Source organism: Perognathus longimembris, chromosome 9 (genome assembly GCF_023159225.1).
Source record: "Perognathus longimembris pacificus isolate PPM17 chromosome 9, ASM2315922v1, whole genome shotgun sequence".
NCBI lineage: Eukaryota > Metazoa > Chordata > Mammalia > Rodentia > Heteromyidae > Perognathus > Perognathus longimembris.
In genome coordinates this window covers 43,378,384-43,522,562 of record NC_063169.1, presented here as the reverse complement: position 1 = coordinate 43,522,562, position 144,179 = coordinate 43,378,384, and the positions used below count along the sequence as shown (strand labels likewise).

Below are 144,179 nucleotides of genomic sequence, written 5' to 3'. Positions count from 1 at the left end.
GGTTTTCACCCCATTTTCACTATATATGTGAATGACATCTGTGGACGTACACAAACTGATGCTTTACCCTCCAAATCTATCACATTTTGCTTCTCGGATATTTTCTCCCATCTCTACGATTGCTATCTCAATACAAGCCACCACTGAGCTTACCTAGTTCTCCGACAATTGCCTCATCACTCTTCCTGCAGACACGCATGTTGTCCAATCTTTTCCCCCACATGTCATGTTCACAGTACAAATCAGCATCTGTTTACTGGGGTCGAGCATCAGTTCACATACTCCTATGGAGTTCCTTTTGAACATCTGGTCTGATAAAGTGATACTCCAATCTTTTGCATCTTTTTTAACTCGGGTTGTTTGTTTTTTCACTACTGAACTGTAAGTATTCAGGTAAAACTTTTTTTTTTGTTTTTTAGTCAGCCATGGCTTGAGCTCTAGGCCTAGGTACTGTCGCTAAGCTAGAGCACTACCACTTGAGAAACAGTGCCATTTCTGGTTTTCTGATGGCTAATTGGAGATAAAAGTCTGACTAACTTTCCTGACTGGGGTTGGCTTTCAACTGTAATCCACAGATCTCAGCCTCCTCAGTAGCTAGGATAACAGGGGTGAGCCATGGCCCCCTGGCTCAGGGAAGATTCTTCATCTCTTTTAGGTGGAGTCATTGGCTATGTGTTTTGTGAATTTTCTCTTTTCATTATTCTTTATTTTCCTAGTGGAAATAATAGTTTTGCTAATGTCATGTTAATTTGGACTTACAAGGCAGTAAATTTTATGTGTATAATACCACAGTGTTTTGTTGTTGTTGTTGTTGTTGTTGTCAGTAGTGGGGCTTGAACTCAGGTGCTAGGAACTACCCTGAGCTCTTTTGCTCAAGGATAGCACTCTACCACTTTGAGCCACAGCTCCACTTTTTGGTTAGCTGGAGATAAGAGTCTCATAGACTTTCTAGCCCAAGCTGGCTTTGAACCATAATGCTGAGATCTCAGCCTCCTGAGTAGCTAGGATAACAGGCATGAGCCACAAGTGCCTGGCAAATGCCACAGTTTACTTTATAAAATGTAAGATTGAACGTGACCTTCTCTTAATCCCTTTCAAATGGGTTCTTTCTGATGGCAACATAAGATCAAAATTTGTAATGAGTATGAAGTAGCCACTCGCATTTTGGAAGACTCTTTAAAAGTCCCAACAAAAGGCTCATAAATAATGTCTAAACAATAAAAGCCATAGAAATCAGTGTCTACTGCCTGACTCAGTGGCCTAGACTGACTCACAGTCCATTCTCAAAGCCATTTATAGACATCTGCAGGTCTGAGCAGTAGTAGCAGATAGAACAGGCAACGCAGAAGACAGAGCTTCCAAACATTCACTGACTGAAGTCTCCTAAACCTGAGAGGGCAACATGGGGCCTGACCTAAACAGGCTGAGCTTGAAAATACCCTAAGTAGTTAAGAAAATCTGGAAATGGAAGCAGACCAGAGGGAGCAATCATAGAGTGAAACCCTTCTGGCATCAATGTCGCCTTTGAATCATGTACCTGATGTAGCCTAATCCACAAGCTCTCTTTGGTGTATATGTGTTAAAATTCATATAATTCATTTATCTATGCAAGCCAGTCCATGTGATAAAAGTTCTCAAACTAATTTACTACAAAATAGTCTTTTTTATTCTTTCAAATAATACCCTATATTATTCTATAACTTAAACATTTTTATTATTTATTTATTAATTAAACAAATTTTTTTGACAAGGTGTTGTGCAAAAGGGGTACAGTTACATAGTAGGGTAGTGTGTGCATTTCTTGTGATATCTTACACCCTGTTTTTCTTTCCCTTCCCTCGGTCAGGTAGACATATATAAAATACACAGTGTACCAAAACCTACAGTAGCCATGTGGCCTACGTCAAAGGAAATTCACCTAGGGCTTTAAATGTAATGTCGGCAATAGGGTTTGCTTATCCTTGTCTTATATGAATGTACATACATAGCTTTTGAGCTATTGTGATGCACTAACAGGTCTATTTTTGACCTTTATATGTTGAGTAATTGTTTGGTTTTAGTTACATAATCCAGGGTCGCTGACCCAAACTTGTCGGCAATACCATTTGAGAAGAAGTTTTTAGTTTCACAGACCTGGTCTCTACTGTTTCCCCCTCCCCCCACCTTAACAGTCATATATCAAGGAGATCATGCCCCTTTGTTTTCTGTGTTCTAGGCTTGTCTTGCTCAACAATATTAGTTCAAGTTCTGACCATTTCCCTGCGAATACCAATATTTCACCATTTCTAATCGCTATGTAGTATTCCATTGTGTATAGGTACCATATTTTTTGGATCCATTCATCTGTGGAGGGGCATCTGGGTTGTGTCCATATTTTGGCTATTGTGAATTATGCAGTAATAAACATGGAAGTGCAGATGTCTTTTTGATATCTTGAGGCCTGTTGTTCAGGATAGATGCATAGGAGATGCATGGCTGAGTCATAGGGTAGGTCTATATTGAGCTTTTTGAGGAACCTCCATACTGTTCTCCAAAGTGGTTGCACAAATTTGCACTCCCACCAACTATGGAGAAGGTCTCCTCTTTCCCCGCACCCCCTCCAGAATTTGTGGTTGCCTGAGTTCAAAGTATGGGCCATTCTAACTGGAGTGAGGTGGTATCTCAGGGTTGTTTTTATTTGCATTTCCTTAACTGCCAGGGATGTTGAAATTTCCTCATATGTTTCTTTGCCATTTTTATCTCTTCTCTTGTGAAGTCTCTCTTTAGCTCCTTTGCCCATTTCTTAATTGGTTTACTGGGCTTGGAGGGGCTTAGTTTTTTGAGTTCTCTGTAGATGACAGATATTAGGCCTTTGTCTGTTGCTGTGGTGGTAAAAATCCTTTCCCATATGGCTGGCTGTCTTTCTAGTTTGGTGGCTATGTCCTTAGCTGTGCAGAAACTTTTTATTTATTTTGCAGTAGTCCCATTTGTCCAGTCTCTCCCCTATCTGTTGTGCCCCTGGGACTCTATTCAGGAAGTTCCTTCCTGTGCCTATAAGTTCTAGAGTCTTTCCTACTCTGTCCTTCAGTAGTTTCAAGGATTCAGGTCTGATGTTGAGGTCCTTGATCCATTTTGAGTTGATCTCCGTGCATGGTGATAGGCTAGGGTCTACTTTGAGTTTTCTGCATATGGCTGCGCAGTTTTCCCAGCACCAGTAGTTGAAGAGGCTCTGTTTTTTTCCATTGCATGTCTTTAGCTCCTTTGTCGAATATCACCTGACTGTAACAGTGCAGTTTTATTTCTGGGTCTTCAATTCTATTCCATTGGTCTTCAGGTCTGTTTTTATACCAATACCAGCCTGTTTTTGTTATGATGGCTCTATAGTAGAGCTTGAAGTCTGGTACTGTGATACCTCCTGCACTGCTTTTTTTTTTTTTGCCTAGAATTGCTTTGGCTATTCTAGGTCTTTTGCTGTTCCATATGAATTTATGGGTTGCTTTCTCTATTTTCAGTGAAGAATGTAGCTGGGATTTTGATGGGGATTACATTGAATTTGTATAACAATTTGTGCAATATGTCCATATTCACTATATTGATTCTGCCTACCCATGAGCATGGGAGGTCTTTCCATCTCCTTGTGTCTTCTTTGATTTCCCTTTTTAGATTTTTATAGTTCTCATTAAATACGTCCTTCACGTATTTGGTTAGGTTGATCCCTAGGTACTTTACTCTTTTTTTGGCTACTGTAAATGGTATTATTTCCATAATTTCCTTTTCTGTTTGTACATTGCTTGTGTACAGAAAAGCTGCTGACTTTTGTGGATTGATTTTGTATCCTGCTACTTTGCCAAAATGGTTTATTAGGTGTAGGAGTTTGGGGACTGAGTTTTTTGGGTCCTTCAGATATAAGATCATGTCATCTGCGAATAGGTATAGCTTGATTTCTTCCTTGCCGATTTGGATTCCTTTGATGTCCTCCTCTTGCCTTATTGCTATGGCTAGGGATTCCAGCACTATGTTGAAAAGAAGCGGGGAGAGTGGGCATCCTTGTCTTGTTCCTGAGTTTAGGGGGAATGATTTAAGTTTCTCCCCATTTAATACGATATTAGCAGTTGGTCTGTTGTAGATGGCTTTTATTGTTTTGAGGAATGTTCCATCTATTCCTGTTCTCTCCAGAGCTTTTAATAAGTATGGATGTTGTATTTTGTCAAAGGCTTTTTGGGTATTGACTGAGATAACAATGTGATTCTTGATTTTAGTTCTGTTGATGTGGTGAATTACATTGATTGGTTTACGGATGTTGAACCATCCTTGTGTCTGTGGGATGAAGCCTACTTGGTCATGGTGTATAATTTTCTTCATCAGTTTCTGGATCCTGTTAGCTAATATTTTATTGAGGAGCTTTGCATCTGTGTTCATTAGTGATATTGGTCTGTAGTTCTCTTTTTTTGTTGGGTCTTTGCCTGGTTTGGGGATGAGTATAATATTAGCTTCATAGAATGAGTTTGGGATTTCTCCCTCAGTTTCTATTTCACGGAAGCATTTGAGGAGTATTGGTATTAGCTCCTCACTCAAGATTTTATAGAATTCATTGGTGAATCCATCTGGGCCTGGGCTTTTCTTTGTTTGGAGGCTCTTGATTACCCCCTGTATCTCGCTGTAAGTTATTGGTTTGTTATTTCTTCTTGGTTCAGTTTGGGCAGTTTATACTTCTCTAAGACTTGATCCATTTCTGTAAAATTATTGTTTTTTAGTAAGTAAAGGTTCTGGAAATAGTTCCTTATGATTGTTTGAATGTCGTGTGTATTTGTTGTAATTTTTCCGGTGGAGTCCTGATTTTACGTTTATGAGTCTCTTCTCTTCTTTTTTTTGTAAGTCTTGCAAGGGGTCTGTCAATTTTATTTATTTTCTCAAAGAGCCAGCTTTTAGTCTTATTTATTTGTGGAATGGTCTTTCTATTTTCAATCAAATTTATCTCTTCTTTAATATTTGTGATCTCTCTCCTCTTAGTCATTTAGATTTGATCATTTCTTGTTTCTCCAGTTGTTTTAGTTTCATCATGAGGTTATTCACCTGCTCTGCTTCCATTCTTTTAATGTGAGTGCTGAGGGCAATGATCTTGCCCCTCAGTACTGCCTTAGCTGTATCCCATAGGTTTCTTTGTGATGTATTTTCATTGTCGTTGTGGCTTATGAATTTGTTAATTACATCCTTAATTTTGTCTGTGGCCCAAGTGTTAGATAACAGTGAGGGGTTTAGCCTCCAAGAATATGTACAGCCTCTGTGGTAACCGTTGTTATTGAGGTTTACCTTTATTCCACTGTGGTCAGATATAATACATGGGATGACGTCAATACTTTTGTATTTGCTGAGGTTCTTTGTGTGGACTATGACATGGTCTATTTTGGAGTATGATCCATGGGCTGCTGAGAAGAAGGTGTATTGTGTCTATATAGAGTGAAAAACTATGTACAGATCTATCAGATTCATTTGGGATATGGTGTTTCTTAGGTCCTCAGCTCCCTTGCTAATCCTCTGGGTATTGGATCTGTCTCTTGGCAAGAGTGGGGTATTAAAGCCACCCACTATGATTGTGTTTGGGTCTATCTTATTCTGTAGTTCTGTGAGAATTTTCTTGACATATGTAGGGCCTCTTTTGTTTGGTGAGTATACATTTATCACCGTGATGTCTTGATTCTGGATTTTTCCTCGTATTAAAATGTAGTGTCCTTCTTTGTCTTTTTGAGTTGATTTTAATGAGAAGTCCAGCTTGTCTGAGATCAGGATGGCTACTCTTGCTGTTTTGGTAGGTGCGTTTGCTTGAAAGATCTTGCTCCATCCTTTCATTTGGAGCCTGTTTTTATCCCTTGATGTAAGATGGGTCTCTTGTAGACAACAGATGGCAACTTTTTGTTTGTGGATCCACTGTCAGTCTGCTCCTCTTTATCGAAGAGTTTATACTGTTTATATTCAAAGAGACCAAGGATAAGAGTGTTTTTTCCTCTTCCATTTTCCTGTTAGGCTGTTTTTCCTCTCCTTTTTTTTCTTGTCTTTAATGAGTTGCTATTTCTGTTGGGCTCTGGCTATTGTAGTTTTTTTCTGTTTCTGTCTGTGTGTTCTGTACAACTTCTGTTGGGTGGGGTTCCCCTCTTAGAATTAGCTGTAAGGCTGGTTTTTTATTCACATACTCCTTTAGATCCTCTTTGCTATGGAATGATATGATTTTTCCCTCGAATATGAATTCTCATTTCGCTGGATATCTAATTCTGGGTTGGCAATTGTTGGCCTGTAGGACTTGGATTGTGTTCTTCCACATTCTTCGTACGTGGTAGGTTTGTGTGAAGAGGTCTGCTGTTATTCGCATCCTTTTCCCATTGTAATAAATCTCTTTCTTCACTTTGGCTGCATTCAAAATTTGCTCTTTATTCTTGAGATCTGAAGTCCTGATTATTATTTGCCTGGGCGAGGCTTTTCTAGGGTCTGGTCTGCCAGGTGTCCTATAGGCTTCAGTTACCTGGGTGAGGTCCCTTGTGAGACTCGGGAAGTTTTCTGCAATAACTCCATTGAAAATATGTTGAAGCCCTCTGCTCTGGTATTCGGCTCCTTCTTCTATTCCAAATATGCTCAGATTATATCTCTTGTCTTTGTCCACTAGCTCCTGGATTAGTCTGCCCTGGAGTTTTTCTGTTTCTTGGAGTGTGGTAATTCTCTGGTCCTTATTGGCTGCATCGTGGTCCAACAGCGAGATTCGGGTTTCAATGTGATCTATTCTCTGTGATGTGGTTTCAAGCGCGGAGTTTATGGATGTCAGGGAGCTATTTATGGTTGTCAGATCAGCTCTGATTGTGGAAATTTCTTCCTTTAAAGAGTTGTATTTTAAATCTATTTTTTCATGCATTTCGCTTCTCAGGATGTTAAGGTCTTTAACGAAGGTTTGCACTATCCATTTTTGCTTCAATTTCTTTCTTGACTTCCTGAAGGTCCTTCAAGACTTCCATTCTAAACTCCTGGAATTGTTTTCTGAATTAGTTCCTGAGGCTTTCCATCATTTCTGCTATCATAGCCTCAGTTGTTTTTTTTTTAATTCTCCATCTCCTCTTCAGTCGTACTGCTTTTTGGAGCTGACAAGTTGGCTTACCCTTTCATGAAATTTGTAGTATTTCTTTGTGATTTGCACATCTGGAGATCTGTAGGTGGCTTCCTTGGGTTGGCTTTGTGCTGGTTCCCGCTGGTCCATCAGTGGAGACTTGTTTGTGTCCTGGCTCTGGGTTTGAGTTTGGCTGTTAAATCTTACTGCCCAATGGGTGAGCATGACTGTCTTGGTTGCTGCCAGGGTGGTCACCCTCACTGCACTTGGGGGTGGGTAAGTTCTGTGTCTTTCTCTGCAGGACAGTGTCCTGCTGCTGTGTTGTGCTGACCCTAGTGTGCCCCTGGTGGGGGTTTGCGGGTTGCTGATTCAGCGTGACTTGGAGACTTTTCTCTTCTTTGGTTCTTTTTCCCACTCGGTACCATGGTCAGAGGAGCTCACCTCTCAGATTGAGATTTGTCGCTGAAAGGCGGCTCGCCCACCTGTGTGGACTGCTCCTGTCGGAGCAGGTGTTGCTGTTGAGGGGAGGCCCACCCACCTGTGTGGAGTGCGCCTATCAGGGCAGGCGCTGCCGCTGGAGGGGCCCTGCCCACCTGTGCGGAGTGCACCTATCAGAGCAGGTGTTGTAGTTTGCCCACTTGTGCGCTCCCTCGGGGGTTGGGCAGGAGATCCTCCTGCTGGAGGGCTAGCACCCTGGCCCATGCTGGTCCTCCGGGGAGGCACGTGCATGTGCACTCTAGTGTTTCCTTTGGGGACATGCTGCCCCAAGTTGTTGGAGGGTGCTTGTGCCCTCTTGCGAGTCTGCTGTGGGGGGTGGTATGCGTGGACCCCAGCAGGTCCAAGTGTCTGGGCGCAGGTTGGTGCCCACAGAGACTCTGCACCTCCACTGTGAGAGGGGCGTGTATTTGGGTCCAGGTGTCCTGCTGGGCTGGTATTGTACACCCACGAATCTGTGGTTGTTGTTCAAAAAGACTGCGAGGACTAGGCGGCTCAGGTGGGGCTTCCAATGCCTACCAGTCTCTGGGCCCCTGCTGAGGAGGGGGCAGGGCTGGTGTGGCCAGATTCAGGCTCCTCCACTGGGGCTTTGGGGGGGATGCCTGACTAAGGTGTTTCCCGGTCCCATTGTTGGGCGCTGATCTGCCGCTCCTAGCTCCAGTGTCCTCCCAAAGGCTGTAGAGTCCTAAGCTGCCACATATGGGGGTACGGAGGAGGAGAGAGGGAGCTCTAGCTTCTTTGTAGGGTTTGGGTCTCTGCTAGAGCTGGTCTCCCATTGTGGGGGAGGGGGTAATGGGGAACTTACTGGTCCTGGATTATGTGTGTGTCCTGCGCTGCTGTGGGCTTTTCGGGGCTGGGGTGCTGGGGTGTGGGGATCAGTCACTTGGTGGTGGTGGTCCTGGCTCTCCCCATCTGTCCGGCTCTCCCTGTCTGTCCAGCTCTCCCTGTCTGTGCTGCCGGTTCCCCTGCTGTTTCCATTTGTTCCTGGCTATTCAGTCCCGCACAGCTGTCTGTCTCAGTCGGTCTGTGCTCCATCTGGGGTCTGTGGAGTTCCTGCTGTCTGGACTCTGTGCTCCTGGTGTGACTTTTTAGCTGTTGGTTTGCCAGCGCCGGGTCCTCTTTCCCAGCCTGGCCCTGTTCGGGCCGGGGTCAGCGGGTGGGTGGGTGGGGGTGGTACCCCGGAGATTTTCCGACTCCATGCAGGTTATAGGCTCTTCTTTTTTTGTTCTTTTTCATCTCCTGTGTTTCTCTGTTGCTTCTGGTTGTTGGGTTTGCTGGATTCTTGATGGGGTGTTGGGTGCTGGAGTTCCCAGCTCACTATTCCATTGGAGCAAGTTGGGGTGCCTCCCTATTGTGATGGCGCCTGAACTCAGGGCCTGAGCACTGTCCCTGGCTACTTTTTACTCAAGTACTCTACCACATGAGCCACAGCGCCACTTCTGGCCTTTTCTATATATGTGGTGCTGAGGAATCGAACTTATGGCTTCACGTATACGAGGCAAGCACTCTTACCACTAGGCCATATTCCCAGCCCCAATACTTAAACATTTAACTCCCATAAATGTATTTATTCTATAATTCTTAAGCTATAGGTACCATAAAGCATTTCTTTTCCCTATTCTAGAATATAGAACTATTCAGTGCATCTTTGTTATTTGTAGATCATAGATGCTAAAATATTTGTCCATACTCATTCATTCCTTTCTGTCACAAAAGGAATATGAAATACTGGCATACTTAATCTTAGTATGTGTACATATCTGAGGATATATTCCTATGGTTGTAAGTCTCTAATACTCTATATAAAACCAAAGCTTCTCAATTTAGAAGCAGTTTTTGGTTGTATGTTAGTCATTAAGATGCAAAAGAATATTATACAGGTTTCTATAGTAGAAACTTTAGGAAAAGCCATTTGACTATTTTTATATCTCTACACATATTTAAGCTAATTTATATTGCTCAGAATGTAACATTAATTCTTAGACTGATCTCCAACAATAGCCTATTTGCTGATTATTGAGGATACAAAAGGAAAAACAGCAAAAAATGTATTATTTTTCCAAGTTTCTAAAACCTAGGAGCAATGTATACGTTTGCTACAGTTTTTATTATACATATGCATCCACAAACATAATAAGGAGAAAAATTGTAGCAAATTAGCTCCTCTCCCAAAGCTATTGCCTTTGTGTATTAACTAATGGCAATGAGGGCTATAAAGAATTCATTATAAAGTGGTATTTTTTTTAAGTAGTGAAATAAGCAAAGAGAGGGAAGATGCTTTGAGAGATCTTGACAAACTCTCCAGATAAAACTAAATCTCCTGTCACACGCTTTACAATAGTTTTTCTTTCTTAAGAAGCCAGAGAGTGTTAATAAATTTGTAGTATTTTTCTCAAACAATGTCAGCCAACTAAGGTCACAGTATTTCTTGTAAGATACCCAAGGATTTTCACCAAGAGAAACTTAAGTAACATTTAAAGCAACTTCTTTAGGGTTTGTTTTTTTCTGATGTCATTGCCAAATTATGCAAAATAAAACAGCAATGAAGTATCTCTATAGATGGAAATAAAAAGTAATTATTTGATGAAGGTATTGTAGACCATTATCCCTCCCAGGATAGGAAATAGAGGAGATAGGAAATATACACTTTGCTGAAACCCTGGCACAGACATTCCCTAAGGATTCAGCCATGTATCATTAGACGACTGTTCATTATCCAAGCCCCCTACAATCAACCAGCTAGATCATCTCAGTACAGGGAATTGTCTGGAATAACAAAGATCTCCACCTTCAAGTAGGAGTTATCACAATGGTGATAGTGGAATTTGGTAAAGTAGAGGAAGGGAGGAGGAGGAGAACTCAAATTCTTGCTCATGTGGAATGTGCATCTTATTGTACTTTAAAAATGGGAACTAGATCAGAGAAGAGATCTATCTCCAGATGAAGCATACTCTAGTAAAGAGGAGCTTGGGGTCGAGACAGTGTTCTTCTCTCTTCTCTTCTATTTCCTTCTGGGCTTTGTTTTGTTTTGTTTTTGCTTCTCAGTATCTAAGTGCTCATTCTTATTTTCTTAAACATGAATTATAAAAATGTCTTTACTTTGCTCCTAGAGCTGACAAGGTGACTCAGGAAAGAACTTTTCTTATTCCAGGTTTGTTAGAAAAGATTTCTGGGGCTTTCCCTCCTCAGGACATTTAGCTGTCATAACTTTGTCAAGAAAGTACTTTGCAACACTCCTGCTAATTTCCACTCTCTTTTAGAATATAGCTTGAGTATCACTTCCTCTAGAAGACTGGCTTGGAACATAATGGTTATGTCATACCATTTATGTCTTTTATGAATATCATAATTTGAATTATACATTTTTATAATCCATAGTTTAGTAACTGTTTTCCACATAAGAACACAAGTTTCTGATGTATCTATTTTATTTTCCAGTGAGATTTCTGTATATTGCATTACATATTATCAGGTTCATGGGTATATTCAACAGCTGTCAAAAACAGAAATAATACAAAGAGTGAACTCAAAGAAACAGAGAGCCCCAAAAAAGATAGGAACTTAAAGTATTGTCCATATATCCTGTCCCAAGTCTTTACCCACCTACCCTTTGTTTTGCAATCAGGACTCCAAAGGCAGAATATCTACATTTCTTTTTCCTATTGCATTAAGGTTTAGGAGGGTATTTAAGAGGGTTCATTGTGTTTGTTTGTTTTTTCCTTTGAAGTAAATAAACATAGCATAACCTAGTAGAACTGTCAAATGTATAATGCATCTATTAATGTAAGCATGAGCGAGCTTTGTGCCCTGTCATATGTGGAACCCTCAAGCCAACAACATACATCGAAGTCAACCTTTCAGTTGACAGTTTTATCTGTTGGTTATAGGTTATTCCTTGGAAATCTTTCTTTTGTTGTTCTTACAGTCCTTGAAGACTTCAGTTGTTATTCTGTAAAGGAAATACTAAAACAGGCTTCAAGCAAAGATTAAAGGAAGTTATGTATCAAGGATCAGTTGAAGATTAGAGAAACAACTGAAGTTATTTTAAACTCAAGCAAGATTAAATATAGGGATTTACATGCTTAGAAAACTATTGGAAGAATCAAAAGAATAGATTTTACTCTAAGCTGGTCTTTATAGGTATACTGTTAGAACATCCATCAAAGAAATTATCCTGCTAAGCAAGGGTGATGTAGACTCTTACATAGGCCCAAGGTCAACAGCAAATGGATGTCTTGTATTCACTGTCTCTCATCACTTAAGCTTAGAATTCTAATTGTATATAAGTACATGTAACAAATGAAAGTAAGGCAGGGTATTGTAGTTGTTCTTTTATACTCTACAGAGGTGGTAGGACATTAAAGCAACATGCCAGTTATCACATGCCATCCCTCACACAGAGATAAATGGATATGTTTTAAATGTGTTTGTTAAGAGAAGAAAATAGTCTGGCACCAGTGGCTCACACATGTGATCCTAGTTACTCAGGAAACTGAGATCCACAGTTCAAAGCCAAACCAGACAGTAAAGTCCATGAGGCTCTTATCTCTAATTAATCCCCCCCCCCCCAAAAAAAAATCCAGAAGTAGAGCTGTGGTGCAAATGGTAGAATGCTAGCCTTGAGCACAAAAGCTCAGGGATAGCATCCAGACCCTAAATTAAAGTCCCAGGACTACAATGACAAACAAATGATCAAAAAAGGTCAGGGCAGTGGGGGGAGAGGGTAAATAATGTTAGAAATCTTACCTCTAAAAATATTGTAAAATAGTTGTTCTTAAAATGGGGTCATCATCAAAAATTCCCAGGCAAATTGTACAGATTCCAATTTTCCCCCCAAATTTTTTTCTAACCAGTCCTAGGGCTTGAACTCAGGTCCTGGGCACTGTCTCCGAGCTGCTATTTAGCTGTGAATAACTTCACAAATATTTGTGCCCAGCAGTTGAAAAAGGCAACTCTCCATTTGGGACTGTTAAGGAAACAGGAATAGTCCATGAACATTCTGTTTAGCATATTAAGATTTTACCCATCTGGAGATATCCAGCATCCTGAAATTAACTTTAATTTGTATTTGTAGATAAATATGAGGAATTATATGGAGAAATCATAGTAAGTTAACATGTTTCTGGAACTCAACTGCGTTTACTGAATGTAATTTTCTCTGATACTTTGTCATATATAAGAAAGGAAGTGATTTGTCGGTTAATTAATTTCTATAAAAATGCATTTTGGATATTTATGCTTTTGTTCTCTTTTTTCTGAAGAATTATTTATTTATTGTCAAAGTGATGTACAGAGGGGTTATAGTTTCATAAGTAAGGCATTGGGTACATTTAGAGCTTATTGTGACATCTAATCCCATACATCATAAATAATAATTTGTTATGCACATAAGTTATAAATTATCAATAAGTGGCAGTTTTGGAAGGCTACTTAATCTTGGGTTTATATGCTCTTTTATCTCCAGTCTAACAGGCAATAGATAAAAGAAACTTGAAAGTGGGTTGGTGACATTATTTGAAAACCTTTCCATTTCTCTTGAAAGCCCTTGTCATCACTATCATGTCTTTAAATTCCTTAAGATAAGTTTTTGAGAGTCAGTTTCCCATTCCTGCTGCTGTCACCATGGAGAATTTCAGGTTATGTCTGACCTCGCTATTCTCATTCCTTCAATTTGTTTTACATCATGTCACACATATAGTACTCTATCTTTTCTCTTGTTTCTCATATCAAAACCAAGGACAGGAAATATCTGTGAATTTTGCACATTTTCTGATATTTTAGGAAGACAATGTTTGTATTGTAAAAACTCTAAATACCTGAAGAGTAACATTCTTTCTCCTTTCAGTAAGGTTTACCTCTTGCTAAATTTCTATTTATTTTGAAGACAAAGTATTTTGAGTTTTGGCTTTCAGCATTTGAGCTTTTATTTTTTGTATATCATAAGGACTCCAGATCCATGTTCACCTTCTAATATGTGGATAATATTTTTGTTACTATCCCATTTGTTGTACAATTCCATCTTCAATCACTGAAATGCAGTGTCACTTCTGTGATTTACCAAAATTCCACACACATATTCATCTGTTTCTCTGCATTTTAATTCCTCTAATCAACATGAAAATCCACTACTCCGTTTTCTTGGTTTTTACTGCTCCATGACACTACTAATAACTGAAAAAAAATGAAAGAAAGGAAATACAATGTCTTCCAACCTGTTCCTCACAAGTATCCTGATTACCTATGGCTCTTTCTAAAAAAATATACCAATATTTTGTCATAATCTATGAAAACTTCAATTTTTACAATATCGTCTTATCTATGTTATTGACTACTTTAGAAAAAATCAATGCCTTTATAGTATTTTCCTAAAAGGAAAAATATATGTATATATATTCACATACAATGTTTAATAGTAATAATGCAAATAATATTTTATAGTTTCCTCTACAGGAATTATATTAATATTCTATAGACGAAAATTTTATCTTCTCCTTATTTTATCATAGTTTACTACTTGTATATAAAAATATAACTGGCTTTAGAAAACATCCTACAGATGACCTGATTGCTAACTATCTTCTTATTTAAATAATTCATAAATATTATGCAATATACATGATCATAGCATATGAAATTTATGTATTTTAATTTCCTTATTATTACACCACCTAAAATCTTCAAGTGAAGATCAAAAGTTTGTTAATCATTCTAGGCCTTGATTTGGGGTGAGCAGGTATTGGAGCTTGAATTTGGCCTGAGCTCTGTCCCTTAGCTTTTTTCCTCAAGGCTACAGCTCTACCACTTGAGCCAAATCTTCACTTCTGGATTTACGGTGGGTAATTGGAAATAAAAGTTTCATGTGCTTTCTGGCCCAAACTGGCTTTGAACCTTGATCCTTAGATCTTAGACGCCTTAGTAGCTAAGATTAAAATTGGGAGCCACCTGCTGTCCCTCTCATTCTTAATTTTTAATGAAATGCTTCTAATACTCCTCTATTTATTACATTATCACTGATGTTTTATAAGTAAGCTTTTATGTTAAAGACTTTACCTTAAGTCTTTAAATCAATACTCTTTTTATTATGAATAGGTATGCTAATGAGTTCCAGATTCTTTATCCTTTAACATAATGTACAGTTTACTGACTAAAAATAATAAAGAAGATAATTGACCTGTTCCATATTCTATGCTTTGGATATGGGTTATTAGGTCTTGCCAACCAGAAACCTTCCAAGACATCTCTCCTTGGCTGTGCAAACAGAAACTGTACATTTCAGACGAGATCGGGCATGTTCAGGGTGGTATGGCCATAGACAGAAACTGTACATTTCAAATGGAGCTTTATTTCTCCCTTTCAATTTCCTCAAATTAGTTTTCTTTTCCTATTTCCCCTGATTACAAAATAGCTGAATGGAGCATATTGTACCCTAAAAAGTGTGGTACCTACATGGAAGTGGCATTACCTGAAGAAGTGATTTATGCATCAGAAACACACAACAATGTTTAAAAGCCACAGAGAATTGGGCAATAAGTAAACAAAACATCCCAACTCATTTCACGTTACTCCTTAACTAGTAACGGATCCTATAAACCTATCTTCTAAATATGTGAAAGGTGTCTCTCAGTTACCATATGGACAGCAAGTTGAGTAACACAAGAGAACCCCCCTCTCATCCCATTGTTTCTTAAAACTAAAAGTCTGGATAAATATTTCTCTATTTAAAAGAAAAGTAATAGAAACAAAAGTCAAATCCATTGTTAAATTAGTGGTTATGTCTACAAAAAAAGAAAGAATGCATTATCTGGAAGACAGAATTAGAGTATACCATTGGAAAATAATTAACTAGAGCAAACAGATGGGAAATAAATCCCTTTAGCCTATCAATAGTTACAAGTGGCTTCCAGGAAATAAGGACAAGAATCCACTAGAAGGGAATATATTGAAATAAAATGATAAGACAGATGAAAAGAGAAGAGGAGGAGCTAAGATTATAAACTAATCTGATGTGATCAAAGGATTCCAAGAATAATTAAGTAGAAGGAGTTAGATCCACATAAGAGACAATAATGAGTACAATATCATTTCAGAGGAATTTCTAGAATACAAAGACATCATGAATAGCAATAGAATATATATGATATGTTTTATGTAGCATGTAAAATTGAGATAGAACTTAATGAGTATAGATATTGCCAAGTAAGATAATAAAGCAATTGGAATAATAACATTTAATAAAGAAAATCATGATTGGCAAAAAATTCCCTATAGTGGAAATTAGATCTCACTATATAGATCAGACTTCCACATCATTTTATACAATGGACTTTTCTGTTTCTAGTAATGTCTTCAACCAACATACTGCATATCAATGCACATAAAAATAAGTACAAAATCAAATAAACTTTCAAGCAGAGAGAAAAGATGTGTAAAACTTCAAAAGAACTAGTAGGCTTTCCATTATGTTTTCCACAGTGGCATTTAGATATCCAGTCAACATAGAATAATGTTAGAGAGATTTTGAAAAAAGATGTAGCTCTTACTTTTTAAAAAGCTCTTATTGCATTTTAAAAGAGAATTTCTATTTGAAAGCCAATCAATTGATATTCTCATTATAGAATTTCAAGTGTGAAAATATTTCTCCATCAAGAGATAGGCATTTATTTGATAGCCTCATTTTATTTTTCTACAAGTAAATTTCCCTTGTGTATTGATAAAGTTTGATTGCACAACAGACAAGTTTACTTGCATGTACTTATGAAATGAGATCAAGGTTTGCTGCCATGTCATACTTCAAAATACTCAGGTTCAATTCTGGGTTCTGAGTGATGGCAAACAATTTAAGGTAATCATTTTTAACTCAGAGGTAATATGTGCCACATAACATACCTTTCCAAAGGGGAAATATCTTGGGTTCAATTAGAGAAGGTCAGGTTCAATTTGAGAGGAACTAAGTTCAAAATAACTATTGTTGTGATTTACAAAATCAAGGGAAAGGATGTAGTTTTCTGTAAGAAAGTATGGGCCATATACAACTGAAAGTTTTCTCAGTATTCAATATTTGAAGATTTCTTTGAACATTCTTTCCAAAATATCTCCACATCATAGTTGGGTTAAAACTCATATACTTCTTAGAAAGCATTGCATTATCAGTAATTTTCATATTTAGCAGCCATGTGCTTGTGGCTCCATTTGTTCAATGGTTCAATAACATCACAGTCAGTTTATTTCTCCATGTAAGTCTGTTCCCAATCCCTTTCCTATCTCCAAGGTAGCCTGGGTTGTGCAAATGATTACAAAAACACAGACAAAGCCTCATAGCTGGAGATTAGCATTTAAAATCTTCAATCTGTTCAAATTCAGTAATTAGATTAATTTATATCCTAATCTCTGACTGTGCTATATTAAAATCCCATAACAAGGTTATTTTCTTGTTCTGACTTGTAAGATTACTGGCCAGAATTAAAGGATACAATGTATCCTTGGACAAACTACCTAACCATCTTAGGTAGTTTAGAAATCATGGAAATTCCTTGGATCCATCCCTTAGGTTTCTTTTGCTAATGTCCTAAAATTCGTTAGAATATCAATGTCATCTAGTTAGTTTTCAGGTATAACCTCATAGAACCTTATCAGATAGGGCCAGAGGTCTTTGGCCTGTGTGTATGTTATCAGTCATCGCCCCTCCCCCCCTCCACACACCCAGGAAAACATTACCTAAGCTTTCATGAAGCAATCACTGTGTGATCTTATGAGTCAAACTGGAGGCAAATAAAAAGAAAGCAATTTTACTGTAGTAGTACTTTTAAAAATTAAATAATATGTTTCATCTTTTTAAAAAAAATCTATGTTTGTGTTTCAGGTAAATAAAGCTAACTTTAGCCTGGAGATCTCATAAAGACAATCAATTCAATATATAACAATGAATCATGGCATTTACTATTTTCTTTTTTTTTTTTTTTTTTTTTTGGTAAAAGCCAGATCCTTGATTATGTTTATTTTCTAAAAAGAAAAAAAAAAAAAACCTAACACTAGGTTTTGCAACTGATCAGTTGGATAATGAGTATAAATTATTTCCCATAATAAAAAATGGAATGAAATATAGATAATAATCCAAAGGGTCTAGAAAACAAAAGGTTTACAAAGTTTAAACTAATCCAGAAAAAGGCATAAACACAGAGAGAGATTAGTACAGGAAATACAAAATAAAGAATAAGATATTAGATGTAAAATATTAGGTTTAAAGTAGAAGTTGCTTCTGCAGCTGGTTGCAGGAGCAACTTCTATAATCCAAGCTTTGGAAGATGGAGGCAGAAATATTGCAAGTTTGATTCCAGCAACAGCTACCATTGTGAGTTCAAGGCCAGTCTGAGATACCTAGCAAAAACCTGTCTCCAAAAACCTAGGACAGGGAATAAAGTTCAGTAATAGAGTACTTGCATGGTTTGCACAAGGCCCTGAGGTACATCTCCAGAAACATGCACATATGTGTATATAGGTGTCCCCCCCCACACACACACATACTCATTCACTAGAAATTTACATGTTTGTAGGCACTGGTGCTACACTCCTATAATCCAAGCTACTGAAGAAACTAAGAGGCTGAGATCATGAGGATCATGGTTCAAAGCTAACCCAAATAGGAAAGACTGTGCAACTCTTATCTTCAATAACATATCAAAAAAGCCAGAAATAGGGCCATAGTTTAAGTGATAGAGTGCTAGCTTTGAGCAAAAGAAGGTCAGGTGGAGTTGGAGTTTTAGCCAGGCAAGTGCTCTTCCACTGAGCTAAAACTCCAACTCCACCTGACCTTCTTTTGCTCAAAGCTTGAGCTCAGTGCCTAGGCACTGTTCCTGATCTTGATTTTGGTCCTCAGCTCTGGGGGAAAAAAAAGATCAGGAACAGTGCCTAGGCACTGAGCTCAAGCTCCAAAATCAGCACAAAATAAAATAAAAGAAGGAAGGGAGGGAGGGAGGGAGGGAGGGAGGGAGGGAGGGAGGGAGGGAGGGAGGGAGGGAGGGAGGGAGGGAGGGAAGAAAGAAGAAAATTATACAATTACTTCATAAAATCACATTTCATAAATGTTAAAGGACAAAAATATGCCACACAGATATTAATCATAAAAATACTGATGTGATTCTATTGAGACAAGGTAAACTTGAGGACAGTGAACCTTACCAGGGACATTGCACAAGGATGAATCATTCAAGTTCCACTTCTTCAAAGGAGTATGAGGGAACTTCCTGAAGTGATGGAAATTTTCTCCATATGATTTGCTTTAAAGATGAATACACTCATCAAAATTATCAAAGAGTGTACTTTGAATGAGTACAACTATTCTATGTGTTACAAAACAACTCAGCCCTAGTGTATTTGGTATGGCTGCAAGTGCTGTTAGACCAAGGAAAGAAAGGGAGATAGGTCTAAGATTGTACCAAGTACCCTTTGCTTGGGGAAATACAAATGCAGTGTTCTCTCAGGTGGCAACAAGACCAGTTCGATTCCTGCAGTTTGACTCAGAAAGAGAAGATTTATAAGTTAGGACAAAAGTGACTTCACCATAGTTGGAATGAAACTAATTTAACTATTTTATCTTAGATAATATAAAGGCCTGGACTCAGGATCTTGTTTATAAAGCCCCACATTTCGTTAATGTATTTATTGTTTTGTGGTTTACTGGAAAACTGTAGAGGAAAATCAGCTACTATAACATGGCGTGGGGGTGGGGCATTGTTACATGGGGATGGAGGAGGGCAATCATGGAGGATATTACTCAAGATGACTAAAGTCAAGTCAAGTCAAGACCATATAGTATGTAAATTATATCTTTAGAAAATAAAAAATAGTATTTCCAGTGAATTTATAAACAGTCTAGTATAGTATTATAACACAGTGATTTATAACTTTTTATCAGACTGTCAGGGGCTAAATCTTACCTTTATCTATGCTTTACCAAATAAGAAACTAACTGAAATAATGAACTACACTGTACTTCAGTGGTTTTCTAAAATAGACATTATAGTTATAAGTGGTCATTGTAAGGATTCAATGAATTACTACAATGACCCACTGCTTAGAAACTTTTGGAGAAAAAAATTGATAAATATTAGCCAGTTTTACATTCTGCACCCTCTTCTCCTTATTAAGACAGGATGCTGTGATAATCTGTAACATTATTTTAATCAATCAAAATAAAGAGGAGAAAGAGAAAGAAAATCAGCCTTCTATTGGAAACCGGTTTTTCAAAGAAGAATTAGTTGAAATTGATTTAAATGTCTAGCATTTTGGTTTGAGCAATGACAACCCTCTTCCAGTAATTTGATTTGCACAGAGGGAAAATACTCTGGAATTGGGATAAGAGCAAAAGCTAGCCAAACCCTGAGAACAAATTAGAATTTAACCAAGAATTTCATTAGTTTTTTTGGAAACACCTATGAGGCACCTCTAGGCTCTACACAGTCATACTTCATGAAGAATATGTTTTATAAAGATGTTCAAATGAGGTAACACATGGAGAATGTGAGACTGATGGTCAGTTTGTGAAAAAAAAATGACCTTGTTTTTTTTGGGGGGGGTCCCAAGTTTTATTCAAGAACTCATACAAAATATTCCAGATAAATGAATTTTAATCCTCGTCTTCCTCCTCTTCTTCATCCTGGTTAATCAGGAATTAACGTAATTCATTACTCTCTTTGCTGTTAGCAACTACGCGTAACCAATCACGTACATTATTCTTCATATATTTTTTGGTGAGATATTTCAAATACCTTTTGGAGAAAGGCACCTCAGAAGTTACAGTGATCTTGCTCTTGTTTCTCTCGATGGTGACCACCCCTCCACCAAGATTTCCCGCTTTCTCGTTCACCTTTATTCTCTCCTGGAGAAACTGCTCAAAATTAGCAGCATCCATGATTCCATCTTCTACAGGGTGGGTACAGTGCAGGGTGAACTTCAGCAGTCATGGTGCTCATGAAAAAGCTTGTGGCGAAGGGGGAAAAAAAGAAGCAGCTTCTGACCTTGACTTTAACTTTAGAGAGAAAAGAAAATGTAATGCTGGTAACAAGAGATCTTGTATTTTAAGTAACTGGTGTTGTAGTTAAGTGTAACAGTGATTGCCTAGTGTACATGAGGCCCTAGATTTAATTCCTAGCATGAAAGAGAAAGAAAGAGACAGATGGACAGACAGACAGATAGAGCCAAAGATAGACAGAGAATGGAAGAAGAAGGAGAAGGAAGAAGAGAAGGGGAGGGGAGGGGAAGAGAGGAATTACTTGTAAATAGCAAGAAGTCATCTCATTATTATAGTATCTACCAAGTATTTATAGTTAATGTTTTATTTCATGTAACGTATATCATCTTGATTTTATAGTCTATATTTTTCATCACTGGGGATCAAACATAAGTCCTCACACATGCTAGGCCACTTAGCTACATAACTGAATGCCAGAGTGCTAATAGTGATATGCACTACATGTAGGCAGTTTTCTGTGGCAAGTATGTACATGACAGAAACAAGTCATCATGAAGTGACAGATGAGAGTAAGTTATCATGGGGAGATGGAGTCAACATCAAAGTCAACTGATTTCAGACAATCAGAGAAAACTTACGAGGATTACATCTTAGCAAAATGCTGAATGCTTTAAATGGTCTTCAATAGAAGCTTGGGGGGTCTATATAAGGAAAGAAAGTAAAGCTAAGGGAACCTATAGATTGCCATGGAGATTCAATTCTCTACATTAACAGAAGACATTTGAGAAGTGATGAAAATTATATTTGGAGCCAAATTTCTAACTTCTGAATTGATCAAAAAGGAAAGGTCTCCGCAATAACATGGCAAGACAGGCCCAATTAACCTCGCAATGTTACTATAAAGCAATGACTCAAACATGCTGGGGCACAGAATTTGTTTTTGATGTTGAGTCTTGACTCGATGGTAAAGCCACAGACAACCAGTTTATCTCAGAAAGAATTACTTTTTTAGAGAATGAATATGTATTTATTATAAACTAAGTATTTTGGCTTTACTTTTATAAAAATGAATTTTGTTTTTAGCTATGCTCTTAAAAAGAAATCAGAGCTTTCCAGATTCAACAACCCTGAAAAAGGTCAGTACACAAGTCAAAATTCAACCCAAGCTTTCTCAAACTGAGCACTTCATGGAAAAAGTATTCATCAATAACTATGTACAGAGATAGATATGGCTAGAACTTTGGGCTAGGAAACTGACTCCATTATAAATTCTAAGTGGAGTACCTTAAAGCTACCTTTGTCAGAGACTATCTCAACTCACACTTTAAAAAAAAAACCTGGCATTTATAGTATTCATTATTCTTATTTGTGTTTAAAAGTGTCCCAGTTTAGACAAAAGGTGTATGATGATCTATTTAACAAAAAGCCAGTGCTTTAGACTTTATGGAAGAGATTTCATTGAGTTTTATTCCTAAACAAAACTGTCAATCAGTATCATGGCTGTATCATTAGGAGATGAGAAGTCAGGAAGGGTGTGAATGGTGTAGGCCAACACTTTGCGAAGGGAAAGCCCCACAAAATGAGTAAGTCTAACTATGCAAATTACAGATAAAAAACATTTCTTCCTGGACCTGCTATAGAAATGTCACTTATGGAGACACTGATTACATGCATGATTGAGAGGGCGTTACTGTTCTTGTGCAATCAATTCTTGTTTCCACCATTTTGAGGATGCAAGAGATAAACTCATGCTTATAAGTAGTTTTCACTCTCATAATTCAATAAAGAGAAAAAAAGAGAACATTTTTAACTACACATAATTCTTTTCTTTTGTTTTCTAACTTCTCTTAAATTAGACAAGTTGCCAAGGGAGGTATGCTAACAGAACATGGAGATGAATATTCTAAACTAGAAAACTGAGATTAGTATGGACTATAAATTGCAGAAATCAAAGCATTGGAATTGGAAACTCAAAGCTGTAAGTAATAGGCCTAAATAAATGCTGTTTATACACATGCCAGTCAACCAGCTCAGATTTCATTAAATCTATAGACAATAAAAATTACTTGGGCTAGGGCAGAGTACTAGGAGAAGTAAAGGTGCTGTAATAGAGAAGACACAGCTTGGGAACAGATGATTCTGTTAAGAGGCTTAGTGTTGTTTACCTAATTTCCTTTCCCAGGTTGAGTCTCAGAGTGAGAATACAGACAAAAAAAATATTCTAACTTTCTAAGGATTTTAGGGATGAAGATTTTGTTGCCAGATGGAATGAGAAGGAGCAAGTTGCTTTGCTTTGTTTTAAAGTTATTCTGACCTAGCAGCTGAAATATTTTGTCTGACCACAGAAAAAATAACGTGGATGGGTTTTGAGCTGGAAGACCCCTGAGTCAAGTGTCTTTATATACTACTTTAAAAGAAAAAGTATGACAGAAGTTAAATGATGACAAAATGAAACTGAAAAGGGCATTGTTGGCAGGATTGTTAGTAATTTATGTGGAACCTTAAAAGAAGCTGACCTCTCAACATGGCTACATTGATAGTAACTCAAGCAACCCAGAAGCAAAGTAAAAGCTCCAATATGTGTACTTTTTCTTTGGCATAAAAATATTCTCCCAACTTTTCCTTATTCTTTTACTCCTCTGCTAACTCCTGACTTCATTACTCTTTTTCACAGCCCTTTCTCTAAAGTAAATATGTAAATGCTGCTTTTACTAACACCTTAAAATTTCTTACAACATCACACTTTGAACAAGTTTCTTGTCTTTTTAATTTAGTTCTGATTTTAGCATTAGTGGTAAATAGAAGAGGAAAATACAGACCCATCATGTTTATGTCCTCTCACCTTGCCTAAAAAACACAGCTAATGACAAATTCAGACACACATAGCACTAGGATTTCACAAGTCCAAAAACTTGAAAAATATTAGAGAAAGATTAAGATATGTATCATTAGAAGACTGATGGTATTGTTCCAGCTATTTATGTATCATTAAATAATAATAATAATTTAAGAATTGAGATGCATTCATATTTTCTGGCTTTCATTTCAAGAAAATTATAATGGTATAGTAGTATTTTTTACATATTTTGTGTTCTATTATCAGCAATGACTGTAAATGATAAAGTGATACTATGTAATTGTATGCGGCATATTTATGGTTTCATTAAAAAGTTAAAAATAAAAGAAATTGGGAGGGCTGGGGATATGGCCTAGTGGCAAGAGTGCTTGCCTCCTACACATGAAGCTCTTGGTTCAATTCCCCAGCACCACATATATGGAAAACGGCCAGAAGTGGGGCTGTGGCTCAGGTGGCAGAGTGCTAGCCTTGAGTGGGAAGAAGCCAGGGACATTGCTCAGGCCCTGAGTCCAAGGCCCATGACTGGCCAAAAAAAAGAAAAAAAAAAGAAAGGTCATAAAAGAAATTGAGGCTGGGGATATGGCCTAGTGGCAAGAATGCTTGCCTCGCATTCATGAAGCCCTGGGTTCGAATCCCCAGCACCACATATACAGAAAATGGCAGGAAGTGGTGCTGTGGCTCAAGTGGCAGAGTGCTAGCCTTGAGCAAAAAGAAGCCAGGGACAGTGCTCAGGCCCTGAGTCCAAGGCCCAGGACTGGCCAATAAATAAATAAATAAATAAATAAATAATAAAAGAAACTCCAAAAATTAAAATTGTTTTCTATTTTTAAGAATTACCTTCCTTATATTTATTCATCATAAATAATTATAAAGCAAACATAAATTAAAAGTAAATGATTTTAAATGATCCTTGTTCCTTTCCTGTCCTAACCCTAGCCTATCCTGTCCTGACTCTAGCCCTAGCCTAGTTCTGAGGATCGAACCCTGAGCTTCAGAAATACTATGCAAGTGCTCTACCACTAAGCTAATTCCTTGCTCTAACTTTTGGTCTGTCTTTGATCCTACTTCTTCTCCTCCCCTCCTCCTTTCTATGCCATCACCACTTTCCTTCCCCTCCCATTCTTCCTCTCCTCCAGCTGCTCCCTCTCTTCAGTTTTGAAGAATCCAGGGTGTTGGGATTAACAGATACTAATACTACCACTAATTTACACTCCTAGCCAACACTGCTTCCCTGGAACCTGATTTTTTTTCTTGTTTTATTATTATTTATTTATTGTCAAAGTGATGTACAGAGGGGTCACAGTTTCATATGTAAGGCAGAAGGTACATTTCTTGTATAACTTGTTACCACCTTCCTCATTTCCCCCTCCCCCTTTTGCCCTCTCCCTCCATGAATTGTTCAGTTGGTTTACACCAAATGGTTTTGCAAGTATTGCTTTTAGAGTCATTTGTCGTTTTATCCTTTGTCTTTCGATTTTGATATTCCTTTTCCCTTCCCTAGTTCTAATACAAGTATATACAGTATTGAGGATACTTACATGAGATACAATGATAGTGCTGGCACAACCACAGGAAGGGGATACAAGAGGAACAACAACAACACCAAAAAAAAAAGCTGCACTTTCACATGGCATTTTGAAAGTAATTACAGTAGTGATATAACACTCGTTTCCATAACATAGAGTTCATTTCACTTAGCATCAGCTTATGTGTTCATAAGGGCATAGCTATTAGGCTCTTGTGATCTTCTGCTATGACTAGCCTAAACCTGTACTAATTATTCCCTATGTTTCTTTGGGTCTGGCTCACTTCACTTAGTATAATTTTTTCCAAGTCCTTCCATTTCCTTACGAATGGGGCAATGTCATTCTTTCTGATAGAGGCATAAAATTCTATTGTGTATATGTACCACATTTTTCTGATCCACTGATCTACTGAAAGGCATCTGGGTTGGGAACCTGATTTTTTTTTTCAATTCAACTCTAAGTATCCTGTGCCAGCTTCTAACCTCCAAACTTTGACAAGCTAAATGAAAATACATTATTTTTAAAATAATATAAGACGTATGAAACTGTAACCTCTCTGTACATCAGTTTGATAATAAAAATTTGAGAAAAAAATAAAAATAAAATAATATAAGAATAGTAGATACAGAAACCTCCTTAGTCCAGCTGAAGTGGATAAAGATGTTTTTATTTATGTTAGTGGGCCAGGAAGCCCATTCTATAAGGAGACAGTTGGAAGGGTACAGGCCTTGTTCAAACCATTGGCTAATCCCAGTCTCAGAGTAAATTGAAATTGTAAAGGCTTCTGGCTTAAATTGGCAAAAAAAAAAAAAGTCAGGCCACCTGGTTGGCTAAGACATCAGCTTCAGATAACCACCTTTTCCCCCAACTGTAGGTATTCCAAAGGTAAAGAGAGAATCAAAATTGGGCTAAAGACTAGAGTCAAGCACTGGGTGGGCTAAATTTAGTTACATGGGACCCTCTACCGAGATTTTTTCAACCCAAAAGTATTTGCTGTACTAAAATGCCTTGCTAACACAAGCAAGCCCTGGTAAATGAGGCCAGAGAATGCTAGAGTCATTCGTTAAAAAGTTTTGTCTTAAATTTTAGTTGGTGATCTGCTAGAGTAAGATTGGCAAAAATATCTCTTGCCACTGGAAAACATATGGCCCATATTTATTTTGGCACTTTAAGATCTTTTGCGCAAATTATGTGAGTATGTGCGTATGAGTGTGAACATGTTCAAGATTAAAACTGTCAGTGTGATGTAAAAATGGGTGAGTTTCAGTTTAAACTCCAGAAAGGTCATCAAGTTTGAGTGCTACCAAATATTTTAAATGATTATTGCATTGCTTTAATTATAGTTTAAACAAAAGATTTGTTTAATTTGCAGTTGAAATTTGTATCTTAATGTGTTAGGCTCTTTGCACTGTCATCAGGTTATCTGGTTTACCAAAAGTCCTTGGGAATTTGAAATTTATTTCCCTCCACTGTTCAAAAATTTGGGACCCAATGTCAGAAATTTGAACATTAATGTTTATCACTTTTAAAGAACTACTTTGGGTTTCTCAGTCAGAGATTAAAAGGAAAGGACAGGAAAACTTAAGATGGGCCTGTGTGCCTATCTTCAGTGTTAAAGGGTTAACCTGCAAAGATGCAGCTTAGGTGCTCCATGCATGGTGAGGCAGGCCCCAGGGGGTTCCACACATGGTGGAAAAAAGAGTAAGCTGGCACAAAGGCAGTTCATCGAGCCCTAAGGAGTCGGATGGGTATATGCCCATTCTGTAGGACAGGCCAACAGAGGCCTATCTTTCTCTTTTCCTTGCTGCTGGGCATTGGAAACCTGACAGTAAAATGGGAAATGTGATTATTTGTTTGGTATTTCTAAAACTGCCCTTCAGATGTATTAAAAATTCAAAAATCTTGTTTGTGGTCTTTTGAATAGATGCCCAAAAGTGGGGCTGCTGGGTCATAGGGGAGCTCTATATTTAGCTTTCTGAGGAATCTCCATACCATATTCCAGAGTGGCTGAACCAGTTTACATTCCCACCTACACACCAAAGCCACCAGCGCAACAATGTTCATCACAGGCCAATTTGTCATAGCGAAAATATGGAACCAACCCAGATGCCCATCATTAGACGAATGGATCAGGAAAATGTGGTACATATCAGAAAGAATGACATTGCCCCATTAGTAAGGAAATGGAAGGACTTGGAAAAAATTATACTAAGTGAAGTGAGCCAGACCCAAAGAAAGATGGACTCTATGGTCTCCCTTATAGGGAACAATTAGCACAGGTTTAAGCTAGTAACAGCAGAGGATCACAAGAGCCTAATAGCTATGCCCTTATGAATGCATAAGATAATGCTGAGTGAAATGAACTCCATGTTATGGACATGACAGATATATCACTATTGTAATTACTTTCAACATGCCATGTGAAACCGTAGCTTCTATTGTTGATGAGCCTCTTCTATCTCCTTCCCGTAGTTGTACCTGCACTATCACTGTATCTTATCTGAGTACACTGGAAACTGTATATACTGGTATTAGAACTAGGGAAGTGAAAGGGAATATCAAAATCGAGAGACAAAGGATAAAAAGACAGATGACTCCAAAAGGAAAACCATTTGGTGTAAACCAACTGAACAACTCATGGGAGGAGAGGGAAAAGGAAACGGGGAGGGAGGAATGAGGGAGAAGATAACAAACAGTACAAGAAATGTACCCAAGGCCTAACATATGAAACTGTAACCTCTCTGTACACCACTTTGACAATAAATAAAAAAAAGTTAAAGAACAACAAAAAAAAGATAAAAATTCAAAAATCTTAAAAAGAGGGTAAAAAGCCTATCTGTGTGTTACAATTTGATTTCTATGCTATTTTGCAATTTGGATGTATTTTTTTAAAGCAAAGATGATAAGTCTAGATCCATGTTTTTGTAATTGATCTGGTCAAGCTAAGCCAGGCCAGGAAGCTGGGCTGGCCAGGCCAGGCTGAGCAGCTGGACTGGCCAGGTATATATCAGATTGACTTTCCAGATTTACCTAAACACCTAAAATGCATAAACAGTCAGAGAGAAAAGTCTGATTTTATTGGCTTTCTTTCTGCCACTAACTTGAAAAAAATCTTGGCCTTTATCTAGACAGATAGCTTATGGTTAAGTATTACATTTATTTTGCTACTGATTCTGTTGTAGATTTCTAAGAATTTACTTATTTTTCTGTGAAGGTAACAAGGAAATATAATGATAGGTAAATATTTGCCAAGTGGAATTCAGAGAGGAAATTGAAATGTTTATCAAAAGACTAAAGTCATCATTATTTTGTTCTATGATTTTTCAATGTCTGTAACTATAAATACAATAGAAGATTTGCTCTATCTTGTAGAATAGGTTGTGATTTGGCAAGCTTTCCCTACAGAAAATTCATGTTAAAATGAAGAAAAAATAAGATGTTATAACCGAAGTATAACTCTAACCAAGTCAAAATTCCTATTTTAAATTCCATTTTTGTTTTGCAAAAAGAAAATACAACAAAATTATTTTACTCACTAATTTACAAGTAAAAAGTAAATTTGTGAGTAAAATAATTTTACAAGTAAATAATTTTGTTGTATTTCTGTTCTCTGTTATGGTCTGTACATTTCTAATATAGCATGTGATATTTAGAAAAAGATTAAAATACTTTTAAATAAAAAAAAGAATTCAAATAAGAGTAATAAGCATTTTAATACTTTCTTTTTATATAATTATTTAATTAATGGGAAAACAGTGATAATGGGTTATGCAGGGGCTGCACATGTATGGAAGATAAAGAACTGAATGAAAATGTAAAACTCTGTCTACATCATATGCTTAGATGGAACACTGATTTTTACAGAATACTGGGCAAACTATGATGATTTTCCACATGGCCAAATGATCTTTGAGCTGCTTTTCTGATTTACTTTTCCACAGTCTGCTGCTTTGTGTTACTCATACCAACGGGCTATTCCATACTGATCTGATTTTTGGTCTCACCCTGACTGTGTTCCTAAGATTAATTTTGTTCCTTGCTCATTACACTCAGAAGTTAAAGTCCACCATTCCTGCAAGTTAGAGACATGGTAGTGAAAATGCTGTGCTCATAGCTACCGCGCTGAAAAAAAAATGCTATTTTTCCACTTTGATACTAGAAGAACCAAGACACTAAATCCAGTGTTTCTCCATAATTATTCAGTTGAGACAGAACCACTCCCAGTTAAGTTCCCTAGGCAACCATTTAGGAAATTTTGTTCAGTTCTACTTTACCTCATTTTCTATTTTTCTAGAACCTGGTAATTTCTCTACATTTTCACTCTCTAGTCTTATACTTATTTTATTGTTTTCATTAATTGTTCTTCTCTTCTTGCTGTTCTCTCCTCTTTCATTATCTAATTTTTCCTTAGAAAAGAGATCAGTAGAAATACTTATCCTTAAATTTGTCCATCAACTACCATCCAGTTACTGTTTTGCTCCACTTTGTAAAATTCATAGAAAATCTTTATGAAATGTTGCTCACATACACTACTAGAGAATGATTGTGTCTCTGCTTATTAAAGTGCCAAAATCCTTTTGGTGGAGACAATGGTTCAGAATATAATTTCCACATCTACCTGGTTTCTCTGAAGATGAGGGGGGTTTAAAATGTGATTTCTTAAACAGTAACAAAAACAAACAGATAAACTCTGGCCCAGAGAGAGACTGCTTTTGTTAGCAGCTTACTAGCTAGGGGAAGTGAGAAATGGAAAAACACACAGCAAGTACTGTGGGAGAGGAATTGGGAAGTGTTGAACCGAATAATTTTTTTGGAGTGAAGTGTTTTTGTCTTGTTCATTCTTTGAATCAAGTTTTCTTATAGCTTCCAGATCTTATTCTCTGGTGTAGAGACTTTTTTTTTTTAACAGAGTTGGTTAGTTTGGATTTCTTGCTATTTCCCATTTACTAAGCAGAAAGTAGATAACATGCTCAGTTCCTAGTCCCTACAGAATAAGGTCCAGATGGTTTAGTTTACTGTTCCCACGTCTTTAGAGTCTAAAGACTGAATCTCATTTTCAACCTTAATTCTCACATTTCTTACTACTTCTTTCTATGTGCACCACAAAAAGAATTTTACTGGCTCACTTCTCTCCAATTATTCCTATGCATTTCTTTCTCCTTTTGGCTTTACTTCAGATGCAATACACATAGCTAATCCTTATTCTGTGATACCTCTGCCCCCACCAACTAACTCACCTGGAAGGAACCCCACCTAGCATGTCTTACTTCCTGTCCTGTGTCTCATGCAGCACATTGTCCATCATAGATGGCTGATCTTGTATTCAAGAAGGCAGTAGGGGCTCTGAAAAAGCACCCCCAAAAGCAGGTCTCATACTCTTTGTTCTATCTATTGTTGCCAAAAGACTTATAGGTAATTCCAAAATCATCTCTGAGAAGGAATAGCATAGGGTCAGAAAGACCAGAAGACTGTTTTAAGGAATAAAAGTGTTAAGAAGTGGAGAACAGGCACATCCCACTGAAATGGGAAGTCTCCATATCAGGTATAACACTCATGTAATATAGGTTATGTTAGGCCTGCCTCAGTATGGAACTACCTTAGAGAATTGTCTTGGGGAAGCAGCAGAGGGAGGTGAGACGAGTGAGAACAGATCCAGGAAAGACAGCAGCATTGCTTGTTACAGCACTTCTTACATTTTCTTTGGCTAAGGCTGAGAAATGATAGCACTCACTTGGTGAGTGCACAATATGGAGAAGATACACATAACCATTCAAGCTCTTATCAGCTAAAAGCTACTACCTAAAAGTAGGTAGCATAGAAATAAATAAAACTGAACCAAAATATATTTGTTTGCAAGTTCACAGTGTGTATGTTGTTATGGTGGATAATATAGACCCTCAAAGTATTTTTAAACTGAATCAAAACATCAGTGATTATCAAACTGAGGCTGAATTTGGGGGATTTTCAATAACTTCAATCTATTTAGAAGAAAACAAAAGCTCTAAAAATAAAAGAACACTTGCAATTTGAAGAACCTATGACTGGAAAAGTATTTTTTCTTCTTCTTTTGCATTTTCTGTCATTCTTGGGGATAAAAAAAAACTGCGTGTGACTTCTGAGAATAGATGAAGTCATGCGGTATCTCTCGAAGTCTATGCCATTCAATAAAGCAACTTCCTTCTCACTATCTCCTGGCCAATGACCTGGCTTCCATCGTTGTGGGAAGCAGATGCTCTCACTAGAAGAGTGGGGCTGTTTGTTAATTGTCAGTGGAGAGGACAATCACCAGAGGAAGAGACCTAAGGCCACTTGGCTATGCTAACTAAAGGAGAAAACTGATAGGAAGGTGCCAACCAAGAAGAAAGGATGGTACTGGAGAGCAAGTAGGAATCTGTTTGCTAGCCTAGAGTCTGTAGTTAATGCAACACTGTGTGGCTCTCAAGGTAAAGGAAGTTAAATGTACTTTGTTCTCTATGTTCAGTATTCTTCTTCTTGAAAATCCCAGCATTTTAGCTGAATAAATGAACTTACAAAAGGTGCAAAAGCCAAGCTTATTTTCATACATTGACCAATGCCTTAAAAAAAAAAGGACAATACAGCTCAGGAAAGTCTGGGTAGGGAAGTATCAGTGAAGTGGGAGGAGAGAGGAAAAAAGGTAGGGGGAACAGGGGTGGGGTGGGAGATTATTAGAGTCCAGAGTCCAGCCTTGTACCTGACTTGTCTTCCTGGGTACAATGGACATTGATATATGTATATCTTTCTATCTATATGTATATATATGCAAGTATGCATACACATATACATATATAGATATGTATATGAACTCCAAGATATGAAAGTAAGAAATGCTTTTATTTTTATATAATTCTGTCTTCTTTGTGTGTGATGTATTCATGTATACCTTTAGGGGGGTCTGGGTGAGGGTACAGAACTTTCAGGGAAAAGGGTGAATGTGAAGCAGTAGAGCACACCAGATGCTGATGGAAGTAAACTGTACAGCGCATGAGTTGGGACAGGAATGAAGGATTGAGACAGAATGAGGGAACAGAAGACACTGTACAAAAGGAAATGTACTCATTGCCTGACTTATGTCATTGCAATTCCTTTCTTCATCACTTCTATAATAATACATTCATTTAGAAATTAAAGGAGTTAACATGGATAAAAGGCTGCTCATAGTCTGACATACAGGAATTGTCTTAAAAGGGTTTTTTGTCACCTGGGGAGATGACAGAATTTAGTGACTGAGAGCAGAGACTGGGAAAGCCAGCCTCAATGGTTCTGCAACTTGGCTTTGCCACTTGTTTTGATGCACGCATTCATTGAGAGAACTGGATAAGTGAACACACAGAAAACATTGGGAACCATTTTAATATGTAATGAGAGTCAGATGTTGTAGTCTATACCTTCCCCTCGCTACTCACTCACCTGCACGTCACTGAATAAGGAAGCTTTGTACCCAGGAAAAGGACTCTAAAGGAACAAGTCGTCATTTTCAGGGCCTCTAACCCTTACTAGTTCCTTGCCAAGACTACTTAGCCAATGTCCTCTTCATGTACTTAACTTTCCAACACAACTTCTACTGGGAATTGGGGTGGGAGGCGGTGTTCCTATTTTCATCCCTGCCCTTGGAAGAGCAAGAGTGGTAAAATGAAGTTAACCTTCATTTGTTTGTTTTTTATTTTTTGTTTTTGGCTGGTCCTTGGGCTTGAACTCAGGACCTGGGCACTCTTCCTAGGCCTGTTTGTGCTGAAGGCTAGTGCACTACCACTTGAGCTACAGTGCCACTTTTGACTTTTATTTAGTAGTTTATTGGAGATAAGAGTCTGCCCTGGCTGGCTTTGAACTGTGATCCACGGATCTCAGCCTCCTTAGTAGCTAGGATTACAGGTGTGATCTACCAGTACCCAGCCTTTGTTTTTAAATGATGTAGCTTTCTCCTCAGTGGAAGAAGAATGGGTAAAGTGACACATGACATTCTTAATTAGATGAAGTATAGAGGCTACACATTCATATTATTCTTCACTGGAGGCTCCTCCAGCTGTCAATGGCTTTGTAAAGTGTAAAAGTCACAAATGAAAATAATCCTTTCAACTTGAAGACATCAAAGATCTCTTGCATCTTCAGATCTAGAATTCAGAACTATTTGTAATTTGATTTTAATGAATAAAGCATTTGTGCTTAGCTAACTCAAATGAAGGAAAAGAGGTCCAGTTGGCCTTGTAACACAGAAAAAGAAAGTCTTTGTTGCACATTAGTTACAATTGTAGTCTTCACACACTAAAATGAATTCAACATGCATTAACAGCACCCCCTTCTGGTTCGTAAAACCAGGAGAAATCCTAAAAATAACCAGCCATTAGATTTGTACTATAATATCCTTTCAAAATTAAATTCGAGAAATTGTGTTAAAATACTGTACTTCTGGAATCTTCTATTGTTTTTGCAATAATCTTGACCAATATGTGTGCAGGGATGAGGAAAACACACCACCTGGAAGGAAACCTTAGGGAGTAGGGTTTCATGTGTAAGAGGTGTGGAGAGGGCTCCACCTAGTGTCCAATTTGGAAATTTTCATTTATCAGCACTAAAGACTAAAACAAAGGCTTATTTATTTGGGATCAAATGTAAGTAAAATCCTGAAACCAACCTCAGATTTACTTATTGATATCCAAATTTTTTCTGTTGTTCTCCACAGTTTTAAGATACAAAAGGAAGTATTTTTTTTAATTTTGGAAAGGATGTTTGATAGAAAAATATTTTCAACACACTAAAAATCTGAGTGGGTGTGTGAGACACACAAAAAAGAGAATGATGTACGCCTAACAACCTGATTTAAAAGATACAATTATATAAATTTTACATAGGTAGGACAATCTTTGTATTTGGTAGCACTGGGGATTGCTAGGTAATATGCTCTACCATTATGAGCCATGTCTTTCACCTGGAAGGAAAGATTTTTAAAAGCAAATTTCATCCACCCTTGGAAATCCAATGCAGGTGGACATATCATTATAAAGCTGAAAGTCTACTATGTTTATTAAATGCAGTGAGAATTTTCATTAGAGTTTCGCTGTCAATTCCAAAGATTCTATGGTAAATCCAGACTTTTGTTTTGAATTTCTTGCTCTCAGTGTGCCCCTAGGTCTCAGTTGCTATGACGCAGGGCATAGGGGCCTCTGCCATCAATTTTGCTACACAGCTCTCAGTATGAAGTCAAATGAAACACATGAGATGATCTCATTCTCCCAGAGTCTCCCCTTTTAAAAGATTTATGGTAAATTCATGCCAGGTTTTTTCTTTTCTTTTCTTTTTTGCGCCAGTCCTGGGAATTGAACTCATGGCTTGAGCAGTCCCTGGCTTCTTTTTGCTCAAGACTAGCACTCTACCACTTGAGCCACAGTGCCACTTCGGCTTTTTGTGTGTGTATGTGGTGCTGAATAATCGAATCCAGGGCTTCATGCATGCTAGACAAACACTCTTACCACTAGGCCACATTCCCAGTGCCAGGTTACTTTTATATTACTTTCTCCTGTAGCTTGGTGCTGAAAACCTCCCAAACTAAGAGCCAACACAAGCATTCCTCTTTCTAAGCAAAATGATTGTCACAGTAATGAAAACTATGACACACCTTCAGAATCAGGGGACCTTGCTTATGATTACTAGCAGTCACAAGCCTATGAAGGAGTTCAGACCTGGGGGGTAGCATTTCTTTCATCCCATCCAAACTTCCCCCGCCCTTGCCTCTAAGAGACACTATCTCTCATGTAAAAGAGACCTGGGCTTCCCATCAATTTTCTGTTCATTTAGTGTCCTTAAAAGTCAATGGCCACCCTGGCATTGTTGGCTCATGCCTGTAATCCTAGTTCCTCTGGAAGGTGGGATCTGAGGATCAAGGTTGGAGGCCAGCCTGGGCTGGAGAGTCTATGAGACTCTTTTATCTCCACTAAACTACCAAAAAAGCCAGAAGTGGAGATGTGGTTCAAGTGGTAGAGTGCTAGCCTTGGGCAATAAGAGCCCAGGCCCTGAATTCAAACCCCAATGTATGTGCGTGCATGCGTGTGTGCGCACACACACTCAAACAACATTAATGGCAAATGTGGTGACAATTAATGCCATCTAAATTTTTGCCACATAAAGTGACAAAAATTGTCATATAAATCTCCTGTTGAATAAATGGTCAACCAAATAAGAGAAAGTTATATGCATTGATTCTATACCCCACATACACAACTTTCCAATTTTTTTCCTAAGATTCATAATTTTAATAAGACTCATGGATGGACCATCAGGGGGCAAAGTGGCTTTTTGGCACAAGAAAGGCAATGTGCATACTGGTAATAATGACATTGCTTTATGTTGTCTTTAAATAAGGGAAAACGTCATGTAATACTGTGACTTATATTACTTTCTTTTAACTTCTACATTTTGATGGGAAATCTTATTCATTTAAATACTGACTTGAAATTCTGTGTTGTTGGAGTAATTTTCATAAAACCCTAGAGAAATAATTTCTTCATCACCTGTCAGTGCACATTATAATGGTTGAATTGGTATTATTGTAGTAATTAGCATGCACTTTCAATTTCCAACACAGTGTCTTCTCCTATCCCCATTAGTTAGGAGTTTTTGTGAAGGCACAAGGGGATAGAGAAGATAGACAAGTTACGAAATTCAGCTGCCCACTCCTCTACCACAGAAAATAAAAGCAAAAACACAGGAAGTGATGGTGCTGGTGATAGCTAATATTTATTGAATAATTTTTGTCAGGTATTCATCAAGTATATTGCACATCTGAACTCATTTGCTTCTTTTATTCATCTAATAACTCACACACTACTATTAATACCATCTTCCAGAATACAACAAATTTGGAGCTATGTAAAGTCCTGGAGCTCACACAAAGAACACAGCAGCAAAGCTGATTGACATGCAGGTGTGTCAGAATCAAACTTCTGTGTGCTTAAAGGTTAATTGAACTCCATGGTTTCTCTATGCAGTACTGCAGGGTGTGGGGAGGCTGGGTAAATCTTAGCTATGGGTGACTTCTCTAGCCTCTCTCCAGTAGATGACAATAGCACCTCCTCTTCACTGCATGCTTCCCCCCACTTATGGTAGCCAGAGCTATCTTTAGACATCGCCAAATGTCCACCAGGAAGAAATACTCCCCTTCCCAGTTGAAAACTTTGTTCTTCTCTCAACCTCTTTCTATTGATCATTCCATTTAATTTCATTTAATAACCTTCAAAAATATTGTTTTACTGACTAACACATTTTAGTGAATACTAAATGACTGCTATCGCTACATACTATTTTAAAAATTATTCTACTAAAAATTTGTATTTCAGAAATTAAAACAATTCAGTTCTTTGAAATCTACCCCTTTGGTACTTATAAGATAGAAAGATGAGCTTTGTCAATAAAGTCAGGAAGTGATTTAGAGTGGCACAATGCTAAGTTCATTCATTGGAGTATGTCACCCTTTTTCTCCCGGCATGTTTCAGATAATATAATGAAAAAAAAATATCAACAAATTCCTTTAGTGAGAGTGTATATTTGGTTAATATACACATATGTAGCCTAAGCCAACAATCAAATAAAATATAAGTGCATATATATGTATATATATAGCTGAACATTAAATCACTCAAAATTTCAAGATTCAGAGCTCTATTATTTTCATAAAATATCTAGTAAATTAAAATTCACTAAACCTTTGGTTTGTTTTTTATCTTGTTTAAAATATATTTAAATATATATTAAAGAATGCATTTTGCTATTTCTACCTACAGTACTCACTCCATAATTTAAGAGCTTACTGCTGTGTTAACTACCTTAGTAATGATATAAAAATTAAAGTCTGCACTCCTGAGGAAATTTGCTTAGAAACAACCCATACACATAAAAACCCAAAGAATAAGAAAAGATAGCATGAAGCAAGTAGCATTTTGAATGATACACATTAAAATAAAACACATATACACCCCAGGTTACAGTGTGTCATTTAATAGGCATATTTCATATAAGCAATGTGTCACAAATTTTACATTCTAAGGATCAACATGAAAAATCATAATATGCACAGACTTGATGAAAAATATATCATACAAAAACATCCTAGAGATGTTTATGAAATTATTCTCTTCTAAGGTTTTGGGGAAATCTGGTGCAATTTTGGTTTAAAATAAACATACTTTATTCATGTGATTGTTTTGACTATTATTCCTTCTCACCAAAAAAATATAATCTCCTACAAATTTTATAAAATTTTAAATTAGTAGTGTTTATATCATCAAGAAATATTTTTCCCAACACTTCATCACCACATAATGGAATTAAATGTATATCCAGCCAAATATATCCCAAAGAGGACAGTGGGTTTTGTGTTTAAAGACAGAATTATGTACTTAAGTGTTCCTATATTCTTAGGTGCAGTATGGCACTAGCCTTCTTTTTAATAGCATACATTGGGCATCATAGTTACAATCCAAGTGAGTGGCATCACAACACAATTATCTAATACACATGTTACCACAGATGCCACCAGATCAGACATCTCAGGAAAACACTAAGTCTTTCAATGTGCATGAATTTCAGCACGCTTGATAAATTATAAGCCTTCATTTTTCTTCATTTGGGGGGTTTTCTCGATGGTCTTGCATTGTTTCTTCACCTTTCTTTTTTACATCTGGGGGAAAAAGGAGAGATTTCCATTCATATATAGATGTATTGAAATGTATTAAGAGCCAGACAGAGTCTAAAAAGGACAAAAGTCATATGCTTTCCCACAGATGTGGATATTAGACCTTACATACATACAAATAAAATCAAGATCACCTATACACACACATATATGTATAGTGTTTTATGTTTGTTATATATGTTTCTGATATATATGACATATGGTATGGGTTATGTAACATATATGTGATGTAAATGTACATATGTATACATACACCTATGTGTGTACCTACACACACACACACACACACACACACACACACACACATTCCTGCTGGTATGTAAGTTGTAGGGCAATGGAGCCTGTCTTCTTTATTCTTTTTTATGGTTTCACATGGCATGTTGAAAATAATTACAAAAATGATATAACACTTGTTTCCATAACATGGAGTTCATTTCACTTAGCATAATCTTATGTGTTCATAGGGTATAAACATAGGGCTATTGTGATCTTTTGCTATGACTAGCCTAAACCTGTATTAATTATTCCCTATGAGGGAAACCGTAGAGTCCTTGTTTCTTTGGGTCTGGCTCACTTCACTTAGTATAATTATTTCCAAGTCCTTCCATTTCCTTATGAATGGAGCAGTGTCATTCTTTCTGAATAGAGGCATAGAATTCCATTGTGTAGATGTACCACATTTTCCTGATCCACTCATCTACTGAGGGGCATCTGGGTTCATTTCATATTTTATCAATGACAAATTGTGCTGCAATGAACATTGTTGTCCTGGTGGCTTTAGTGTGGTCTTGCTTTTAATATTTTGGGTAGATGCCCAAAAGTGGGGCTGCTGGGTCATAGTGGAGCTCTATGTTTAGCCTTCTGAGGACCCTCTATACTGCTTTCCAGAGGGGTTGAATAAGTTTACATTCCCACCAACAATGAAGTAGGGTTCCCTTTTGGCCACATCCCCTCCAACATTTGTTGTTGTTAGTTTTCCTAATAATAAACATTCTTACTGGGTTGAGGTGGAATCTCAATGTTGTTTTGATTTGCATTTCCTTTATAAATGTAGATGGTGTAGAGCACTCCTTCATGTGTCTCTTGGCCAGGGCCTGTCTTTTAAGAGCACTAAGCTGAATGATGAGTTAAATACTAATAATGAAGGTAAGAAAAGTGCAGCGATCTCTCACCTATAGTGGAAGCTATGTTCCAGAGACCTCCACAATAGGTAAAAATCCACCTCTTCAATCTAACTTCCACCATAGGTGAGGGATCGCTATTTAGGTATTAACACACACACACACACACACACACACAATACAGGTGAGCCTTGATTTGGTGAGGGGTGACTATAGTTTGCGAGTTTTCTAATTTTCTAGGAGGTCAGTATTTTTCATCCTTTGCTGACACATCTTAAAACATTATGCCTTCCTATTAGGATTGTCAACTAGTAAGGGGCAGATTTATCCATAAATAAACTAGGCAAATCTCTGGTTGATCTCATGCCTCATGCCTCACATTTGTGCTCCTAGATATCATCTTGTCACACACCCACATCCATACACACACATACACACACGTGTGTATATAAAGATGTGTGTGAGGATATGTGTGTATATACGTGTTATACACAAGCACACACACATATATGTGTACATATATATGCACCTAGAAAAGCTACTGATCGTTCCTAGAATTTTATTCATTGATTGCTTCTTTTGCTGGTCCTAGAACTTGAACTCAGGGCCTCCATGCTGTCTCCAAGTTTCTTTGTGAGCAAGGTTGGTGCTCTACCACTTGAGCCACAGCAACACTGTGGCTTTATTGGAGATAAAAGTCTCACAGACTTTTCTTCCTTGAGTGGCTTCAAACCACCATCCTCAGATCTCAGCCTCCTAAATAGCTAGGATTACAGGTGTGAGCCACCAGTGCCCAGCTTTAAGTAGACTTTCTATACTAACAAGTAGATAATATCTTTACCTCCCTAGTCAAATTCTGATAATTCTATTACCTCTTCAAATTTAGGAGGTCAAAAACATTATATATTTTTTCTTGTCTTCCCTATATCTCTTCTATATGTTTCTTTCTTCTTACAATAAAAAACAATATTTGCCCTTTGTGTACTATCATCTGTGTGCTATGTGAGAAATGCAATGGCCTTTGGAGGAAAGACTCGAGGACTTGGCCATGGTCCTGATCTAACAAGGATGTAAGTATTTCATAGATGCCAAGCCAGGAACATTTGCAGCTTCCTCAGGAGGTAAACAGCTCCTGAGGCTTAGAGTCAAGAGCCTTATTCCTGTAGTGCCATGAGTGGAGAAAATGTGCAGCAGCTTCCTGCTCTCCCTTGCTTCATTGCCCCCAGGAATACATTTCTGCATATACATACAGATGTACTTTTGGTTCTTAAATGGAAAGTTGAACACAGGTGTCACAGTACTGTCTTGACATCAAAATTGCCTCCGTTATGGGGCTGGGGATATAGCCTAGTGGCAAGAGTGCCTGCCTCGGATACACGAGGCCCTAGGTTCGATTCCCCAGCACCACATATACAGAAAACGGCCAGAAGCGGCGCTGTGGCTCAAGTGGCAGAGTGCTAGCCTTGAGCGGGAAGAAGCCAGGGACAGTGCTCAGGCCCTGAGTCCAAGGCCCAGGACTGGCAAAAAAAAAAAAAAAAATTGCCTCCATTGTCTCCATGAGTATTTAGTAAATGAAGAGATACTGTTAGCACTTTATTGAAGTTCTCTTTCATTTATTTTCAGACTAGGGAAAACTCAGGAGAGAGTGGGAAACTCTGAATTAAGAAAAAGAGAATGTTGCGACACCAGTGAAGGAAAAAGATCCCGGTCTTTCTCTGCAATTCTTGTAAGCATTTCCCACTGCTTGAAAAATGATCACTTTTTATCCAAGATTCACTTGAGATGCAATTACCAGGAGGAAAATGATTTCATTTCAGAGTGCATCTCAAAAATGTAGCATAATCTTATTGATAAAAGGTTCATTTTTGCTCCCCGTTTTTGCTCCCCTTGGCATTTCCATGAGCCCTGTGCATTACTAAACACATATGATAAAGAAATGGGACATGGTTTCCACAAAAGCATCAGGAGACAAGACGACAAAAATGCCTAGTCAAAAAAAATGCTGATAAATCTTAGCCACATGCAAAACATGGGAGGCTTTAAGTCAACAAGAAAAAAACCACTTTAAGCCAGTTTACAAAGACAGTGTTCTAGGGGAAAAAAAAGGTTAGCTGAGAGAAAGAAGTTCACATTTATTTAAAGAGGCTTGAAACATTACCTTCCTTCACAGAGAGTGCTGCCAGCTTGAGGGGCAAATCAGAATTACCACCAGTAGCAGCTGAGCTCTGGATGTCAGGTAAGGCATTCCGGCGGCCCTTCCTGGCTGATGATGCAAAGGTGTTGATCACAGACTCCACATCAGTCATCTCTGATGAGTCAGACCTCATAACATCTGCAAATAGAATGTGTACATGAAGATGATGAGCCTATTCGGAGGTAAATGATGAGAAACACACCAGGCTTGAAAGTCTCCCCATTGATCACACCCTTGGTGTGTCTGTGCTCCAACCTGGAGTTGCCATGTGCACTGAATAGAAGAGCAGGAAATCCTGAGCATGAGCCAAGTTGCTATAAATAGCCCCGGAGATGTCAAGAGCCACTTAGGCTTGAGCATGCAGCCATCCTTAAGTCTTTTGTTCCACTTGTCTATGATGGATCAGCCAAACCAAACAACTTGGAAAGAAATGAAAACAGATTTCTTTGGCTACTCCCAGAGGGCCTCTGCCTGCCAGTATTTGTTTGGGATGCTTGTTTAAACTGCAACCAAATCACTATAATTCTGACGACTAAACAAAAATGCTCTTTTTTTCTACTCTTTGGAAATAAGAAATACAACATTATCTCAGAGGCTCTTTTCCTCATTGAGTGTTTTATATTTCAATCTGTTCTCATCTCGGACTCAATTATCAATGCACTTGTGTTTATGTTAGACTCAGGACCTATGTTTTGCTGTTTCTTGCCTTCACGTGGCGATGGTAATTGCTTGTGCTTTCCTCAGCACCCTATTCTTCCTAGCAATTGTCTTTATAAACTCCCAAGAGTTCACTGGCAGCACAAGGAGGAAGGGAGCAGTTACTGCTTATTCTAAACCCATCTTCTTTCAGACAATCATTTCTTTTCCTAAAATGTTAATTTTGAATAGTATCTCAAAACAACTTAAATAGCAGCACCAAACATTTATTGAGAAGCTATTATGCATCAGGTTAACCAGGGGTTGGGAGTACAGAGGTATAATACACACTCCATCTTGAGAGGTTTTTACTCTCAAGGGGCAAAACAGGCTGTATATACTAGCACAAATTACATCATAACAGAAAATGTGCACAATATCAACCAAAGCATAGAGACAATTATTTTGTGGCCCTTAGGAAATATGTTAGCCTATAAAAAACATGACAACCTAGTCACAGATCTTGGAAGGGAGTCTTCCCAAATAGTTTCAGTACAGAAAAGGCTAAGAATAACAGAGTGTATCACAAGTAGGATGCATTTGATGTTACAAACACAACTGTTTATATCCAAATCATGCAAGAGTGCATTTTGAGTTTAGCATGGTCCTCAGGAGTTCAGTAGTTTGCAAATGTACCTCCCACCCGGGGCCTCCTATTATTTAGATACTTTCTTTCTCGAAGGATCATGTAACATCTCCAGATACAATTACAGAATCTATTAGACTTTCAACTCTGATATTTGTCAGTTATATGGCATTGACAGATAGCTTAGAGCATTGTAAAAAGCACTCTACTATAAGTTAAAAATAATTCATGCCATTTAAGTGTTACAAGATGATCGTGAGGGCTCCATCCATTTAATTTGACTCAGGTCTAACAACTAGTCTGTCTGAGTCACAGGATTCTTATGAGGACATAAGAACATAATAAGTTCTAAAGGACATAGAAAGTTTTTAACTAAAAAACTTGATAAGACAGGAGTGATTCCATCATGGTTCCTATCTCACATTTATCTTCCTCTATTACTGTTCTGTGTATCTTCTTTAATGCTAATAAGAAGCATTTTCAGAGAGAATTCTAAAGTTTTCTTAGACAGCAATCAGCATGTCTTTGTTTTTGTTGTTTTTTTAATGTTATACTAAGGAATTGAACCCAGGGTTTCATGAGTGCTAGGCAAGCACTCTACCACTAAGCCAAATTCCCAGCCTAGCATGTCTTTGAAACTAAACTGTTGTCATTTTTTTTAAACCAGACCTGGGCGCTTTGACTCAGGGCGTGAGTACTGTCACTGGATTCTTTTTGCTCAAGGCTAGTACTCTACCTCTTGAGCCACAGTGCTACTTCTGGCCTTTTCTGTTTATGTGATGCTAAGAAATTGAACCCAGGGTTTCATGCATGCTAGGCAAGCAATCTACCACTAAGCCATATTCCCAGCCCCCAAACTAAACTTTTAAACATTTTTTTTTATTTGTCATCTCATCTAAACCTCCCAATAAGTCTATGAGCTAATGATATGTGACCTTAATTTTGTAGAAACTGGCATTCAGAGTAGTTAAGTAACCCACTCAAAGTTGCTAGTCTAGCACTCACATGTTTAAATCCAAGTTTCAATGCACTCTGAAAAGCAAGGAAAAACATGATGTATAGGAAATCCTATAACATGTATATGTTTGGTTACCTTGCGAGCCCCTGTACCCACAGTCCATGGATTTCTGCTAGGATATATTCTCTTCATAGCTTCTAAGGACTGTGTGGCACCAGCTTTGTATTAACTCCATACTCAGGACTCCCAACCTGCTCCAAGTCAATTAGTATCACAGTGAAACCAGGGCCATGATCAAGTGCTTGTCTCTGATTAACTGCAGAAACAATGGTGGCCTTGGAGAAGCAGCAATATGACCACTTACCTAAGAATCAAAAGTATTAACACTGAAGATATTACATAGAAGTATATCGTGATACGATGTTTTCAACATTTAAATAATGCACATGTTGAATAAAAGAGTAAATTTCTCCAATAAGATGGGACAAGTTAAAGTAGTATTTATATATTGAAAAATATACATTGAAAAAATAAATATATAGAAAAAATATACATTGAAAAATAAATTCTAATTCATTTCTTCTGCACAATTGATAGACAAAAGTCCTCTTTCATGTTGAACTTTCAAGCAAACTTTTAAAAGGTGTCGGGACCATCAATATGGAAGAATCAGGTTTATTTATAAATTCCTTTGCTAGAAAACAATCTTTACAAAGCTTGTCAGTTATATTCATTAATGTCATCTTGTGGTAAAAATCAAAGTGGCTCTACAAGGAAGTCAAACAAGCATGCTGTTCTCTGAAGTTTTAGCTGGTCATTTCCCATCTGAAGCTCAGCACAATCTTCTTCCAGACCCTGCCTTTGATGGTTCCTAAGATGTTAAGCAAGAAAGGTCCTCCCTCCCCCCACCCCAGCCCAAAGAGCTGTGATGAGGTAGTTTCTTTTATGGTGAAATCATCTCATCTTCCAGAACAGATTTGTTGTTGACTCATGGGCAGTTTGCGGGGCCACTAACTCTAGCTGCAGTATGACTCTAAACTGGATTCTCTCAGTTCCCTGGCAAAGGGAATTCTTTCAGCATTGGGAATGATAAGAAAATCCATCAAGAAAAGGATGTGAATGAACTCTGTATTCTGTAATCAAATTTTATGTTGCTCTGAGAACAGGAATGTGTTAGAACTTGTTAGATCTACCGATCTGCCTATGGTGCAAAGCAAAATAAAGCAAAAGTCAGTGAACAACAGTACCATTTATAATACAGGGGAAAAAGTTATAAATGTGGTATGATCTCAATTTTATACAGAGTAAAAGTCCTATTTGGAAATAGGACTTGTAATAATGACCACATATTACTTTTATTATAAAAAAGAATGACATATTCACTGGGAAAAAATAAATGCCTAAACAGGTCTTAGGTGGAGAAAATTTCAAAATAATAGCCTGAAAATTTATCCAAATAATAGTATATCCTTAAGTGAAACTCCCGTCCCCCCGAAGTCACCATACTTGTCTGTCATTGATTTCCTACAGAAAATTAACATATATATTTTAGTGCTTTTTGAAAAAGGCTGACATACAGGGATAATTACTCTTCAAATGCATTATGATACTTAAAAATGTAATCCATTTTAAGATATGGTAGCAGTACTAAGAAAAATGAAAGATATTAACTTTCTGGTTCTTTGTTTTCCGAGCTTACAAAGCTAATTATGTGCATGTTTGCTAACCAAGACAAATGACTCACTAGTAACTCTTCCTCTTTCTCTTTTGTAGAATTAAAAGAGGAATCTAAAGGAGCTCTGTTTTGTCAATTGCGGTTGTTTATAGGAACTAGAGATATTTGGGCACTAGGGAGTTTCATACAAGTCCTTGCCTTACCTCAGTGAGGTAATACTATTTACATTGCCTTAGATGGACTTAGATGGACTCCAATTGTGATAAAAACAAAACAAAACACAGATCAGGATATATTATCAAAGAGCGCTCCACAGTCATATATACATGGATGTCAGATTATTTACAGTCTCTAAAGTATTGAAATTGCAGTACAAGCATAATTGTGAAGAGGACACAATGATCAAACTAAATAGAGTACTGAGATGTCAAACGATCAGTCTATCATCTTTTAATCTACCAGAAGCATATATATATACACACACATATGTACATACATATATACGTACATATAGATCTCATATATACAATAATGTGCATAGTTACACATACCTATATATATACATAAACACACCTATATATACACACAAACATATCTAGATCTAGATATATAGATAATCATCAATCAGCAGCAGTATGGTATAAGTATGGCTAAGAAAATAGGTTATGGATCCATATCACTCACTCCATCTCCTACAATAAAAACCACCACTCATTCATAGGTAAAACCTCGAGAGAAACCTTTCTAATGAATCCATTAAGCTAATGTACTTGGTAGAGAAGAGGTCTGGATCAAACAATGTGGAAAAAAAGAAAACATGCATTTTGGTATGTGAGTGCTTTTCTTGTCCAAAGACAGAGGATGAGAAAGATCCTACTCTAAACTGGAACTTAGCTCAGTGGTAGAATTATATGTGAATAAGCATGTATGAATCAGCAGTGCTCAGTCTTCAGCATAAAAAGTAAAATACCTTATCTGTATCTCTCCAGCTCTTAAGTATTCATACCTTATTTTAGATTTCTATAAGTTTTAGCCAATACGTTTTTATATGAGTTCCTACAACAAGGTGAAAGAATTAAAACAGTTACCCTTTTATGTGCCAACAAAAACAGATTATTATTTATCAAATCAGTACTTACAGAACATCTACTGTATTATTGAGTTCAAGGCCTTGTACCTTGTGCACAGCTTCAAAGGGGAAGCCATAGTCTGCTGACATGAGACAATCGGCTTATATTTCTTAACCTCAAAAACTAGTCTTTGGAAATAAAAAGAAGTATCTAACCTTAAAATGGGAATTTTTAACACATCTATCCATCTAAGTATAAAGGCCATTTTAGGCTATACTGATATTTTAAAAGATACATATGTATAAATATTATTTTTTTACTTAGAGATCTACCTCTTTAAAATTTCCTTTGGATATATTTCTGTACTTCTGGTATAAACCAAAGGGTTTTTTACTTCTACACATTGAAAGACATCTGCTTTCATGCTTAGGTTTCTGCTTGATAATAACATAGTGTTCCAATATCTATTAATAGGCACATAGAATTGTTTTACCACAGATAATTTTTGATCACTGCATCATACAGAAATTAAATACACATGCAAATTGATTTTTTCATAATTTTCCAGCACAACTGTATTTACAACAAGGAAGTTAGAATAAGGACATGGATGAGGACAAAAACATTTGCTACATCATGTAACCCTTTTGAATATGGAAGTGCTAAGAAAACACCTGTAATAGATCATTGTCTTCATAATTGATACACACCTTAGCTGGTCACCGGAGTGATTTAGTTTTAGAGTTTCCTCAAACTCTTTTTGTAAAGAGAGAAAGATCTCTTATTTCTATATCTTGGAGTTCATTTTGACATATATAATTTTATATAAACATAGAGGCACGTAGGCACTCTTGTAGGTTCCAAAAAGGACCACTAACCTTCTCCTGTTCTTGCAGATGGTTTTATTTGTTTTTGTTTTTGAAACAAGGTCTTGCTATGTGGTTCATGCTCACTTTGCTGTCCTATGTAGCCCACACTGGCCCAAAACTCTTTTTTTCTTCTAACCTCAGCCTCCTAAATTCTAGGATTATATGCATGTTCTAATCTGCATGGTTTTAAAATTGAAAGGAACCTTTAACCTTCCAGATATAGACAGTTCTTTAAATGATATATCAATATATCACAGGCAGTTTCTTACAAACAAGTCTTCCCTAAATTCAGACAACTTTTTGCCATTGCCATTATTCTTTCTCCTGTTGCTTCCCATAATAGAAGATCTTTCTGCTACTAATCAGATTACTGGGAATCTGTTGTTCTACTCTGCACATTTTATTGGGAAGTTTCCCACAGACTGCCTCTCATGTTCTTCAGTAGCCAACGGAGTTTAGACATAACATATTTCTACATTTCTAATGTAGAAAAGCACACTAAGCCCAGTCAGAACTGAATTTGCACTAGTGGGTAAAAAAATACAATTTGAATTTGAAGTTCCTGTGGTCAAGTTGTACTTTTCTCAGAAGGATGAAACCTGTCTGTGCCAGGATGTGAGTACAAAGTTGAAGTCATTTCCCCTTCCTGTGAAATGGGTGGTTTTCAAATTTCAATTGACTCTGGGCAATTTCAGTGAAAAAGAGAGAAGGGGAAGATAACTCTGGCCACCAAGATCACAAAAGAAAGAGGATTGCATTCCATTGCCTGGGCAAATAAGTGACTATTAAATTAGTAGGTGAAACCCATTAATAATAAGTTAACAAGCATAAAATTAACTTGTTAGTAGTCACAAAAAAGATTGAAAGTAACTACAAGAATGAAATATGAGCAGGGTGTCAGTGGCTCACACCATAATTCTTGCTATTCGGGAAGCTGAGATCTGAGGATTGTGGTTCAAAACCAACCCAGGCAGTAAAGTCCATGAGACTCTTACCTCCAATTAAACAGCAAGAGGCCAGTAGTGGAGCTGTGGAGCAAGAGGTAGAGCACTAACCTTGATTTTAACAGCTCAAGGTCTAAGGCCCAGGCCCTAATTTCCAGCCTCAGGACTTGCACAAATAAATAAGCAATAAATTTAATTAGAAAATTTTAAATGGACTTTGTTATACTGATATGAAAAGAATTTTTTCAAGCAGATTGTAGACTACTAACACCAACAATACCTGCCTGGTTTGGGCAGGACTTTTGTTGACCATAGGCAGAACAGAAATTAATGCAAAAACTTTGATAGTGCCAACCTGTATGCCCACCCAAAGCAACTGATAGTATGTGCACCTGACTTGAGCCCTCTCTTGAAAGGACTCAAAAACATTAAATTGAACACTGTGTCAGCCTAAAGTCAATACAAGCAACATATCAGTTTCCCCTTGTATGTACATATGCAGCCCTCTGACACTTGCAGTAGGCCCCTTCCCATACTTTAATTGGGTTTACTTTTGTTCTCAACCAGGGGGGAAATGGAATTCCTTATTCCTATAAACTGATCCTCTAAACGTTTTATCTAGAATTCTAACTGAGAGAGTTACATTGATGACAAAAAAACTGCCTTTCCAATTGAAACATAATTTAAAGCAGTTTAAACACGAGAAGCTTAAATTGCATGTTTTCACTTTAGAATGCTTTTATAACAGGTATATTTATCTGTCAGAATAAAAATGCAGTGTGATTAAAACTAACAGACCTATTTTTAATAACACAACAAAATGTATGCCCTATCAAGCAGAGCATTAAAAAGTTACATTGTATTTCCCTTCTCAAATTATTCTTAGAGGTGTATAAGTATCCACATATAATATAATTGCATTTTATGCTTATTATAGTTTTAGTAAACTGTTTTTATATGCATATAATGATAGCATACTAGAATTTAATATAGATCATTATATTTTCAGTAAATTTTTGTTTAATTTTAGCAGTGCTAAGAATTGAACCCAAGACTTTGTCCATGCTGTGCTAGTACTCTACCACTGAACTATATCTCCGCCCATAGTAAACTATTTTTGTCATAAACTGCCTATTTTCCTTCACTGCCTATCAATACTTCCTGAAGTCAAACCACATGTTGCCTTCTAAAACAGATTTGACTTCCAACAAGACAGCAAACATCTCTGTTAATTAGCTTTCCACACTATCAAAAGTAGAATTAATGTCATGTTCTATTTTATTACAGTTAAGTAAACTGTTATAAAATGAAATGGTTTGGATATTTGTCATATTAATGTATAGGCATTCTATATATAATTACAAGCATCAAATATCTTTTTAAATCACACTGCTGGCATGAGTTCTAAGACAGCATTGAATGTCAGTTATAAAGACTAGACGAGATAAACTCTGAGACAGTGGCAGAAATTTGGTACTTAAATATTGGTCCTCACCATTAAACCACATGGAAAATTGGCTAACTTTCTTAACCAGCTAAACCAGATAGGCCACTGGTCACAGAATACCACTTCTCCCCTGAACTGTCCACAGCAGGTTCTCCTAAAAGATGATATCTTCACTTACATTCAACAGTAAATCAGGTTTCAGTATTGTCTTTAATAATTAAAATGAGACAATTGCAGTATCTTCATGATACTTGAAAAATAATCCTTAAACCAAGTAAATATTATGATATAATGACTGAATTAAAAAGCTCATGAAAAATTGTCCTGTGTTCTATATGAGGCTTTGCCTGTCCACCCCATGTAAAATATTCCTTCCTTGAATACTCAGTAACTCCTCATCTAGCCCTACCTTCCCAGAACTTGCTAGTTTTAAATACCTATCCTAATTTACGTATGGATGTATTAGAGAAAAAAAAACAACAACTCCCTTTCCAGAAATGTTAAGCTCCACATAGTTGAGGTTTTTGTAATTAAAGCCATGCTTGGCACTTACTAATATCTGTATATATATTTGTTTGCCAAATGAAAGACGTACCTTCCCATTTTGTTTCAAAATGATTTTTCCTTCTTTGTTTATGACATAGGCTCATTTTTGCAAAAAGTGAAATTCAGGAAGGCATAAAGAAGAAAAATAATTGCCTCATGCCTTCTTAGGCAATTGGTTGTACTATTTTAACACTCACATAGATTCTTCCAGAACTGTGTCCATGTTCACAGACATGAGGAAATTACATACAAAGTATGCCACATACACAAGTTCATCACATATATGAGTGCCGTATGTACATATTTTGGTTGCATATTATTTGGGTGGAAGATGGATTATATTTATTTTATATCACTTACTACATAGTAAAAGTAAAATCTTTTCTAAGTCAGGATAATTCTAAATTTGAAAGAAAGATTTAACAAAAACAAAAAGTTCTCAGAGTTGACTCTTCAGAACATATACCAGCTATGTGAAATAGTCAGAGCCCAACAGAAAAACAGGATGACAGAAGAGACATAGCTGAAGATAGAAATCATTCCATGAGCCTTTAAATAAATTGCATAAATATAAGCAAGCTGCTTTTAAAATGTACACAATTCTTAGCATTGCAGCAATATCTCTATTTTGTTAATTGATTTTTTGGGGGATGTCTCTTAGTTCCTCTTTGAGTGAATAACTTTCATCATTTTTCCCTTACAGCTGCAAAAAAATGAAAATGTTTGAGTCATTGTAAGCTCTGATTTTTCTAAGTTCTCTTCAGTACTTTTGTCTTTAAAGGATAAAAAGTGCTTAAACAGGCAAAAAAATCATCAAAATCTCAGTAATAAAAATTTTAAAGTTGTTTTCAGAATTTTCTGGATCATAGAGGCAAAAATATCCATCCAAATAGCAACTTCAGAAAGAAAAATCACCAATTTATTTTACTTGTTTATATCAGTTTAATTAATCTACATAGAAGTAAAATTATTTAAGATAAATTTTCTTTATAAAATCCTTTTGCAGAGATAAAACGTAACTATATTTGTTATGTAAGTGGAATAAGAAAAACAAAGCTTTCTAAAAAAAATACCTGAAAGGAACAAGACAAGGATGCCCAAGGATGCCCAAGGATGCTCCTCACTTCTATTCAACATGGTGCTGGAATCCCTAGCCATAGCAATAAGGCAAGAAGAGGACAGTAAAGGGATCCACATTGGTAAAGAAGAAATCAAACTATCCCGACTCACAGATGACATGATCTTATAGCTGAAGACCCCAAAAACTCAGTCCCAAACTCCTAGAACTAATAAACCATTTGGGCAAAGTAGCAGGATACAAAATCAACCCACAAAAATCAACAGCTTTTCTGTACAGCAGCAAAGTATAAGCAGAAAAGGAAATTATGGAAATAATACCATTTGCAATGGCTAAAAAAAGAATACATTAACTAGGGATTAACCTAACTAAACATGAATGACCTATTTAATGAGAACTATAAAAATCTGAAAAGAGAAATCAGAGGACACCAGGAGATGGAAAGACTTCCCATGCTCATGGATAGGCAGAATCAATATAGTGAAAATGGCCATACTGCCCAAAATGTTATATAAATTCAATGCAATCCCCATCAAAATCTCAGCTACATCCTTCCCTGAAATAGAGAAAACAATACATAAATTCATATGGAACAGCAAAAGACCTAGAATAGCCAAAGAAATTCTAGGTAAAAGAAGCAGTGAATATTTTTATAACATGAATGAAAAATATCAGGAAGATACTGAGCACACAAATTGTGAAACACTTTAGAAGGAGTTCTCTCATTCATATGAGAGAATCATTACTATCTTATTAAAAAAAAAAAAAAAAAACTAAGCCAGGTGCCAGTGGCCCATGCCTGTAATCCTAGCTACTCAAAAGGCTGAGATCAGAGGATTGTAGGATTGCAGTTTGAAGCTAGCCCGGGCAGGAAGTCTAAGAGACTCTTATCATCAATTAATCACAGAAAAAGACAGCCAGAAATGATACAGTGGCTCAAGTGGTAGAGCAATTGCTTTGAACAAAAAGAGCCTTCCATAGATAGCATCCAGGTCCAGAATCCAAGTCCCAGGACTTGAAGGAAGGAAGGAAGGAAGGAAGGAAGGAAGGAAGGAAGGAAGGAAGGAAGGAAGGAAGGAAGGAAAAGATTGTAGAAATGAAGCAATTTTGATAAACCCTGCTAGTAAGTGGCAGAGGAAAGGCCATAAAACGTTCCATCTCCATTCATTCATTTTAAAATTATACCTGTCAAATATCTATTAAACAAAAACTCAGTCTCGGGCTGGGGATATAGCCTAGTGGCAAGAGTGCCTGCCTCGGATACACGAGGCCCTAGGTTCGATTCCCCAGCACCACATATACAGAAAACGGCCAGAAGCGGCGCTGTGGCTCAAGTGGCAGAGTGCTAGCCTTGAGCGGGAAGAAGCCAGGGACAGTGCTCAGGCCCTGAGTCCAAGGCCCAGGACTGGCCAAAAAAATAAAAAATAAAAAAAAAAATAAAATAAAAACTCAGTCTCTGTCTCACCAATTCTTGAGAACTTACTATATTCTTTTCACAATGCAGAATTCTGAGGAAATAAGTACAAAAACTGAAAGATGAAAATCTGTGATATATCTTTAGATAGAAAGATAAACCTATAGATAGATAGATAGATAGATAGATAGATAGATAGATAGATAGATAGATAGATAGATGTATCCCCACTTTCAAAGTTTGGGGCCTCAGTACATGCATATAAAAATAGAAAAATCAAATTAGAAATAAACAGAATACATTAAAATATGTAGTAGTCTTTTTACAATGCATAGATATTTAGAAGGGAAGTGATTGATTTTTGTTGTCATTAAGAAAAACTTCACAGAAGCTGTAGAACGTCTATCAACCTACAAAATTTTGGAGGGATTCTTTCAAGGAAAAACAAAATAAAAAGGTAAAATCAGAGAACTATCATGAGGTAAATCATGAATGATGGAGTGTAAAAGACAAGTGACCAATAAAGAAAAACAAAAATTTCACATTGGAGTTTAGGCATAACTAGAATACAGATTACCAAGAAATAAAGGCCACTAAAATGCATGAATGTATTTTTTTCCTAAGAACTGGGAAACATGGAAATTTCCAAGACACAAAGAAGGATATGTATGGTAAGCAGTGTCTAAAATGGAGGCTGATATCCGGGAGAACATCCAAAAGCTATTAAGAAAGATTATTTTGTAAGGAACCCCACCACAATAGGAATAAGATTATTCCACAAATTCAGAAGATCACAAATTGCTTCTTAAATATAAAATCATGGTAATAGACTTAGCATTAGCAGATCTGAAAACTTATTATAAAGTACTAGTTAAGATTTTGTACAATTCTCCAAATATAGTCAATTGAATAATAAAACAGATACCTGAGAAATAGACAAATATCTATATTGTCCTTTGATTATTGAAACAGGTTTTAACTACACACGTGGTTACTGAGCCATTACCAGCGAAAACCTGCTATAGATGGAAATACTGCTGCGCATGGAAATAACATATGGTGCTGCTAATAGTTTATAACAAAATTCTAGGCTTTAAGCTATAGTATCCTCCATATTTCATTCAAAATTTTTAAGTGAACAATGTATACCTTTGCTTAATTCAGCAGGAAATATTTTGCTGTATTTAATCACTGTAAACACAAACATTTTTTTCTATTACTTGAAAACAAATTGCTAGTAACATACTATAAATACTTAACACATCTCTAAGTCTTAGCAGTTTACCCAAAATTTGCTCTTACGTTTACTCTAAATTTGCCTCTTCTGGGTGTCTCCCAAATTGATTCATTTTATATTTTCAATGTAGCTTTTGTTAAACTACAAACTAGACATTTTGCAGTCCTACAGATCTAAGGTCCTACTTTCCTGAATAAGCAATCAAGAAAGACTTTGCCCCAATCCTTTTCTTCTCCAGAAAAAGGCTATATACTAAGTCTCCTTATTATCTTCTTTTGGATTAGGCTTTTTACATTATTATTTTACTAACCACAATCTGAGCTATATTTTTAGGACTTACTCTATCTTCCACCTTAAAACATACTCATTTCATGCCTTAACTCCAGAGGAGGATTCTTTAAAACAGAAATTATGCTCCCAAATCATGAAGCTGACCATCGGAAATCTAGGAAGGAAGCCTTCAAAAAAGACTGCACAATAGTGCCATTTTGATTATATTAATTCTCCCAATCCAGGAGCATGGGAGGTTTTTCCATTTCCTTAGTTCTGCCTTAATTTCATTTTTCATGTTTTTAAAGTTCTCATCATAGAGGTTTGTCACTTCTTTTTTTTTTTTTTTTTTTTTTGGCCAGTCCTGGGCCTTGGACTCAGGGCCTGAGCACTGTCCCTGGCTTCTTCCCGCTCAAGGCTAGCACTCTGCCGCTTGAGCCACAGCGCCGCTTCTGGCCGTTTTCTGTATATGTGGTGCTGGGGAATCGAACCTAGGGCCTCGTGTATCCGAGGCAGGCACTCTTGCCACTAGGCTATATCCCCAGCCCCTGTTTTTCACTTCTTTAGTTAAGGTTACTCCTAGGTATTTTATGTTTTTTGAGGCTATTGCAAAAGGAGTTGCTTTCCTGATTTCAGCCTCGGCGTCCAGGTCATTAGCATATAGGAATGCCATTGATTTTTGAGGGTTTATTTTATATCCTGAAACTTTGCCAAAGTTTTGGATCAGCTCTAGTAGCTTGGGGGTACAGTCTATGGGTTCTTTAGGTATAGGATCATGTCATCTACAAAGAGAGAAAGTTTAACTTCATATTTTCCGATTTGGATCCCCTTTATATTTTCTTCTTGCCTAATTGCTCTGGCTAGGAATTCTAGTACTATGTTGAAAAGGAGAGGAGAGTGGACATCCTGTCTTGCTCCTGATTTAAATCCCAACTCCATTTTTTAATGAAATAGAGGAAGCAATCCAGAAAGTCATATGGAACAATAAAAGACCCAGAATAGCAAAAACAATCCTAAGCAGAAAGAACAGTGCTGGAGGAATTACAATACCCAACTTCAAGCTGTATTATAAAGCTATACTAATAAAAAATAAAAAAAAGCTTGGTATTGGCACCAGAAAAGGCCTGAAGACCAATTGAACAGAATTGAAGACCCAGTAATGAACCCACAGAACTACGCCTACTTAATCTTTCATATAGGAGCTAAAAAAAATAGTCTAAAAGAAAGATAGCCTCTTTAACAAATGGTGCTGGAAAAACTGGTTCAACACATGCAACAAACTAAAACTAGATCCTTATATATCACCCTGCACCAAAATCAATTCCAAATGGATCAAAGACCTCGAAATCAAAACAGATACCCTGAAAACACTAAAAGGAGAAGTAGGAGAAACACTTGGGCTCCTTGGCACAGGATGGAACTTCCTTAACAATGACCCAGAAAGGCTATAAATCAAAGAAAGGTTGGACAAGTGGAACTGCTTCAAACTGCAGAGCTTCTGCAAGGCAAAGGACATAGCTCGCAAGATAAACAGAAAGCCCACAGATTGGGAGATCTTTACCGGCCATACAATGAACCAAGGCCTCATAGCTAAAATGCAGAACTAAAAAAATTAAATTCCTCCAAAACAAAACCACAAAGAACCAATAGCCCCCTCATCAAGTGGGCTAAAGACTTAGAAAGAGACCTCTCTGATGAGGAAATGAGAATGGCCAAGAGACATATGAAAAAGTGTTCTACATCACTGGCCATAAAAGAAATGCAAATCAAAACAACATTGAGATTCCATCTCACCCCAGTAAGAATGTCATATATCAAGAAAACTAACAATAACAATTGTTGGAGGGGATGTGGCCAAAAGGGAACCCTACTTCATTGTTGGTGGGAATGGAAACTGGTTCAGCCACTCTGGAAAGCAGTATGGAGATTCCTCAGAAGGCTAAACATAGAGCTTCCCTATGACCCAGTAGCCTCACTTTGGGGTATCTACCCAATAAACCACAAACAAGAACCCACTACAGCCACCAGCACAACAATGTTCATCGCAGCACAATTTGTCATAGTGAGAATCTGGAACCAACCCAGATGCCCCTCCATAGATGAATGGATCAGGAAAATGTGGTACATATACACAATGGAATTTTATGCCTCTATCAGAAAGAATGACATTGCCCCATTTGTAAGGCAATGGAAGGACTTGGAAAAAAATTGTATAAGTGAAGTGAGCCAGACCCAAAGAAACATGGATTCTATGGTCCCCTCATAGGAAATAATTAGCACAGGTTTAGGCAAGTCACAGCAGAGGATCACAAGAGCCCAATAGCTATACCCTATGAACACATAAGATGATGCTAAGTGAAATGAACTCCATGTTATGGAAACGATCGTTATATCACTGTTGTACCTACTTTCAACTTGCTATGTGTAATTGTAGCTTCTATTATTGATGATCTTCTTGTGTCCCCTTCCTGTGGTTGTACCTACACTATCTCTGTATCTTATCTGAGTATATTGGAAACCATGTATACTGGTATTAGAACTAGGATATTGAAAGAGAATAATAAAATTGAGAGACATGGGGTAAAAAAGGATAGACAACTACAAAAGCAATACTTGCAAAACTGTTTGATGTAAATGAACTGAACAACTCCTGGGGGGAGAGAGAGAGAGGGGGGGAATGAGGGATGAGGTAACAAACAGTACAAGAAATGTATCCAATGCCTAACGTATGAAACTGTAACCTCTCTGTACCTCAATTTGATAATAAAAATTTTTTAAAAAATTAAAAATTACATTTTGTGGAAAAGAAAGACTGCACAAAAGGCTTAACTAGCATCATCTTTGACTTCCCAGCCTCGAGAATTATAAGTACATTTCTTTTGCTTCAGTAAAATAAAAATAAAATCGAATTGGAGAGTCACCATGGAATGAACTGGGGTCAGCCCCTGCATATAGCACTTACCTGCTTTTCCAGCTTTGTGATTTCTCATTGAACCAGCTTTGTGAAGGTCTCTCTCTCTCTCTCTCTCTCTCTCTCTCTCTCTCTCTCTCTCTCTCTTGCATAGATATTAATTTTTAATAGCCTTACAAATCTATCCAATATTTGAAATAGCTGTGCATGCAGTTTTTCATTATTCTGTTTTGGGCTTTTGTTTGCTTTATTTGGTTATTAGGTCTTCTATAATACCAGAAAATTAAGCTCTGGCTCTAAGTTTCAATTCCTTCTTGTCCAAGTAATAGCATTCATTTGATCACAAGAAGAGCAAATGTGCAATAAAATAATCATATTTTTTGTTTCACTGTCAAATTTCCGTATTATTATTTTTCCAGTCCTGGGGCTTAAACTCAGGGTGCAAGCACTGTCCCTGGATTCTTTGTGCTCAAGGCCAGTACTCTACTACTTGAGATACAGCACCACTTCTCGCTTTTTCTATATATGTGGTGCTGAGGAATCGAAAGCAGGGCTTTAGGTATGCGAGGCAAGCATTCTACTACTAGGCCATATTCCCAGCATGCATTTTCCATATTATTTTTTAACTAGTATTTTTATCTCACAGGGTAAGGTTCCTCTACATAGAAGACAATCTCTGACTCAGAGTAAAAGCATTCACTTTCACATTAAAATTTTTTTCATCTTGGGTAAATTATCAAATAATTCATGATGATTTGCAAGATTTACTCCCTTATTTTGTCTGCAGCCTAATATCAAGGCTCAGTATTATTTTCTGTCATGGCATCTAATAAAATTGGAGAAAAGGCCATAAATAGTTTGATCTTTTTTTCCTACATTTTACACTCATGAATGGATAAAATACCTTAAATAACCTTTCTCATCAAAGGAACCAAGCACAGTTTCTACCTATGCCTGAATAACAGATTTCAGTTCCAAATTAGCACATGGAACCATGCACAATGTGAATAATATCCTATGGTGGAAAACAGAGGACACTTACTACTTCCACAGCTACTACTTATTCACTCTCCTCTTGACTAAAATCCCATGTACCCCTGCATCACTTCTTATGCTAGAAGTATGTGTGACCAATAAACTGATTTGAATCATATTTGTCAAAGATTAGGTGTTATGTGTTTATATCTCCAGACCCCTCAGTGAAGAAAGCTCTCCTTCGGGGTGAGTAGGAGGGGGAGGAAACAAAACAACAACAGTGGAGTCACAAACCACATGACATTGCCCCATATGGTTGGAGACACCTGGTCAGCTTAAATGACCTGCTCCTGGTTAATTGACTCCAAACCAGAACTGCTCATTACTGGGGGCCTTGAGCTATGACCTATGTGGCACTGGACAGCCTTTGTCACCATTCCCCAGTCTTCCCAGACTTCATTGCTTGTCTCTGAGATGAAGGATATTTATTTGAACTATAGTGTGACATGTTTTTGGGCTCAACCTTTGTTAAGAGCCAAGTGCTCTATGAGGTTCTTGTCTTTATAAAGTAAGTGGATAAACAGTGCCTTAACCAGTCAATGTTTCAGTCCTCTTTACCTGAATTCAGGCTAGAGCTCTCCGGTCACTATGTCTAGCCTAGGGATGGATGGTCATTGGCTACCTGGGGAACCAGTGTTGGTAGTTGTACTTGAATATCTATTGGGTAAGTTCAGGGACAGCCCTCTGGAAGGTTTGTGGAAAAGAGACCACCACCCCACAAAGAGTCAAGCATATCATCCCAGTTGTTGTTGCTCTTCGTGCAAGGGTAGTGACCTTGCTGGGCTCCTGTGCTGCTGCTTCCCTTGCTGCTGTTGCTTGATTTCTCCTGACCCCCAAGGGTATCATCCATGTTGGCCCGTGGCCCAGGCGCTGACAGCTGATGAAATAAAAAAGGGAGGGGGATAGGGAGAGGAAGGAGTGTTTGGTACTCAACCAATCTCTCAATGCAAAACCCATAGCCAGTGTGGCCAAGGCTCAGCACCGCTGCACAACCACACTGAATACTTAAACTTCCTTTCAGTCATGAGCCCAAGCCCCATCCAAATCATAGATAATTGACTTTGCTGCTTGTGGACCTCAATCCCAAGAAGACTGAAACTCTGGGAGAAGAGGCAACCACTAACAAATTGGGCTGTCAAACTTCTGAACATTTCCCATAACACCCCTAAGGTCTGTATCACAATGTATGTTTCTATGTATACAGACAGAAATTGGTAGCTGTTACTTCACATGGCTAGAAACCAAAAGGCTTCTCAAGAAATTACGGAGAAATGCAAAGAAAAAGGAAAAGAAAGGATACCGTGTGATAGAGAAGGCGGGACTATAGTTAAAGGTGGCTTTGATCTGTCAAGTTTGCTTACAGACCTGGCATTCTTTCCTTGCACCACATCATGGAATATCTGTCTGGGCAACAAAGATCCTCAAATCTATGTGATTAGACTAAAACACTCATGGAATGCTGTGGCATCTTTTAAATGAACTAAATCAAATCTAACTTAAACTCAGCACTTCGTGTGTGTGTGTGTGTGTGTGTGTGTGTGTGTGTGTGTGTGTGTGTGTGTGTGTGGTGCTGAGGACTGAATTTGGGGCCTTGTACTTGCTAGGCAAATGCTCTTCCATGAAACTAAATTCCCTGCTCCCAAACCCAGCACCTTCAATGCATGTCATTCAACCATTCCCTTGGAGGAGAACATAAACTTGATAAGTTTCAGAAGTAGAAACATAAATATGATGAAGATGAAAAGGACCCTTCCCCCATCTCCTTAGAGGACCATGTAAATATACAGGAGTGAGCAAGTATTGTCACGTTAACCATCAGAACTGCTGGCTTACCCATATTCCCTGTGGTAAAAGCCCAAATATCCCATAATGGTCACAGAGATTCTGACCCAATAAAAAATAAATGAAAAGTAAATTAGGTCTTTGACACTTACAGATTGGCTTGACAAAATGAGAATTCAGGATCCTCCCAACCACTATTGCAAGTAAAAGTAATTAACATGGCTCAATATAATTTAAAGTAGTGCCTTCAAGGATTAAAACTTATTATACAACAGCTTGAGTGAACAATTCAATGTAATCTATTTGGCCCATTCTTAAACCTGGAGGAAATAAAAACATTTATTCTATGCCATAGTGGATTTCTGTGGCTTTAATGCTATGATTCCACAGCCTTAAAGGTGATATGCCTGATAACTTCATTATTGCCATTTCCGATTCCTTCTAATACAAAATTGCAAATTTTTTTTCTATTATAAATTTGGCTAATACAATCTGTTTGGTGCCTATTTGGTGCCTCTGAGTCATCTTGCCTCACTTCTGAAGTACAAAGACACAATACACCTTATCTAGCCTGGCTATGTAACACTTCCACCGCTTTGTCATAGCACACAAGTTCTTACAGACAAAAATTAAATATTCAATCTTTTCCAGGAGCACATGTTTGATATCACATTGTTGATCTTTACCTCGAGACATTAATTTATTTGCTACACTTATTAAAATGTAGTCACAAAAAGTTCACAGGAGGTCATTATCTGACATGCAGAACAAGGTCCTCCCTCTTCAATTAAATTCTTAAAAGTGACTTGATAAACCAAGAACTGTTCCATCATTAACACTGTCAAGAAACAAATGTTGATCTTCTTAGAACTTACAGGCTGAATGCAACTCCCATTGGGTTCTAAAGGAACTAATGCATTTACTGCTATTACTAATGCTATTACTGAGAAATTTTTCCATGTTGAAGGAAATTTCTTCAAGTTGATAAAACAACTGTCTAAATTGCAAGCAATAGGATGCTCAGAGCCATTACAGCCTTCAGAAATTTATCTGATGCTTCCTGAAATCTCTATACCAGTTGTAATACAAGTTTCTGCTACAAGGGGCTACCTCTCCTGGCCTGGAAGCATACTCCATTGAACTCTAGTATATACACACTGTCCACATACTGAGATTTTGTGCAAATGAATGTCACAGAGCTCATGGCCTTCTGTACTGAACTACTCATGATGTCTTGGGCCATTGCAACAATACTTCCATGAGTTTGTCATGGCTACTGAGAGCTTTTTGATACAAAATGGAGTCAAACTTGGGTCTTTTAGTTAGATATCAGTGACTCAACTCTATAATAACAGTTTCTCAGGAGACCTGGAGGATCCAAGTTAAAGGTGACTTCAGGCAGAAAAGAAGTTCACTAGATTTAATCTCCACAAATGGCCAACAAAAGGCAGAGCTAGAGGCATGGTTCACATTTAAAAGCCGCAGCCTACCAAGCATCAGGCTCTAAGTCAAACCCTAGTATCATTAAAAACAACAACAGAAAAAGAAAGAAGGAAGGAGAGAGGAAAAGACAGGCAGGAAGAGAAAAAGAAAGAAAGAAAGATAAAGAAAAAAGAAAGAAAGAATGAGAGAGAAAGAAAGAAAGAAAGAAAGAAAGAAAGAAAGAAAGAAAGAAAGAAAGAGAAGAGAGAGAGAGAAGGAAGGAAGGAAGGAAGGAAGGAAGGAAGGAAGGAAGGAAGGAAGGAAGGAAGGAAAGAAGGGAGGGAGGGAGGGAGAGAGGGATACTACCCTTGAGCAAAAGAATCTGAGGAACAGCATCCAGGCCCTGAGTTGAAGTCCTGGACTAGCAAATAAAAGGAAAGAAGGAAGGAAAGAGAAAGGCCTTTTGATGTATCAGCAAGAGGAAGGTAGCCTCCTCAGTGCTCAGTCTCTTGCAAGATACTATGATGTGGAAGAAGTCATCCATCTCAGGAGTCCTTTAGATATCAGAGAAACTCCTATAAATAAACTAAATAAACTGCAATGCTGTTATTTCCATCCCACCGTATGGAGCTCAGTGGAGAGTTGGTACTTTCTATCCCTTAGCCAGAATGTGTAAGATATAACCCATGAGTTGACATATTGGTAATTTTAGACTTGCATCTTAGCAGTGAATATTAGCCCCATAAGTACATTTTTTTACAAACTCATAAGTTATTGTCAAGTGTTGCTTTTTAAGTTTAATAAATGGAGATCTCCAGCTTCAGTTGTTAAAAACATAAACTCAGTAAACAAATTTCTCTATATTTATTAAATGCATAATTCAGGCCTTCAGTAGGATACTTCTTATTCCCCTTTTGAGCTCTAGATATGAATGATAGTAATATAGGCACTAGTCACACTTCTTGGAATACACAATGCTTGCAATTTGAAGAAGACACTCAGTGGAAATTTGCCTTACCTATAAGCCTCAGTTAATTAGCCCTAGGAGGTCGTCAGTTTCATTGAGAAGCCTAATGGCATGTTTAAGATCTGTTTAAACCACAAAAATGGAGAACGTTTCCCTTTTTCCTGAATGTCACTATTCAAATAGTTGCTTATTAGGCATCCGCTGAGATACTCTAAGCCTCATTGCTCCCACAGGTCTCTAAATTACCTTTATTGGCTATCCTCGAAGACGCCTCTAAAATTCTTGTTTCTGATGTTCCTTAACAGGTGGCTACATATTATATCCTGAGTAGTTAAAATATTTCCTGCTCTCTATCATATTCAGCTATCATCTAGATTTAAATGTCAAAGTCTCATGGTATCACTTGGGACATGAGGCCAACATATCAAGCTTGACCTCTCCTTGAAGCAGTCTCGAATGGTGGCTCATCCACAAGCATCTCTCCTAACTCTTTCCATCGATGAGGCTCCTTAGCCAAACCACAGTCCTTGTCAAAGGAACTCAGTCCAGCTTCTGCACAGGTTTTACTTGTCTGCTTGTAAAACTGCTGAAATACTAAGGTCAATATTTTCCTCAGTATACAGGGGTGTCTGGTGCTGTTCACACTTTAAATCTTCCTTTCACATCCCAGGTTACTAATTAGGTTCCCACGTGTAGCTCCTACGTGGCAGTAGGTACAGTGTCCTCTTCCCCTTTGCTCTCAGTACACAGGATGAACAAATAGTCTCCAGTCTCATCTCCTCATGTCAGGTGATGTTGAGCATTCCCCACCAACAATGTAAATAAGCAATCAAAATGCACACCCCCTATACATTACTAATATCAATTTCCTCAAAGAGCTTTAAGGATAGGAGGGAATAAAGACTCTGTTTCACATATGTCCCACATTCCCCCTGACCAGCACTGGGTTGCAACTTGCTCTATTTAGTCAATGTGACGTCGAATCCTCAGCCACTGATTTTAATGTAATCCTAGCTCGATCCTCCGTTCCAACCTAGGAAATGTGGGGTACAAGGTCTGTTGAAATCACTGTGGACCCTTCCTGAGGCCTGTGAAGTATTTTTAGTCCCTCTTCTCTCACAGAGGGCCAGGGAATTGAGGGAAGTGGTTGTCAAGCACATCTGCCTGCTATTTACTCCTCCATCATCTCTCTATCCTTCTAGGCTCATACCACATGTGCAGCCTTGTTAACATGTCACCCTGAGAGTAAAGGAAGGCATAATCTCTGCACTTGGATTTGTTAACTTCGTTAAAAGTTCTGTTCCTCAGGCCTGAAGACCAATGGAACAGAATTGAAGACCCAGAAATTAAGCCACAGAACGATGCACACTTAATCTTTGATAAAGAAGCTAAAAATAAATAGGATGGAAGAAAGATAGCCTTTTTAACAAATGGTGCTGGCAAACCTGGTTCAACACATGCAACAAACTAAAACTAGATCCTTATATATGACCCTGCACCAAAATCAATTCCAAATGAATCAAAGACCTCGAAATTAAAACAGATACCCTGGGCTGGGGATATGGCCTACATGAGGCCCTGGGTTCGATTCCCCAGCACCACATATACAGAAAATGGCCAGAAGTGGCGCTGTGGCTCAAGTGGCAGAGTGCTAGCCTTGAGCAAAAAGAAGCCAGGGACAGTGCTCAGGCCCTGAGTCCAAGCCCCAGGACTGGCAAAAAAAAAAAAAAAAACCAGATACCCTGAAAACACTAAAAGAAGGAGTAGGAGAAACACTTGGGCTCCTTGGCACAGGATGGAACTTCCTTAACAAAGACCCAGAAATGCTACAAATCAAAGAAAGGTTGGACAAATGGGACTGCATCAAACTTCAGAGCTTCTGTAGAGCAAAGGACATAGCTTGCTAGATAAACAGAAAGCCCACAGATTGGGAAAAGATCGTTACTGGCCATACACGGACAAAGGCCTCATATCTAAAATATATGCAGAACTAAAAAAATTAAATTCCTCCAAAACAAAGAATGAATAGCCACCTCATCAAGTGGGCTAACGTCTTAAAAAGAGACTTCTCTGATGAGGAAATGAGAATGGCCAAGAGACATATGAAAAAGTGTTCTACATCACTGGCCATAAAAGAAATGCAAATCAAAACAACATTGAGATTCCATCTCACCCCAGTAAGAATATCCTATCTCAAGAAAACTAACAATAACAATTGTTGGAGGGGATGTGGCCAAAAGGGAACCCTACTTCATTGTTGGTGGGAATGGAAACTGGTTCAGTCACTCTGGAAAGCAGTATGGAGATTCCTCAGAAGTCTAAACATAGAGCTCCCCTATGACCCAACAGCCCCACTTTTGGGTATCTACCCAAAAGACCACAAACAAGAACCCACTACAGCCACCAGCATAACAATGTTCACCGCAGCACAATTTGTCATAGCTAGAATCTGGAACCAACCCAGATGCCCCTCAGTAGACGAATGGATCAAGAAAATGTGGTACATATACACAATGGAATTTTATGCCACTATCAGAAAGAATGACATTGCCCCATTTGTAAGGCAATGGAAGGACTTGGAAAAAATTGTACTAAGTGAAGTGAGCCAGACCCAAAGAAACATGGATTCTATGGTCCCCTCATAGGAAATAATTAGCACAGGTTTAGGCAAGTCACAGCAGAAGATCACAAGAGCCCAATAGCTATACCCTTATGAACACATAAGATGATGCTAAGTGAAATGAACTCCATGTTATGGAAACGAGTGATATATCACTGTTGTAATTACTTTCAACATTCCATGTGAAACCGTAGCTTCTTTTGTTGATGATCCTCTTGTATCCCCTTCCTGTGGTTGTACCTGCACTATCACTGTATCTTATCTGAGTACATAGGAAACTGTATATACTGGTATAAGAATTAGGAAAGTGAAAGGGAATACCAAAATCAAGAGATACAGGAAAGAAAACAAACTACAACAAAAGCAATACTTGCAAAACTGTTTGGTGTAAACCAACTGAACAACTCATGTGGGGAGAGGGAAAGGTGGAGGGGCAGAGGGGGGATTGAGGGAGGAGGTAACAAACAGTACAAGAAAGGTATCCATGGCTGGGGATATAGCCTAGTGGCAAGAGTGCCTGCCTCGGATACACGAGGCCCTAGGTTCGATTCCCCAGCACCACATATACAGAAAACGGCCAGAAGCGGCGCTGTGGCTCAGGTGGTAGAGTGCTAGCCTTGAGCGGGAAGAAGCCAGGGACAGTGCTCAGGCCCTGAGTCCAAGGCCCACGACTGGCCAAAAAAAAAAAAAAAAAAAAAAAGAAAGGTATCCAATGCCTAACATATGAAACTGTAACCCTTCTGTACATCACTTTGACAATAAATAAGGAAAAAAAAGTTCTGTTCCTAGCAGGGCTCCAGTGCCTCATGCCTATAATCCTAGCTACTCAAGGAGGCTGAGATCTGAGGGTTGTGGTTTGAAGCCATTCTGGGCTGAAAAGTCCATGAGATTCTTATGTACATTAGCCACAAAATACATCAGGAATGGATCTTTGGCTCCCATGGTAGAGCATTTGCCCTGAGGCTAAGGACAGTGCCCAGACCCAGAGTTCAGACCCCATGACTGGCACAAAAGTCAAAAAGTTTATTATTTCTTCTGGCTCAACTTAAGGAGCTAGGATTCCTCAGTACCTTGAAAAGACAATAGTCAGTCTTTTCCTCATATATTTAGTCTTCACACTGATGGGTAAATAACTCTTAGGTCATCACATTCTTTTTTGCTGCTTGAAAGTTTTTTCAGTCCTCTTCTCAGCTCAGAAAAATCTTTCATTTCAAAAAGCCTGGCTATTGTCAGATATAATATGAGTTTTCAAGTCTATGACTCTTTGTTTGCATTTTAAAAACATGAGAAACAAAAGAGAACTTTTGTTCTATGTTGTTTACCCATTTTCAGTAAATAGTACCTATAAAAAGCATTAAAGGAAGTACAAAAGAGTAAAGAAATCTCAGTTAATAATTAAAAATGTTATCAGGCCATACACATTTAGGCAACTACTCTTAATTGAGCTTTTGGCTTAGGCAGTTGCTTTATAAATATACTTGCAAATTGTAAAGTTTCTTTATGACATGATTTCATTTAATCATTACCATGAGTGTTTGTAAGAGTAAAGAGACACAAAAGAAAAGAAAACTACCTATCAATATGAGATGACTAAAATTGAGTTTTCCTGATGTTAAGAAACTTTTGCACAGTAGGATCTGAGCTTTTTTATGTGATTCTTAAACATAGGTTTTAATCATCACATATTGGTGCTTCGTTTCTAGTGTTGTAAGCCTTTGTAAGCTTAGAAGAGATTAAAACAAAAGAAAATTAACTGCCTTATGTGTAAAGAAGCCACCTAAAAGTCGCCTACCACATATGCACGGATCACCTCAACAGAAATCCCAACTTCACTCCCAGGTTCTCTGAAGTGCTTGATCTCAAAACTCTTCAAACAATTCCTCTCCTGTATGAGTTTTATCCATTCTTGAAACTTAAAAATGCAGGTCATATAATTGAAATAATATACATAATATTGAATAAAAAATCTTGTCTTGGTTCTTTTCTTTAATGGTTACATATTCTATTTTCTTACATCTATGACCTTTATTATTATTTTTTAATTTTTATTATCAAGCTGATGTGCAGAGAGGTTACAGTTTCATACATTAGGCATTGGATAGATTTCTTATACTGTTTGTTACCTCGTCCCTCATTCCCCCCCTCCCCCTTTCCTTTTCCCCCTCATGAGTTGTTCAGTTCATTTACACCAAACAGTTTTGCAAGTACTGCTTTTGTAGTTGTTTATCTTTTTTTACCCTGTGTCTCTCGATTTTGGTATTCCCTTTCAATATCCTATGGTTACATATTCTAAATAGGATCCACATTCAGATACCATAAAACTCTTTACCAGAATAAAACAGAAGCAAACTCTTCATGGATGGTCTTATCTCTAAGTTAGTAACCAGGTATGTTAGTTGACTTTCCAAATTATTGTTTATGACTGAAGTCATTGAAAAGTATAAGAGGTCAATATAATATATTTTATTTAGAAGTGATGGTAGACTTAACATTTTATTTTAGACTTCTTTTCTATATACTTTTATCTTTGTGGTTTCATCTTAAAATGTGAAAATAAATGTATATCTTATAGAAAGTTATTTTCTGGTTATGCTAGAGAAAAAAAACTCCAAGATGGCAGTCTTCTTATTAGATTCTCTTATTAGAGTGGGCTACACTCTCCCACCTCATTTAATTATTTCTGTAGAGTAAGACAAATCCATGTGTGTTGCTGTAAAATCCTGAACTTTATTCTAGTAAGCCATCATTGAAATTCACTGCCCTTTCCGAGCCATGTGCCCCCAGGCTCAGCATCCTTCCCACTCAGTAGCTACTCAGTACTCAGGCTCTGCCTCAGCCCAGCAGTTTTCACAATGACCTCTCAATTTTTTTCATTAGCTTTGGATATTTCCCTTTATAGCTTTGCTAGAATAATCATATTACATCCTGACACCAGGTAGTGTAAATTAATTCCTTTTTTATGTGCCACTGCACAAAGAACCAGATTTTTTTCACCTTAACACTTGATTAAATTATGGAGAGGAGAAGACAAAAACATAAGGTCTCTGAGGAAAATTTTATTTCACCTGTATCTCAGCCTAGAGACAAACAGAATGAATTTTAAAGCAAACTAGTTCTTGCTAAGATTGGTAAAAACCTTAATGTGAGAAGAATAGGAATTACAGGAGGAAAGAACAAAGGTAGGTTTTTTTTTTAAGTATTTACTGAAAATTAATCTCTGTCAGATGAACTAGAGCAGTGTTTCCCTAAATTGTCTGTGTACTAGCCTTAGTTAGAGAGGAGTTTGGTATCAAGATCCAGTGCTAGATGTTCTCCTTAAGATTTAGTTCAATACTTTTGGTGTAATCTGTATTATAACCACTGTAGATGACTGGTCAACAAGTGTGAAAAGAATCAAACTGGGCTAAAAAAAATAGGTCATATTCTCCTCTGCCTGTCTCCAATAATATTACCGGGGGGAAAAAAACAACATAGATTCTATTGTTACTATAGGGGGCTTTAGAACAGTTTCACCTAAGTTAACAGATTGTTTTTATTAGTGGTTTCTAACAAAGTATAGCATTACATACAGAGAGACTTGGAGAAAAGTCAATCTAATTTCAAGTCTTACTACAATCTTTCCTTGTAGTACACTAAAAACTTCAGTAAATCACTAGATACACTTTCCCTAGACCTTCAACTGGACATATATCAGGATGCACATTGATATCATCAATTGGGCTATTTTACCTTCACTCTAATAACCAACACTAAGGCACTTCACTAAACTACTTTAATAACGTGCTCACTAAACATTCTATGTGGACGAGTTGGGTTTTCCCAAAGGAATATAAACTAATGGGAATTCCAGATGAATTTCACACTATCTCATGCTGTCTTTCTAAATATTATCCATACTGATGAAAACAAAATAGCTCAATTGATCTTTTTTTTTTCCTGGTGGTGGAGCTTGAACTCTGGGCCTGGGCACTGTCCCTGACCTGTTCAGCTCAAGGCTAAAACTCTACCACTTGAGCCACAGCACCACTTCCTGTTTTCTGGTGGTTAGCTGGAGATAAGAGTCCCACAGACTTTCCTGCCCCAGGTGGAATTTGCTGGCTTTAAACCACGATCCTCAGATCTCAGACTCCTGAATAGCTAGGATTACAAGTGTGAGCCACCGACACCCAGGTTGGTTTGTCTTTTAAGTATTCCTGTATTTATACTCTAGGCAGTGTCCACAAACCAGTAAAGACTTCCAAGTCATCCCATCACTCTTGTTTCCCAGTAGATTTTCCTTTGTCTTTTTGACATTTGTTTTAAAATGTTAAAGAACTATACAGTGGGAAAAGAACTCAAATCCATCTGGATTAAAACAATTGGGAAAAGTACTAAAACACAAAATGCTGACTATAGTAAGTTGCAACTTAGTATTATTACAGACAACTCTCAAAAGCCTCATCATCAGGAAAGAGTGGGGAAGAAAGCAAGTCAGTCCATTTAAAGAAGCGGGAAGAACTGTTCACTGAAGTTAGTGCTGAAGAGTCAACCTGAGTATCTTGTATGTTATTGAAGATCTCTCCAGGCCTCTCAATGAGACTTAAAAAATGGACTCAGTATAAGGCAACACTGGCAAAGATGTGATTTAACTCAGCTAATATTGTAGAGGTATCACTGATAAATATTCACTTTCTGAATTTCAAAAGGTATCAGACACAATCATTGGAAATGTCATTTTTGTTTTGTACTGGGGCTTGAACTCTGAGCCTCTGGACTCTGCCCCTGACCTCTTTAGCTCAAGGCTAATGCTCTACCACCTGAGCCACAGCACCATTCTAGTTTTCTGGTGGTTAATTGGAGATAAGAGTATCAAGGCCTTTCCTTCCCAGGCTGGCTTTGAACCGTGATCTTCAGATCTCAGCCTCCTGAGTAGTTAGGGTTTACAGTTGTGAGCCACCAGCGCCTGGCTTGTAGGCAGTATTAGCTTTTTGTAATAGGATAAATGTTAAGGATGAATATATGAAAGTAGTGAAGAAAAAGCTCTGCATCTTCATTTTAAAATTTCATTACAGCAGTAAGCCAGCCTCTGACCAATTGTAATTGCTATTCTTTGTTAGACCATCCAAGATCAGCTTCCTTGTCTCCGTCACCATCTTCTTTCATCAATCACCTCCTTTTTTCCTCTTCTGACTCTGACCTCTCTAAGAGGCTCTTTTCATCCAATTCAGACACCCAACTCAGACAAGGTTTTAGAAAATCACCCAATAATTTTAGCTCAGTGGGAAAAAAAATTACTAAAAATATTTTCATTTGTAACAAAAAGTGTGAGTTTTAAGTCTGATTAGTGTGGATTACATCTTTTATTTAACTTTAATGAAAAATGTTATGGTACAAGAACACTGTCACTGGTCAATAGTCCCTGGATTTTTTTAGTCTCAGAGGAGATGACTCTTAAATTCTAGGCTAAATACCCCAGTCTAGACTACTGAGATCTCAGATAGTTTTGAATCCATTCATACTGGGACCTGCTGGGTTCTGATAGCAATCACAAATCACAACATGCAGAGAGAGAAATAGTCTGGCTTTTTCAAGAACCTCTAGTGAAAAGTATAGAAATTACGAAACAACACAAATGTTCAAAATTGCTTACTTCCTTTGCACATACTTGTATGTGTTCATTTCCTCAGTGACTCTTTGCAGAGTGGCAAGAAAGCAGAGGTGTCTGCTTGCTGTTAATTTAGATACTCTCTGTCTTCTACACCACTGCTAATTTTTATGAGTACACTTCTGAACTTGTTTCACATAAATTCTAAGCAAGTTTAATGCTGGTGTAAACAGCAAGTTTCTTTGATTAGAAAAACCTCACTATTTCTTTATTCACAGACACCTATTCATCAGGATGGGTAGACCATGCTCTAAATGTTTTGAGTCTAAGATCCTTTGCTTTCACTTAAACCTTAAAACGTGCTTCTACATTTATCTGGCTCATTCATATCTATATCTCTCATCTTATCTCCTATATACATATACTGTGAATAGAAATTTTAATTTGTTCCTTCTTTCAACATTTAAATTTAAAAAGGTGATAAAACCATATAATCTAGCTGCTAATTCCAACACAGTGTATGACAAGGATCAAGTGACTAATTTTTTTCGTATCACATTTTAACAACTTGTGAAGTTGAGTAACAAATTAAGTATTTTCAGGATTTAAAAATGTATAGAAAGATTCAACAAACTTATACTTAAGATTGAGGTGTGCATATTAAGCAACCTTGTAACCTTGGTCACATACATCTCATCCAATTTCTTTTCCCCATTTTACAAGTTAATAGAACAGATGCAAACAAATCAACACTATTAGAAACATTCAAGACAACAAGAATAAAACAAGAGAAAATCCATGAGTAATTCATCATTATCAAGGAATTTGTATAAATAACTTTAACACCTTAGATGTCAACTTTGAGAAATTTAGTCATCAATTGGCTAATAAACACAAAACAAACAACAAACAATCCTGATTTCACTGATGAGGAAAGGAGTCAGAAATGCTGTTTTGACTGAACATCTGGTTCATTTTAAAATCTAAACATTATTTAACTAGATAAATTCATTTCATTAGAGAAGATAGCAATAGATTTTGTTTTTTTCAAGAATAAAGATAATTTTTGACAACAGATCTGTTGGTGGGCATGGGGTTCATCCCATGTAGGTGGAGCATGATTAGGGTACCTGTTGACTAAAGACACTTGGAACAAGTGTTTCTAAAGGAAATTCTTATGTGAGCCTAAGTAGACTTTGTGGGAAGACCCACCTTCAGTACAGATGGGCAACATCTGATCAGCTCAGTGGTTGGGAAGAGTAAAACCAAAGAGGGTGAAAGATGTCCTCTTTTGGGACATCATAAGCTCCAGCTCCCTGAACTTTGGATTCCAAAGCTTACACCAGCCAGCAGCCCCCTGAGTTTTCAGCTTCAAAATGAGTTACACCACGAGCATCACATAGATCCAGTTTACCAATCATCAGTTATGGGACTCAGCATCATAATTGTGTGATTCAATTTCCCAAATTAATCCTCTCTAATATCTGTCTGCCTGTCTGCCTGCTTGCCTGCCTGTCTGTCTATGATGATCATCATCAATCTATCATATACATACATTATTGGTCTGACTTTCTGGAGACTCCTGACTAATACATTGCTCTTGAAAATTCTAGTAAAAAGGAAAAAAAATTGAAAACAAATTGTGACACTTTTCCATCCTATACTGGTACAAATGGTGTTATATTATTCTTTTATAGTTGCTATTTCCAGATTTTTATTGCTTTGGCTTAATTTGTTTAATCAAAAAATGTCAATATGCTATGTGAATCAGCTTCATTTATTCGACCAAATTGATTTCAGAAAGGAAAAGGCAATTACAAAATCAAGGGAAATCTTATATCATTTGGGCACTAAAAATAGTATTATATTTGACTGGAACTCAGTTTCTTTTACTGGAATTAAAAAAGTTATTTTCTACTTAAACACAGTATTTTACCAAATGATCTAATACAAATTAGCTAACCAAAATCAGTTTTATTCATCTATAAGTTTATTCAGCTGAAAAACATCTGTTGTGTATCAACTCTACATCTAGTAAAAACCATTTTATAATTATTTTTAAGTAATAGAAAAACATCCAAAGAATAACAAACACAAAGCCACTTGTGACTAACATTATGCTAAGTCTAGGATGAAAAATCGTAATGTCAAGGTCTGACTCACTTATGGCATGAGTTGAGATATGAGTGAAAAAAATCAGCTGCAGCTGGCACAGGGGTTATAAAAATAGAAGAACACCTACTTCAGAAACAGAAGGAAGCCAGTACAGCTAGTACAGGGAAGAAAATGGAGAACCGCATAAGGTGAAGGGAGTGGCTAAATAGAAACCTCCCTTCTCAGGTAAGTTGAAGATCGTATCTACCCTAATAGCAACAGGAAGTCACTGAAGGATTTTTAGCAATAGTACGACAACTGTAATAGATCTTTTGGGATGGTCATTCCTGATGTCAAGATTGTATAGATTGGGAAAGAGGAATAGTTTCAAGAGATGAGTTTGAAGACAATTACAGTATTCTGTGCAAGAGATAATAACTCAGAAAGGAGTTTATGTGGTCTATTTAACACCTCGAAGAGTGTTTTGCATTTTACAATTGACCTATTTTTGTAGAATTATATATGAAAGAGATAAGAAAAGAAAGCAACAGCAATTTTTATAAAGGCACATGTATTTTGCAACAGGATTGGTTTGCACCTTTAGTCTGGTTTGGGGGCTGCACAGATTAGTAATAGCTAAAAGACCATATGCAAGACACATGAGGTCTCTAAGCCTCAGCTTATAACATCTCCTGCAGGTGAGAATATTAAGTGTGACAATGCATGCGATATTCTCAGCATGGACAGTTAATATTGAAGAGCCTCAGGACCAGTCATCTGATGGCATTCTCTTGGCTGGGAAATTCTCTCCTTTCTTTAGAAACCTATTCTTTCTTAATTTTATCTTAACAAACAGCACAGGTACAGAGTTGGAAAAAGGCTCTGCTCTGGCAAAGGTAAAGACATAAGAAGAACTACTGGAGAGAGAGACGCTGCTAGACAGTCTGCATCTTTGGATGTGCAGAGGAAATATCTACACATCTTGCCAAACAAGGTTGCAAAGGAAGACCATCTCATTTTCAAGAGGACAGTAGGACAGAGGAGTGGGAAAGCTGACTTATAGCACACTTTCTCCTGCTCACCTGCTGGCTGCTTAGAAGCCTGAATCATGATGAGAGGTGTGCAGAAATGGCAGCCAGTCAGCTAGTTATGATTGGAATGGAGCTGAGTTTATACCAGAAGGCATGGCCTTAAGTCTTGTGGCTTTGGGCAATTCCCTTATTTCTTTTCCTGTCTGTGAAATAAGGAGTTGTTAGATGGTTTTGAGCAGCGATTTCTGGCCGGAAAATCTGTGATTTATGGACATATCAACATAACACTTCATTTAATTAAAGTAAGTAAACAATCAAGGATGAGGCAACCATGAATCTTGTTAATTCTGCAGCAAAAGCACTTAAACTCATCCTTTTAACTAGCTTAATCTGAACTAGTAGAAACACATACTCCCAACTTTATACCCCATCCACATATAACCACACGCTTCATCGCTAATAAAAAAAATTGCCAACAATGAGGCTGTAAATTAGTGCCTTGCAAATACCAAAATTGCTTGAGACTTTAGGTTTCAAAGACTTGCTGCAAATACTGTATCAGAATCTCCAAGGTAGAGCCCCAGGAATACCAACTTTTACAAAGCTTTCCTTCATTTTTCTAGTCAACTACTTTGAGGATCATCATCTTTAAGGAAAGATTCACTTTTCTCAAGGGGTTTCAAATGGTTGTCTACAAATTACTTCAATGTGAATTATCCAAAATATTTGCTTAAAATATCAGGGAGTATGCCCAAGAATCTGCATTTAACAGTTCTTCAATTCATATTATGAATAGCAGTTTCATCCAAAAAAATAGCTTGTGTGTGCTTACTAATAATTGTGCTTACTAATAATATCATGTGGATAAAACCCCCATGTCTACAAAACAATATAGAAAAGATGATATAGAATATATAGACAAAATATAGGAAATTACAGTTGCAGTATAGATATCACAGTTATTTCTATTGTATTTCATTCAGTATCTATAAAAAGCTTGTGGTTTGAGCAATGTTGTTCTCATTAAACTAACAAGCTCTGGTAAACTGAGATAACATGAAATTTCATGGTTAGTAATCACATGGTTAAAAATCACATGGATTGGGCTGGGAATATGGCCTAGTGACAAGAGTGCTTGCCTCGTATACATGGGGCCCTGGGTTCGATTCCTCAGCACCACATATACAGAAAATGGCCAGAAGTGGCACTGTGGCTCAAGTGGCAGAGTGCTAGCCTTGAGCAAAAAAGAAGCCAGGGACAGACAGTGCTCAGGCCCTGGGTTCACGGCCTAGGACTGGCAAAAAAAAAAAAAAATCACATGGATTGACCTAGACTGCCACTCTAATATAACTTGGAAATAATATATCGTGAGGATAGCCTACTACTACAGAAGGTGTAATTAAATTAAGAACTGAACACACCCTTCAATTTAAAAAAAATTGCTGAGATCTTACATGACAAGTTAGATGTTTGTCTCCGTTCTTATTTCATTTGCCCATGAATGTTAATGTCACTACAACAATCATAGATTGACCAAAATAAAATGTCTATTGATGCCTAATGATAGTAATTTCAGGGACTTCCCCAAGTCATAAAACTATCTAAAGTAGTCATCATTTCACATAGACTCCCTTCGAATACAAATATTTGCAGGTGAGTCTGGAAGTGTGCTTTCCAGAGACTCCTAACTGCATATCTTAGTTCCATGGCCTTATTTCCCTGAACTATTTTTATACCACAGACCCTTGACTCATGCTCATAAACTCAGTATGCTGGCCATTTGCCCTAATAGATCTTCACTAGACTTGAAGACTGAGCAAAGAAGGAAAAAATGATTACACTATAAATATATTTTTAGGACAAGAATTTTGTTTCTTTTTCTCATACAGATTTTTCTAAATTCATCTAATAAAGTAGCAGTATAGGGATGGGGATATGGCCTAGGGACGAGAGTGCTTGCCTTGTATACATGAAGCCCTGGTTTCAGTTCCCCAGCACCACATATACAGAAAACGACCAGAAGTGGCGCTGTGGCTCAAGTGGCAGAGTGCTAGCCTTGAACAAAAAGAAGCCAGGACAGTGCTCAGGCCCTGAGTCCAAACCCCAGGACTGACAAAAAAAAAAAGTATCAGTGTAAAAATGTTTGTGTGTGTGTGTGTGTGTGTGTGTGTGTGTGTGTGTGTGCTTGTCTTGAACTCTTGGTTAAGTGAAATGGGAAAGGTCTCCTCTCCCTCTTTCCCTAATCCCTAAAACGACCAGTTTAAGCAGAAATATGATACAACATGTACTTCATAAACTTGGTCAAACAAAATGAATCTTAATTATGCAAACCCTGTGAATTATTTATTTATTTTTGCCCATCCTGGGGCTTGAACTCAGGGCCTGGAAGCTGTGAGCCACTTTGTGCTCAAGGCTAGTGTTCTACCATTTAAGCCACAATACCAAGACTCACTTCTTTTGAGTAGTTTACTGGAGATAAGAGTCTCAAGAGGACTTTTCTGCCCCAGCTGGCTTCAAACTGTGATCCTCAAATCTCAGCTTCCCAAGTAGCTAGGATCATAGGCATGAGCCACCAGCACCCGACTGTGATATATTTTGTCACTAAAAATGTTTATAATGGAAAGTTCTCCAAAGTCATATACTTTTAAAATAAGAACAAATGCCACCTTCTGCTGTGGCCAGCTTTTATTCACCTTCTTAATCTTCTTTTGCCAAAATTTTATAATTTTTCTAAAATGTGAACACATATATTTTCACATAGGAGCAATAGAGAATGAATATGACATGAAGAAAGAGAAATTTCCAGAGAGTAAGTAAAATATTAGCTATGAAAACTAGTTAAAAAAGGATATGGCAAATGTTTTTCTGGTTAAGGTTTGGTCTCTTTCGATATTTGGTAGAGTGGTATGTTTTTCATGCCAGTTTACATTTTATAGTTATATTTGGTCAATGGAGGAGCCATTCCTTCCACAAAATCAATATCTAATTTCCTCAATAAAAAATATAAAGAAAAGGATACTTACAAATCTCTGGTAAAATATGCTGTATTTCTTAAGAGAGGTTTAGGAAGAAACTCAGATAAACCTTCTTTCCTGCAAATAAAAAACAAAAACAAGAAAGAAATGAAAAGATAAAAACATGAAGAGCCACAGAAGTTCCTGCTAAATAATCTAATAACTAATACTAGCTAAAAATATTTTGGCTAATTTTTTAATTGACTTTAAACTGATAAATGCCATACTGATTATTATAGTAAATACTTGTGCACATGTGCACAAAATTCCCAACTGTAAATAAGTACTTGGTATTATTATATCTTTCAGAGGTTGTAGAAACACATCTCACCTTTAGACTATGATCTTAGAAAATTTTTTGCACCTCTCATGAGTTTCCCAAGATATTGTAGTAGTATTCCCAACAACTACATGGAAACCATGGCAAAGGATTGTAGCTATCTTGCTCCTAGGAATCAAAATAAACTACATACATACAATCCTTGTTCATAGAATGGGTTCTATAGCTCAGGGATAAGAATGAGATGAAAGACTAGGGAAAATAATAGAAATATGACAAATCACTGTTAGCATTTACCACTCAGCAATAAGGTACTTAACAAATAACTTCCACTGCTTTCATTCATTCAGTCATTCTCTCTTCTCTGTTGTAGCATTTACAACATCTCTAATGAATGATTTCATGTACATATTTGCTTACTGAAAATCCATTCTTTACATAGATAGGAGGTAAAATTATTTCCAAGTGAATCTGCTCATGATCATTCTATAATGATTTCTTCTCAAGTTTCATATCACCTAGAACCAAGTCCAAGTCATTTCCTATTGTATGAGTTGTCCTCCAGGAGCTAGCCCATCTGCCTCTCCCCTTTTCACCCAACATGTACCAGTGCTAAAACAAAAGCTCTGAAGTGGTACTCAGTCAATGGAACCCCTGTGCTTTATTTGTATTGCTTCTAGGACAATCTATTTCTTTATTCTTCCTGTTTTGTTTTGTTTTGTTGCCGGTCCTGGCGACTGGACTCAGGGCCTGAGCACTGTCCCTGGCTTCTTTTGGCTTAAGGCTAGCCTTTACCACTTGAGCCACAGCACCACTTCCAGCTTTTTCTATATATGTGGTGCTGAGGAATTGTACCCGGAGCTTCATGTAAGAGGTGAGCACTTTACCACAGGCCATATTCCCAGCCCCTATCTATCCATTCTTAATGGATAAATGCAGATCTATTCCATTCTTAGTCAACTTGGGCACTTCTTTCCCAGAACTTTCTGTTTTCTCCTCAGGACATATAGAAAAATCTAGAATATCTCTCTGGCTGCACTTATCACACGTATTATAAATATCTGATTAGCGCTACTTTCCTGCATTAGTGTTTTAAAGATTTTTGAGGGCACGGATTATGGCTCAACCCTAGCATAACCTAGCATATGTATCAACTCTAGCATAACCTTTTGCAGATGGTGGGATGAATGCAATAAATAATTTGTTGAATGTCAAGGTGCATGTAGGTAGTACTTTTCAGATTTCCAGCTGCCTGGTTGCATACTTTATCACCTAGAGGGAATTTTACAATCAAAAAAGGACATCTTTTAACCTTATTCCCATATCCAAGCTTCTCATACACTTTTTGGCCATCCCCTAACTCTTAAATTGGGACCATTTCCCTGTAGTTGAGACTTGCATCTGCAGACAAAATGTAAAAAACTAACAAGAAAGGAAAAATAATCCTATGAGAAGTAGTTATTAAATAAAAACTTATGAGTACTAATTAAATTAAAAGTTATAAGTTGCAAATTTTACATAATGTAATGCAAATATGTACTCCTGCACAGCAAAACCAAGAAAACAAAATTTTTGTGGTACAAAATTTTTCAACCATTTGCATGTAGTTTTTGGTAAAGACCTAGTAAAAAGCACAAACAAGAATTAATTATATCATAAATTAGCAATTTCATCTTTAAAGTGTGTATTTTAAAGATTCTTAAAATGGCCAGTTACTTATGCCTCATACTCCTAATCCTAATAATAAAGAGAATTGAGATTGAGAGAATCACAGTTTGAGGTCAGCCTGGACACTTGAGATCCTTTTCAACCAATAGCTGATCACTGTGACTATGGGAGAAGTTGAGGTCTAGTGGACTACAGCTCCAGGTTAGCTAGGGAAGCCTCATCCAAAGACTCTATTTCAGTGGAATAAGCTAGATATGGAAGCATATACCTGTCATTCTAACATGAGTCCTAAAATAGGAGGCAAAGCCTATCTTACAATAACCACTGTAAAATATGATAGAAGTGTGGCTCAACTGTAGACAGTCTGCATATTAAAAGTGAGACCCCAAGTTTAAGCCTCAGTACAGACAAAAAGAGGAAATATTCTATACACTACTCTTTGCATGATTAAAGTTTTGTTTCATTTTATGAATTTCCAACTATTTCTGTCCACTGCAACAAAAACAGAGAGAGAGAGAGAGAGAGAGAGAGAGAGAGAGAGAGAGAGAGAGAACAGTAGCAATGAAATAATTATTTTCAAGGATGGATATCCCAAACATAAACACACTAAAATAGACTACATCTCTGTTCATCCTTTTGAATTATCAAATACTTTATGAATGAAAGTATAATACCTCATGAACACATTTCAAGAATAATGAAATAATATCCCTAATAACAAGACTTTTTAAAAAATTGGGTGTACATTATCTCCTTTATCTCAATAGTAATTTTATAAATTTTAAGAATTATTATACTAATAGGCTAATATCTTTGCTAAATTATTGTGGTTATATATGTTAAACACTTTAACAAAAACAAAATAAACATAATAAAGTTAGGACTGCATTGCTTAGGATTGTATTTACATCTAAATCTGGTGACATTTGTAGAATGAAGGCAAAAAAAAAAAAAAAAAAAAAGCAAAAAGCTGGGCTGGGAATATGGCCTAGTGGCAAGAGTACTTGCCTCCTAAACATGTAGCCCTGGGTTCAATTCCTCAGCACCACATATATAGAAAATGGCCAGAAGTGGCGCTGTGGCTCAAGTGGTGGAGTGCTAGCCTTGAGCAAAAGAAGCCAGGGACAGTGCTCAGGGACAGGCCCTGAGTTCAAGGCCCAGGAAAGACAAAAAAAAAAAAAAAATCTTAAAAAAAAAAAAAAAACGCTAATGTTCTCCTAAGTATGGTAAGGGAACATAGGATGTGAGTGAATTAGTAGAAATCCATTGCAGCCACCTTCTGAACTATGAGTTCGCTAAGATTGGATTTCATCTTGTCCAGTGAATTTCAAACTACTTTTGTTGTTGAAGATGTTTTCAAATGAACTGTTTGAAAGACAATGTCCAAGACAGTTAAAAGCAGAACTTCAGGGCTGGGGATATGGCCTAGTGGCAAGAGTGCCTGCCTCGGATACACGAGGCCCTGGGTTCGATTCCCCAGCACCACATATACAGAAAACGGCCAGAAGCGGCGCTGTGGCTCAAGTGGCAGAGTGCTAGCCTTGAGCGGGAAGAAGCCAGGGACAGTGCTGGGGCCCTGAGTCCAAGGCCCAGGACTGGCCAAAAAAAAAAAAAAAAAAAAAAGCAGAACTTCTCTCTTCAAAGGCCCAAAAAGTTTTGCCAACTCCCCTTCTTTTCACTTCTCATTCTCCTAGCCAGGATTTCAAGTTTAAACGACATGACCACAGTTTCATTTTAGAGAGGTTACCACTGGGTTAAAGAGGAAGCAAGAGCAGCTACTTCAAGACAATGCAACAAAGTAACTGAAAGCATTTATCCCGTGTGCTTTGTGGTCAAGGATCAGATTTCCTGCTTATCTTGATGTAATCTCAACTGAAAACATATAAATTGTGACCAGATAGTATTTACAGTGATTTTTTATTCCAATGTTTGGTAAAATAATGACTATTTTCTCTGTTTTGGAGCCGGTAAGTATCTCCTATATGAATTGATCTTCAGCCAATGGAATTACTGATAGGTAGTAAAACCTTTCATGAGAATTGGGCCTAGTGGTGAAGTGAAGTGTATGTTCTTGAAAAAGATTTTGGGCCTATCGCATCTTCCCTCCCCACCACTATCCCTACCTCCCAATCTCCCTCTCCTCCTTCTTTATCTCTCCTCTCTTCTCTCTGTCTTCTCTGCCTCTCCCTTTCCCTCCCTCTCTTCCTCTCTCCCTTCCTTCCTCCCTCTCTTCTTCTCCCCTTTCCTCTCTCCCTCCCTCACTCTCCTTTTTCTCTCCCTCTCTCTTTCTCTCTCTCTTTCCCCCCTCATACACCATGAGGTATATAGCTTCTTTCAACCAGTACTCCCACCAGAATAAACAATTACAATTTTTGCCACTGACTGACCAAAAGGAGTTACCTAAGCCAACTATGGAAGGAAATCTCCAAAATTATGATCCAAAATAAAAACCTTTTCCAACTGATTATCCCAGGAATTTTGTCATAATTATGGATTTCTGGCTACATAGTGTTTATGTAACATTAAAGTTTCAATTACCCAAGCAGTCACTTGTGTCAATATGCAAATAATATGCACAAAGAATAATCAAGTTTCTACCACAAAATTACAGAGAGCACTGACAACTTTAGATATCAAGATTAATAATACTTTCATACAATATGTTTCAAAGTTCAATACGTTTCAATATGTTTCAAGTTCATGCAAAACTACCATGGTGAACATATCACCCTTTAAAAAGGAAATTTAATCTTGTGTTTATATGATAAAGTTACATGTCTCACTTTGTGCAGTGACATCTCTGAGAAGATAAGTAAAAATATAAAAATTCTAGCAGTTGAGTTATGTAAGTTTCTATTTCATAACACTTAGGACTATGGGATAAGGTCAGTCAAAAGTTATGTTCTGTTTTAAAGGCCTTAAGACATAACTCTGTTGGAATATACCTTAGATTAAGTTGTTTCTGAGCAAATAAGAAACTACACAGCTATTGTACACCAATTAACAGTTGCTTTAAGCAGGACATGCCAATATATCCCTGGAATTTCACCACTTAGGAGGCAGAGACACCTGAAGCTAGTCTGGGACTCTTTCAAAAATGTAAATTAAAAAGATTTTTTTCTAAGCCTACATTTGATTGCTTTACCATGCTGATGATTTAAATCTAGTCAGAGCTGCTTGCTCCACTATGTATTTTTTTCCATTGTTGTTTTGGTTTTAAAAGCAAATCATTCTGAAATATTTCCCAACATAAAAGTTGAAACGTGTCAGGTGAATATCCATTGGACTCTGTAAAGCATATTAGTCCTTTCAACTGCAAGACCTAGTTTGAATAGGCTGTTCTTAAGAGGATGTATTTACTCTCTCAAGCATGATAATGGTAGGAATAGCCATGAAAGGTGAATCATAGTGACCATTGAAGCATGTGCATTCATGAGGATGCTTTCTAGCCACAGAACCCAAGTGAATTAGATGAAGAAAACTAGTGTTTCCATGTCTGACAGACAACAGGCATTTACACATTTACTTTTGGAATAATAAAAGTTGGAAAGAAATTGGAAGCAGGTAAATGAAGACCAGATTTTAAAGAGGTTTGAAAGTAAGGCTGAATGCTATTGGCTACTAAGCATACACTTAACTAACTAGATATATATGCATGCTGTATCTTTTAAAACTTAGAATGGGTAGACTCATAGTAAGAAGATAGCATATCTTGGTAGTAGGCACTAAAGACTAACCAGAAAGCAAAAATAGAAAAATTGTAGAAAGGAAAGCATGGGAAATAGGGCTCTTTGGTTGTTAATAATTTTCCTTTCTTTATAGACATGGAAAATTGAGCTCGGTTCACAGCTAAGGGTGATATTGCCAAGTCTCTGATGCTAGCAAGTATAGTGACACAAGTGGATTTTGTCACTAAACATGAGATATAAACTATATATGCATTGTATATTCCACTTGTAGATTATATCCTGAAAGAAAAAGGAAGGGCCTCTTTCTCCCCTTTCCACCCTTCTGTAGCTAGCCTCTGGTCATAAGTCAATATCCACAAGGTGGATGAAGACTGTGCATGAATTGATGACACAGCAATAAGACAGAGGGGCCTGTACCCCTAACACATTCAGGCTACTGTACATTTCTGTGCCACATATGGGAAGTATATATAAGGCTGAATTCAGTTTACACTGTTGAACCTACTGTTGTTTTTGGACTTTGTTATAACTGCCACACCCACATCCTTACTTCTATTTGTATGCATATTTATATATGCCTGTTTAAAACATTCCAAAATTAGAAAAATACAGAATGTTGTCCTCATCTACATTGAATAGAGGGATGAATTGAAATGCTCTGAAGTTCTATATCTAGGAAACTGGGACAATAATGGAACCAACAAGAAAATAACAGGGTTGAGCAAAATTGGGGGCAGATGAGCCCAGTGAAAAAGCATAGTAAATGACTGTTCATAAGAGCTGACTCTCAGACAAAAGGACAAAACTGAAAATAGAAATCTCAGCAATTTTACATAGTAAAAGCAGCTGAAAAGTGAAAATGTATAGGACCTCAGGCAAAGATCAGAGACTAAAAAACAATTGAAGAACAGGATGTTATCACACAAGGCACAAGGAAGCAGCAAAATTAGGATGTTTATAAACATCTTAAATCTATGTAAAGATCTCATGAAAATTAACTAAATCACTCTTTGAAATAGAAAAGCTTTCACTTGATGATCTGACCAAACCAAGACTCAAACCTACTTTTATTTCTATTTAAATTTCAAAAGTTTTAAGACAGAAAAGAACAATAGTTACCTGTATCACCCTCTCCTTAAAAAAAAACTACTCACAATGAAGGAAGAAAAGAGGAGTAAAAGAAAAAGGAAGGAGAAATGTTTACTACTCATTTCTTCTGATGCATACATGTGGAAATGACAAATTGATACAAATGCCTTCTTTTAGTTTTCATTGTTTCCATAGATCTCTATATTTCAGACTTAGGCTTTGAAGTTACAAAAAATGACAACATGGAAGTCAACTCTTTCATCCAAGAGTCACTTGAGAAATGTATTAAAACTACTGGACTGCTACAAGAGTCCCAGAGCTTATGGATAACATTGTATCACACGCTACAATTGTCCCCCTTCCTCCACATACATGTGTGTTAGCCATACAACAAAAAGAGCACGTTTGGGGGAAGAATTGGACCAGGATTTCTCTTTTTCATTCCACTGCCTATTGCACATTGACAAAACACATCACACTAGCTTTTGTTTAAACACTTATTTCCTTCCTAGTTTTAGTATGCAGAATATATAACATAGCTGCTCATAACTTACAGGGCAGAGGCCAGAACAATGTTTTAACCACTGTGTTTTCACTAAAATCATAAGCAATTGATATTCTTCTCCTTTCCTTTGTTCATCTTTTCCTCTCACACAATGATTGCATTATCCATGGTCTTTCAAATTATTTGTGGGAGCTTGTTTTCATTACCAATCTTCCATAAAGTTTTTAGTATGGTCTCATATTTTCAAATTTGACATGATTTTTCCCACACCATAATCAAAAAGTCATAGATCATAAAATCAATGATATTATTCAGTTTTGGTCATTTTGTATCAAACATTATTTTCTATTCCTCCAAATGAATCAAGGTGCTGCCCTAAAATGAACTTTCCAGTCTAAATACTTGCAGAATGCCCAAACAAAACTTTCTATGCACATTTGAGTTAGCTTGGGGGAGGGAGGGCTTGTCTTATTTTGTTTTTCTTCTGAGAGAAGTTCAAGTATGTGTCAGGAGTACAAGCAATGGTGGGGTGGGGGACTCATGTTTCATGCTACTCAGTATTCTATATCCAGGATTGTCACCGCTTCAACTATGTATGCTTCATCTATGTATGCATGGTCACAGATCTGCTTTGTGGGTGTTTGTTTCTTCCTATGACCTCAGAACTGTTCATGTTAACCACAAATCTACCTTCTTATCAGGGTGCCATATAAAAATCATGACACCAAAGCAACAGACACAATTGATTATGAACTATTGTTTCTTAATGGTCATTTGTAAAGCTTTAATAAAGGTAGTTACCTAAATGTCCCCTCCAAAATCAAACTTAGTCTAATGACTTTTCACGTATATAGTAATACAGAAAACCAGTTTAGAAACTTTGAATGTATTTCATATTAGTCATAATATTATAAAAGGTAACTGTTATGCCTCATGGCTAATAAAAGAGTTTTAATATTACTAGCAGACTTACATTTGGCATCTAACATGCTCACAAAAGAAAGCCAATGAATGAAAACCATGCTTTAGAAATGTTGAACACCCCAAGTTGATGGGAATAAATGGTGAAAACAATTTTACTGGTGACCTTGATTTTTCCAGCTGTGTCAAATAATCCCTCACTGAATCCTTACAAAAGTCCTCAGGAAAAAAATACTAATATGATCAGATGCCTGACAGAACCTGAGATTCTAAAAGTCAGAGCCAAACACAGACAAGATTAAATTCTGATCTGCCTGACAAAAATATTTATTGATTAGCAATCATAATGATTTATTAAGTCACCTCACTGATGCAGTAAATAATAAGTAAACCAATGAATTCTACTTTGAGTTCACACTTGAGAGGTTCCCATAGTTTTTCAAAACATATTTTATTCAATGTTCATTTCGCAGTTCTAGTCACTGCACATGCTCTATCCCTACCTTGGTAAGATCAATAACTTGCTCAAAGTTCCCCGGTCTGTTTTTAAAACACAAAAGTGTGCTATGAAGGCATCATAGGACTACCAAACTATACATTTTTACGTATCCTATATATCTACCATACATTGATTTGACAGACGCATAGCATAGCCGAGGCTGCAGAGAAATAGGAATAAAAACAAAACCTCGAACAAAACAAAACCATAGTATATCCCTATTAAAAAATCTACATAGGGCTGGGGATATAGCCTAGCGGCAAGAGTGCCTGCCTCGGATACACGAGGCCCTAGGTTCGATTCCCCAGCACCACATATACAGAAAACGGCCAGAAGCGGCGCTGTGGCTCAAGTGGCAGAGCGGGAAAGAAGCCAGGGACAGTGCTCAGGCCCTGAGTCCAAGGCCCAGGACTGGCAAAAAAAAAAAAACTACATACATAGCTATTCTGTTGGTGCTTTATTATGTTCTTATGAAATGCATCTAATTTTTATTTATTTACATGACTCTTAACAAAACATTATACACTTTGGATTAGTTACTTCAATTGTCTAGGAAATCTGCTAGAGTTTTAAGGGCTTTTGCTGGGCTACTCTTCTGGAACCTGCTTTAGAGACTGTATCAACAGAGGAAACTAGACAAAGGAAGTCATATGGCCATAAAAGTTTGTTAGAAAAGGCCACATCTGGAAAAGACTCCAGCAGTAAAGAGAATATGATGCCCTGAATATGAGCTTTGGAGCCAGCCTGGCTCGCAAACATAGCAGCTATGTGACATGGCCTACTGCAGCCCAAATTCCTTTTCTATAATGTGGAAATTAGACTTCTGCTTTTGTATAATGTTATGTAGATTCAAAGAGACAATGTCTGAACAGTAATTAGGATAATATGTACCACATGGTAAGCACTTACTAAATGGAAGTCATTGTTATTACTTCTTTCTACTGAAGTAAACCATACTTTGGAAGATTCAGTGATGCCCATGAGGTCACAGGCCATTTCTTTTCAAGAGAAAGTAATCACCTCAGCTTCATCAAAATCCAAATTGCCTCTAAATGGCCAGTTAGTAATGAAAGACCACAAAAAGTCTATAAAATTTCAACTATATTTCAGATTTTTATTTGAAATTTTAAAATCCATAGTATAATAAAGTCATTTTTTTTTATTTTCCTTAATGTCTAGGTCTTCTAAAAACTGAATTTCTGTATGATTTTAATGCTGATATATCTTGTGTTGAAAGTCCCTCTCTTAAATATACATTGTCCTAATATTTTCTACTATTGCTATTATTCTTAGGAAGCCTAGAATAAAAGCCCACAAGAGAAATGAGAGGCATATATGCTTGCTAACTAACATGATTCAGATTTAGAAGCTAGTAAATAAGAGACAGCTGTTTACTTCAGAGTATGGAATAACATTGAAAAATAATATAATCAATTGTATTTTATCTTAATCTTCTTTTTCCATGAATGTGGAAGATCAAACCTCAAGGCCAGGATCTGAAGCATATTAGGCAGACTACCACGGATTCCACTGCACTTGGCTTTTTGAGACAGCGACTCTTTAAGTGGCTCATGTTGGACGTGAACTCACAATCCTACTATGACTTCAGCTTCCTGAGTATTGGGATTTGGGGTGCATACTGGCATCTTAGCTTTGAATCCATTTTTTAGAGGATTTTTGAAGATTGACTGACTGATAAAAATAATTTCTGAAACATAATCTAAAGAAGTTAAGATTTCCTATTTACTTCCTCCAGAAAAATATTTGGGTTGAAATATTTACTTCTGCTTCTGTCACTTACCTTTACCGAGTGATTCAGCCATGCCTTGTTTCTTTATATTATCCAGGCTGTGTCATTTTTGATAATTTTAAACTAGGTGTATAGACAGAAAAAAAAAAAAAGCTTAACTTTTCCAACTCCATCTTTTGAGTAGAGGAAGAGCGAGTTAGAGAAGTCCATTACATGAGGCTGAAGAGACTATGATTCATGGCTGCCACTCACTATGGTCCAAGAAACACTCACAGCTAAATTGTTAAAAAAAAAATTTGATATCATTGGAATCTAAATTCTAATTTAAATTTATTTTAATATACATACATATATTAAAAGATTTATTTCTCTCTACAGTGGTGATTTCTAGGTGATTTCTCAAAATTCTTATCATATATTAAGTACAGTTTATTTTTAACAGGAAATGTAAACTTATTATATATATGTTTCACAGACATTAACATGCAATAAACTCAAAACAAGGTGGTTATGGACATGACAAAAATTACTAGGGAAAAGAAACTGTAAAAATACAGTTAGTGATAAGATTCTGTTTCCCCAAATTTGAGAATGACTGAAAAAATCCAGTCTATGCTGACATTCTCAGTGGCTGACTATACACTTGCTATCACAGTAGCAGCTCATATCAAGCATTTCTCTGGCTTTCAGAAAAATGTCAGCTACAGTGGTGATTCACTACTACTAATTCTCTGAGCAAATGCTGCCACTGAAAGCTATGCTTCCAACATCAGTCATCCTCTGGTTGTCACAGCTGGTGGAGACATCATCTTCAGAGTCTATTGATTTTGTCAGTTGCCAATACATTCATTGCACTGAGCATTACAGTTTTGACATCATACTATGCTAATTGAAGTACCATCATCTTGTGGACTGTCAAATACCAGAATAACCATGTAACAGTGCATCCATTTTGTGAATTAACTGAAGAAACAATCTTTATTCCAAATGTTTAGGAAAATGATTCCATCCCTGCCATGTTTTCCTGAGGTGTTAGACTCAGCCAGCCACACTCCAAAAATATCAGAAATACCAAAACTAGGGTTATGAGTCAGATTTTGTGCCTCAAAACAATATGCCAAAAGCCTATTTCCAGTACCTATAAATGTGGTTTTATTTAGAAGTATTCTTTGCAGTCAGAACCAAGTTAAATTAAGATGAAGTCACGCTGGAAAAGGATAGGCCCTTAATGCAATATCACTCATGTACTTATGGAAAGAAAGAAGACAGTGCAATGGTATAAATGGGAGAAACATTCCATGAAGAGATAAGAGTGACTCATCTCTAAGTCAATGTGTACTTAGAACTTCAAGAAGCTTGAAAAAGCAAGAAAGAGTCTCTCTTGCAGTTTTTTAATGGAACATACTTCCTCAAGAACTGTGAGCAAATATCTTGTTTTAAGCCATGTCATTTGTGGGTACTTTAGTCATCCGAAATGTATAAGCACTTTTAAAATACACAGACATAATAAAGTACATTGACCAATGTACATTGATCACTGTAATTAGTGATTAAATAGATTCTTTTTTCAGGCTTCATTTTCTCAAATTAGAGACTGTCCTTAAATAAAAGCATCCCAAAGTATAGCTAATTCCTATGATAAACCAGGATCAGACTAATAACTTTAGATTATTGAATACATAGCAATAGCTTGAGATAAACCAAGTGTTCCCTTATAACTTAAATTTCCAATACTCCTAGGATCATCTCATGACCCATAATTTTAACAGCTATCAACCCCTCACTAGAGTTATTTATCCCCAAGCATACCAATACACTTCGAAAAACAGAGATTAAAACAAGTAGAGTATGGTTTTCATGAAGTTTTCCAAGGAAATGAAATACCCAAGCAATGATACAATCATGGTAACCGAACAAAAGAACCGAACCTAAGGATTTAAGCTATCAAACTACAACTTCATTATTATTTGTGCTAATTATTTGGAAGCTAACAAGATATATCTGCCGGAACAGGACATATTGAGTCATGATAAATGAACCATTGATTACCTCTGTGTCTTGGAACAAGTTATATACTTTAGTTTACATATTAGTAGCATGAAACTAGTAATGCCACCAAATTCATAACGAAAGCATTTCATAATTGACAAAAGTGTTAATACTATTTTCAGTGTTGGTCCAAAGTCGCCACTTCACTCAAAAAATTGATAATACCCCCAGGACTCTTCTCTTTTTAAACCAGAAAAATAAAGCCAAGTCCAAAATGAGTCAACTCTAAACAAGTAACTATAATGCTATAAAAGTAACTTCTATAACAACACTTGAATACTATAAAAGTGGACAATTTTTTTTACTGTTTATATATTTTGAATTTTTCTGTTTAAGTATATAAAAATTGCATTAATTTGCAGAGGGAAATAATTTTGATCACTGAGCTTCTTGTAATTTTTGATGGCCATTATTATAAACATTATACATCATTAAAGTCTTATATTTACATTATACTTTAAAATATCAGAATAATCTCTTACAAAATATAATGCATGCAGATAGAACATAATCTATCATCTTATAACATTATCCTATTCTTTCCCAAGATTTCTTGCATTATAATCTAACTTTAGGAACAGTATGTCATTTATGCAAAATATAACAAAAACTGAAAACAAAAATAGCTGAATATTGATAGATGGTTGTTTTTGAAACTCTGGATAAAGTACTTCAATCTTAACTATATTCTCTCCAGTTCCTATATGTATTTATAAGTGCTATCTCCCTTCCTTGAAATCACATATTTCAAAAGAGAGGGATATCCTCACTGGTTTCTTCAGTTTGTTGTACTTAACATTCTTACAATTATTCTACCCTTTGAATGTACGTAATATTAAAGTATAAATATAAACTCTATAAATGTAAAGTAAGAGAATTGTAAATGGGAAAACTATTAGATGAAAAGGAAATATTGTTTCTGAAATATACTTTTTACTGAGATATCAAAACCTACTTTCCTGGAGAAACTTCACATTTCCATATGAGAACAAACTCCTTTGGTGGCTTAATAATAGACATAATCATTCTTAAAGGTACATAATGCCATCAAGAGATTGATCAAGGATTTGTGATTAATGGAACAAGCACTTTTTAGTGTAAATAATTTATTTTATCTCAATATATTTGCTATAGCTCTGATTTTAACTGTTTCCCAATGTGGCAATATTAAAAGGTAATGGGAATCTTAAGATAGAGGATCTAATGGGAGGGTCTATGTTACTAGGATGTACCATTAAAGGAGGCAGTGTGTCCCTTGTCCTTCCTCCCCCTTTCTATGATTATTTATTATTATTATTATTATTATTAACCAAGCACAAAGTAAACATCTTTGCTCTGCCGTGTGCTCTCTAATATGATGCATTACTTCACAGGTCCCAGAATAACAACTAAGTATGGTCTGAAACATCCAAAACTGTGAGCCAAAATAAGCTTTTTTCTCATTATGTAAGTTTATTATATTAGGTTCTGAGGTCTTTTCTTTTCTGTTCTTTTTTTTACAGTAAAAGACAGTTGTATGCTAGCCCTGGGGTTTGAACCCAGGGACTGAACACTGTTCTTGAGGTATTTTTGCTCAAGGCTAGTGATTTACTACTTGAGCTAAAGCTCCACTTCCTCTTTTTTGTTTTTGTGCTGGTTAAGTCTTAGGTACTTTCCTGTCATGAATGGCTTCAAGGAGCAAACCTGAGATCTCAGCCTCCTACATAGGGAGCACTTCAGATGTGAGTCATCCATCGACACCTAGCTAGTAATTATAATCCTAAACCCATAGTAGTACTCTCTCTTGAACCAGAGGTCTAAAGCTAAATGAATTTCATTGTATCTATGATTTGGCTTGTAGTAGAGCAATAGGTCCCAGAATCACATAATATTGGACTTATAAGGATCTGCACAAGAAATTATACTAAACTCCTTAATTCTCTCTGTCTAATTCCAGATCTGACATCTGAGGATTTGCCTTGACCTTGAGTGAGTTCCCAAAATGAGAAAAGATGGAATTGGAACTCAGGTTTTCTGAGAGTCAGTGCAATTTGTTATACATAGCAAATTGTATTACCACTGAAAGCATAACGCAGTACAAGCATCTTTGTTGGTTTTTATTCTGTGTTTTTGCTTTTTTCTTGATTGTTTGGCATTACTGAGATTTTCACTTAGGGACTTGTTCTTGCAAGCTATTTTGTTCTTGAACATATATATTGTCCATAACAGTAAACATGCCTATGAATATGATACCCTCCTCCATCTTTGTCGGGGCCTCTTTATGCATGTCAAAATCCTCCTGTCTCTGTTACATTCATAAAAACCTGTGAGTGATTCAGTGCATGGCCATCTCATCCACCAAGAAATTTGTTTGACATTTTCCAACTCATTTGTAAAGAGAAAGTAAAGCAGGCAGTTAATTTTTCATGCTATTGTTTTAGAATATTTTAATCTTATGCTGCTGCACAGATAAATGTTTCCATTTTTCCTTTTTCTTTTGTACAGTTCATCCTATTGTTGACTGTCAAGTATTTTTTTACAAAAGGTTCTTGTTTTTCACTTCTTTTCTTTGTGTCCTCTAAAGACAGCATGTGCAAAAATCTCTCAGCTGATTTTCAAATTACTTTTCTTTCACATTTATTGGCTCACCTCTTTTTACTTCATCAATTCAATGCCTGTCATGAACACATGCAACATTACTGGCTTTTCTAAATTAGAGTTTTAAGTGCCAAAGAAGAATATTTTCCTCACAAATTCTGAAACTCTTGCCATGAACCTTAAAGATAATAAAGAATTATATTTTCTTCCAAGATAAACTTAATGCATTTGCCAAAAACAATTCCCAAATACCTGTGGATAAAGCAAGGAAGAAATCAAAAGTTTTTCAGAAAGATTTCTCAATTATTTTAACAGTACTGTTCATCCACAATCTCCAAAAAGGCATTTTGTATTACCTTCCAGAGAAACAGCCAGCACACTAATGACTGATACATTTTTTTTTCTAAAGTATATTGACCTGGTCCTGACTTACTTCACTAATATAATTTTTGTCAAGCCTTTCCATTATTTTTTTTCTTTATTGTCAAAGTGAAGTACAGAGGGGTTACAGTTTCAGTAGATTTCTTATCCAACTTGTTACTTCCTCCCTCATTGTTCCCATACCACCCCACTCTGCTTCTCCCTCTCCCCCACAAGTCTATTTCTTTACAGTCATTCTCAGAGACTAAGAATTCATGTTTTTCCTTACATGTGGATGAAAGATTTAGCTTACAAACTCATAAGTAAAAAAATTGAGTGATAAGAAAATGTATTCAAATTTATTAACCAAAACATGGTACATTAAAGGCAGATCTCAACTACTGTAATTCTTTAAAAATCCAAATCAAAGTTCAGCAAAATACAACACCAGGAAGCAGGTACTCAAAAAGGATATAGGGTGGGGGAGTTCAAGGGAAAAAAAGGTAGATGAATGAAGAGAAGAGGGGGAAAATGCAGACAAGAATTCAATATATCCTATGAAATTAAGAAGAGTAAAGGAACGAGTGGAGAGGGGAAGGGAGGGACAATGTTGAAAGGGATGGCACTGATCAAAATACATTGTATTCATAAACTGTTTTGTTAACAATTGTTTTGTTCAACTACTTAAAGATAATAATAAAAAAGAATATCGAAATGGGCTAGTAACGTTGGTGTATATGTGCAACCCCAGCCATGATAGGAGTCACAGATTGGAAGATTGTATTCAGAGGCCAGCTCCAGGCAAATCTTGCGACCTCATTTGAAAAATAGTGGAAATAAAAAGAAAAACAAGGCTGGGGCATGGCTTAAGTGTCAGAGTGCTTGCCTCTATTTTGTGAGGCACTGAGTTCAAACATCAGTACTGTCAATATGTATAGAATGTATGTACACATATATACATATACATTCACTTTCTAGTTATTTAAAAATAAATTGAAGTGTATTTTTGGTGTGTGTGAAAACATTTGCCTTCAATCGAGTAAATAAAAACTTAAAAAAAATAGAGATCTTTAAACATTGTCAACATAAATTATTATAACTTCCAAATAAATAATATGCAGATAAGACCCTTTATTCATTCTAAAAATCTGTGACTCCTGGAAGTCCAAACTAAACATTTTACAATGTTTAATTCTAACTACTTAGGGAAAAAAAAGATTAAATGTAGCTCCACTAGACTGTGATTCTGTTTTGTTCAACATTATATGGTGATAATCTAGAAGAGTGACTGGCCAATGATGCAGAGTTATTAAATTAGTGCCAAGTAATAAATGATATTGTTAATATAAACATCTAACACCACCAAGTGCTTTGAATGTATTAGGAACCATGTTAAAATCTCTATATATCCTGTTCTTTTAAATCCTTTAAAAAAAATCCCTAGTGGACAGCAGCCATTCTCATTTCCATTACATATGTTTGGTCTAAGCTCAAACTAAAATATGAAAGGTTTCCCATAGAAACCTTCAGCATATATATCCATTTCTCACTGATTACAGAGCCTAGGCTAAATGCCAACTCTGTGACAGAAGTAATAGTCTAAAAAATCTACAAATGATCATATTAATTGCATCAAGCAAGCAATTAGAATTTGTGAGTATTTCTTTAAAGTTATCACACACCACAACATTTATGATATTTGACCAAGACCTTAATAGTTCAGGCAGGAACCGCATCATTCCTATAGCTGTTAAGCTAATCTCACGCAACTTTTATTTCTTTGATGAGTACACTGAGATATGGCTGAAAGCCAATATGTAAGTTGGATTACTCACTAATGTTTCAAAGATTAAAAACATGACCGCAAGTAATCAATAAAGTACAGTTTGCAAGAAAAGTCAATGAAAGGGGCTTGGAATATGGCCCAGTGGTAGAGTGCTTTTCTCATATACATGAAGCCCTAGATTCAATTCCTCAGCACCACATATACAGAAAAAACTAGAAGTGGTACTGTGGCTCAAGTGGTAGAGTGTTAGCCTTGAGCAGAAAGAAGCCAGGGACAGTGCTCAGGCCCTGAGTTCAGGCCCCAGGACTGGCAAAAAATAAAAAGAAAAATCAATGAAAGAAAGACTAAAAACAGCTCTTATTAAATTGTAATGTAAAAGGGGACAACATTGCAGATTTTCCCAAATAAGAGATAATATAAATACATCATGGTCATTCACTCCTAAAATCTCCTCACTCAAAATTTACATATAACACTAAAATCTTACTCTGAGTGAACTTTAAAATGTTATCCTGACATCAGTCATTGAATTAATGGCATCAAAATAAACCATGATTTGTATTCAGGATAAATAACTGCATTTTAGAATACACAATCACCAGTATCTACTGCAAGCTAATTGACTAACTCGGGGGGGAGGGGGTGCATTTCTCAATATTTGGAAAAACCTAAGAGCTAAGAGAAAATTCTGTGAAGTAAAATATTGTATCATCATTAATTCATTTAACAATACTGAATGGACTAGAAACTAGCAGGGTTTGACAATTTCCTAAAGATGAAAAGAGAATATATAACAAGAAATCAAGTATATAATACATAGTTTGGAACATGAGAGAGAAAATATATTATTGGAGCAAAATGAAATCTCAAGTAGGATGTCTGTCAGTCTTTCTGAGGAGCTAAGTAAGGTAGAGAGGTAGGTACATAGTAAATACACCAATTGTGTATAGGGGAAAATCTATCATTGGTGATCTTCCCCTCAACAACCCAATTGGTCTACATTCCAATTCTGCTATCTATGTTCCATAAACCCAAATAAGTCTCCTCTCCTTTAAGTTGCTAATCTTAGGTACTTTTGACAGCTGCAGAAAGTGGCTAACATGTCATATTAGTAGGTGGGGAAAAAAGTGAATTTATATGAAGCAGTCTTTCTCCTACTATAAAAAAAACCTTCAAGTACCTAGATGTCTAGATTGTTTCCCAATGCTAAATTTGTCACAGTACAAATGTTTTAAAAATCCTAATGGAATATCTTCCAACAAGTTATGAGAAAAATCAATATAGAAAAAATTTTGAAATCTGATGACTAGGAAAGATATATATACATATATATGTACATATACATATATATAGTCTGTGTACTACTGGGGCTTGAACTCAGGGCCTGGGCATACTCGCTTAGTTTGTTTCTTTTCTCAAGGCAAGTACTCTACCATTTGAACCATAGTTCTAGTTCCAGATTTTTTGGTGTTTATTTGGAGAAGAGAGTCTCATGCACTTGCATGCTCCAGCTGGATTCCAACTGTGATTCTCAGATCTTAGCATCTTGAGTAGCTACAATTATAAGCATGAGCCTCCCAAGTGAGAACATAAGCTCCAGAGAATATTATTGTGTGAATATAATCTGTGTGCTGAGATTCTAACCGTAAGCATTAAAACAATACCTATGTCTTTCAATAGACTTTCAATAAATGTCTATTCTTTTTTTTTTTTTGGCCAGTCCTGGGGCTTGGACTCAGGGCCTGAGCACTATCCCTGGCTTCTTCTTGCTCAAGGCTAGCACTCTGCCACTTGAGCCACAGCGCCACTTCTGGCCATTTTCTGTATATGTGGTGCTGGGGAATCGAACCTAGGGCCTCATGTATAAGAGGCAAGCGATCTTGCCACTAGGCCATATCCCCAGCCCTCTAATAAATGTCTATTCTTAACATTAATATTCTAGAAATATTGGTGGCCATTGTGAATTGACTTTTAGAATATAAGATTTGGAATCACAGTTGAGCATCTAGGGAAAATGGCAAGAGCAACCATTTTCATCCCCAACATAAATGCTATTTGTTTACTCATTTTTCTATTCAGGAAATGGACACCTGGTAGCAAAGAAAAGAGCATTTCTAAGTAGCTCCACTATCCTACTGCCTTATACACAAATATCTTATTTCAACATTATGCTCCGAATTATATGTGTTTTCGTTATGAGGAAATCAAGGTTTCCAAAGTCCAACTAATCCCATAATAAAAATCTAAACCCATTTTCCCACTGGATCCCGCTGTCAGAATATAGCATAGAGATAAGAACCAAGAAAAGCCTGGGGAGATGAGAGAGTGAAAAATTTTGTTAGGCTCAAGCACACAAAGATCATGCAACCTAACATAAAATCCAATCGATATCCTGTGTTGCTAAATGGAGCCAAGAGAAAGGTAGTAGCCAATTTTTTTTTTTAATCTCAATTTGGTTTTCAAATAACCGTCAAGTTATACTAAGTAAAATGTGGAAAGTCTAGTGTTAAAAGTACAGTACCGGGCTGGGGATATGGCCTAGTGGCAAGAGAGCTTGCCTCCTATACATGAGGCCCTGGGTTCAATTCCCCAGCACCATATATACAGAAAAGGGCCAGAAGTGGCGCTGTGGCTCAAGTGGCAGAGTGCTAGCCTTGAGCAAAAGGAAGCCAGGGACAGTGCCCAGTCCCTGAGTCCAAGGCCCAGGACTGGCAAAAAAAAAAAAAAAAAAAAAAAAGTACGGTACCTATTTTGGAAATAAACTCTTCCTACGTGTCCCTTACCCACCAGGTTTTAACCACAGACAATTAGAAAGTTTCCTATCTCGGAAGTAAAATTGGCCAATGGACACATGAAAAAAAAGCTCAACATCTCTGGTTATAAAGGAAATGCTAATCAAAACAACACTGAGATTCCACCTCACCCCAGTGGTAAGGCCATTGTCAAGAAAACAAACAACAACAAAAATGCTGGTGAGGATGCTACCAAAAGGGAATCCTAATACACAGTTAGTGGGAATATAAACTTGTTCAACAACTCTGGAAAGCAGTAAAGAGGTTCCTCAAAACATGAAACACAGAGCTTCCCTAATACCCAGAAATCCCATTCCTGGGCATTTATCCAATAGAAGACAAACAAGGTTACAGTAAAGCCATCAGCACAACCATGTTCACTGCTCCACTACTCACAATAGCCAAGATATGTTAAAATCCCAGATGTCCTTCAATGAAGGAGTGGGTCAATAAAACGTGGTATGCATACACAACAGAATTCTACTCATTAGAAAGAAAAATTTTACTAATCAGAAAAACTACATTGTACCTTTTTAAGGAAATGAAAGACTTGGACAGATTATATTGAGTAAAGTAAGCCAGACCCAAAGTTACAAAGGTTGCATGGTTTCCCTATTTGTGGTAGCTCAAATGTACATATAAATCTATAACACACACACACACACACACACACACACACACACACAAACACAGAGTCAGTGGTATTCAAGTAGTTAGAAATGAATTAACGGAAGTATAATAATAGAGAGAGTTCAAATAATAAAATGTTTTTAGAAAGACTAGGTCAAAATCTAACAAAATAAGCAACAGGAAAGGAGTGCATGCAAAAGTTGGGATGGAACCAAAGGGTCAGAGGAGGAAGTGGGGAGAATGCAGAAAGGAATTCGTGGTATATACTACCAATTTAGGGGAAATATGGAAAGGAGTAGGCTGAAGGAGGATGAGAATGTTGAAGGAGATGATACTGATTCAAGATGCATTATATACATGAACTGCTTTGATAAATATCACCTTCTTTGAAGAACTACAGCCATATATTACAGTCCTGTCAAAGCAAGTACTGTCTTGCCTCTCATCCATCAGAGCATGTGCAAAAGAGAACAGCCCCAAATGCACCTTTATTTCATAGTAACAAAAAACACCATAGAAAGAGCTCTAAGACCCAAAGACCATGATGTTTCCACTGTGTTGTGGATGCTTTCAGCAGGAGGTTAAGTCAAAGACAGTAATAGCAACAGATCACAGATAAAAAGATTTCCTGAAGATAAACATCTGTTGAGAAAGAAGATCTTTTCACGCAATTCTTAGAAGAACAGAACCACATTGTGCACCAAAGACTGTGTTGTAGCTGCAACATCTCACTCTATTTTTAAGAAAAAAAATAAATGACTAAAGAAACAAACTGTTATCTAAAACTTATTCAGAAAGTTGACTGATCACCTAATATAGTTTACAGTCCCGAGTTAATCTACATGGTATGGGTACAACTATCTTGTTAGTACAACTGACATCCATACTTAGTTTCTTTTAAAAGATTTCCTGTAATAACCTGATGGGTCTGATCCAGTTCGATTACAGTAATTTTTGGGGTAGCCTTGGGCTTGAACTCTGGGCCTGGGTGCTGTCCCAGAGTTTCTTTTGCTCAAGGCTAGTGCTCTACTATTTGAGCCACTGTGCCACTTCCAGTTCTCTGTGTGTGTAGTTGACAGGAGATAAGAGTCTTATGGATTTTCCTTCCTCTGGCTAGCTTCAAACCATGATCCTCAGATCTCAACCTCTTAAATAGCTACGGTTACAGGTGTGAGACACCGATGTCCAGCTCAGCTTCCATTCTTGCAAAATGGCTATAAGGATTTTAGAGTTGCCTAGTTAACCTCCATAACCAAGTAAACCAATTTATTTCAATAAAAATCTCCTATACCTATCTTTCCAGCCCGATGTTGACAGTTCTTAATTTAAAATGGTTTTATCCTTTTTTATTTTACTACAATGGTGTGGACACAGTACACATTCGCTAGTAACTATATTTCAAACTATACTTTTTCTGGGGGCTGGGGATATGGCTTAGTGGCAAGAGTGCTTGCCTTGTATTCATGAAGCCCTGGATTCAATTCCCCAGCACCACATATACAGAAAACAGCCAGAAGTGGCTCTGTGGCTCAAGTGGCAGAGTGCTAGCCTTGAGCAAAAAGAAGCCAGGGACGTTTTTGGGTCTTTGTTAAGGAAGTTCCATCCTGTGCATCAAAGAAAGGATGGACAAATGGGACTGCATCAAACTGCAGAGCATCTGCAGGGCAAAGGACATAGCTTGCAAGATAAACAGAAAGCCCAGAGACTGGGAGAAGATCTTTACTGGCCATACAACAGACAATGGCCTCATATTTAAAATATATGCAGAACTAAAAACATTACATTCCTCAAAAACAAAACCGCAAAGAACCAACAGCCTCCTCAACAAGTGGGCTAAAGACTTAAAAAGAGACTTCTCTGTTGAGGAAATGAGAATGGCCAAGAGACATATGAAAAAGTGTTCTACATCACTGGCTATAAAAGAACTGCAAATCAAAATAACATTGAGATTCCATCTCACCCCAGTAAGAATGTCATATATCAAGAAAACTAACAGTAATAAATGTTGGAGGAAATGTGGCCAAAAGGGAACCCTACTTCATTGTTGGTGGGAATGTAAACTGGTTCAGCCACTCTGGAAAGCAGTATGGAGATTCCTCAGAAGGCTAAACATAGAGCTCCCCTATGACCCAGCAGCCCCACTTTTGGGCATCTACCCAAAAGATTACAAACAAGAACACACTAAAGCCACCAGCACAACAATGTTCATCGCAGCACAATTTGTCATAGCTAGAATCTGGAACCAACCCAGATGCCCCTCAGTAGACGAATGGATCAGGAAAATGTGGTACATATACACAACGGAATTTTATGCCTCTATCAGAAAGAATGACATTGCTCCATTTGTAAGGATATGGAAGGACTTGGAAAAAATTATACTAAGTGAAGTGAGCCAGACCCAAAGAAACATGGACTATATGGTCTCCCTCATAGGAAATAATTAGCACAGGTTTAGGCTAGTCACAGCAGAGGATCACAAGAGCCTAATAGCTATGCACTTATGAATGCATAAGATAATGCTAAGTGGAATGAACTCCATGTTATGGAAATGAGTGATATATCACTGTTGTAATTACTTTCAACATTCCATGTGAAACCGTAGCTTCTATTGTTGATGATCCTCTTGTATCCCCTTCCTGTGGTTGCACCTGCACTATCACTGTATCTTATTTGAGTACATAGGAAACTGTATATACTGGTATTAGAATTAGGAACGTGAAAGGGAATACCAAAATCAAGAGACAAAGGATAAAAAGACAAACGACTACAAAAGCAATACTTGCAAAACTGATTGGTGTAAACCAACTGAACAACTCATGGGGGGAGAAAGAGAGGGGGAGGGGGAGGGGGGAAAGAGGGAGGAAGTAACAAACAATACAAGAAATGTATCCAGTGCCTGAAATATGAAACTGTAACCTCTCTGTACATCCCTTTGACAATAAATGAGAAGAAAAAAAAAGAAGCCAGGGACAGTGCTCAGGCCCCGAGTTCAAGCCCTAGGACTGACCAAAAAAAAAAAAAAAAAAGAAAAGAAAAGAAAGAAAGAAAGAGAGAACTATACTTTTTCTGGGTCTGTGATACTGATCCTTGTCTGGATATGTCCAACATTGGCCCCCTGACTTATTATGGTACTATGGTAGAAATATAAAAGTATGAAGGGGGAAATAAGGGAGAAGGTAACAAACAGTACAAGTACAAGAAATGTACCCAAGGCCTAACGTATGAAACTGTAACCTCTCTGTACATTACTTTGACAATAAATAAGAAAAAAAAAAAAGAAATAAGTATGAAACCCTAGAACTCTCTCAACTTGCAAAAATAGTTGAAATAAAACCACATTCATAAAGGATTACATAGATTATTGTCACCATCAGGGACACAAATGTAAATTGGAGGTGATACTAACAGCTCCATACTATCTACCTACATGGTCTATGTGGACCTTTACATTTCAGTTGAATTTATATGATTTAAGAAGTACAGGGCATTTTGACATATCTCTTAGAGGGTAGAAGATGAGCTGTATCATTTGGTTTCTTTCACAACTAATAAGAAAATATAGTGATTAGTAGGTTTCTGGATACTAGAAGCAACTCACTGGGTAGTTTTCTCTTGCTCAATGTCTTTGTGACTCAAGCAGGTGCTAGTTTAGAGAAAATCTCTGAATACAAGTCTCTGCAGAAAACCCAGTCTGCCTTGTACACCATTCTGTCATGGGGATATATGATTCATCAGATCCAATAGTGCTTAAAGTGCCAGTCACTAAAGGGATGCTATATTAAGCCATTAAGAGGGCCTACAGGTGAATCACTGTGTGAGACCTCAGAATTTTGGAGCAAAGCTCTGCCTTCCTTCAGCAGTAACTACTACATCTTGAGAAACTGCATTTGAGCTTGGAACTAAATCTTGAAAATGAGTAAATAATCATGGTCCACCCCGTTACCATGAGACTTGAGCTATCCATCCTGAGCTAGCCTAGTCCTTTGAGTCATCAACCCTTAATCTGATGATATACAGCAAAACAGTGACAGTACATGGAAGTAGTGTATATAATATAGGGATCAAGCAAACTCCGAAGGAACAATTTATTCCTGAAAGTGGCATAAATGTCCATAGTTCCTAATCCTTCCAAATTGCCTTTTTTTTAATTCCAGCTCTTGCATACAGCATCATAAGGATGTTCTTTATGATCAATTGACAGGAAGAGAAACTTGAGAGTGGTTTGAAGATGGTTATGCTTAATAAGTAAGTACCACCTGAAAGTAGGCATTCATTTCAATATAGTCCCATTTCAATTATCTATGAAAAACAGTGATAAAGGAAAGTATATTTCAACAAACTTTTATCATAAAGTAGTGTTCATTTTACTTGGATGGATATACAGCTAACACTATAACACTATACAGAGTCATAGGCTATGGATATCATTTTAATTGTGTATTCATCAACTTTACCAGAAAGTTAGTGATAAGAACATCTGGAGAAGTGTGTGAACTATTTATCTTGCTAGCTATGTCCTTTGCCATCAACCCAGTTAAAATGGTGATTGAACAAAACAATGCTGGTGGGGATGTGGCCAAAAGAGAATGCTACTACACTGTTGGTGGTAATGTAAACTGGCTCAACCACCCTGGAAAGCAGTGCAGAGGTTCCTGAAAAGCCTAGAGAGCTTGCTGATGACCCAACAACCCCACTCCTAGACATTTATCCACAAACCAGCCCACACTAAAGCCACCAGCACAATCGTGTTCATAGCAGCATTTTTACCATAGCTAAGGTATGGAATCAACCCAGAAGCCCCTCAGTAGATCAATGAATTTTTAAATGTGGTATTTATAGGCAATGGAGTTCCATGCTTCAATCAGAAAGTGACATTACCCATTTGCAAGGAAATGGAAAGACTTGAAAAAAATTATAGCAAGCCAAGTAAGCCAGACCCAAAGAAACATAGGTTCCCTAGTTACGTCATTTATAATAATTAAAATGTGTCTATAAATCTACAGGTAAATCCAATGGATAAAAGAGAAAAATTACATTTGTACATAATAAATTAAACAGGACTCCAAACTTTCACACAGCGAGACTAAAGGAGGGTATTCTTAGGAGAAGATCACAAGGGCTCAATAAGTATGTGCATATGATCATATAAAATGATTTTTATGGCAATGAACTGCAAGAAATAAAAACAAGTGTTTTCCTTTTTTACTTTTTGTGAGGGTTTTGTGTGTTTTTGTTTTTTCCCTGTTTGTCATTGTTTTTGATTTCTGTTTTCTTTTGTCTTTTATGTAGTAAGTTTATCTGTTTGGGGGAGGATAAGGGGAATCATGGTAGAAAATGGTGGGACAAAGGATGAACTAATTTAGGAGTGATACTTACTAGACACTATGCTGAAAATGAACTATACAACTTGTGGAGGATGGAGGAAAGAAAATATATGCGAGAAAATTAGGGAAGAAGTGACATAGTTCAAAAAGAAATGTACTAATTTCGCTTAGCATTATCTTATATGTTCAGATGTACATAACTATTGAGCTATTGTGATCTTGTGCTATATGTACCACGTTTTCTTGATCAACTCACCTACTGAGGGGCATCTGGGTTGGTTCTTTATTTTCGTGATAGAAAATTGTGCTGTGATGACCATGGTTGTTCTGGTGGCTATAGTGTGGTCTTGCTTGTAATCTTTTGGGTAAATGCCCAAAAGTAGCACTGCTGGGTCATAGGGGAGCTCTATGCTTAGCCTTTTGAGTGACCTCCATACTGCTTTCTAAAGTGGTTGAACCTTTACACTCCTGCCAGCAGTGTAGTAGGGTTCCCTTTTGACCACATCCCCCCAGCATCTGTTATTAGTTTTCTTGACAATGGCTATTCTTTTTTTTTTTTTTTTTTTTTTTTTTTTGGCCTGTCTTGGAGCTTCAACTGAGGGCTTGAGCACTGTCCCTGGCTTTTTTTTTTTTGCTCAAGGCTAGCACTCTGCCACTTGAGCCACAGCACCACATCTTGTCTTTTCTATATATGTGGTGCTGAGGAATAGAATCCAGGGATTCATGTATATGAGGCAAGCATTCTTGCCACTAGGCCATATTCCCAGCCCTCAATGGACATTCTTATTGTGGTGAGGTGGAATCTCAATGTTGTTTTGATTTGCATTTCTTTTATAGTCAGTGATATTGAGTAGTTCTTCATGTCTATTAGCCATTCACATTTCCTCTTCAGAGAAGCCATTTAAGTCTTTAGCCCATTTATTAAGGGAGCAGTTGTTTCTTTGAGGATTTGTTTTGGAAGAATTTAATGTTTTTAGTTCTACATATACTTTAGTTATGAAGCCTTTGTCTGTTGTATGGCCAGCATATGTCTTCTCACAACCTGTGTGCTTTCTATTTATCTTGAAATCTATTTCCTTTGCCATGCAAAATCTCTGCAGTTTGATGCAATCCCATTTGTCGAACCTTTCGTTGATTTGTTGTGTTTGTGGGTCTTTATTAACAAAGTTTCAACCTGTGCTAGGAGCCCAAGTGTTTCTCCTATTCCTTCCTGCAATGTTTTCAGGGTATCTTATTTTACCTCAAGGTCTTTGATCCATTTGAGATTGATTCTGGTGCAGGGTGATATATAAGGATCTAGCTTTAATTTGTTACAGGTATTTAACCAATTTTGCCAGCACCATTTGTTGAAGAGGCTGTCTTTCTTCCATCCTATATTTTTAGCACCTTTTCCAAAGATTAAGAAGCCATAGGTCTGCAGGTTCATTTCTGGGTCTTCAGTTCTATTCCATTGATCCAAGCTATGGAAATAAGTGGTTTACCATTGTTGTTATGTTCAAAATACCATATGAAATTATGCCATTTTATTTTGTCTTTCTTCCCCTAGTTTTACCCCTGATGTCACTGTAACTGATTTTGGTATTCTGGGCATTTTATATACATTTACCAGAAGTAGGGAAGGGAAGGGGAATATCAAAATGAAGAGACAAAGGGTAAAAGGTGAACCAACACAACAGCAATACTTAAAAAACAATACTCATGTTGGGGCTGGGGATATAGCCTAGTGGCAAGAGTGCTTGCCTCGGATACACGAGGCCCTAGGTTCGATTCCCCAGCATCACATATACAGAAAACGGCCAGAAGCGGCGCTGTGGCTCAAGTGGCAGAGTGCTAGCCTTGAGCAAAAAAGAAGCCAGGGACAGTGCTCAGGCCCTGAGTCCAAGGCCCAGGACTGGCCAAAAAAAAAAAAAAAACAATACTCATGGGGGTCAAGGGGAAGGGAGGGATGGGGTAATGAGGAAGGAGGTAACAAACAGTACAAGAAATGTACCCAAGGACTAACATATGAAACTGTAACCTCTCTGTACATCACTTTGACAAAAAGAAAAAAGAAAAAATTGAAAAAAACCAATATACTATAAACCAACTATACAACTCAGGGAGGGGGGAAGAGGGGAGGTGGGAGAAAAATGAAGGAGCAGGTAACAACTTTGATAAGAAATGAAATAATGTATTCACTTCCTTATGTATGAAAATGTAACCCCTCTGTACATCACTTTCACAACAAAAAGAATTGTGAATAGATCTCTCTAATAGACAAGAAAATACTGTATTTTATGTAAATGTTAAACAAAAAGCAACCATGGTAGAGAAGATTTTATTAATCAAGTGGATAAGAGGGCTGATTCTGTGCATAGAGGAATTCCTTCCCCAGTCCCTAGCCTCTCTGACTGACAGATTCATTAATAGTATCCATGATTGCTAAGAGGAAGCTTAGATCTGGTGTCAGCAGCATAGAATTCCATTAACCAAAGCCAACTTAGTGATAGCCAGTAGAAGGCATCAACATTGAATTCCCACAAGACATCATTCATCTCAGTGATGAGTCAAGGTACGCAGAAGCAGTTTGGTTATATTAGAGTATTTTCATCATGCAAGGAACAACATTTTTCAATTACTGGAATAGATACTCTGGAAATAAATTTATTCTCCAAGCAAGCAATGTATTTGTCAAAATTTCCTCCTCTGAATTTACGGATTTTTTAAATTAACTGTTACGCTATTACACACCTTTATTATTTATCATTAAAGGCCAAAAAAGGACAGAAATTCTCATTAAGTGTTCTTCCAGTTCACCATCATCCATTTTTAGGTTACCAACATATAATGTAATAGCAGAACCATGTCTGTGCTCTAAATTTCCACCTATCTATAGCCAGGATTCCTCAAATTAGTGAGGTAATCACTCATTAATACCTTTGGCCATGCACTGGACAATTTTTATTACTAATCCAGGCATATTATGCCTTGGTGGCCAAAGACCTTAGATTCAAAAGAAAGAGTGCTTCTAATAACATATTAATAATCCCACTAAAGTGGGTTCCTTACCAACCACTTTGGAATGCCCACACTTTGAATCAATATGAAAAAAAAATGTGAAATTTGATACTGAGGTGACTGATACTAATTATAGAGAGGTAATTAGGCTTTGCTACACAATGGAAGTAAAGAATATGTCTAGAAGACAAAGATCTCTTGGAGCATCTGTTATGGTTTCAACATTGTTTGTCCCCTCTGAAACTCGTTCTGGGGTTTAATGGCTTTTTACCAGGTACTAACAAGAGTCTAAACTTTAACTATGGTGTTTAGAAATAAGGCCATTGAAACATGGTTAAAGTTAAATAAAATCATCCTAGTAGAGGTCTAATATTTAAATATTGATGACTTTATGAGATGAAAGAGAGCACAGAAGACATACAAACATATATGTACCCATCTTTTGCCATGTGATATTCTGCCTTGGAACTCTGCCATAAGACAACTATCACAAAATGCAAGCCCTTCACCTTGAGCCAGAACTGTCACCCAAAATCAATCTCTTATCTCTGTACATTATTCTGTAGTGTTCTGCTATTAGCAACAGAAGTCAGAACATCATCATCAGTTATTACTTCATTCTGTGACTAGAGTCAATGGGGAAAGCATAGTACTGTGAAAACTGCTAATGGTATAGACCCTTTAAGAATGAAAGTTTGAGTCACCCTATAGGAAAAGAACCATGACTAACACAGGTGTCATAAAATACACCCTGGATGAAGACTGGTGAGAGGGGATACTTTTTTTATGAACTAAATAAATACTAAACACGTTTTAAATGAATCAGGTAAAAGTCACAGTCCAATGTTCTGATCCTTAGAGCTGCAATTGCTGGTTTGATGTAGAGTATTCTCAAGTAACACAGTAAGGCCTGACAATTCCCTAAATAACAATTTCCAGGAGAACAGCCATTTCTCAAACTTGTATTACTGTGACAATTTCATCAACTTCCACACATTTTCTCTCCCTGTGAAAAAGAGTTCCAACCAGTTTCTATTCCTTTCTTTTTGTGCTCTTTTCTCTGATAGATGACTTCCCCCTAAGGCAAAACATCCGAGAAGTACAAGAATAGATGTCCATATTTTATTTTTTTCTTAATCTGATCCACATGGAAAGATTCAACTGTAGGGGATTTCTTCTGATCTGAAATTATCTTCATGCTTTCAAAAAAAAGAGACAAAAATAATAATTGGCAAAGCAAACCTTAGTGAGCAACACTATGTTTTTTTCAGTTTTTGAAAGTTAATCATGAGTTTTTACTAAAGAATATCCAAAAGTCAGTATCTAGGAAAGTGTGCCTGGCTCCTTGGTCCAACAACCCTTCAATCCTCACAACTGCCAAATCTGAGGGATTACAAATTTTCTTTTAGTAGCATCCCACTAAGCAGAGTCACTGCTTTAATGGCCAAATTGGACACAACTTCCCCAGGCCTAGACTTCAAGCCCTAACCCTAACCTCAATCTTGGGGATCATGCCTCAGCTAATCTGCCTACATAATCACCTGCCTCCAGACTCTATGTCGCCAGGGCCCACTCAACTGTTGGGTCACCATCTGCTGCACTTGCTGGCCGCTCCTGGACTCTGGCCTCCTGTCTATCACGACTGTTGTCAGCACCATTCTGACATGAAAAAGAGTCCACTGTCTTGGTTGTATTTCCTTCTACCATAAATTCCTGTTCCTGTGGCCTGTGTCACCTGGGTGAACCTGGCTTTTCTTTAAAACAAGACAAATCCATCCCTCTGCCATAAAGATCCTCTGTCAGTGTGGTGTGGTTCAATTGCCCTAATCTGAAAACATTTCCATTTTAGAGTTTTCAAGCATAATGAAAACAGATTTTGGCTTGCTCAACAAGAGTTATGGGCATGTGATAAATCAGGTACCAGCCTGTACTAAAGCAATCTGGTAAATACTGGAGTACATTTTTCCAAACAGCCTGCCAAGGCATAGGACATTTATAAAGATGGAAACTGAAGAGTAAAATAAATGATAGTGGCCCTTTAAGAAGGAAACAAAATGTCTACACAATTTAGAAATATGTTACAACCAATTGTAAGAATTGCCACAGTCTCTGCAATTATAAGATATAGAAATATTTTGCCAGTTTTTTATAGCGCATCTTTAACTCTACAAAAATGCCTTGATTTAAAATAGTTAAAGAAAGTAATTATCCGTGTTGAACTGATGACATTAATGCTATGCATGGAAACAATGCTGTCATCAGAATAATAGTTTAAAGAAACATAAAACAAAGGCAAAAAACAGCTGTAGGATGTTTGCAATCCTCCAAGGAAAAAAATACTCTTTATAAACATGAAATCAAACGAAGTAAAATAACACAACACTTCGTTAAATAACTTATAGGCAATATTCTAAGAAGTGTACAAATAGCAGCTAGTTAAATCTTAATAACTGTCAGTTCTATTTTACAGATAAAAACACTGAGAGAGAAAAGTTAAATAATTTGCCCCAGGCCACTCACTTAATAAATTCTATAAGTTAAGCTCAAATTTGGTAATCTATGATTTGGTCTATGGCACTGAGCTGTGTCTCTGAAGGACCTCTGACATTGTGCAGCTGGACTTGACACAGTGACACTGTAGAACACATTTTATTGTAATACTTAAAATCCCATTACAAAACATTTTGATGAGTTCAATTGTCTACCTACTGCCATTTTTTTGAAGCCATCTTACCTTTTTAGGGTTATGTCTAAAAGCAACCACACAGGTACATGTATATTTCCCTACAAATTGATTTATGACTATCGTTACAATTTCTATGCTCATTCCAAGGTAGGATAACAGGTTTACAATAAATGAACCAAAATAGTATGTGCTTTCACACATCTGCAAATTAGAATTTCCCAGCCAAATCTCTTATGTAGATTAAGGATTGCCATATTTTATTGAGCACATAACTAGATGAAATCTAATACTTAACATGTGTTAAATCTTTACATGTCATTTGACTTATATTGACTCTAGAAATTAAATGAGTACTTTAAGCAGGTAAAGAATACTGATTTTATTTATTTCATGAATGTATAAAGCAACTTGGAAAATAAGAACATAGGGGAATTGAAACTTTAAAATTACTATCTTACAATATTAGGAGTTTTATAGTTCAAAACTAAAATAAAAATTCAATAAGGACATATTTGTTCTCACACTATGTTTTCTAACTGTGAAGAACAGCTGAGATTGGCTTTCATTAAAGAAATTTAAGGCCTGGATGGTGATTTGACTAGTGAGCCCATTTTCTGTTTCCAATACAGTTATGCTATATCCAAACCTCTGTAAAGTTAGATATGGCATGTTCTTTAACAAGCCAGAAATCAAAACAGCTGCAGGGAGACAACCAACCTGGCAACTAACTAGACAAGAAATGGATTCTGATGACCAGTGACAAGATTCACTAGCTCTCATGCTTACAACTTTGGGAACAAATAAGTTGAGAGTACTTTACCCCAGTGAATAAAGGTAGAACCTTTACCCAGCAGAAGATCAAATCTTTAGGAAAAATGATGGGTTGAAGCTATATGCTAATCAGTTTTTCTGAAGTCAAGGTAGTAGGTATTTTCATTATTTTGATGACAGGACATTAAGAATTCATTGTCTTAGTTCTATTTATTTTTTTAAACCTAAGAAGAGGGCTGGGATATGACCTAGTGGCAAGAGTGCTTGCCTCCTACACATGAAGCTCTCGGTTCGATTCCCCAGCACCACATATATGGAAAACAGGTGGCAGAGTGCTAGCCTTGAGCGGGAAGAAGCCAGGGACCATGCTCAGGCCCTGAGTCCAAGGCCCAGGACTGGCAAAAAAAAAAAAAAAAAAAAAAACTAAGAAGTACCATATAAAGAGAATAAATCCTGTACAATTAATTTTAAGTGTTGATCTGAGTCATTACAAAATTTCCATTAATCAGCTATATAAAGCAATGGCTAAAGAATAACTTTAGGTAAAAAAATAATTCATAAACTAAGCAACACTCAAAGCAGGAAGTGGTTCCTTGACCTCTGCCCTGGCAGTTTAAGAGTAGGCAAACTCCATTGCGCTTTGCTTGCAACAGTTCTGATTTCTTGAAGATTCCCTGACTACCATACAGTTTAGGTTTAGTATTTTTTAAAGGTTCCATTACTCATATAAGAAGACACAAGAATTTTTTCTCCTAATTGTTTTAGAAACATCATTTTATTTTGCATAGGCTCAATGGAGAAATAAGGAAAATCATGCAATGTGAGTAGCAAATGAAATAGAATTTCCTAATAGGGAAAAGAATTAAAACTATGAACACCTAGGGGTTTCAAACAAATAATGTAAAAAGAAGTGTGTTGTTTTGGTAAATTTTAAATTTATAAACCAAAACTAAATATTGGATTGATTAAAAAATGTGTAGGTAAAAATATAAAATGGATTGGAATCACTTATACTAATTTATAGGTGTTTCTGAGAGGCGATTTGGGTAAATATAGCACATTACTTAAAAGAATGATTTTAAGTAAATATTTCGAAATGAAAGGAGTTAATTCTGGGAAATGAGAGCTGATCTTACTCTTTTTCTAATGTAGTCATTACCTTACATATGTAACTGTAACCCCTCTGTACATCACTTTAACAATAAAAGTGAATTTTAAAAATATCTTCAAGTAGTTGTTCAAAGGAGGTGCCACATAATAGCGCAATATATGTGCATATTGATCAGTGTCACCCGTTAAACATTCTCACACCCTTTCAATCCCCTCCTTTACTTTTCTGAATTTTGTGGAATACATGATGAATTCTTGCCTGCACTCATCCCCTTTTCTCTTCACTAATCTTATTCGTGATTTGTTTTTGCATTTACATATTTCAACATAAGTACATCTGTTCCTTGACTAGTCATAGTATAATGTTACTATAAAATCATTCTAAACTGAAATTATTGTGAATGGAAAATGTTTAACACATTTAGCCTACTGAACATGAGGGCTTAGCAGAAAGTTCACGGCAGAACTATTTCTCCTCAGGGTTTGGAGGCTGATTAGAGCTATGGCCAATGTACTGGCCAGCATATTCTCACTATTACACTGCATATGGCTATTCTGGGAAAAGATTACAACTAAAACAAGAAGTATACAACTAAAAAAGTATACAACTGAACAAAAAATATAGTTTCTACTAAATGGGTATTGATTTTACATCATTATTAAGTGGGAAAATTATAAGTCAAATCATCTCAAGACATGAACAACCTGTGTAATCTAATACTGAAAATAAGCTTGACTGGAGTACATTGTATGCATGTATGGAAATATCACAATGAAACTCCTTCGTACAACAGGTACATACTAATAAAAATACTTTGAAAAAACAGAATATAGACTACTTCAAGTAAAACAAGGTGAAGTAATTAAAGAAGCATAGAATAAAAGAGTAGAATGGGGTACTTCTTTTTCTTTAATTTTATTTTTTAATGTATTACCAAGGAATTGAACCCAGCACCTCATGCATGCTTGAAAATCACTCTACACCTAGGCTACAATCCCAGCTAAAATTAGAGTGTTTATAGGGCTCATTTACTATAGCTGATAAACATTCCCAAGTCAATCATAGCTCATTGAGTTCATAATGTTATAAATGGTCACTATTAGGCTTATGTTAGCACAGTCTGGCTTTAGCTCTGCAAACTGAGTTCTTTTGGAATTCTTAATCGTTCGTTTAAATAATTCAATGATTGATTTCAGTAACATGACTGAAAATAGGAAATGATTGCAACACAGAAACTAAAAATGAGGAACTCCCAAATGCTCATCCAACATGTATAAGCATGCTTTCTAACAAGACAGAAACACAATATCCATGCTCTCCTTGTTATAACAAACTCAAGTTGAAAATGTGGGTCCGATAGCATAATATGAAGAACCACAGACTGTGTTAAAATAAAGTATTTTCAGAACAGACAAGTAAGAAAGTGGTAACAAAATGGAACTGGCCTGTTGAGTTTTCTAATGTTGCATAAATATTGTAGTGCATGTCAGAAAGGTTTTGTTTTTCCAAAGTCAAAGTATGGAAGTAGTGTTTTACATTAGTAGGTATCTTTTTCATTTTCTACACTGTTTAATTTTAGAAAGTCTAAATGTTTACAAAGTAAAACCCTAGCTTCTCATGGAAATGCAAGATACAATATTAAATAAAACATAAAATATTTTTATGAAATGCCTAGTTTATTTTAAACATCTTAATTAGTTCACTAACACAATACGTTATTCAGTTCCCACCAATCTTATAAGATATATGCTATTACTAATCATTTCTTTGATGAGGGAACTAAGATTTACATAAGAGAGTTTTGGCCAACATCTAGGAGTTAAATGGAAAAGTTGGTGGGCTTGACTCTTTTAAGCATAGGAGTTCCTCATTGTTTGTTTTCAGGAGAACTCTTCTCATATATCACTCATTTCAGTAACAAACCCAAATGAGTCACTCAACTCCCATTTGCCAATTTCTCCCCTTTCAACATATAAATCCCTTTGCTACACCATTTCTAAATGGTACTATGGTTATGGTATTATTTGGTTATCAGAAGTAGAGTCCTACAATTTCAAGCAGCCTTTCGTTTTCTCCCATTGATTGCACACAATGATCATTTTTGTATGGCATTTCTAACATCATTTATGTTATCAGCATGCTATCCCTAGCACCTCCTAAAGGGTGTGATTAGCCACTCCTAATGCAATGCTTTTTTAGTACTCTTGAGACCCATTGGGCTGTTTTTCTCCAATGTGTTTCTACCATGGTGGTTCACAAACTTTGGGAAACTGTGAAGTCTTTTCAGCAGTGTATCACCTGAATCTCAAATAATTCCAAGCCCACAGAACACAGAGCAAAAGTTTAAAAAAAAAAAAAAAAACCTGATTGGATCAAAGGATGAAATTTGCCCACTCAGAATATTAATCGGCAATTACTTTGATCTATAAAAACTAAGATTAATCTGCTAACAACCTCCTTCATTTTTCATGTATATCCCCTTCACTCTCCTTCACAAAGGTATATTGTCTGTTCTGCTTTTTTGTTTCTTGGATATTATTCATCTTCCATTTTCCCTTCTACAATTTACTACTTACAAACTGGTTTTGCTTTGTTTTATTTTGTTTGCCAATCTTCAAGAGGTGGCAGTCTGGCTAGCATGAGAACAAGATTTATTCCCTTATCTTTAGAGTTGTGCTTATTTGATTTTGTTAGCCTTATTTCACATAAAATAGCCAAGCATTATTTTTCTTTGATTACCAATGATGAGGGGAAAAAAAAACTTTTATATAGTTCTTTTTACCATACCCAGGACATTTTTCTGGGAATGGTAAAACTTACAAATAAACATGCATGTTTTTAAACTAGGGTGTGTTTAGAGTTAATATTCTGCATTCTTTTGGTTTGTTATCCTTTTTCAAAAATGTTCTTTTCCGAGGCTTGCCATTCTCTTAATTGGCAAACTGTCATCTAAAATTTCTTCAATATTTTTAAATTGCATCAAAATTATAAGGCTAAGAAAGAAAATATCTGCATAAGATTTATCATTTTCATCCAAATACATAATGCAGGCTTTCATTACTGCTTATAAGTTGAGGGTAGTGAATATATGTATAACATTTACTATTTTTACCAAACATGGAATATAGAACTTCATTACTACTAATCTCATTTGTACTTGTTACTATAACGTTATTGTTTTTTTCACTTAGGTCTTATATATTTTCTATATAGTTTATTCATATATATTTTATTTCTACTATTACTGGCACTTTATTGTGGTTTTTTTATGTACTGCTATTATGATGACTTTTTATATATATCTATCTTTTGTAGCTCTACCTTTTTTTTTTTTTTTTTGGCCAGTCCTGGGCCTTGGACTCAGGGCCTGAGCACTGTCCCTGGCTTCCTTTTGCTCAAGGCTAGCACTCTGCGACTTGAGCCACAGTGCCACTTCTGGCCGTTTTCTCTATATGTGGTGCTGGGGAATCGAACCCAGGGCCTCATGTATACAAGGCAAGCTCTCTTGCCACTAGGCCATATCCCCCAGCCCTGTAGCTCTACCTTAACTTTGGTTTCTTACTCTAATAGTTTCTCAGTTGAGTTTCTTAGGTTTAAAAATTAAAAATATCCATTAAAGTACCATCAATTGAAAAATAATTGTAACTTTTGAGCCCACAAGATATTACATTTAAGCTCATAAGTCATAAGTCCAGCTTTCTGAGCTCTAACTGAATTCGAGTACTTTCTAGAGCTGCAACATAGCTGAGTTATACAGATTTTATAGGTCTCAACTTTCTAATCTGAAAAGGGAAATTTATAATAATTAATACCTCCTAGGATTGTTATGAAAATTAAATGAGTTAAGACATGAGTCATTTAGAATAATTCTTAGTATATATAAATTAGAACTCAGAAATATTTCTCTTCCTTTTCATTTCATTACTTGGAATTTGTATTCTATTTCTGTAAGAGATGAAACTGGACATGTAGTAAGCCTCTAGAATTTTCTGTTTCATGGACTTACTGTTTTACATTTTAATTCACTCTTTCTAGTACTAAATTACCATGTGTCATGCAAGTATATTTTCTCTCTTTTTTTAAGTCTATTAATGTTTAATGTTTAGCTTTTAACACTAATCTACTCAAAGCCCTTTACCTTTTTATTAAAAGAAATATAATTTCATTTTATCAAATGTCATTTGGTATTCATTAAGAAGTAAAATAGACCAATGTTTTATTCTTTGGTCTGTATTAAATGACTTTAATAAATTTTGCAATAATAAGTCACTTTTACATTCATAGTATATAATTCTGTTTATTCTTAATTGACTTTGTCCATTTCTAATTCCCTTAGCTCATATTTTCATAAATATTTACAATTTTCCATTTAGATCTCTTGATATTTTTGTCTTATTTGTGGAGTGTTTATATATGATTTTTATTAAATGAATCTGAACAGAGTCTGAACCCTGTAACATAGCTCTTTGAGTATAGGATATGTATTCCTTAAGAGTAAGTAGATTTCCAAAAACATATCATAAGTACCTGACAAAAACAAGGTAGCTTATTCACTTAAGCAGAAAAGATTTTAGCTTCCGCCAAACCCTTGTGTCAGCTGGTCAAGGATATATATAGACTTAAACATCAGACAGAATTAGGCTCAACTCCTAACTTCACCACCCACCTGCAAAATATGTGCATTTGGCAAGATGCACTTCTATCACAGAGAAAAAAATACACACACACTTTCAGTCCCTTTTCAGAATTAAATAGGTTTATGCTTTTAAATCACTGTATACACAACATATAATACTGGCTCATTACATGAATTTATGTTACCTTTAATTTTCCTTAAATAATAAATAATATTTATACTTCTACTGGTTATTTTTACCTAGTATAAATGGTTCAGAGGTTTGTGTAAAGATGTGTTTTGATAAAACTATCTCATTGAAATTGCTTCACGGTAAAAGGTAAATTTGAATTAAAATGTTATGTTGGGCATGATGATATATTTAAAGCTTGACATTAAATACTCCAATGAGACATGGAACCGTTAGAATGAAATCACAGTGGGTTAACAATAGTTTTAAGAAACCCAGGCAATTAGCCCAAACCTTATGTAAAGTCTTCCACTCTCTCCTGTTACTATAGCTTTATTCTGATAGAAACTTGAGAAGGAAGCTGCAGCTCAAAATGTTGTAGCACTATCCCTGAGCAAAAGAGATCAGGGACAGTGCCTAGGCCCTGATTTCAAGCCCCATAACTGACCAAAAAAAAAAAAGGTCAGAAACTTGAGAGTGGAGGAGAATATGGGAGCCTTTGCTCAAGTGGAGGTTTATTCCAACTTCTCCAGATCCATCATCTAACCCAGGACAGAGAAGTGTCTCTTTCTGCATGGAAGAACACACATTAAGGGATCAAAGTGGCCTCCAAGCAAATTCTGCTCACCTGCAAAATTTTTGCAAAATAGCAGTAAGACTAAAATCATATTGAAAGAATGTACACTTCATTTTCAAAATGAATATGTATAAATATTTATTTTTATGTAAGGAAAATTGAAGACAACATATAAATTCATGTACAGAGCCAATATTATATGTTGTGTATATAGTGATTTACAAGCATAAACCTGTTTAATTCTCAAGGTAACTCTGAAAATGCACTGAAAGTGTGTACTTACCTCACTAATCAACTGCATTACACAAAAGCATACATATTCAGGAAGGACATTATTTTACTCTTTCTCAAAAAATATTGTTTGGGGTTTATGTCCACCAATCAATGTTACCAAAAATACTTATTTCTATGTAGCTACTCAGTAGTCTGAGATGGGAAGGCAGTTTGAGACCAACCTGGCCAAAATGTTTATGGCTATCCTATCTAAACAAATAAAAAGCTGAGACAGTGATGGTAGCATGGAAAAGTGATCTAGGATGCATTCCACTTTTGAGCATTTATTTAAAAGGTTAAAAGCTATGATACAGTGAAACCATTATCATGACCATGTTTATTATTGTGCTATTCATCATCAGCCCATATGCCCCTCCTTGGATAAATGGATAAAGAAAATGTGGTATGTATACACAATGGAATTTTACTCATCTATTTAAAAGAATGATATTGCATCATTTGCAAAGAAATAGAAGGTTCTGAAAAAAAATCATACTATGTCAAGTCCAGGGAAACAAAGGATTCATGTTTTCTCTCATATATGGAAGCTAGAATTAATTTTTAAACACATAAGTAAACACTTTGAGGTAGGATGCAGGTGTACACAAATGCATTGCCTAAAATGTGCTAGGTTCAAGGACTCAAGATTTCCTGAGAAAGGAGCTGAAAGCTCAAGAAAATAAACACCAGGAAATATGTATTCAAAAGGGGAGCTGGGATCAAGGGAAGAGGGGTAGGTGATTAAAGAGGAAGATGGAAGAATGCAGTCAGAATATGCAATGCATATCCAACAAGAGTAAGAAATTTGAAGCAAGGGTTGGGGATGGGGTTAGGAGGTATGAGTGAAAATGTTGTAAGGGTGACATTGATCAAATGCAATGCATGCATAAATTGCTTTATTGAATGCTAATTCCTTTATGCTACTATTTAAATTATGTATAGAAAAGATGGGTGAGGTAATGTCAGTCTCATCATTTCACCTGCACAGGAAGCAGAAACAAGATCAGCACAGGCTAGTCCTGGCAAAAAGTGAGACCCTGTTTGAAATATAAGGAAAGCATAAAAGGGTTGAATCTGGGGCTAGAGTAGTAGATGTCTGCCTATCAAACATGAGGGCCTTGAATGCCTTATGTACTGAGACCTGAGTACTACCAAACAACCAAACATGAGACAAGTACCAATGAACGTGAGACATTAGTACCACTCAAAACAATTACTTGTGTTTAATTGTCAAAGTGTTACTAAGGTTCTTTACAGCAAGCAGTTACAAGGAAAATAATGTTTGCAAAACCTATGGGTTAGTATAATGAATTTCTCCTGAGTTTTAAAGATGACAGATTTTAAAATAGTATTGTAATGGGCCAGTTGCCTCAACTAAGAATGACTTAGGTAAGCACAACTAAGAATAAAACCAGCAAACCAAGCTTGTCTCTACTAAGCAAGGTCCCTGGCTGACATAGGATGGAAATGGATCCCTCAAGGTCTCAGGATGTATTATTTACTGATGATTTGTAACAGTAGCTAATTCGGCTGTATCCCTTTACATTAGAAAATAAAGACCTTTCATCCTACCATCCCTTTGCTGTCCTTTGTTTGATAACAGCAAAGACATTTCAGGAACTTCTGCTGGATCAGGGTCAAGATCAACATGAATTGTACCTACCTTTGTCTCTTCTGCCCCGTAGGGTCTGTTTTCCCCAGATTACTCTTGATGGAGTGCCTTTTCAGTATACCATAACCGCTGAAGGAAATGAAATGGGGTGGGGAGAGTTTTATTTAAGATAAACCCTTCTAGTTCTTTGTCTCCTTTAGAAATGTAAAAGTGGCTCTTTGGGAAAGAAAGAAAAATAATCTAATTTCAAATGTCCAAATGCTATACAATTTTAGAACAATATTTACTGTTATTTTTTAATTCCTTATCTTATTTCTTTTTTACTTGTCTATGATCAAGCAGCTCCATGCTTTCTTGTATATGAGGGTGTTTTTGTTTTTTATTACTTTGTTCACTACCCCAATTCATCAATTGTCTTCCAAGAAACCTTTCATGTGTTTTGTCTTTAACTGTGTAAAAGGAACTGTCAGAAGACATTCTTACCAAAGAGCAAAATCAACAAAATACATTGTTTTCCCTCAGATTTTCAAATTTTCATTGCAATGGTTTGGACAGCCTTTCTCAAATGTGTGACTGAAATATCTATCCATCTCTGCAGCAGTTCATCATTGATTTTCAATGCCAAGGAGCAAAGACATTGTTTTCCTCAATCACATGACATAGTGATTGGCATGCTTGGGCTGAAAGAAACCCAATAGAATCCAGTCTATACACAATGCCTCAACATCAAGACAACGAAGAAATTTGCTATGAATAGACAGCTGACCCACTTGCACATTTATTTCCTGTTCATATTCTTAGGCATTTCTGTATTAAACGTCCCCATTTTAAAAATAAGAATACATAGGACAACCTATTTATTTTCATTTCCAAATTCATTTATGAGAGAAGTGACTATAACTGACCAATGGTCAAACTGGGTCCCCATTTACTGAACAAGGTTACACACAGTAGAAACATAACAAGTTAGATGTTCTGGATAAAAAAATAAACATTTTTATTAGATTTGTTTCATCATATAGATATCACCAGTTTTTTTCTGAAGTGTAGTTTATGTGCATTATCAATATATCTCTCTGCTTATATTTCCTGCCAAACTTTACTAGAGTTTATGTAAGCAAGAGAGCCCATTTCATCCTATAATTTAAAGATTAATATTGTCTGCTATCTTCTCTCCACTCTATTTCTATTAAACAATCAAATTCTACCCACGTCAGGCTCTCAATCTGCAGCTCACTTTTCCTCCCAAATCCATTTGAACAGGTAGATACCTTCTAGTCTGAATGTACATCCACACTGGCTCTATCCTATCAATTCCTACAGAGATTGTGGATTACATCCTTCACATGCCTTCCTGGACTGACTTCTCTCTTTCAACCCATCCTCCATAGACCATTCACAGTGGCTCATGAACTGAACTGTGAAATTGAGTGAGACCCATGAATCACAAATGGTGACTTTTCAGTGATTCTTAAGTAAATGTATCTTTGGCCTCATGATACCAGCATCGTTGTGTTAGTCTCAATTTAGTATCCAAACAATATGTATGCTTTTTCTTCCTAGCCTTTCACATGTTTCATAGCATACAGAAGGAGCATCCCATTGTCAATGCAACTACACTGGATTCTAACTCATCCATTTGTCAGGTATTGAGTTTGTCTCTTTCTTGTAGATAATTACAAAGCACTGTTCACTAAATGTGCATGTACAGTTACCCTGTCTACCTCCTCAGGGTCCTTTAAGATTCAAGGGAAATAGCATGAAATAATCTAGCACATACACAGTGAGTACTCTTCCCAAAGAGTTAAAAGTTCCTTCTTTTAACACTGGATGTATTATGAGACCCTAGAAAGGCATCTGTGTTCACACTCCTAAAGTCTTACAGCTTCCTTTTAGGAATGCGATGTTCTGAAGAATTTTTTTAGCTTCCAAAGGAAAAGAACATCAGAGGAATTATATTCTAATATATCTGGATTTCAAAGACATACTGAGTCTTAAAGAAAATAGAAGAAATGTTACATGACTTCATTCATGGGCTTAACATATGGAACCCAAAAAGTTGATCTCACAAAAATAGGAAATATGACCCTGGTTATCAGAGCCAGGGAAGCCAGGGAAAAGGGAAATATTGGCAGGCATTGAACATGAGTTCAAAGTTACAACCAATCTCAGAGTTTTCTTTTATTTTTCAAAACTAAAATTCTATACCCATTTCTTCCTCCACAAATCCCTTAATAACAATCATTCTATGTTCTACTTTTTGTAAACTTGACTACTGTACTTCCTACACATGAAATTATATAGTAATATGTAACATGTATTCATAACATCATGAAGACATGAACATGTAGCTTTTACTTTGGATTAAGGATACAATGATACATACATGTTCTGTTAAAATGTTCCAGATTTGTAGTATTTTTTTCTATTAATGCAGTAAATGCTGCACACATGTAACGTATTATCACCCAATATCTCAACCTTGACATATGCTCGCATATGGTTTTATCTGGACAACATAACTGAAGAAAGTTTTCTATAGGTATAATAAAAGATGAGGGGGGGTCTTATGACGCAAGTATAATGGACCCTGTGACAATACCACATTCCCTTTCTGAACTGAGCCACTCATTTCTCCTGCTGACAGGAGCTCGTGGTTGATAGACATCAGATGAGACCTTCTCTGAGAATGTCTCTGAAACTAAAAGAGGTGGCATTACATTATGAGTCATGACAAGGTATAAAGAACATGTCCTGGACCTCCATGTAGTTTGATTCTGAGGAATCAGCTTGTTCTTCTACATAAGACAGGATCCTAGATACACAACAGATACTAAATGGCATCTGTTGAGAAAGGTAGAAATGGGTATAACATATACAAGCAACTGGAAGAAGATAGCAGAGGAAGTGAATTTAAATCACCAAGAAACATGACTAACAGGAAACAGGCTAAGTTGTAAATATCTTAACCAGCTGACAGAAAGGACCACAACTGAATTGGTAAGCAATAAGTCTGAGGTTTCAGTCAAATAATACATGGAATATCCATAGGAAGAGACAGCAACCAAACATAATAAAGCTGAGTTTTTTATTGCTTACACTTATGCTATCTATACTACAAGTATCAGGATGTCAATTTACAAATCACAAAAATAAATGTTAGAAGTATTCAGTAATTTGCCCAAGATCTCATAGCTAGGAAGCACATTGGAAAGATTCAACTTTTTCTCTGTATTCCTTTTCCATTTAACTCACCATGTATTCTTACAGAGTATATGCTTACAAGAGATAGAAAATGTATCATGAAATATGAAATGAGAGGACTGTATACATTCTACATTCAGTGGTTATCACAATTTCATGTTTGAAAGTATATGCTGAATAGGGCATGAGGATGTATTTGTCTTATCCTAGCTATCTGGAAATCAGAGCATGTATAATCATGAAGTCAGAACTAACTCAGGGAGAGCTACAAGTTCCTGTCCCAGGAGCAAAGTATAAACAAAAACCTGGGATGTACCTTAAGTGGTTGTGAGCTTGTCCAGTATGTATGAGACACTGGGTTCCATACTCAGTACTTGGGAAAAAAAAGTGTGTTAATTTCATACATATTAAAGACTCATAAATTATGTTTACATGAGATCACTATATATAATCTCAATTATTTCTTTGTATTTTATGTTCTACAATTTAACTCATGTTCTTTTCTAATAGAAACATAATGATATTTTCCAAAAAGAAGCTGTGGTTTCTTGATAAGTAAATGACCTTTATCAGTATTGTCAAGATTTTACACAATTCTGCAAGACTGAAGGAAAATGAATGAAAACGGTTGGTTTAATAAGTCATGTGTTTTAATTTGTGATTTAAAATTGACAAACGAGAAAGCTATCCAAATAATTATATAGCAGACTTGATTTATTAATGTGAATGAAGGGAAAAAAGAGCCAACTATACATCTCATGGGAAAACACAAGTGTTCAGAAAAAGGACAGTAAGCATTGAAAGTTGAAGGAGACAAGATGAATTCAAATTCAGACATATTCTAGTGAATAAGCTTAAATGAAGAAGTTCTCCTCCAATACAAAGTATTAGAAATAGACCAACTGATCAAATATATGTTAAATGATCAAATCCAGGAATGTAAATGAGGAAATAACTTTTAAAGGAGAATATTTAAATCCATGAATTTAAGTAAATAAAATATGGAAATAAAGTTTAGAATGAGAAAAGTAAAGAGTTGTTAAAAGAAAGTCCAGGTATATTAATATTTGATGAGATTAATGTTAACCAGAGTTTAGAAAGTTTAAATTTTTCTTTGTATTACATAATAGTAAGTAATAACCCTCAAAATACATTCCTTGAATGTGACTATCCCATATAAATAGGACCTATAAATATATTTACTCCTTCATTCATATATTTAAAATTCAAGATGTTCTTCCTCCTCATGCTTAAGACCTTGTAGACTTGGTGTTTTTACTGTTATGGAGTTGCACTCTACCACTTTGAGCCATAGCTCCACTTTAGTTTTCTGGTTGTTAATTAGAAATAAGAGCCTCATGGTTTTCCTACCCAGGCTGGCTTTGAACTGCAATCCTCAAATTTCAGCCTCCTGAGTAGCTAGGATTACAAGCATAAACCACCAGCTCCTGGATAGATTTCAACATTTCATAAACATGGGTTCTGTGTTCTGAACCTTGTGGAACATTTTAATTATTATTTAATCATCACAACCGACCATATACTAGCTTTTTTTTCTCTGCTGAGATAGGGAAATATATTTACACTGTCACATAGCAAGTAAGACCCAGACCCAGGGTTTAAGCTCAACTTAAACTTTGCAAATGATTATGCCTAAACAATGTTAGTGGAATTTTGATCTATCTTGGACATATACCCTTTCCCTTGTGTGATTTTTCTCTTTTTACTGCTGATTTCCTGTATATTTATTGTTTTGCTTTATATTGCAAAGCTCTAGGGAAATTTTTGGAGTACAGACTCAAACAATTTGCACATGTATGTCCTATAAATTTTCTCCTAATGTCTGCCCTTTCCTTTCTATCATATGTCCAAGGAAATAATCTCATTGTGAACATAAAAACCTTAAAATGCCAAATATCTGATGCATCTATTTTCATATTTATAGAATTTGAATGATATAAATAGGCTAGATCAAAAAAGGAATTCCAAGCTGGCAACAACAATCAAAGAAGAAATCAGGGCTGGAAACACGGCCTAGTGGTAGAGTGCTTGCCTCATATACATGAAGCTTCAGCACCACATATAGAGAAAAAGCCAGAATGGGCACTATGGCTCAAGTGGTAGAGTGCTAGCCTTAAGCAAAAAGAAGCCAGGGACAGTGCTCAGGCCGAGTCCAAGCCCCAGAACTGGCAAAAAAAAAAAAAAGGAGAAGAAATCAAATGAATTTCACATGTAAATGATTCTACAGTCATCATCTCTTGAATTTTCTAGTTGTGCTTTAATTTTAAAAACAAGTTTGGTGAGAATTCTGAATTTCCCTTATTAAATCATAGAACATTTGTGATATAATAATCAAGAACATGGATTCTGAAGGCATATCCTACTTACAAATACAGTTGCCCATTTCCTCTCTAAGCCTGTCAAGGCCTCCCTGAATATAAAATAGGCTTAATAATTTTTCCATGTGATTGTTAGAAGTTCAGATGCACTACTGAATTTAAATCACACAGTACAATACCTAACACATACTGTATTTAATGTGTTAGATTGATAAAAACTTATGTAAGATAAACAGAATGTGTCTGCTGATTTTATAAATGATAAAAACTCTATAAAGCACTTTTAATTTTTATTTTATTTTTTTTTTGCCAGTCCTGGCCTTGGACTCAGGGCCTGAGCATTGTCCCTGGCTTCTTTTTGCTCAAGGCCAGCACTTTGCCACTGGAGCCACAGCGCCACTTCTGGCCATTTTTTATATATGTGGTGCTGGGGAATCGAACCCAGGGCTTCATGCATATGAGGCAAGCACTCTTGCCACTAGGCCATATTACCAGCCCTATAAAGCACTTTTAAAAATACTTAATTTCCTATTATCCTAGCAACTTAGGAACCTAAAGTGTGAGGATTGTTGGTTCTAAGTCAGCCTAAGCAGGAAAGTCCGTAAGACACATTACCAATTAACAGCCAGAAAGCCAGAAGTGAAACTATGGCTCAAATCAAAGACTACACACTATGTGAAAAATTTATTAATAGTTTTAATCTTCACCAAAATGTATAGATCACTTTATACGTAGACCCTCCATGCCAATAAAAATCCTAGGCTAGATTCCACGAGCCAGAGGAAAAAAATGTAGACAGTTTTAAAACTCTAGCAGCAAAGAAGCTCCAGAAAATGTAAAGAGGAAAGTTAGTAAAGAAAGCCTTGGGGAAAGGGATAGAGGAAACAAAATGGTTTCCTCTGGATAAGAAAGGGATTTGAAAAGTAAAGGTTGTCAATTGTCACAGAATGTTCAAGTAAGTGGCTGATGGTCTGAGTAGAAGAGGGCATGAGTGGGGGATAAGGAAAGAATTTAGAAAGAGAATTGGGGAAAACAAGTAATTCTCTTTAGGTGAGAAAAAGGAAGACAACCCCTAGAAAGTTTAAGTATGTAGCAAATGATATCAGTATGTCATAAAATTAGAGCTTATGAGTAAAGTTGGTATGTAATCAAATTGGCTATAAGATAAATAGGGTCAGAATTGGGGCTTCAGTGTGAAACTATGTTTATCTGTACCTGCATCTGAAGGTTTAAGGGACTTATGTGATGTCACCTAAATGTAAACCAGAAAGATCTCATGTAAATATCTGTAACTGCTTGATTCCCTCGCTGAGATGGTCTTGCAAAGTAGGTGAAGCCTGGACTTGCTCCTCATGTGTAGCCTTAGGAAAAGGGTGCTGTTTTTATACCAATCAATCAGGAATCATTAAGGAAAGCTTGGCATTTGGCAGAAATGTAACAGGAAGCAAAAAGGAGAGAGCTGGGGGCTGGGGATATAGCCTAGTGGCAAGAGTGCCTGCCTCGGATACACGAGGCCCTAGGTTCAATTCCCCAGCACCACATATACAGAAAACGGCCAGAAGCGGCGCTGTGGCTCAAGTGGCAGAGTGCTAGCCTTGAGCGGGAAGAAGCCAGGGACAGTGCTCAGGCCCTGAGTCCAAGGCCCAGGACTGGCCAAAAAAAAAAAAGGAGAGAGCTGGTATCAATCACTGTTCTCCTGGTAACTATGGACAACTCTCCTGATACCTGTGTTGACAGGTCCTTTGTTTCTACTACTTTGGGCCCTAACTATTTGCCCATGCTTTATCTCAATACCAGCCTCTAGACATGCAATCCAGTGAAATAGAGAGAAGGGGACCATGATTATCCCCCTTAGTCACCAGTAGAAGGGGAGAATGAAGAACCTGAGCAGCCGGTGCACCTCTATATTGTAGCTTGGGCCTAACCAGGCCCTGAAGCTTCCTGGAATAACTGCAGAACATGTCACTATGAAGAGCCTGAACAAAATGCAGTCTAAAATCCAGCGATACCCTTGCAACCCAACCCATCATTTCAAACCCCATAAGCTAGCCAATCACCTTCACCCTGCTGAATGGAGGGTCAGGGTTCTCGATTCAGACCCACTGAGCTCAGACCCACTGAGCCCAGGCCCAAGCTTGCAATAAAGACTCTCATGTGATTACAGTGTGGGGGGGGGGGGAGGGGAAGAAAATCCTAGGCTAATGTTACAAGATTTAAAATTGTTATGTCTTGACCTTTAAAACATGTGGCAGCATCTTGAACAAAAGCCATTGCTCAACATGGAAACTAAATCCTAAAAGCATAACTCAGCCTTCCTGAGAGAGCTGATTAGTTTCAACACTTTTATCAGCTCTCTTGAGTGATTTGTGTACTGTGCTAAGGATTAAAAATAGCTCAAACCAGGTCTTGATGAACTGCTATTTTCTGACCTTCCTATGCAGAAAAAAATGTAAGATAATTTTGCATTTATGTTGAATCAAATACATTATCATCTAGGTCCTCTTAACCAGAATATAATCGTCTTGTTGGTTTTTCTCAAATGTTTGCTTTAGTTACATAATTTTAATCAGGAACTGTACATATTCCATGTAGCCCAATGAAAAACTTTTTACTGACCCCAAAATACACTGTGCAACTAAGCTGGAAAGGGAGAAACAGTAGAATCAAAGTATTTAAATGAGAAAACTAGCTGTCCCTGCTACCTTTCCCTGCCTCTAGATCATGTTAAGTCTATATTAATAATTCCACAAATAACCCACAAATAATCCTCATAGAATATAACTCTATCTTCTTTGATGCTAAAGTCAGATACTTACTGCTAGCAACCCTTGAGCCTCTGAGAAGGCCTGGTACCCTCCTGGGCTATACTGCTTCTCCCATGGGGTATCCCTACCACTACTGTTAAACTCCATGGGGGATGATGTGCCACCTCTGAGCCCCCTGGTTGCTCAGCAACGATGCCTTGTGACTGCTCCACAAAGACTGCTAGGCAACAGGGCTAAGTTGCACCCAGCTGTTCTCCAGCACACTCCCAAGTTCAATGGCTCTCAAGAGGGCCAAGTTAACAGGAAACAAGGGACCCAGACTTCTTTAAGTGACTGGTTACATAATCTGCACACACATTGCTTGGACTGCTCTCTGACAGTTGCTAAATAAAAATCAAGACAAGGTTTGTTCAAAAAGTACCCTTGAAAATACTCTTGGTTTAAACTCTGTCCTTAGAGACTTAGAGAAGTTGACAGAAAAACTAGGGCATCAGAATTCAAATTTCTGGCAAATTTTAAGTATCAAAGGATATCGCTTACTAAGTTATATTTCAAGGCTATCACTTACTAGATTATATTTAAAACAAAAATTTGAAAGCTTTCCTAATTTCAAAGAATTTAGCTACATACTTTCTTTTCATAGATGGAACACTAGGAAAATACAATTTTTAAAAAGTCATACATATTATTATATAAAAAAATCTGTTCTTAAAAACTTGGAACTGGGGGCTGGGGATATGGCCTAGTGGCAAGAGTGCCTGCCTCATATACATGAGGCCCTGGGTTCGATTCCCCAGCACCACATATACAGAAAATGGCCAGAAGCGGCGCTGTGGCTCAAATGGCAGAGTGCTAGCCTTGAGCAAAAAGAAGCCAGGGACAGTGCTCAGGCCCTGAGTCCAAGGCCCAGGACTGGCCAAAAAAACAACAACAAAAAAAAACAAAAAACTTGGAACTGGGTGTAGTGGCTAGTGCCATTAATCCCAGAACTTGGAAGTTGGGGAAAGTGATGAGTTTAAGGCTGTATGTTCTACATAGAATGCCCTATCAAAAAAGAAGGAAAGAAAGAAAAAGAGAGAAAGGGAGAAAGAAAGAGAGAGAGAAAGAGAGAAAGGAAGGAAGGAAGGAAGGAAGGAAGGAAGGAAGGAAGGAAGGAAGGAAGGAAGGAAGGAAGGAAGAGGGACGGAGGGGAAGGATGGAGGGAGGGAAAGAGAGAAGGGGAGAGAGAAAGTAGTGAGGGAGTAAAAGGGAAAGGAAAAATGAAAGAAGGGAGGAAGAGAGAGAAGGGAGAGAGAGAAAGAGAGAGAATCTACGTCATCATAGTAATTTCTAGGCATATCCTTCATTTCTTATCTATGATCTACACGTACATCAGCAGCTTCAACATCTCACAGTTCTGCACCCTCAAATTCAACAAATGTAAATTATCCATAATTTTGCATTCATATCTGATCCATACCTTAAAAGAGAAACACACAACAAATCTAAGAATGAATACCTTCAAAATTTATGGACAGCCTAGCCCACATAGCCCCTTAGTGTTCCTTACCCTCTGTTGCAGTCATTTCTTGAAGGCGTGTGGATTTCAGCCAGTATACCACAGCAGATAAAATTCCATTACTCTCATAATTCAAAATATTCTATCAAGTTTAAGAATGTTAGCATGATATGTAATCCTAAAAGCAGAACTTTGCTTTCTTGTAAAAGCTGATGAGTTCCAACATGTGTTACTTCCATGTGTATTTCCTGTCAAACTTTCAAACATGCCTGCCCTGTCCTGTAGAATGCACACTCCATTATGATGAATCACAGTTCTGAAACACATCACTCACTTCTATTCTCTTTCCTCTTCTCAGGATACATTCCTCCTTACCTCACAAACTATAGGTTATCTTTCAGAGCGGGCAATAATGTCACCTCGTGAGCATCTATCCCTGATTTTATGATTACTTATAAACACCTCAGGATGCTCGTACTGATTCATATTGCTGTGGTGACTTGATTCACATTGTTTTCCAGCTATTAACCTATCAGATGTTAAGCCTCTGGTCTTTAAGGACAAGATCTTATTCTGTATGACTTGACCTCCTTGAACATGGCTTGTTCCTTAACATTAAGTAGATAGTATACTATAACAATTAATCTGATGCAAATAGAAAATTGCATAAGGATTTCGTTTCCTCTCATTTTTTGCCTTATTTATCTCCCAAGTGACAACTTCTGGCAGGAATGGGAAAATAAGTAATTCATCCAAAACTAAAATTAAAATTCAGTCTACTTACTCTTGGCTTGGTCTTCTTAGTAAAATATAGTGAATCACTGTAGGGTAAATAACCAACTATTTCCATAGTGGTTTATTTATTTATTATTATTTTTGTCAGTCCTGGGCCTTAAACTCGGGGCTTGAGCACTGACCCTGGATTTTTTTTTTTTTGCTCAAGGCTAGCACTCTGCCACTTGAGCCACAGTGCCACTTCTGGCCATTTTCTATACATGTGGTGCTGGGGACTCGAACCCAGGGCTTCATGTATATGAGGCAAGCACTCTTGCCACTAGGCCATATTCCCAGCACCTCCCATAGTGGTTTAATTCATTCAGTAAGAAGCCTAAAATAATCATATTGCCTGTATTCCAACCCCTACCCCTCTTTTTTTTAGTGGTGTTGGGAATCCAGAATATGTGCATGCTATGCAAGTACTTTACCACTGTACTGCGACCACATTCCTTTTATGATAACATAAAACTCAAGGGAGCTACATATTCAGGTAATGACCAAACACTGACCTGAATCCAGTTACAAGGAAGATTATTCGCCATTCTAATCAGTAGCTCCTAAAACAAATTTTGTAAATGTAGTTTATTCAGTAATATTTTAAGCAACTAAGGCAGGGAAAGTAGAATAAAAAATTAATTTACAGCTAACCAAAAAGCAAGAAGAAGTTATCCTAATTTTAAAACCTGTTAAAAATTCAAAACACAGAATTTCTTCAACATCTGTCTCCCGCAAAGAACTAATAGAAAAATTAAATTAGAACAGGAACCAACAGAGCATAAAGACCATGAATATATTAGCCAAGGGTAATTCCACAAAGCCACTCAACCCTTTCTTTCACTACTTAAGCTAGAGATTCATAGAGGCCTCCATTTTCATGCTTTTTTCTCATATTTGTTTAAGCAACCATATTAAGACATAATTTCATATTAGAAGTAATCTGATTTTCTATGTTAAATCAATCTACAAAAGTTCTTATCAGTAACAATCTGAATTATGATCCTGTCCATGTTGAGAAACCTGGAGAGAATTCTTAGTCTATTATGATCTATAGATTCTATTTACTACTAGAAGTAAGGCCATCTTTCTCCAACTGGAATGCCATTAGTATTTGTAATAAATTACTGTCAGAAAGGATTCACTACTACATGATAAAATTTGGGTATCTGGACAATTTACTTGACAGTGTATATCTAAAAATATGATTTATACATTAAAATAATAGATAGCATTTCTGTATTTAAACTCAAGAAAATGCTATCCCATTTAAACATATCATTACTTGTTATAATTCCTGTTAATCATGATAACATCTTTTTTTTAAGTAAATACTTTTTTTCTCCAGTATATTTCCTAGATGTGCAACTTTCAGAACCAGTTTAAGTATATATAGGCAGTCTTTTTTTTTCTTTTGTGCAGTACTAGGGCCTTGAGTTTATTAAGTAAGCACTGTGCCACTTGTGCCACACCCCAGAAAGTTTATTTAATTTTTGAGATAAGGTATTAGGAACTTCCCCTGGACTAGACTCAAATGTTGTGTTGGAGTTCACCTGCATCCAGGTGGTACTTCAATGTAGGTTTGATTTGTATTTCTTTTATGGTCAGAAGCGGATCAGAAAGATTCACAGGTGAATTCTATAAGGGTTTCAAAGGAGAACTCACTCCAATACTCGTCAAACTCTTCAATGAAATTGAAAGTGAAAGATCACTACCAACCGCATTCTGAGAAGTCAGCATGACCTTCATCCCCAAATCAGATAAGGACCCATAAAAGAAAGAGAACTATAGACCCATTTCTTTAATGAACATTGATGCAAAACAATAAAATTTTGGCCAATCAACTTCAACAAATAAGCAAAAAACTCATACACTATGACCAAAGAGGATTCATTCCAGAAATGTAAAGCTGGTTCAATATACACAAGTCAATTAATGTAATTCAACACATCAATAGGAACAAGGACAAGAACCACATGATCATCTCAGGAGATGGAGAAAGGGCATTTTGGCAAGATTCAATACTCCTTTATGCTGAAAGCTCTGGAGAAACTTGGAATCCATGTAACATTCCCTGATAAAATAAATTCTGTATATGATAAAACTGCAGCTAGCATTATACTTAATGGTGAGGAGTTAGACATTTCCTCTAAAATCAGGAATGATAGAAGGATGTCCACTCGCCTCACTCCTCTTCAATATAGCATTAAAATTCCTTACCAGAGCAATAAGGCAAGAGACAAACATAAAGGGGATCCAAATAAGGAAAGAAGTAAAACTCACCCCCTTGGCAAATGACATGATCCTGTATTTAAAGAACCCCATAGACTTCTCTCCCAAGTTACTTGAGCTGGTCCAACACTTTGGCAAAGTAGCAGAGTATAAAATTAGCCCTCAAAAATCAGTAGCTTTTCTGTATGCCAACAATGACAAGAGTAAGGCTAAGATCAGAAAAGCAACACTTTGTAATAGCCTAAAAAATACCTAGGAATTAACTTTTCACTCTTTATCTTCTCCGAGGCCTTAACATTCTTCATAGCTCTGTCCTTTTCTTTCCCATTTTTGTATTTTTGCTGTTACTGTTCTCTCCTTTAGGAATATCTACTCATTGAAATTCCTCCTGACATCTAAGAACCATCCTAACTAGCACCTCCTCTATATAGTCTTTTTGATTAACCTCAAAGTGAATTTTACTTTTCAAACACCTTAACCACTTTCTATTTCCTCTGCAAGACCTATCACACTCTGCCTGAAAAGAAAGTTGTGTGCATTATCTTCTCTCACCTCCTCTACACAGAGAAAAGTCTAAACATACTATAGAAAAGATGGAGTCACCCGACTAAAAGATGAATTGGCTTCACATCAAAGCTTTTTGGCATTAGAGATATTTTCCCCAAAATTGTTTCTAAATCACATGTTTATATATTCTCTCAAATGTTGGTTGCAAAACTAATTATACAGAGGAAAGATCCCCTCATTATTTCTCTTCAAAACATTATTTAAATGGGGTGAAATTAAAATAAAATTAGTTAATAATTAAAGAGTACTATGATGAATAATATTTATCTAAATAAATTCTACTTATTTTTCAACTTAATGACAAAGAATACAGCCACGAATGAAGATATTAAAAATACTGGGCTGGGAATATGGCCTAGTGGCAAGAGTGCTTGTCTCCTATACAAGAAGCCCTGGATTCGATTCCCCAGCACCACATATGTAGAAAACGGCCAGAAGAGGCGCTGTGGCTTAAGTGGCAGAGTGCTAGCCTTGAACAAAAAGAAGCCAGGGACAGTGCTCAAGCCCTGAGTCCAAGCTCCAGGACTGGCCAAAAAAAAAAAATTAATAAATAAATAAATAAATATATATATATATATATATACTGGTATTCAGTTCAAATAAATCTCATCAAGACATATAGGCTAATAGTGCTCATAGCTTTTCCACGTAAGAGAGTCCTACAAGCTTAATCAGAGCCAATGTATGCTTCCATTTTATTTAACCCATCTGTCACCAGTTTGGAGGATGGAAACAAATATTCCCTTTGGAAGCATTCCCTCCTCTACTGTCACTCCAGTTGTTTAAAAAAAAATAATATTGCTATTCACATATGACAATTAATTTCAAATTCATATAATCACAGTGATTGATGACTCCTACCTGGCCACAGGCTTATTATATTTCTTCTGTCACAGTATTTGCTTCAAGGATGGGCTCCTGATACACATTAATCCATCTAACTATTGCTATTGAAGATATACATGTTCTTTTAAATTCATACTTGAGAAGTTAGTTCTGGAATTCTGTCATAGCTATCTTGTAATTGAGCAAAGCTTGAGAAGGAAACCAAGTTGAAGAGGAACAGACTCAAGATGTAGAAAGAACTAGATTCTGAAAAAAAAAATCTGCTCTGACTAAAACCTGGGTATATCAATGACATATATCTCAAATTTTCTTCCTGTCTCCTTATGCCAATTTAATGTGGATTTTCTATCACAGGTTTCTAGGATATTCTTTTATTAATATGGTTAATGATCTCAGCTTCTCAACATACAATAGAGTTAAAGGTTCATAAAGAATGAAGAAATAGATATCATATACACTCTAGACAAAACAACACCATTTAAAAGTGAAGATGACTACAAGGGACTTGTAAAAAGGAAATTTCAAAAGTGTGCGATGTTTAAGTCAATTCCTTATTCCACATAGCATCATGGGAAGCACCTTAGTCTCTAGAAAACCAATATATTTGATCATGATATTTGGTATCATAGGGATTATTGCTTGGTCATTGAAGATTGAGGTGGTGATGTTTTGAGGTTGATTTGGGTTGGTAGAAGAGGATATGGCAAGGGACTAGAAAGAAACACACAGAATTCTTGTTCTCCATTGATGGGTGCTGATGGAACCCACTGAGAAACATCTTCCTCCAAGCATTAAGAACAAACAGAGTAAAAACAGAAAAGTTAAAGAAGTATTTATTCAAGTAAAGCCAAAACAAGGGTAAGCATATAAAAACTACATTAACTCTACAGAGTACTATGCACAGATTTTCAAATTTTGAGAGTTTAGAAAATAAATAATACTGAATGGGTTAACCAGCTTAAGGCATATCTATAGAATTTGTAGGATAAAGTCAATATTACTGGAGTTGTGAAGGTCTAAGGACAGAGAATCTGGGGTGTTTGGTGTATACATCAATTGCCCAGATTGAGGAAAAAGTGAAGGATAAGATTGTATACCAGTTATGGTAGCATTCAGAGGGGAAGTGATTTCTCCAGGTAGGGGCAGATGATAGGAATGTATAATGGTAGAGGATAGTATAGCCAAGTATAGTATAGGTCAAAGGGACAGAATCAGAACAATTGAATCAAAAAATAATGGTCTGAGATGACATATGTGTCCTTCTCCCTGAGATCTATAAAGCATAGAATAATAAGGAAAGTTTATTATTTCTTTGAGCTCAGGGGAAATAGGATAGTCAGGAGAAAGTAAAATTCCAGGAATAGGAGAAAAGGGGAGATGGCAGGGGAGTTTATTGAGACTGCACAGTTGCTCCATAGACATGATGTGATGAGTGCTTATTACAATCTTATTGTTATTATTAAGGGAAGTTTTAGTTTCACAAGTCAGGTAATGAGAACATTTTCTTTGGACAATGTCACCGCTTTCTTTGCTTTCCACCTGGCTCCTCTGCCCATTTTTTCTTTTTTTTTTTATGCCAGTCCTGGAGCTTGAACTCAGAGCCTGAGCACTGTCTCTCTGGCTTCTTTTTGCTCAAGGCTAGCACTCTACCACTTGAACCACAGCTCCACTTCTGACCTTTTCTATATATGTGGTGCTGTGGAATTGAACTCAGGGCTTCATGTATATGAGGTGAGCAGTCTACCACTAGGCCATATTCACAGCCCTCCTCTTCCCATTTTTTTTTTTTTTTTTTGCCAGTCCTGGGACCTGGGCTCAGGGCCTGAGCACTGTCCCTGGCTTCTTTTTGCTCTTTAGGCCATATCCCCAGCCCTCCTCTTCCCATTTTTAAGGATGACAAAAAAGGGAGAGATTGGTCCAGTGGAGAGGCAGCGAACCATATGGAGGTTTTAAGTGAAAAAAATAAAAAAGAAAAGAATGCCTAAACACATCATAAAAGCAACGATCGCAATCATATGTTTCAAAGTTGATGGAAATTTAGAAACTATATATAATATGGGCCATAGAAAATTCCTGAAACACCTGAGGGAGATGTTCTAATCTGTGGAAATGTGTTTCTCACATCATTTAAAATGTTCTCCCATCCCTCCCAAAGGCAAATAAATAAAACCTGCTGCCACTCTTCAACTAGTATAGACTGGTCTCCACATTGTGGAATCTGTGTAGAACATATGAACGCAACCCCTGAAATGACTGGTTTTATTCAATAGTATAGGACTGTGACAACAGCAGTAAAAATAGATGTCATACCCAGGTTGCCATGTTACCGTTTTCAACAATCTTTACAAATTGACATTGAGAAAGAGCACTGACTGTGTACCACACACAGCAGTGACTATTCATTGTGTCTAGTGTGGGTAAAGGAGCTGACCACTTTCTTGGGCTCAATGATCAAAAGCACTCCAACCTAGCTTCTCACATCAGTTCTACTACTTTCCCTAAAATGATTATGAATACATATTCTCTTCATCTACTTCTTCGGAAAACAGAGCCATCCATCAACTCTATAGATTGAAGAGCAAATGAAATATATGAAAGCATCTAGTTTGAGGCCAGACATGAGGCATAGTTAATAGCAGTTTCCCTTTTTTAAATTTAACTGTATTTCTATGGATATAATCAAATCATTACTCTCCCTTGCATTTGTTTCTATGACAATGCTCTTTCTCATGGGAACTCAGTTCCTAGGTTTGCAGATTCTTCAAATTCTCTTCTCATTCTGCATTCTTATCATAGGAGGTCTCATCCTTACCTCTTACATGCTAATAACTAAATCTACCTCCACTAAGCTTCTCATACAACTGCTTCTTGGCTACCATGCTCTGACTTTTCTTTTACATATTATCTTTCTTAATTGCCACAATAATAGTGTCCTGTGGCTGCTAAAACAAATTATGAAAAACTAAGTGGCTTAATACAATAGGGAATTCCCTATTGTTTTCCATTCCAGTCAGGAAGCCAGCAGTCCAAAATCAAGAATTTGGCAATGTTGTATCCTTGTTTTAATCTCAAGGGGAGAATCTGTTCCATGTCTCATTTTATGCTTCTGGTAATATCTAATATCCAACATATGTAATCAGTTAGGACTAGTTAGAATTGGTTATACTGGACGAATCTCTTATTTTAAACCTCATTTGAGGGAGAGATAATCCATTACAGTCATCAAATCTGCTCTTATTCTCAAATTGCTATGTTCATAAATAACACCAACTAACAAATTCAAAACAACAATCTGAGAAGAATAACACCCTCTCTACTTTCCTTAGTGTCACATGCCAGCTGTCATCATGCCCAGTTATTTTCAGGTCCTAGTATTTCTAAAATCTGTATGAGAACCCAAAAGCATTGGTCTAGTGCAGCAGTCAATTAAATGTCCTTCAAATCTAAAGCTTCAGAAGAGTATGTGAATTGGAAAGACATATGTACTTTCTTTTTTTCTTTCTAACTTGCCACTAATATGTTAAGTTCTGCTTTTGTACTTTAATGTTCTGATTTCTGATGGACATCATCTTTCAGGGATGGAGGAACTGAAAGGTAGAATGGTTTCTGGGGAAGCAGTATTTAGGTGCAACTTCTTATTTTGGCTTGATAGACTCTTTACAAACCTTCAAAGTCTGACAAAAATCTATCATACCTATAATCTGACTTTCTATTAGGTTTCAAGGCCTCTAGGAAAGGCAAACAAAAGGGACTTATTTCAGTATTTTGTTGAGATTCAATCTTATAACTGGCTCCAGAGGTCCATAATAAAAGTACTTATTTTCATTTAAAAAATAAACAAACATAATAAGCCAATGTAATTGCCTGAGTTATAAGTCTTCTCTCTCTCTCTCTCTCTCTCTCTCTCTCTCTCTCTCTCTCTCTCTCTCTCTCTCTCTCTCTCTCTCTCTCTCCCCCCCTCTGACTTTAGGAATGGCATTTTCTTCTTGAGACATATTACCTTAGCTTATGAAAATTAATCTGGAAGTAAATCATACTGTGATTAGTAAATACAAAGCATGACATGTGAGAAGACTACTTTTAACTCTCTAGACTTCTATGATTTTACTTTGAAATTACTACACTGGACCTCCATTTCTTCCTTGTTTGCATTCCCCCATTGAAATCCTATACTTAAGCATGCTATAAGCATGCTGATTCTGTGAAGATAGCATATTTCTTTGATCTGCATAGCAGATCTTAAATTGTATAAGGAAGCAGCATCTATGAAAAGGAAGAGTCCAGGGAGGCATCCAGCTGCATTTACACTCTGTAGATGCTACTTCTGCTTCCTTCCTCCCCTCAGAAAACAGCTTTTCAACGTACTGTGGCTCCATATTACCACAAACTATCTACATCTCTTTGGCCCTTTTCTGTCTGAGAAATCCCACTTCTAGTTACCTGAGGATCCTAGGTGATTGATAGTGCATCCTCATGTTCAGAAATATGTGCAAGTCTGAACTGTTTCATTCTTAGCTCTACATCTCTAAACTCTTCTCCAAGAAAGGACTCAACTCATGCATTATTATGTTTTCAACACTGAGTCACTGAAGAATATGCATCTACCCTGCTCTGTAAAATTTATAGTAAGCGCCATACCTGCCATACATACCATCAAACTACTATCTGCCACTGAAAGCTGGCATGAAGTATATTTTACTTGAGTAAAAAGTAAGGCATCTGTTTGTTTTTCAAAAATGAGAAAACGAAAAAAGAATAATTAAATTTGGTTTTACATGAATTATCAGTAGCTTGACCTACAATTCTTATGTGATGTTGCTAACTGATAATATTTGACACCTACACAAAGAATATGAAAATATTTGAACTGAACAGGATCTAGAGGAACAACCACTAATGGAGAAGTTCTAAAATAGGAAAGCTGTAATCCTGGATTTATCCCTAATGAAAAGGTTTTTGGTAACAAGTCACTGAACTTTGGCCCTTAAATCTATAAACCTAGATATGAATAAATATCCTTTATATAGCACTATGTTTAAAGAAATATTTTATCGTGGGGTTTATTGTTTGTTTGTTTTTTGCTATTCAGAAAGGAATGTTTTATTCCTAACTCCAACTTTTGCATTGAAGAAATGGAAAACCATTGTCAAGCCATTCAAGACTGTGTCCCATCAACAACTTAAAATATAACTCTGAAATTGCTCACCATCTCATTTTTGATGGAAATACAGTCTTGATTAATCCTAATTCACTCTCAGCATTAAAAAACCATTAGCAAGAAATATTACTGAAATTTATTACAACTTTTCTTTTAAACTTGTTTACTTGAAAGCATTAATTGAAAGGAAGGAACATGTGTTTTTCCACCCAATCCTTGCGCTGCATACATTTGCAATAAATCATATATGATCCACTGGGAACCATTTATTCCCCTAACATTTTCTATAGTTTCCTAAGCATGTCTCTTATATCTAAAAAGTCATTTTATATTTTTTAGAAGTTATAAATTTATCATATGATCAAGATATTTCATGGCTAACTAGTGACACAAAATAAATGAAGACATGAACTCACAGAGTCTCATGGAAAAGCTATTAGCAGCATGATTGACAAGAGGTACAGATTTGGAAGAATTTAAACGTCCGTAAAGTGGCACATGGGTAAAATATGGCAAATCCATAGATTAGGAAATTATTTACCAACTGAAAGGAATAAAATGTTGATACATATTACAACACAATGAACTACAAAACATTACACTAAGTGAATGAAACCATAAACAGAACATATGCTAATACATTTGTTTGAAATATCTAGGAAACGCAAATCTACGAAGATGTAAAAGTAGATTAGTGGTTTCCTGGAACTGGAGTGGGAACAGACACATAAGAGATATTACAGAGTGATTCAAAACAAACACTAAAACTCAATTTTAGTAGTGATTTTACATCTTGGTTAAAAAGTCTATAGATTACTCTGTAATCTCTGTAATCTTATCTGAGTGAATGGGAAACAGTCTGTACTGGTATTAGAATTAAGAAATTCAAAGGGAATATCAAAATTGAGAGACAAAGGGTAAAATAAGAGAAACAACAACAAAAGCAATACTTGCAAAACTGTTTGGTGTAAGTGAACTGAACACCGCAGGGGGGGTAAAAGGGGAGGGGGGAGGGGGGTATGAGGGACAAGGTAACAAACAGTACAAGAAAAGTATCCAATGCCTAACGTATGAAACTGTAACCTCTCTGTACATCAGTTTTATAATAAAAACTTTAAAAAATTTCTAAAAATTCATTTGCCTTTAAGAAATAACAAAAATTACAGGGAAAATTGAATTGATACACCAATGAACTAAACATCTGCTTACAATGACTCCAAGAAGAGCAAAAGGTCCTTAATAAAAATGAAAATTTACCCCTTTTTTAAAAATATTCTGCATTAGGTAACCCATTAGCCTCTCGTATTTGGCTGGAAAAAAGTTGTAAAGATAAGACTAGTCAATTATGAAAAACTTCCTCAATTTTATTCAAATTATACTTTGCTTCAAACTTAACTTATTTGAACTTTCAGTACGTTTTATTTTAGAAAATGGACCGTCTTGACATCAGTGTCCAGAAGAGGTCATGGGCAGTGTCTGACACAGTAGCAGGAAACAAAAATTTAAAATCCTGCCCAAGAGCCCACGGCATCAATCACAGCCTCCTGTAATGCTGATGGCCATTCAGTTCTCATTCTAATAATCTAAACTCTAAACATTTTATATTCAAGTTCAAAGATGCGGTAAAGTCAGCAAAGAAGGTAAAGTGGGCAGACAGCTTTTTAACCTAAAAAGTACAGAAAGTGAATCCCAACACTCAGGAGGAAGTTGAATCCACACCCTTTCACTACCCAAACGTGGATCAATGTTCCAGTTTTTGTTTCTTTCAGGGTGAATATCTGTCTACGTGTTGATCAGCCTCTAGTCTCCTGCTTCTACTCCTGCAGACACCAGCTAATAATACCACCTGCAGGGTATTACTTTACTCCGGGGTTTGTTTTAGTGTTTCCTGTGTACCTATCCGTTTCAGATGCCTGCCTTTTTCTCAGTCCAAGTTCAGATGAGCTCTGTCTCCCGGAGAAACTTAGGAAAATAGGATGAACCCTGCCATCTCAGCCTCAACTAGGAAGGTACATGGGGGCCTGAGAAGCAGGGCAGGGCAGTGGTCTCTGTCCTTTCCAGCAGGAAGGCATCTCAGGACCTTCCCCAAGTGGTTGAAGCAGCAGTAGTAGCAGCAGCCAGGACCCAGTCCTTTTGCTGGGTATGTCAGCTGCCACCTTACCCTTGGTTCCTCTTTTGTGGGCAGGGTCCTAGCGACAAGGAAACGTCTAATCGCTGTGGGGGACCCCTGAGGGCCTTAGTTGGCTCACCATCTGTTTATCAAAGAATGGAGGGAAACCGGTAGGGTAAGGTGAGTTGGCTAAAGCCGCAGAGCGCGATGCTGGCCTAGCCGGTTAGAACTCGGATCTCGGCTGACCCCGTGGGCGCCGGCGGCCGCCTGAGCTTGGGAAAGCAGCGCTGCCCAAGGAAAACGACGTGGCGCTGATGGCGCGACGGGCGAAGGGCTCAGCCACTTGTAACCGGGGTCACCGATGGCCACCTTCACTTGCCAGGTGGGTAAAAACGCAGGTGAGCAGACCTCCGTGGGTAGGTCTGTTGATCTGAGCACCCCCTTTCGCCCCCGACGTGCCCTGGCTCGCGTTCTTAAAAGGATGTGGTCCACCTAGCAGAAGAGGACATCTGCTTTGAGTGGATCGAGCGGAAAATGGGAAAGTTGCACTTAACCCCGTTTTCGATGGCTCAGTCTCCCCATCTCCCCTCGTCTCCCACACCCCACCCTTCCACTCCTGGTCTCCCAAGTGGCACCCATTCTCGATTCCAGCCCACAAGGGTGCTTACCGGCGGGCGCACAGCGATGCCGGAGGTGGCAGGGCCAGGTCGGTTCGCGCCCGCGCTCCCGCTCGCGCTCGGGCTCGCTCAGCCTCTCCGCGGCTGGCCGGGAGCGGGGACTCCGGCCCCAGCTTGCCTTGGCAGTGCGCGGGGATGCGGGCGCGTCTGAGCTCTAGGGCAGAGGCTCCGCCAGGCAGAGGCAGCGACGTGTGGGGCGGGGGAGAGGCCGGGCCCCGCCCCCGGAACACAGCGCACCCTCCCCGCAAACTAGTCACCGAGGAGCTTTCACGCCCCCCCCCCCCCGCCCCGGGGCCACGAGACCACGCATTTGTGCATTTGTCCTGCGTTCGTTGGAACAGGCTAATCGTCCGTGATGGTCCACCTGTGTCCTCTCCGCTTGCCACTCCAGGTTCCCCAAAGGTAACTGGTGGTAGTTAAGGAATGTTCCGGGGGTGACCATGGGAATTTTCATACCTTTCCTTCTGACCTCTGACAATCAGTGCTGGTTTAGATCTCATGGGTTTGTGGACACTCCAAGGATTTTTGTCCCCAAGGGTCTCCTAAGATTGTCCTTATGGTCTGTCTAATCGTGAGTGTTTAGAGAATTGAAGACTGCACATAATTGTCTTATCGGCTCCTGTAATCAGGACGTGTGTGTGTGTCTGTCTGTGTATTCACACATTATTTTGACAGACTGGGACCACATATACAATGCACACTATTTTTTATCCAAACAAAAGCAGAAATCAGTGTGCATGGAGTGTCAATCTCACGTCCTTACTAAGGAAAATAAAGTCATTATTAAAGTCATGGTGGTACTATGGTTTGAATCAAGGGGCACAGCAAACACTATCATTTGAGCTACATTACCAGCCCTTCTGCTTTCGCTTATTTTTCCAGACAGCCTTTCACATTTTTCCAGGCTATGCTCATCCTAACCTCCTAGCTATGACTCCTGCCCAAGGTAGGATGACTTACTGCTATCTTTAAAAGGCAGAGGATATGGTGGTTCACATCTCTAATGACAGCTACTCCAGAGGCTGAGCTACAGAACACTGTGGATTAGAACAGCCAGAGTTAAATATTAGTGAGACCTCATTTCAAACACAAAGCTTGAAATACCGGTTCAGGTCTACCAGGATCCCACTTAGTGAGACATGGTAGCAGAGAGGATCTCAAATTCCACCAAGGCAGACTCAAGACCCTACCTAGAAAATAACTAAAAGCAAACTATGGCTAAAAGTGTGGCTCAAGAGGTCTGCCTAGTGAGTATTGGGTCTTGAGGTTAAACCCCAGTATCTACAAACAAAAAACAAAACAAAACAATAACAAAAAAAAAAAGAAGCCATGATCAAAGGATGTCAATTTTACTAGAAAATAAAAATGAATGAAGGACACTTCTCTGCTTTTCAATTTTTATTTCTTATTCAAAAGGTTGAACCCAGAGTCTTAGCAAGCACATTACCATTTGAGTTATTCCCTCACACCTTTTGTTTTTGAGACAGGGTCTCATTTACCTTTGGTCTCCCCAGTAGTTACGCTTATAGATGTGTTCCACCATGCATGGTTTCTTCTCTGCTTTTTTGTTTTGTTTTGTTTTGTTTTTTGGCCAGTCCTGGGCCTTGGACTCAGGGCCTGAGCACTGTCCCTGGCTTCTTCCCGCTCAAGGCTAGCACTCCGCCACTTGAGCCACAGCGCCGCTTCTGGCCGTTTTCTGTATATGTGGTGCTGGGGAATCGAACCTAGGGCCTCGTGTATCTGAGGCAGGCACTCTTGCCACTAGGCTATATCCCCAGCCCTCTTCTCTGCTTTTTGAGGAGTTGGTTTCCCGCTGAAGTTCTGGTATCTCCTGATTTTCTGAAAGCTATGGTTATTGCTCCACTTTCTTGATACTGATCTGCTGATTTATACAGCCACTGGCTGGACCTCAAGGCCTGCCTATGCTATGTGCTAGTTCTCTACTAATATCAAATTTCCTTTCATGCAAATTTATGTGAAGCATGCATATAAAATACATACAAAGGGTCAATTTAAAGTATCTACAAATGATCCTCAAATCAGACTTTTTTTTGCCAATATCCATAACTACACAATGTGGTAGTAATTATCTCTATTTTGAGATAATAACCTGAGATTCAGCATGGCTAGATCATTTGAATAAAGTTAAGTGGGATAAATCCAAGCCAGTTTTTAATCGGCATTTATCTACTTTGGCTGCTCAAATGACCAACTCCCTCTCTTCAATTCTGTGAGATTACGGGGTTCAGCCTGTGTTCCTTTGGTTGCACTGGGACTGGGAACTCTTTAGACATTAATGGGAGACACTGATGATGGTGCTCACCTCATTTCTATCCCCTTACTCAGAATTTTCTTCATGTCCATTAAATATCTGAAAAATATTGACCAATTACCTGTTTAATAGATGTTTTAGGGAAGAGGCAAATTGATTCCTGTAATACCATTTCAACTATAGGAAAAGTCCATGTGGTGTGGTTTTGTTTTGTTGTTTATTTGCTTCTTACACAGTATTCTTTTTAGTAAGTTAGTTGACTGTGCTAGTCCTGGGGCTTCAACTCAGGCCCTTGAGTTGTTATTTAACTATTTCTCTTACTGCCAGTGTTCTACCACTGGAGCTAGGCCTCCATTTCCACCTTGTTTGTTAGTGAATTGGAGATCACAGATTTGTCAGCCCATGCTGATTCTGAACCTCAGATCTGAGCCTCCTGAGTAGCTAGGATTATAGGTGTGAGCTACTGGTGCCAAGCTATGTTTTTTAGATTTTGTTCTCCTAGAAATAGTTATCCACAAAATGGTAATATTCACTGCACAGAATGCACATGTGATAAATACTTTGAGTGAATGAAGTGAATCTTAAAGAAAAAGAAGGCTTTGCACTTATCTTGGAGAATATTTCTGGATTTTTGTGGAGGACATTATTCTGAGAACCAGTTCTATTCTCCATTGTATTCCTGACAACTTCTGGAATTTTAACATTTTATATCTAAATTTTCATATAAAGTCATAATTGGATAAGAAATGTGCTCACTACCTTATATATGACACTATAACCCCTCTGTACTTCACTTTGACAATAAAGAAAAAAATTCTGAGCAAACCAAAAAAATTTTTTAAAGAAGTCATAATAGTGAGCTAGGAATGTGGCTTATTGGCAGCGTGCTTGCCTAGCATGCATGAAGCCTTGGGTTTGATTCCTCAGCACCACATAAACTGTAAAAGCTGAAAGTGGCACTGTGGCTCAAGCAGTAGAGTGCTAGCCTTGAGCAAAAAGAAGCCAGGGAGCAGTGCTCAGGCTCTGAGTCCCAAGCCCCAGGACTGGCAAAAAAAAAAAAAAAAAAAAAAAGTCATAATAGTATTGACATTCCTATAAAAAAAAATTAAGCGAAGACTTACATTCAATTTCAACAAAGGCAATCTTACTTAGGACTACATTTAAATTTAATGTTTTTAATAATGCTACATCACAAGGAGAAGAATGAATAAAAATATTTCTCAGTTCAGTGTTGATAAAAGCTGTTCACAGCTTTCACTTCCTGACTTCACATTAACTTAATGACTTAAGTAAGTTATTAGTGAGCATGACCATTTTCTGAAAAACTTATAGACATTATTTATTTGTAAATGGCTTGTGCAAATTTCTGCTATAAAGAAACATAAAAAAATATAAACTCACTGAAGCCTAGTCTTTTCCCACTGTCCCCTGCCCCTTACCACCTGCATAGCCATAGATACACATTAGCTTGACACTACACATCTTTAATTTTGAGATGGAGTCCTTCATTGTTACTGAGGCTACCCTTGGATTTCTGGCTCCAAGTGATAACCCTTTTCTCCATCATTGGGTCTAAAGTTAGGGCTGCCATGTTTGGCTTAAGAACTAAATTTAATATTCAATCCCAAGAAATGCAGCCATGTGTGTATATATTTATTTCGCTCCCCTTATGCATAAAACAATTTAACAATCTTATTATTGTTATTTGTATAACAATCTTATGATTTAGCAGTCTTATTTAACTTCAAGACTTGAGTCTATCTGAACAATCAGAAATAAGGAACCTCCAAACACTCATAGTTTTCAAATCAAGAACACTAACCATGCCTACTTCATATATCAGAGTTAGGAATGTTTTTGTTATATGAGTTCTTCAAATCCATAAAATTCACACCTGATATCATCAGGTCATTTGTTAGTCCCCCCCCCCTAAAAACTAATGAATCACAATCTGCACTTAACAAGATCTCTAAGTGATTTGTGTAAAGTAACATTAAAGTTTTAAAAGCACTGTTAAACATTCATCTTCAGCAAAGTAGATAACTTTTTTGAGGTTTTACTGTGGATAAATTGCTTTTCAACATTAAGAAGGGTAATCCTTTCATCATTGAACAATAATCCTACTGTTTACGTGAATCTGATTTCTGTGATGAGAAATGCAATTTGTAGTCAGCATTTTGGGTAAGAAAAATAGAATAGAAAGCCATGGAGAAAAGGAAGGATCTTTCTTCCCTGAAAATGAGTTCCAGATCACTTGACTCCGAATTATTAGGCACTGTCATAAATAATCTTTAAAAGGCGGGCTGTGGTATGGCTCAAGTGATAGAGTGTTTGTTTAGCAAGGGCAAGGACTTGAAAGTTCAAAGCCAGTAGAGCCAAGAAAAAAAGAAACTCTGACATGATTCTTTTCAGTAATTTTAATTTTCCAGGATATATTCAATTTTAAATTGAACATTGACCAGATATTACTGTTTTGACAGAAGATTTGGTACAGTTATTTAAAATCTATCATAACAGAATATTTGACCAAGAAGTAACGCTGGCCTCACCAGCTACAGCCGCATTAAAAAGGAAGTAATCTATAAAAGGAAATTGTAGAGCTCATTATTTACTCTCTACACAAAAGCTTCCAAAGGAAATTTGTTATTAGAAAACCACATACATAAATAAGATTGTTGAATTATTTTATGCACAAGGGGAATGAAATAAATATATACAGTACTTTGGCTGCATTTATTGAAATTATTAGATTGGATTCTTAAGCTAAACATGGTGGTACTATCTGTACTCCCACTGAATTAGAAGAGGGT

At 37.0% G+C, this 144,179-nt stretch overlaps 2 protein-coding genes across 6 annotated transcripts; both read right to left on the bottom strand.

Moving 5' to 3' along the window:
• Window positions 1-20,129: 20,129 nt before the first annotated feature.
• On the bottom strand, window positions 20,130-20,509 carry LOC125357247 (60S ribosomal protein L22-like). Its single transcript, XM_048354011.1, has one exon. The coding sequence runs from the start codon at window positions 20,466-20,468 to the stop codon at window positions 20,229-20,231; it is 240 nt and encodes a 79-aa protein (XP_048209968.1). The 5' UTR covers window positions 20,469-20,509; the 3' UTR covers window positions 20,130-20,228.
• A 16,387-nt stretch (window positions 20,510-36,896) lies between these two features.
• On the bottom strand, window positions 36,897-139,266 carry Pkib (cAMP-dependent protein kinase inhibitor beta). 5 transcript variants are annotated; one of them, XM_048354005.1, is made up of 6 exons: window positions 139,089-139,266; window positions 116,982-117,059; window positions 76,189-76,257; window positions 58,440-58,542; window positions 40,894-41,067; window positions 36,897-37,599 (listed from the first exon to the last, which is right to left on the bottom strand). In XM_048354005.1, the coding sequence occupies exons 4-6, from the start codon at window positions 58,513-58,515 to the stop codon at window positions 37,532-37,534; spliced, it is 318 nt and encodes a 105-aa protein (XP_048209962.1). In that variant the 5' UTR covers window positions 58,516-58,542; window positions 76,189-76,257; window positions 116,982-117,059; window positions 139,089-139,266; the 3' UTR covers window positions 36,897-37,531. The 5 variants fall into 5 exon arrangements, with proteins under 5 accessions (XP_048209962.1, XP_048209963.1, XP_048209964.1 ...); XM_048354006.1 differs by lacking the exon at window positions 116,982-117,059; XM_048354007.1 differs by lacking the exon at window positions 58,440-58,542 and having other exon boundaries at window positions 139,089-139,265.
• Between the last annotated feature and the right edge of the window lie 4,913 nt (window positions 139,267-144,179).

Excerpts from the sequence above, each read along its gene's own strand:
- LOC125357247 (XM_048354011.1), bottom strand. The coding sequence starts at position 20,468 with ATGGATGCTGCTAATTTTGAGCAGTTTCTCCAGGAGAGAATAAAGGTG.
- Pkib (XM_048354005.1), bottom strand. The coding sequence starts at position 58,515 with ATGGATGATACCCTTGGGGGTCAGGAGAAATCAAGCAACAGCAGCAAG. Across the intron at positions 41,068-58,439 it reads CAGCACAGGAGCCCAGCAAG|ATGTTATGAGGTCTGACTCA; the intron begins GTCACTACCCTT and ends TTCTATTTGCAG. Across the intron at positions 37,600-40,893 it reads AGCACTCTCTGTGAAGGAAG|ATGTAAAAAAGAAAGGTGAA; the intron begins GTAATGTTTCAA and ends TTTTTCCCCCAG.